Source organism: Thamnophis elegans, chromosome 1, assembly GCF_009769535.1.
Source record: "Thamnophis elegans isolate rThaEle1 chromosome 1, rThaEle1.pri, whole genome shotgun sequence".
Lineage (NCBI taxonomy): Eukaryota > Metazoa > Chordata > Lepidosauria > Squamata > Colubridae > Thamnophis > Thamnophis elegans.
Genome location: NC_045541.1, coordinates 79294743 through 79426363, shown reverse-complemented (window position 1 = coordinate 79426363; position 131621 = coordinate 79294743). Strand labels below are relative to the sequence as shown.

The 131621-nt window shown below is 39.0% G+C and overlaps 3 protein-coding genes across 4 annotated transcripts in view; all 3 read left to right on the top strand.

Moving 5' to 3' along the window:
- Window positions 1–18494: 18494 nt before the first annotated feature.
- CTSD (cathepsin D) lies at window positions 18495–53221 on the top strand. Its single transcript, XM_032221838.1, has 9 exons — window positions 18495–18658; window positions 22085–22241; window positions 37775–37898; window positions 41071–41189; window positions 42444–42643; window positions 43464–43586; window positions 45607–45751; window positions 50118–50216; window positions 51287–53221. Exons 1-9 carry the CDS (start codon window positions 18597–18599, stop codon window positions 51455–51457), a joined length of 1200 nt encoding a protein of 399 aa, XP_032077729.1. The 5' UTR covers window positions 18495–18596; the 3' UTR covers window positions 51458–53221.
- Window positions 51975–87751, top strand: IFITM10 (interferon induced transmembrane protein 10). Its single transcript, XM_032212797.1, has 3 exons — window positions 51975–52010; window positions 56836–57243; window positions 86852–87751. The coding sequence occupies exons 1-3, from the start codon at window positions 51975–51977 to the stop codon at window positions 86999–87001; spliced, it is 594 nt and encodes a 197-aa protein (XP_032068688.1). The 3' UTR covers window positions 87002–87751.
- Window positions 87752–120211: 32460 nt separating this feature from the next.
- The window catches only part of DUSP8 (dual specificity phosphatase 8), a 111336-nt gene continuing 99926 nt past the window's right edge, over window positions 120212–131621 (top strand). For both annotated transcript variants that reach the window (XM_032221820.1, XM_032221811.1), the window contains exon 1: window positions 120212–120295. The gene's annotated coding sequence lies outside the window, so the exon portion shown is untranslated. The remainder of the gene's footprint in view (window positions 120296–131621) is intronic.

The window sequence follows — 131621 nt, the reverse complement described above, 5'->3', positions numbered from 1 at the left end:
TCGGTCAATGCAACCAAAGCGGTTTCCGTGCTGTAGCCAGGCCTGAATCCGGACTGAAAGGAATCCAGTTCAAAACCCATGTTTTGGAATAGCTTGCCAAATTGCTGACAGGGTGATGGGACTGTAGATGTCAGTGTCTCTTCTACTGTGTTTTGCGGTTCCTCTATATCCTTCCGTCCTCAGCTATTAATGTCATCTTTCTTTCAAAGTCCAGGTCGCCAAGCTACATCAGCTCAGAAGCCTGGCAGAAATAGAAATCTGAAGGAAGCAGATTCTTCTGTTGTCCAAATTAAAATGTCTGGGAGAACCATGCCAGGGACCAGAGTGGAGGTGGTTTGACCACACCAGTCTTAAGGGGTCCTAAAATAGGACATGGGTGAATCCCATCCTTGGGGATCAGCTAAGGAAACTGCCAAAAGAAAGAATGAGGATTGAATTTGTCAGATTACATCCATGATAACATATGCACAGGAATAAGAGGGGAAACACTACTTCAATACTGGATATAGCTAAGGTCCATTTAAAGCTGTCATGGGTTCAGACTGGCTAGCTGATGAAGGCAATGTAATGGTGACATACAAGAAAAAAAGAGGTTGTCATGACATGGTCAATAAAAAGAAAAGCACATAAATTTGTTAGATGACAGTAGTTTGATTGCATCTTGTACTTAGATGACAGTAGTTTAATTGCATTTCAGCTAGGCAAAGTAAGTACGCCTGCTTTCAAACCAGCCTTCTGTTCCTGAAGAAAATAAAGCATTCATTCTGAGATTCCAGATTCACAAACTGTAAAGGCAGCTATTGATAACAACTTCCTACATCCTCCGGTTAATGATCCTCCAATAACAACTCCCATACTCCTGACTCCTAACTATTCTGTCTGATTCAGGCAAGTTGGAAGTCTCCAAGAAATTCCATATATTATCCATCCTTCTTTCTCCAAGAAATTCCATATATTATCCATCCTTTCCATATATCTACCTTTGCTAGATCCAGATTATAGAATTAGTTTCTCTTTTCATAATGGCTATTGCTTATCCTGTGACATATGCACCAAAATGCAACAGAAACTCTTAACATCAGGTGCAAATACTGAAATGAATACCCTAATCCTCTTGTTTGAAAGCTACTCTGGTCAACAATTCAACTTTTCCCAGTCCTTCATCATTCTGTCTAACATACCATTAGTTTCTTATCAACATAGCCTTCCCATTTCCCTCTACATAATAGATCTTTCAGACTTCAGTGCTCTGAAGAAAAAAAACACATCATGATTCTGCAAATACCAGTAATAATCTTAATTTGGGCTGTTAGGCAATTGTTCTGCATCTGTTCTAAATAAAACTATAAATGGAGCCATGAAGACATATGAGAATGAGTGTATGTGTCTTACCCTGGACCAGAGCACTATATCAGTCTCTCCTCGAAGGATGCTGATCTTTGAACAGGACAATAGTGTTCAGAGTTAAAGTTCCAATTGAATCCTTTCAACTACATTTAAATAATTTTGTGAGTAGCAGCAAATACATAATCTCAATTTCCTTGCAACCAGCAGAAAAAAGGGAGATCATGCCAAACCTGTGTTTTCTTAATTTTTTGCTTCTATTCCCTTCTATTTATTATGATCTGTTGTACTCTATGGTGTTTCTTCATCAATTGACCATCAAGAATAAGCTCAGCAGAGATTTTAATAAATAACTCTTTTCAAAGTCAGACTTGAGTCTATGAAGAAGTTGATCTCCTTCCAAATTCAGAGACTGTTCTCCAATCCAGAACAAGTTCAAAATGGTAAAGAGTTACAGTGTCCAAATGTATAACTTGTTCAGTTCATGATGCTTGGATATAATACCAATATAATAGTAACAATAGTAAAACCACTGTTTTATTGTAATGTTTCTTCTCATTAGTGTTATTTACCCATTGAAAGATATTATTTGTTAATTTTATTTTCCACCTAACTTGCCATGGGGCTACTGTAGAGAGTTTACAATAATAAAATTGAGGATTTTTAAAAAAAGCATAGGACATATAACAATCCTCTACATGGATTGTTCTCTTGTACTGGTTAAAATGCATGTGTATCCCAATGGTGATCCCATCAGCCTCATCCCAAAGAGTTACTGGGAAATCTCAGAAAGTGCATATGAACAACAATAACAATTACGAAATGGCTGAATTAAAATTAAAAGAATGTCCAGTCCACCTGCTAATGTGGCCATAGGAAAGTTCAGTGTTGCAAAGATATTAATACTATTGGTACACTGAATTCTAGAACCATAAACCAAGGCAAATTTTGTCAGATGTTGTCAGAGTAGAAATGTCAAAAGTGAATATTGATATTCTAGGAATCAATCAGTTGGACTGGACTGGGTCAATTCACATCAGAAGAGCATCAGATCTTCTAATTAAAAAAAAAGAAAAATGTTGAGAAATTCAGTAGCCATTATTATTAACAAAAGGATATCAGAATTAATGCTGATGAAGTGATGAATTGTCAAAGCTATGGTTTTCCCTGTTGTAATACAGTATATGACTGCATGCAGGATCGTCAGAAAGCATGAACAAAGAAAATTGTTTATTTATCGAATTGGTCTTTGAACTGTAACATCAAAAGTCTTAGGAATACCTGAGACTTCAAGAACAGATCAGTCACTAAAACAAATTATCAATATCTTTTCCTCCAACGTTATTAGGATTATACAAACCACTTCTTTTAACAGTAACGTAATAAGACATGTTTCAACATCTAGAGAGATTATCTGACAAATATTCTATAGTGGAGTTCCAGAGACATAATATTCTCTTACTTTTTTTCAAGCTGTGACCTAAGAAGACAGGAAAAACAAACAATTCAATTTATTCCTCAGCTAGCTCCCATCTCCCTTTCATCTCTTAAGCAATATAAAATAACTCAGAAAGAATATAAAGAAATAAGAACTACTTCAGACACATTTTGACCAGGGGTGGGCTTCAAAAATTTCAGCAATGGGTTCCCTGCCCAGTTGCTGGGTGGCTGTGGCCAGGGGTGGGCATGGCCTAGTCAGCCTCCTGCACCATGGTGGGGGCAGGGGGCATCACCAGGCTCCGGAGGCTTTCCTCGAGCCTCTGGGAGGGCAAAAACTGCCTCCCCCGGGCTTCAGAAGGCCCATTTTCCCTTCTCCCCAAACCTCCATGTCGTGGGCCCTGCACTTACCTTGCATTCAAAACAGGCTGCGTGGAGACTCCTGGCAGGGGAGGGGTAGGGCCAGCCAGGGATGGGATTTGGAGGTTCTGCAAACTGGCCACGTTAGCTAACGTTGCAAAATTGGGTCATGTGATGGCTCACTTAATGACATTGCTTAGCAACCAAAATTCAGATTTTAATTGTAACCACAAGTTGGGATTACTTGCACGTCGCTTTTGAGGGAATGGGTTTGTTCAGATGCATGGGATTTTTCTTATTAGTTTATTTAATTGTAAAAAGAGATTGGATACCCATTTCTTCAGAATGGCATAGAGTCTCCTGCTTGATCGGGGGGGGGGGGGGGTTGGACTAGAAGACTAGAAAACCTACAAGGTCTCTTTCAGCTCTGTTATTCTATATTCTGTATATTTTTAATACAAGCTATCCAGAGTCTCTTTGCAGCAAAATGGCTCTTAAATTGTGTAAATAAATAAGATTAATTCATTATAAATTAGGCTGAGGTTTTATGATTACAGCTTCCAAGGGTCTTTATTTATTTAAGACTGGTGTTAAAAAATACCGTACTGAAATCCATGTAGTCTTTGCTTTCTTTCTCTTGCCTAGCTTTGTGAAGCCTGATATTAAACTGTATTCTATTCAGGTAGCTACTAAAACTAGTCCTTTCACATTTATTGCACTTGTTTCCAAAAATCTTTTTCATGGAAAGTTTCTGTAATCCAGAACTAATGTTCTTATAACCTTCAGCCTTTCAGATACAAATAAGGCCACACTTCAGTTGCTGCTATTTCACAGTAACAATTCCTCACTGAGTTCTTCTTCTTGTTTCTTATTCTTGAAGCATTTACTTAGATATATTTTCAAAGAAATTTCAGCATCCAGTAATTGCAACTTATTGTTCATCATATCACTTAGAGTTGGACAGCACAATTTAGACCACAAAGTCCTAACCGGGTTCAAAATCTAAATTAAAGCATCCCTGATAAATGATGGTCTAACTCTCACATAAACAGAGGTGGGATTCAGTAGGCTCTGACCAGTTCTGGAGACCGGTAACGGAAATTTTGAGTAGTTTGAAAAACCGGTAAATACCAGTTCTGACTGACCCCACCCCCATCTAATTATCTGCCTCCCGAGTCTCAGCTTATCGGGAGGAAATGGGGATTTTGCAGTATCCTTCCCCTGGACTGGGGAGGGAATGGAGATTTTACAGTATCCTTCTCCTGCCATGTCCACCAAACCACACCCACTAAGCCATGGCATGCTCACCAAGCCATGCCTACAGAACCAGTAGTAAAAAAAATTGAATCCCATCACTGCACATAAAGATATCCAGATATTACTTCTCTTGGTATTCGATTTCATTGTTGAATTGCCCATACTTAATCAAGTTTCTTCTAACATTGATTTGGATTTGCTTTTCTACAACTTAAATTCATTCTGTGTCCAGTGCCCTGGAACAAATGACGGAGAATGGATCCTGACCTGCTTAATGTGACAACATTTCAGATATTTGAAGAGTGTTATCAGTGAATTGAGATTCCCTCAAATCTTTCTTAATGCAATTTAGTTTTCAGTCACCTATTCCTCCTCAATATCCCTATTTGAACCTGTTACATTTCCAGGAGTTCTTAAAGGCTGTTGCCCAGAACTGGATATGATTGAGGTGGGATATGACCAATGCAAAATAAAACAGAATATTTTATTGTACTCAAGATACAATATGACTTCAGCATACGACCAATCTATTAAGGAAGCTACCCAAAAATCTGTATATACTTTCCCATTTATATTTTGGGTAGCTGGTGCAATGGTAAATTGTGTAATATGTTTATTTTGAAAGCCTATACATTATGAGATATTTTTTTTCCTGTTTCTCAGTTAAGAAATCATTTAAGAAAAAACATATGGAAGTGCAGATCTCGTTAAATTCATATTTAGCAGATAACGATCTGTACCAGTCAGAAGATGAATAGGAGGCATAAAACATTACACACACACACACACCTGCATACACATGCCCCTGTATCTAACAATCTTACAGCAATACAATTACTGCCTTACTGAATCTGCCATTGAAAGAACCAGCTGGCCTTTCTAGAATTTCAATCTCATGTAAATTGGCTCAGGGATACTGAGATTCTAGAGATATGATTTTCTTCTGAATAAACTTAATAGCTTTAGTCCATCTACTACAGATCATTCCATTGTCAGTCTTCCCAGGTAGACCAGACAGGATGCATGACCAGAAGAGCTGATTTTATTTTATGGTAGGACTACCTTAACAGAATCAAATCTGAAAATACAACTCTCTCACTGTCTCCCTTACAGTCTGAGAAGTTAAGGGAGGGTCCTTTCTGAGATGCTTTCTCTACCTATTATGCAGCTGCAGTCTGTACCCTATCTTATCTGACTGTTCCCAAGGCAGCCTTTCTTTGCCTGTCTCTCAAGGTCTTTCTTACATACTGTTACATCCACTGATTTCCTACAATCTTCCAAATGAGGCAGTTTGTTCTCAGCCCCACCTTTCTCAATTACTGCCAAAGGTTAATCTTACTGAAAAAGGAGTCTTTCCTGAGTACCTCATCAACCAATGATAAACAATCCCTCTTTGATAAGTAAAACACATAAAACACAAGAAATAGAACTTCTGGGTTCTAAAGTAATAAAATTGATACAAGATGTTATCAGACTATTGTAGAAAGTACAGAGAATGCTAGTATCCAATCCAAACACAGCCTTAGATTCTGGAAATAAAGTAGAGCAATATTATTTAGACTCTTCTAGTATTTGAATATTCTAAATGCATTAAGAACACAGTAAATATATTTCAACTGACCAATAAGCCACCCAAATGAGATGATTCTAAGAAGCCTCATTGGGAATGACTAAACGTTTTGATATATATTATTAGATGTAAACATTCAAACGATTTATATAGTCACAATATTAAGTAAACACATCATAATCTCATGTTTCCTTGACAGAGATGTTCCTAGCCTTTTCTTGTTATAGAGAAAAGCCTAGAAATTACAACACCTTCCATAATCTTATATGAGTCAAAATAATAACACTATTATCTTTCAAAAAAATTTTTTGCAATACTAGTTACCATTGTTAATTTCTTTTTATCTTCCAGGTAATCTGGAATTTTGAATTAGTCAGATTATCAGATAAACATCTGAATCAGTTTCCAATGTATTTATGCTTGGCAACTGGTTCCTCAGAATTAAAAATATCTGGGTCACTCTAACCTAAAGCTTTTAAAAACAACATGCCACAGGTGAGCAATATGGTGCCTACTGCATTCATATGTCCAGACAAATCCCTTGATGCCAATCATGCTCCATGCCCTCTGAATCTATTTTGCTTAGTTACTAGACAACCCAGGACTCATTGAATCATCCTTTCAGAGATATTTCCCTACCTAAACAGAAAGACAGAATAACCACAGGCAATTATTACAAGGCAGCATTTCAGGCTAACTTCTTCACTGCCAGAGGTTTGATCGTCACTGGCTCAAGGTTGACTCAGTTTTCCATTCTTCCGAGGTTGGTAAACTGAGGACCCAGATTGTTAAGGACAATATACTGACTTTTTAAACTGCCCAGAGAATGCTGTAAAGCACTATAAAGGTCTAAGTGATATTATTACAGCTATTGTTTCGGTTTTAAAATTAAAGATGGTGTCTTTTTATTAATGAAGAAAGATGTTTGGGAAGACAAATATAGATGCTTTTTATTTAATGAAGTACATTTTTGATGACAATGTTTATGGTCGATCTGACATTCTTTAAGAACTATCTAATTTTATAAAGTTTATCTTTTAAGTTATAATGATTTACCAAAGCCCTAATTGTGGACAATTGGCAATAGTGTCTGCAAAGATTGGAAATTATGGAGGAATTAATTGTGTCTCAGTAAGTTTTTTCTATAGGCAGTTGAAAAATATTACATGTAATCTTCTACATACAACTGATTATTTAATGACAATTTAGAGTTAAGATGGGCTGGGAAAGTGTGCTTTATGGCCAATTGTAAAATGTGACACTACGACCCACCTAGCTCACATTTGTGACTGATTGCACTATTCTGCATGTGACCACAATTTGTAATAATTTCTTGCCATTTCTTTCTGCAAAAATTGTTCACGTTAGTGCAGTAAACTTTCAACATCTCAGGGAAAATTAACTCAAATTATATGAGCTAATGTTTCAAAACTCATGCTGCTGGAGACACAGCTTAGAATTTGGAACATTAATTCATATGGCTTGATCCTATCATTGCTACATTTTGGACTGAAATCAAGAATATTGTTTATTTATTAGATTTTTATCCTGCCTTTATTATTTTTATAAATAAGGTAACAAACATACTCCTTCTCCCTCCTATTTTCCCCACAACAGTACTCTTGTGAGGTTGGGCTGCGAGAGAGTGAGAGGCTCAAAGTCAGCTGTCAGTCAGCTTTCATGCCTAAGCCAGGATTAAACACACAATTTCTAACCGGATGCCTTAATCACTAGACCACTGGCTCAATTCTATATCAATCACTATGCATCAAAGAAACATATGTTCTTCTTATATTGGTTTTTAATAATTGTAAGCAGCCTAGAGTCATTTACTTCCAGGCAAGTTGGGCAGGCAGACAAGCTGAATATATGGATATCAAAAACTATCAATTTTTCAGGCATTGGTCTGGCTAAAATAATTGTAACAGTGGATGGTTGATAACTCTGTTTGGTCAAAAATGTATTTTTTTTTTCAACCAAGGGGCAAAGAAGATTTTTGACACTTAATTTCAGTTTCCTAAATGTTTTTATCATGATTATTGATTCTTAGGTTATACTACATTGTTCACAGTGCTGTAGGAAAGCTTCCTCTTCTATTAATTAGAATGCAGAGTGCAGAATGCCACATTATACCCTGAAATCTGTTAAGAAGCCTCTAAGAAGGAACACATCGAAGATTATATCACTAGCATGTAAGATTATGATGAAGCAGTGCACATGGATGAATGCTTACCATTTTTCTAAGAAAAGAATGAAAACTATGTTAACTCTATTATAACTGAAATCAAAGGAAAAGGGCTTTTCCATAGGGATGATATGCATTGGATTATATGTTTCCCTCCTCCTCTTAAATGAGTGAAAGCAACTATTATATAAAAATATCAGCTTTTAAAGAGAAAAACAGCTTAATTATTATATCATGCTACTAGCAAAGAGATTGGTAATGTCTAAAAGGTAAAGGTTACCCTTACACATATATGCTAGTCGTTCCCAATTCTAGGAGGTGGTGCTCATCTTTGTTTCAAAGCCGAAGAGCCAGCGCTGTCCAAAGACGTCTCCGTGGTCATGTGGCTCGCTTGACTAAATGCCAAGGGCATACAGAGCGCTGTTACCTTCCCACCAAAGTGATCCCTATTTTTCTACTTGAATTTTTTACATGTTTTCAAACTGCTAGATTGTCAGAAGTTGGGACAAGTAACGGGAGATCACTCCATTACGTGGAACTAGGGATTCGAACCACTGGACGGCCACCCTTCTGATCAACAAGCTGAGCATCTTAGCCACTGAGCCACCACGTCACTCATGGTAACCTCTAAGTCTCCACAAATGGCTGAATGCCAGACTGCAATTTTTATGTGGAGTGGAGTAGGGAAACTGTTTTTTTTGGGGGGGGGGGGTTGCATATGGCACATGTTAGCCAGGGATCACTGAGGTGGCTGGCTACCTCTGTGAAAGGAATTTTTTCAGGCGGTGTTATCTTTTACCCGCGGGATGCCCTGAATGCCAGTAGGCAATTGGGGGAGGCTCCTTTCTTGTCCCTATGTGGTTTATTCACTCATGGGAATCAAGCAGCCTACATCAGCAGTGCGCAGGCCCAGCGTCTTACCACATGAGCCACCGCGGTGCCAAGGGGAACTGTAAGCCTGGAATTTAACAGAATATAACAGAATTGGAAGAGAGATTGGAGGTCTTCTAGTCCAACCCCTGCTCAAGCAGGAGACCCTAGCATCCAGTGATGGAGCACCCATAACCTCTGGGGCACTCACAACTTCTCAATCACCCACAATTTCTGGAGGCAAGTTGCTCTGCTGATTAATTGTTTTCACTGTAAAGAAATTGCTCCTTAGTTCTAGGGTGGATCTCTTCATGATAAATCTCCAACCATTATTTCTTGTCCTGCCCTCAGGTGCTTTGGAGAATAGGTTGACCCCTTCTTCTGTGTGACAACCCCTCAAATATTGGAAGACTGATATCATGTCACCCTAATCCTTCTCTTCATTAAACTAGACAATTCATCATTAAGGTTTAGCCTCCAGTCCCTTAAGCATCTTTACTACTCTCCTCTGCACTCTTCCTAGAGTCTCAACATTTATTTATTTATTTTGTATCATGGTAAACAAAACAGGATGAAGTATTCCAAGTGTGGTGTTACCAAAGCAGTATAAAATGATATTAACACTGCATGTGATCTTAACACTGTTAAGATCAACTCTGTTGGTGCAGATTAGGATTGTATTGGCTAAATGTTAAATAAATTTTTAAAGTCATTTGTTGATTCTGTGAGAATCTTTCAAAATTGAGTTGTGCTCCGTGTCTGAAGATAGAGGAAATAACTGTTACTAACCACATCTTCCTGCTTGTACTTAAGCGACAGAAGAACAGAAAAAAGCAAGGTTACCTTATTTGAGTTGCAGAAATATGGCTAATACAAGATAACGTCTTAGAGATAATAACTTTTAACCTTTTGCTGCCGGCTAGTGTCACCCAGTTCTTTGCAATATTTGAGAGAGGAGACAGTGTTGTTCTTGCTATATGCAGATCTAAAAAACATGCTTTTTTAAAATCCTTTTATTTTATTGTTGAGAATGCCCAAAGCCATCTAAGGCAAAAAAAAAACAAACTATGATTGACAGAAGGTCTGTGATCACTATATTGTATTATCATAAATAAGAAAGCAACATAGGAGAGGCTCAAGACACATAGGTTCATTGATGTATTCCCAATCTGAACATAGAGACTTTCCTCTCTGTTGTCCATCCAGCAGACACCATGTGGAATTTGCTTTCCCCATTGCCTGAGATGGTGTCTCCTGATAACACTGGATAACAATTTTTTTCATAAGTTTTGCTTCCTGAAAACTTTTAGTGATTATGATAGATCCCTTCAAACTGAAAACAAATATAATTTCAGAAATATTGCATCATGTAGGAATCTTGAGACACTTTAAATGACTAAATTTAATCACATATTTCCAACATGCTACATGAGTTCAACAAGGCTAAAAGGGTTTTGCTGATGATTTTCATTTGTATTCAGTGTCTGATGCATCTTATGACTGTGTCCAAAATAGTCAGCCAGCATTGATGGATTCCAGTTGCCTTGATACTCTTTTACCATTGTGGCAATGTCCTAGTGAAACCTTTAACAATGTTTGTTACTGACTGCAATTAGATTTTTGGAAAAGAAGTCCAAGTGTAAATGCAGAAATCTGATTCTTCAGTGACATGTTGTATTTCATGGTCTTGCATGCTATAAGTTTATCAACTAACTGAATGTAGTCTGGTGCTCTGTAGTTGCCAAGAAAATTCTCAATGACATCCTTGAATGTTTTCCAGGTGATTTTCTACAGCTCCCACTAAACTGTTCTTTGAATTGCTCACCATTGATGATGTATCTGATCTGTGGACTAACAAAAATGTCTTCCTTAATTCTTGGAAATGTATCTCCCCAAAGAACAAAAATTTTCACCATCCTTGTTCATCGCTTTCATAAAACTTTCCATCAGTCTGAGTTTTATGTGAAGTGGAAGGAAAGATATCTTTGTCAGGTCAACAAGTGGGTCATATGCCAAGTTTTCCTGTTCTGGAACCAAAGTCTTTCAGAGTGGCCATTTCTTTTTAATGTAATGCAATTCTCTTGCATGGTTGTCCCAGTTGCATATGTAACAAGCAATACTTGGTATACCTGTATTCCCAGGAGCAGAGCCACTACTTTTAGATCTCCACAGATATTCCAGTTGTACTTGGTGTACTGGATGTGCTTTAAAAACAATTCCATGTTTTTGTATGTTCTTGCATAGCCAACGGGTACTACACAATTGCCATCGTATAAAAGTAGATTTATATGAAACTGTCTGTGATAAGTTAAACTAAAGGTTATTGTTGTGATTAGCAGCCAAAAATCTCTGAAGCAAAACCTTTGTTGTCCAATGTAATGTGTGTGCTTCTCATAGCAGGACAATTGATTGCTTGATTCCTGTGCCTTTTCTGCCCTCCTTCTTCAGTCTGACAATTTCTGGCAGAAAAACATCCATCAATCATAGCACTACTACAGGAACTGGGCATGTGTGTAGCCATGGAACTCTGCCCGGCATGATTAGTATCCATTCTGTGTATTTTCTCCTACATCCTGTTCTGTTGTAACTCAACCTGAATAAAATGTCTAAATAAAATTACACAAGGAGCTGAATTATAAATTGTATTTAGGATTTCTCTTTCCTTCCTTTTCTACCAGGTTCTTAAAATTTCACAGTTACTTTGCTCTTACATTTTTGCTGGTTAACTCTTACACCATTTTACCATCACAGTATTTCAAAACCCAGAAAAATATCTTTCCATTCAATTCATATGACCCGTGCTTTAAAGTGATAAGAGCAGAATGGCGAGGAATAAAGCTAACCAAGGCCAGAGATCAATAAGCACCTCTCAGATGGCATCTACCACTCAATAGTGAAATGTCCCTGGATGCTGTCACATTAAAGGAAAATGTTCTGACCTAGGCTACCCAAGGACATGAAACAAACTCCTTGTTCCGACAAAAGCCCCTTTTATTAATTTACTGTGAATTTGGCTCATTCACATCCACCAAAGTCTTTCAAGGGAGGATGTACAGTCACAGATCTTATCTGGTTTGGACAGCTGACATGCCAATATCTGTAAAATTTGACAAGGAGTCTCGAAGGGTCACGAACCAATTAAGCAAACTGTCTCCTGCAAAAACTCCACTCCCCTTTCGCTCCTCTTTTATTTCCTCTGGGAGGGGCCATTCATTGTCCACCTTACTCCCAAGTCAACCCCTGTTCTTTAGCTGTTCCCTTTGTCTGGCAACTCTGAGCATGCACACACTGGGAACAGGCTCCAGCTGTTTATCTGCCTCACTGATGTCTGACTGAAGGCAGCTGATAACTGGCATATGACTCTGGCCGTCCCTCTGCTTCTGACACAGAGCCCACATCAGAGCCTTCCCCAGACTCCAGGCGCATGTTCCTCCCCAACCTCCTCGCTATCTAAATCTGCTGCCAGCTCTGCTGGCCGTTGGCGGGCCACAACAGAAAATGCTACCCTAACCCTAACCCTAAACCTGTCTCATTCATGGGCTGGGGATGAGATGCAGGCAATGTCATAGAACTACATAAGAAACCAGATATTTGGCTTAGATGTAAGTTGACTACCCTGGGATTGGAATGCTGCATTATACACTGCACTCGTGAGACTACACTTAGAGTACTGTGTACATTTCTGGTCACCACAATACAAAAAAAGATGTTGAGACCTTAGAAAGAGTACAGAGAAGAGCAACGAAGATAATGGGTCTGGAGGCTAAATCATACGATGAATGGTTGAGGGAGCTAGGTATGTCAAGGCTATCAAAGAGATTGATTGGGGGGGGGGCACATGATCATTGTCATTATTTAAGGAACTGTCACAGAGAAGGGATCATTGACTTATTCTACAAAGCTCCAGAGGGCAGGACGAGAAGTAATGGGTGGAAGCTTATTAAAGAGAGATCCAACCTGAAAGTAAGAAGTTTTCTGATGGTGGGAATAATTGCTTCTAGGAGCTTCCCTGAAGGTTTTCAACATTAGACTGGACAACCATTTGACTAGGATGATATAAGGTCTCCTGCCTTGGTTTGGACTAGAAGACCTCCGAGGTCCCTTCCAGCCTTATGGTTCTTCTATGTTCTAATTATGGCAGAGTCTCTTTGAATGATGAAAATGCTCCTTTCCAATTTCTTGCCACCTGGGCCGAATTGCCTTTTATAAAATAAGTGACCAAGAGATTCCCTTCTAACTCTTGACTGCTTATATGTGAACCCTCTACCGTCCCAACCTTCTTTCAAACTTTCAAACCAAATCACTTAGCCCTTGCACAGTCTCTTCCAAGTTCAAATCATCAGTCTCTCTCTCTCTTTCTCCTGCCAATGCCTGTTCACTCCTTCATCTAATCCTTCATCACATGAAACTTTCTGTCTTCTTAAGCCAGCTGTCCCAGAAACAGCTGCAATAAACTCCTTAGCACTTTTCTTATATCAGTGGAACAAAGCTGGCTCACTATTATTTGCTGAACTAGGCCACAAGAACTATTTAGACATTTGTATTTGGAAGAATCAAAGCTGCCTTGTAATTAAGACCTACAGATTACATTATTATTTACTCTCAGTTGCTACATGCCAATTGTGACCAGGTGATCACTAATTACATGGATAATTTAGAACTTGTGTATGGGTAGAAGCAGGATCTGGACTACCCAAGATGCAGAAAAGCTGGACGATGCGTTTGATTTGTCTCCCTGTCAGATACATTGGGGATGTCAAAATCTGAGACCAATTCAGATTTTTCTTTGCATTTGTGGCAGAAGCAACAGTCTTTAAACCCTAAAGTGCAAATATGTATTCATTGCTAAACAATCCACAAAAATAAAGCTTTGATTTTAATTTTACCTCCCTTTATGTTTACATTGAAATAAAAGATTCAACAGTGGCAGGGGGTTTTGAATTTTGAAATTCAAAAATTTCAGCAACGGTTTCTCTGTCTGGTTGCTGGGTGGGTGTGGGCGTGGTGGGCATGGCCTACTCAGGCTTCTGCACCACTGCAGGGGTGGTGATGTTCACCTTGCCCAGGTTCAAGAGGTTCTCCTCGAGCCTCTGGAAGGTCAAAAACTGCCTCCCCTAGGCTCCGGAGTCCTTCTGGGAGGCCTGTTTTCACCCCTCCCTGAACCTCCGCACAGGCCCTGCACTTACCTCGCATCCAAAATGGGCCGCATGGAGACTCCTGGGAGGGGCAGGGCAAGGTGGGAGAGGTGGGGTGGGGTAGATGGGTCAGCCAGGGATGGGATTAGGTGGTTCTCTGAACCAGCCATAATGTAAACTACAGGTTCTCCCGAACCTGGGTGAACCTGTAGCAGGCCACCCCTGAATTGGGGACAATTTGGAGAGCAGCATGGCTACGGCATATATGCAGCTTATGGTACAGGTACTTTAGCACTTCCAGGCTGTCTGGCTTCATGCCTGGCTATGACCTTAGCAGGGATTATTCCAGCAAATTAAAAGGGTGGGTTCAAATGGATTTCTTTCAGTGTGGGAAGGCGAATGCTTCCCAGTAGCAGTTGCTGGTAACATAAATGAGAGGGTGTTGTTGCATTCATGTCCTACTTGACGGCTTCCCAGCAGGTTACAGCTGTGGGAAGCATATGCCTAATTAGATAGTCCCTTGATATGATTCAGAAGTAATCTGTATATTTATGCTGGTCATTATGAAACATATGACAAATAAAATATTTACGGGCATTCGAACCTGTGATAATAGTGAACCTCAGAAGCTAGTAAAAACTAGTTCTTTGTCCTTTGACTTCTTGAACTCACTGAATCTAAATGCAACCTCCTTGTGAAGTTTGGATTTAGCTTATAATATATTAGGACTAAAGGGTCACAGTGACTCAGTGGTTAAGACACTGAGGTTGTCGATCAGAAAGGTTGGCAGTTTGGTGGTTCGAATCCCTAGCACCGCATAATGGAGTGAGCTCCCGATACTTGTCCCAGCTTCTGCCAACCTAGCAGTTCAAAAGCATGTAAAAGTGCAAGTAGAAAAATCAGGACCCACCTTTGGTAGGAAGGAAACAGCGTTCCGTGCGCCTTCAGTGTTTAGTCATGCCAGCCACATGACCACGGAGACATCTTCGGACAGCGCTGGCTCTTTGGCTTTGAAACAGAGAGGCGCACCATCCCCTAGAGTCGGGAACGACTATCACATATGTGCGAGGGGAACCTTTACCTTTGCCTTAAGTTAGAACTAGCCAATTCCATTTTTTAACTCTAGCTTTTCTCTTTTACATGCCAACCATTTTGGTAGTGGGGACAGAAAGAATAAAGTTGGGAGCTCACTTTTGCCCAAGAATTTTGCAGCAGTAGCACCCTAGGTTCAGGGTTCGGAGAAATTCTAGTTTTCCGGAATTCTGTCAGAAGAATAATTTGGGGTTCCAACTTGAGCTGGGGTTGCCCAAGCATTAAAAAATGAAATGAGAAATGGAGTATAGTGACACAGCTTTATAGGGGAGTTTGTCCTGAGTATGGAAGTGTGTCTTTGTGCTGATTCTAGGGTGATACTGGAGGGGCATGTATGTCATCTATGATGTTTATTCTTGTGAAAATGCAATTCCACTGGGAAGCCGAATTTAATTAACTCTATTAGTATTGCTAGATTTTATCCTTTGATATGTGGATTATATCTGGGTAATTCATTTGGGGGCTTGAGAAAATTTGAGTAAAATTTTTCCCGTTTGCTATTTTTACTCGATTAACTGATTTTCAGCTTGACTGTCAATTATCTAATGGAGACTCTGATTCTCAGTCCATTGTGGATTCTGTTAATGTTTTAAGGAAGATGGAAGCAGTACAGTGGTGGGTTGCAGGCGGTACGCCCTGGTACGAGCGTACCGGAGCCTGCCCGGTGCTCCGGAGGGCCCACCCACCCGCCCTCGCTCTTTATATGTCTTTAAAGTCTTCAACGCTTCCGCGCACAGTGCATACAGCGCCTGCGTGATGCTTCGCTGAGCAGCTGGAGCGTCGTGGAGACTCACTGAGGCATCGCTGGACAATAGGATGCATGCATGTGCTGCACATGTGCATGTGGACGACGGCGGGCCCATTCCAACCGTACTAGTTGGTATGGGATCTGGAACCTACCACTGAACAAGTATAAAGAATAAAATACATTTTGATATAAAGTCTGTCACAATTCTGTGCTCATTTCTCAAGGATTCAACATCTTAGGGTATAATTTTAGTTATATTCAACAGACCTGATTGGTTCTCCAGAAATTGTCACATTTGTTGTGATATTTGAATGGTATTGCTTATTTTGGGAACCCATAATATCCAAATTATAGCTCTGATATTTACAGAATGCCCCTTAGGCATCCATGCTGTGTCATCCTTGGATTAATAAACTTTAATCTATTATCATATCATGAACAATACATTCAGTCGAACACCATCATTAGGAATGATCATGAAATCCTGATGTTATGAAATACTATTATGGAAGTCTCCTAGTTTTTAGTCATTTGCGATTATTTTCCCATAAAACAAAAGAGAACCACCACCCAATCTGCTTTCATGAATTCTGGAGTATGTCCTACTAATTTTTTTTGAAAACCTTAAGTGAAAATTGTTTATTTCAGAATGAATCTATAAGACACTGTTTCTCCTCACATTCTGTAAAACCTGTACATTTTCCAATATCATAAAAGTGTTTTCATTAATTTGCTTAGAGCAAATACTGTTAACCACCCTATAATTTCCTGCATTACTTCGGATTCTTTTTTGAAGATTCACATTCAATTAGTTCTCTTTCCAATCTCTCATTAGGAGGAACTTTAGAATGACATCAAAATGGACTTGCAGTACTGGCCTCACCTTAAGCTTGTCCTTGGGCAGTGTCACAATAAGAAGAAAAATACTACTATAATTCTAGAACAAGTAATAACAATTTAACATGATCTCAGTCATGGGCTGGGGACAAGATGAACGTAGTAAAAGAAAAAGAGAGACTAAAATAGACCATGTGCCTCAAATAATGATCACAATTATTTAGGGTATTCAATAAAATACAACACTGTCTTCTAAGCAGACAGAATTGAGCAGAAATATTTTTTGAAAGGAAAAATGATGAACCCTCCCTAAATTGTTGCAAAGGACTATGGGATAGTAAGTACTTATCTCAGTTCAATGACAATGCTGTCACAGCAAACTGTATTCATGTCCCCCTGGAGTGGCATGTTAGCATTATCATTGTCAAATACTTCTACTTGAAGTGCAAATAACGTTACTAAAGCCAGGGCTGAAAGACAGATGAAAATAATTTGACCTTTCTATTAATTATAATTCCCAAGTTTGAGAAAAACTCATTTTTAGGATTCTACAGTTGCTGGCTTCAGCCTCTCCTTAACGTTTTCCTGCATTGATGAAAATAATTAAGGGAAATTATAAAGTGGTGTGTCAATCAATTGAAGCTCCTTTGACTCCAGTTGAACTAGTCACTAATGTGTTTTCATACCAGGCCTGTAAAATTCCAGATGTAGAGCAAATACCCTCTGTGGTAGTCTTGTGTGCCCCATGAGCAGGTGAGATCTCCAAAAGAGAAAGACACCAGGCAGATGATGTGTTTATCACATCATATCTGGAGTTGTCCCCACTCAGGATTATTATTGTTAATTTGCATCTAATTAATCCCCTGAGCTAAACCAATGTTTTTCAAGCTTGGCAACTTTTAAGTTGTGTGGACTTCAACCCCCAGAATTCTTCAGCTAGTATGCTGGCTGCAAAATTCCGGGGGTTGAAGTTCACACATCTTAAAATTGCCAAGCTTGAAAACAGTGAGCTAAACAATAACTAGTGAGCAAACTTAACAATGGAATTGAGGAGACAGCTGCAGCTTCAAGAAGTCTTTGAGGAAAACTCCTCACATGCCTAGCTGTACCTCATCCTAGCTTCTTGGCTACTGCTTGAACCCTGTGATCCAAACCCCAGGGAGTACTTAATCCCACTGAACAAACTTTTAGGGCTCTTGTTCATAACTCATGGCTAGTGGTGACGGAATTCCTTCTTTCCCCAACACCTTGGCTGGATGATGAAGTCACCCAGCAACAACATGGTGAAATATACGTGTAGAACAGCGTGTAATACCACGTGTGAATGAAGGGGCACTCAAGAGTGGCAAAACGATAACCCCGAAGAAGCCACTGTAAAAGGATTCGTTTCTCGCTAAACGGGTTGCTGCCAGTCCCTGAGTCATACGGGACTGAGTTTTCAGCGTGGGCGTGCTCCACACAGAATGCCCTTCTCAGCACCCACCCAGCCGGTTGCCCAAAGGAGGTGTGCGGGCACGCTCAGCATTCAGCAGCGCCAACCTTTCCCGACGGCGGTGAAATTACTCTATATCCCCTCCCGGCTCTGAGACCGGCTAACTAAAGGGTTAAATCCAGCCCCGCCTCCTTCCCGATCACATGCTCCGGAGTTGCAAAGGGTGGCTCGGTCAGCTGATAAAGGAATCACGCGGTTCGGCTGCTCAGTCATCTTCAGCAGATCCCGGGTCGTGTTTTGCTCGGTTGGTCTAGCTCGATCTTGCTAAGATGGGGCTTCGCGATTTAATATTGTTCGCCTCTCTGGTGGCTGCTTGTTCGGCGCTGATCAGGTGAGGATCGGCTTTCTTTTGGTGCTAAAGGACCCCCGAGTGGGAGGGTGGGGTTGGTAGCTTTGCAAACAGACTTGGGAGCTTAAAGAAACCGAGGCTGCATTTTGCAAGGCATGGACTCCATTGTTGTGGCCTCCGTTGTTGTGGACACCGTTTATGCCCTTCTGGATACTTTCATTCCTCTGGGAAGGTATGCCTAAAAGCAGCCATCGTGTTTTGATTTTTGCCCACCCTTAGGCATCGATTGATTGGAATGAGAAGAGCCTGATCGCATCCTCTGGGTTGGATGCTCTGTTGAAGAAGTAAAAAAAGGTTATTTTTTTTTTCTGAGCGGGCTTAAATGTGGACACTTTGTTTGAAAGGAAACTGGGGTGGTCTGGAATCGGCGGCTCATCTTCCTTACTGCCGACTTCTTTCAGAACTGTACCCCTGCTTCTGAAAATTCAGATCGATTCTCAATATACTTGATCTAAGCTAAAAATATTGAGGAAACCTGCCCAAGGACTCTTTTAACTATAATTTATAACCTTCTCCGATGGTCTGTCTTGTGATAGCAAATTAAAGACCAACCTTTCTAGAGGGCACCAGGTTGCAAAAGTTGGTTCTAATTTTTTTAAAAAAAGCATTGGTTATGTTAATATTGTAAGCAGGCTGTTAATGATGTCTATGGCATGAAAGATCTTGTTTCCAGTTTCTGTTGTATTTTTTTTTCACTTTGTGGCCTTTGAACACTTGTTTCTCATCTTCTGACTCATGCACCCATGCACTTTACTTGATAAAATGCTTCTGAAATTTTCCAAAAGTCAGCCATCATCTAATACATTGATTTTTTCCCCTATTGGACACTTGGGGATGGGAAAGGAAACATTTGCCCAGTATTCATGTGCACTTTTTCAATAGTTTCCAAGTTGTGATCTGATGGACATTGTTTCTCTAGTTTGTGGTTTCAGGATGAAAAAGGATGCAAAACTTGAATTGCATAAAAATTAAAAGATTCTTGTCTTTCATTTGGGCGGGGAGAGAATTTAATTTTTGAGCAGCAATTAATTTAGTTCATCCGAAAAATGGCAAGAGGAACAGTCCAAGTGAATAGTACAAGTTCTCTGGTAGCTGCCTACTGATTGGATCTGTAAAGATAAATTTCATTTTAAAAACACACTTCTAACCCCAACTGCCTCAAAATAGTTCCCCTCCCTTGTATCACATATTTTCTTATTTTTATATATGCATCAGACAACCCATATTAAAGATAGCATTATTCTAAAAATTAACACAATCATATTACTTTGGTGGTGGTGCATTTTAATAGTAGAAAGTACTGCCTATGTGTCTGGTAATGTTGAGATCCATGCTGGTCAGATGAATAATATAACTATGCTCAGATATTCCATAAAGCTAATACTTCAGTTTATAACTTTTTAAAGTGCAGAGTTATTTCTTAGAATATAGGAAAGAGCCTAATTCTTCACCCTAATTCTGCAGATGTGAGTTGAAAAGCTAACAGCACAGTTAAGTTATATTTAGGCATCTCCATTGGCGAGAAAGGTCACCCTGAGCAGAGTCTATAACTCTTCCTTGCTGTCTGCAGGAATTAGGAACATACTCTGTCGCTGATATGAGACTGTTTATTTCTTTTACATCTAATTCAATTTTACTTTTCAGCCTAATACATCATTGTAGGCTGACGTGGCGGTCCAGGAATGAGATAACCATGCTGGTTTGTTATGTTTTTAAAACCTTAACAACTGGCATTTTATTTAAACATCATAATGTAATTTGAGTGAAATACTAAAGTTGAAAATTAATGTATTCTGTGATTAAGCACAAGCACCCAGTATTTGATGCATGTGTTTTCTTTCTTCTAATAAGAAACCCCAAATCCTTATTTTGATAATTGAGCAGGGTTTTTTTTAATACCAGTCAGATAGTTAGCATTAGTACTGATTGGGAAAGAAGAATATTCTTCTTTCCCCAAAGTCTCCAATAGGCCTAGACAATTGGCTGCTTTCAGAAAGAAGCATAGTGAGATTGTGATGATGATAGCATCTACTTTTCAAAATCTTTTCCTACTTGCTAGAGAAAGGGATAGTCTGGATACAGGGCCCAGATTGAAGGCAACATATAATGGCTGGCTTCCAATATCGCATGAAGTTTCTGTACCTGATTTCAAAAGGCAGTGTCATTGGAACTTGCTGACACAAATGAAAAACCAGCAGGAGTAAATGTAGTAATTAAAGCTGCAGCCTGATTCTCATTTATGAGATTAAGCACCATTGAATTTACTTACCTTTGAACATATATTGACTACTGTACAGAATAAATGACTAAAATTACTTCAATTTACTTCTGGGCTTCTTTCATTGAGGAGTGTACCTGCATTTTAAAATGTGAATAATACCACTTTACTAAAACTCTTCCCTACCTCCCCCCTCCTTCCCCCTATTTTCTCAACACCATAAAGACAACTTGATTTCTCTATCTTTTAAACTTGTTAAACCTGTTGGTAATTCTTTCTGGCTTGATATTGTATACGTGGTATAACATATATAGCTCTGATTTTGACATGAGGGTTAAGCATAACATGAAACAGATTGTAGGTCAGGAGGATGCATTTTGGTCTTTAGATAATGCATATTTTTGATGTTTCAGGAATTTCATCCTTCCAAGTAATGTATTAACTTTAAAGTGACATTTAACAGATTAAAGATGTCAGTCCAAAGTAATTAGAGCTAACATGGGAAGCTTTCAGAGGTTGGCCTTTTAACAAATACAGGTTAATAAAAGGGAGTAATGAAGCTTTGAAACCCTGATCTGTAGGGAGGTTCCCATAATTACTGCAGGGTAAACTAGCAAGGCTCCATTAACTTCACAAGATCCATGCCAGTAAATCCTGGTGGGGAATGCATCTACTAGACAAACTGAATTTGATGGTTAGGTTTAGATAAAAAATGAAAACTATTACTTCTATTCTGTGGGTTGTCCTTGGATTACCAGCACAATTGGCATCAGAATTTTTATTGCTAAGTAAGGTCATTAAGTGAGTCGGGCCCAATTCTATGTCCTTTTGTGCTACGGTTGTTAAGCAAATTGCTGCAATGGACATGGTTATTAAGTGACTCCAGCTTAATGGCATGCAGCAACCATTGGAAATACATGTCAGTTGCCAAGCTCCCAGATTTGATCATGTGACCATGGGGATGCTGTGACTGTTGTGTGAAGACCAGTTCCTAGTCACTTTTTTCCAATGCTGTTGTAACTTCAAATTGTAAATTGAGGACTACTTGTACTTAAAAACATATTTTGTGCTGTGAATGTTAACCTAAACTGATTCTTCCTGAAGAATTTCAGGAAAAAGAGAATATCAAGGGAAATTGCTGGCTAATACATGTTTCTTTTTGTTGTTGCTTGATAATTTCTCCTGAACAGAATCCCTCTGAAGAAATTTCCTTCCATGCGTAGCATCTACAATGAATATGGGACCAATATCCAAGACTTGATTGAGTTGGGACAAATGCTGAAGTATAAATTTGGGGGTCCCGGTGCAGAAATACCTACCCCAGAGGCTCTGAAGAATTACATGGATGTAAGTAGGGTGGCAGTTTCCTCATCTTTTATCAGCTTTATAGGTTTTGGTCTTTTAGCTATGAGAAGAATCAATGTGATATCAGAGTAAATGAGACTAGGCAAATTAATGGGCTGTAGAAATACACCAACAACTGCCAGTATTAAGAACTGTACACTTACTCCTTCTTCATGGACAGCATACTTCAAATACTATCCATACTTTGGATAGTGAGATGGGTGGCATATAAGTTTAATATATACCCGTGGCTAATGTGCAGCGGTAAAAGAGGTTTATCAACTTCTTGAGCTTCCTGGATGCATCTGATTGGCTACTGTGTGACATAGAATGCTGGATTAATAAGTCTTAATGCCTATGTAGGCCAGTTAATGTCCTTCCATTGCCCAACTACCTCTAATGGTTAGGTGATTTGCGCTTCAGTTTGAGAACAGCCAGCAGCTAATATTTCATAGCTCATGATACGCATGCTCAGCATCATTCCTTTAGGCAAATTTGGAATGTGGGCCATCCACCCTACTGTCTCATAAATCCCAACGTATGTCACTTCCTGATGAAAAGTATTCCCACAGAAACATTTTGTGGGAATATTTCAGGCTAGTTTTCTGGGCGGGGGAGAGGGGGAGGGACTCACATCTACTTGGGAGACAAGTTTATGATTTGCTTTGGGCCAAAGATGCTATTGAAATGAAGAACAGTGTGTGTAGGAGAAGTATGTAGTAATCAAGTCATCAGAATGGATATGGACTCTTATGTTTCTGACATTCGGGAATCAAAATCCATTCTCTCAAAAGATACTTCAATTGGAAAGAGAAGTGATGTAGTGGAATGGCTGAAGTTAAGAATGAGAGAAACCTGGGCCCAAAGTAGAACACCTAGTGCAAATTTCCTGTGTGTAAAATCCTTTTTTTTTTAATTCTCTCTCATTTTGGCACCACTGCTGTGGTTTTCACTTGATCAGAAAAGTATGGGCTTATAAAGTATGTGCGCTTATATCTTCTTAATACAGATTTACAGCTGGAATTCTAATTTAGTTCCTGACAGAAAATAGGCAGACCATCATTGATATTTGGATATTGTACCTGGAATATAATAACTCCTTGTTAATTTCTTCCAGGTTCAAAGAAAGTCGCACTGATGATGCTTGTTGTTTCTCGAGATGAAAAGGAAGAGTAGCTGCAGTAAACAGTATCTCCCTGTTTCTGCTTTAGTTTCTTTTTAAATATTCTTTGCGATAACTGCATATCTTTTTTTTTCTTTTATTTATTTAATTCCTATATTCTTTGTTCTATGCTTATTTGTCCAGTTTCCTTATCCCTGTTGAGCAAAAGATGTAACTCAAAGTTTACCATCAAGACGATAGTTAAAGGAAAACTGTATTCAGGTTCTCTATTAATGATAATTTTTTCTTAGGACTAATTAGATCTCAGATGGTTTATGAATGCTTTTGAGTCATATGATAATTGAACTCATCAGTGGGGAAAAATAGATATATGGATAAGACCAACAACAGTTTTCTAAATTATGTTAAGCTAAGGTATCTTCTAATACCCTGGTTACACTAAATCCTGGTATAAACCTTGCTACAAACCATTTTCAGCACCTCACAAGTGAATGTTTATTCATTATGGTAATTGGAATTTGCTCATAAACACTTTGATTGGAGACTGCAACTATAAGCCACATGTGACAACTAATGTTCTTTAAAATATATTTTACTTGTGTGACTATTTAAATGTTACATTAAGCCATACTGTAACTAACATTTGTAGAATAAGCCATAGCGGTTGGGTTTAAACAGCAGACACTCCCAAAGAAATCACATTATGGCTTGTAGTTTATGGGAATCTATCCTTTGAGTTGGATAGAATTGGTGGCTAGTTTACAGAATACACTAAACTATAATTGGTTTATTTGGTTTTGGCTTAATGTGCTGTGCAAATAGTTATTATGGTTCATAGTTTAGCTTACTATGGAAGCTCATCCATTGTAGTTTATTCAGCAAAGCAGTTAGATCATGGTTTAGAAGAGGTTGTAAGTCAAGCTATCAAATTGGAGAGAATATCCTACAGGCCAGCCAGTGCTGGGTTCCAGATCCTGTTCAAACCGGTATGGTTGGAACGGGCCTGGCGTCGCCCACATGGATGTGCATGGCACACACATGCGTTGTACCTGCCTGCGATGCTCCAGCTGCTTGATGGAGCATCGCGCAGGCGCTGTATGTGCCATGAGCGGAAGCGCCAAAGGCTTAAAAGACAGATAAGGAGCTCGAGCAGGTGGGTGGACTCTCCAGAGCACCATACCAGAACAGTATCCGGTGCTCTAGGCAGACTCCGGTACTCCCATACCGGGACTTACTGCCTGCAACCCACCACTGAGGCCAGCACTCTGCTTCATGCAGGAGCTTCAGAATTAGAATATGCTGAACACTTGGCATGTTAGTATCAGGAAATTTCAGTAATTAGTTCCATTATGAAGCAAGTCTTTCAAGCTTTTGCAGAGGAACAGGTTCCTAACTTTTATGCATAAATAAAATCAGATATATATTATATAAATACAAATATATTATAAATGTGGCATTTTATCAAACCATAAACAGATTTCTGTCTGATAAAAATATAGCAACCAGTGGAGAAAGTAGTCAGAATGTATATTTTTAATAATTCAGGATAGACATTTATGTTTTGCAAAATGCAATTAACAATGCAGGACATCATTTGATGGATTTCCAACCAATTGGATTTTTTTTTTTTTTTGCTTTGTAATATACAACTTTAAACAAAATTGACTGCTGCATTTCTTCAAGCAGTAAATGGTATCTTTATAGTTTTGAGTTTAAAAAAAAGACTTCAAATTGTAGCATGTAATAATTATATGATTGGCAAAAGTAGCAACTTCAGGCACACTTGTTTCATTAGAAAGAGGTCAATTCTTGAGTGAATCTCAGTTGATAACTTTTGGGTATCCCAGATTGCTATGAATACAGTAGACCCTCTGGTCACGAATACTTCTGACCGTGATCAAATCAGGTTCCAACCAAAAAATTCCCTTTTTTCCCACAGCCAATTTCTCCTTCTGCACCATTTTTTTTTGTAAGCACCAAATTTTCAAAATTAGGTTCATGTCACAACCAAATTGGTTCGCAACCAAGGTTATGGAATGAATTATGGTTGTGACCAGATGTTCTACTGTAGTGTACTTTCTTGGACCAAGTCCCAGTGAAGTCAGTAGGGTTTATTGGGAGGAAACACAAGTCAAGTTGTTGATGTATCCAGGCCAATCATATCTATTCTTCAAAAATCTAGATGGCAGCGTAGAAATTCAGAAAACTGATAACACTTGACTGCCATCTAGTAGTCATCCAGATTTTTGCAGTCAGGATATAATAGGTGTAGATTTATATCCAGTATGTCTGTCTTTTCAGCTTTGAAGTTCTTTATTCACTAGGGATTGGTTTAATTGAACTTGGCTCTTTCAACCTATCATTTCCACATAATAATTCTTGGTTTTCCTTCATCCAGTTCCCATGCCTGCTCTCCCAGTTGTCAAATCCTATGTAGTGCAAATCATTGTTCTCTCTTAATGTTACTTTGCTGGAGGGGGGAGCTGCTACAGAGAGAGTCCTTATGAAATTGCAGTTATACTGGAACAGCCAGGTTGTCTGTTGAAATCCAAATACTGTTCCAAGCTATGATCACCTAATATGAGAAAAAGGTTGTATTGGGAATTCTTTCCATTAAACTCTAGTGGTATTGATAGGTCTCTTATGGGTTTGACATCATAGCATTTAAAGAAATCCAGTCATTTTTGATCTGGGAGACTTAAGGCACCACAAAATTGAAGTGAAGACCATTCTTCATTATTCTTGCGATAATAATGCCCAGAAGCTCAGGGTTGGGTGTTGAGAGATTTTATTTTTAAACCCATATTCTGCATGTTTCCTCATGTCAATCTCTGTCAAAGTCTGTCTATATCTGCTACAGTGTCTGGTAACTTGGCTGATGTCATCTTTCAAAAACAAAATTTGAAGTCTAAAATGTTCCCATTTCCACTGCTTATTCGGCTTATGCTTTGCCCTTCTATAAATATAGCTTAAATTTTAAGCTGTTGTTGCCATTTTCCTGGTGATTTTGCTTATGCTTCTGAGATGCCTGCCTGCTTTCCAATAAACTGTTAAATAGAAACTGCCACTTATTTGATCTGGAAAAGGATATCTACTGCAGTGAAGTTGATGAGGTTCCTCTTCCTTTTGAAAGCATCACATATTCCTATGAGGCATATGGGAGAACAGCAGTGTGTTGGGGAGAAGAGATGAGTAGCTGCCAGTGTGGCTGGAACCTAGGAAAAAAATGAAGCATGTGTCTCTTCTCTCCCTCTCTTCCCCCACCCCCATTATCTGTTATGGATCGAAATGGTCTGTACCTCCAATTTGGAAAAGTTAAGTACAGAGGTTGGCAACCTTAAACATTCAAAAAGCCACAAAGGTCCTAACCAGAAGCCCCCCCCCCCCTTTTCAGTTCTGGAGCCAACCGGAAGGCCTCTTCCCCTACCATAAAGTCTTCTCCTAATGCAATGTCCTTTATTCTATTTTGATCACTTCTATAAGGCTTTGGGCTTGTAGTTATAAACTGATCTGTTACTCAGCATTTTCCATGCCTTCCTACGCAACTCAACGTATACCTTTAATGTTGGGCTTACCAGAGCTTGATACTCGTCTTCCTGACTGGAAGTACTTGGGGTCCTCTGTCGTTTTTCTGGGACCTCTTCGGACTCATCTAGTCTTCTTCTCCTGAAGGGGGGGAAATCCACAGAAGGGGAGCATTTGCTCAAATGCAATCAAATCCTCTCTTCTCAGTCAACACAGCAAAGCAACAACGTGCTAAGGAGAACCTACCTCAGCATACAGTATGTCACGGGAAATTAGCACGTAGTTAAGTTTGACTTGGTCTGACAAATATGAAGCGATCCTAACCAAAAGCCCTATCAATTGTGGAGCTGACCAGAAAACCTTCCCTTTGGCATAGAATCTCCTGGTGTGCCGTGCTCCCCCGCCCCCCACAACCCCTGCTATCAATATTGTGGTGCCGGCCAGTGATGGGGAGCTGCAGCAGAGGGATGAAAAAGCCACATGTGGCTCCAGAGCCGTGGGTTGTTTACCCCTGTGGTAGTCCTTGACTTACAGCTACAATTTCAGTTGCTAAACAAAGGGATTAAGTGAGTCCCACCCAATTTTAAAACCTTTTTTTTTTGCCATGGTTGTTGTGAATCATGTAGTTGTTAAACAAATCCAGCTTCCCCCATTGTTTTTGCTTGTTGCATGTAGCTATGAAGATCGCAAATGGCAAATACATAATACTGAGATCCACCAACCACTGTGAGAACTTGCTGGTTGCCAAGTGCGTGAACTTTTATCTCAGAATCGGGGGCATGGTATGATGGTCATCAGTGCAAGGAATGGTTGCAAGCCACCTTTTTTAGTGGTGGTGTAACTTTCAACAGTTGCTTAATGAAGTCAAGGACTTGCCTGTATTTTATCAGACATATTTCTTGTCATCTTGTCATATTTCTTGTGTTTTTGTCATTTTGTTTGCCAAATCCAAGTGAGCTCTACAAGAATGGTATGGAATTGTTTAATCAAGCTTTATGTGTGATGTTGAAATGTACAAAGTAAAATTGCTCAATATGTTCCTGCTCCGTATTTTTTTTTTTTTAGGAAAAACGTAACATATTTTTTGGAGTATAAAACACCTTTTTCCCTCAAAAAAGAGGGTGAAAATCTGGGCGTGTCTTATGCACTGAATACAGCATTTTTGGCCTCCCAAAACCCTGCCTTTGCAAAAATGGCCATGCAGAGCCTTTAGGAGGCTTTCAGAGTGCTCCTAGGGGCTGGTGAGTGCAGAAATGAGTGAAAAACAGGCCATTTTTTGCTTGTTTTTGCCCTCCCAGCCCCCAGGAGCACTCTATGAACCTCCTAAAGGCTATGCGTGTCCTTTTTTTTTTTTTAAACGGGCCATTTTTCGTGAGTTCGGGAGTTCTGCAGAGTGCAAAATCTTTTTTTTAATTTGCCTCTTCAAAATCTTGGTGCGTTTTATACTCCAATGCATCTTATACTCCAAAAAATATGGTAATTGGTCTTTAGCTTGGACGGGGAAAAGGAGGTAGCATATTAAATCACATTTGGCAATTATATACAGTCCAACTCTTCACTTGAAGACCTTCTTGAGGTGATACACTTCCAGGGTAGACTTACAGTGATTTAGATGATATTCAGACATAAATATACCTACATCGAGTGTTTTGAAGCATATCTTCACAATCTGTTTTTGTAAATTTATAGGCCAGCCCATAATGCTTTCAGATAATTGAGTTGACATCTGTGAAGTTAATTGGGATGAATGCCATTGTAGGGACAAAAGGAACATCAGCCTAAACTCCTCTATCTGGCACACTTTCTGTGACATATACTGTACGTAGAAATAAAAAGTGCCTCAAAGTGCCAATCCAACTATATGGCAGATCTCATGCTGCTATTATTTGCATAAAACAAAGTAGCTTAGTCATGGTATTCCAAAGCCATGTTAAAACCTCTTGTAGCCTTAAGGTTCTGAACAAATTAGATGTTCACACTCCTTCCTTTCTCATACTATCAATTATGTTTATATAAAACAAGTACCAACTTGCTCTTCAGTCATACTTCATTTACAAGAATGGAATTGGGTCTTCTTCAGACGCATTTGAATCTGCATAGGATCTAATGCAATTTATCTCCCCAACCGACAGGATCTGGAGGCTGTCAAAATCCACATGTACTTTATAGTGCACATAGATTTCTTTACGTCCCATTGCTAAAACCTCTGCTTATTCATGCATCCAGTGGGTGGAGATTCTAGAGAGAATAAGACAGAGGGCTGATCAGGCTTGCATTTCTACTTTTTTTTAAAAATTTGCCATTCAAGTCATAAGGCTTTCAAGATATTTGAAGAGCAATTTAAACAAAAAACCAAACAAAAGTTAATGCAGCCAAGAATAGTTTGAAATAAAAGAGTTCAAGTCATCCATACAACTTGCTGTGAACAAAATTTTATATATATATATATATGCAATATACGCAATATAATATATATATATATTATAATTGCTGTTCCAATACTTGCCTGGTTTTAAAATTATAAGGATGCTGAAAATCTTGACACTATTGTATTTCAGGAACTTGTCAGGTAATTAGGAGAAGTGGGTTTGATGCTGACATTTTTGCTTTGTGTTGCATTTTTCTCAAGGAAGTGTTTCGGTTGAAAGGTAATCTACAGTTCTGTACCTTTAAAAACAGTGTAATACCATGGTTCCCCGAAAATAAGACAGGGTCTTATTTTCTTTTGACCCCCGAAATAAGTGTTTGGCCTTATTTTCGTGGAGGTCTTATTATTATTGAGGTGCAGGAGGCGGCGAGCGTGGTCACCTCATGGCTGCTGCTGTGTTGCAATATTTTTGGTGAGGTGTTAGTTTTGGGGGAGGGATTATTTTAGCGCATGTGCTCAAAAGTCCAATTGGGCTTATTATCCGTGAAGGTCTTATTTTCAGGGAAACAGGGTATTTGTAATGGGGGATGGATGATGTTTGGGAGTATTATGGGATGGCTATGAGTATTATCTCTAAGTAACTTTGAAACAAGATGGCAAATAAATTTTGTAATAAATTTAAAAAAATAAATTATCTCTGATGCTTAATTAATTTTATTTTTATCTGCATATGTTTCATCTAGGCATAGCAAACATTGCTTTTTACATAATGAATGTCTTGTGCATTGAAGCAAATACATGATGTTTGAGTCTCATTATTCATCTTTGCTTTGATGTGGTGTTTTGGTCTACATGCACATGCCGTAGTCTCTATCTGCCTATGAGTCTTTTCAGATCATCATTGAGGTTCAGAAGAATGCTTTGTACTTAGGCTACCAGTACAAACATTATTTTAAACATTATTAGTTCCCTTCTGAATTAGCCACACCTATCCTGACATCATGTTGTAAAAGCTTTCTCCTTCCCCTTGGCAATTCTTTGGTGAATGAACACACAGCATCCTCTGAAAATGCCCAATCTGTCTATTGTTCAAGCATGGGAATTGCAGAACAAGCTAGCTTTGCTCTTATTACACACAGGAAAGCAACTTTGAAAGTCAAGTCAAGGAGAGCTTGCTAAATTGCTCTCTGTACCTTTGCTTTTCAGAAGAATGGCAAACATAATCTGAAGTGCACTAAGAAATCACATGCAATTTAAATACAAGTAATAACAAACTAACCTTTCTCCAAAAAAAGCATTTTTCCCTCTGTTTGCCACACCCGATTAGCTGACATGCCATCATTTGAAATACGAATAAGATAAGTGATGTACTTACGTAGCTCCTTTTCCTTTGCTGAAGTGGTTTCAATCTCCTAGTTTAAAAAAAGCCTACACTTTTGAATTGAATGGAAAGGTGTAAACTATTGAAACAATCTTCTTTGTATTTACTATATCTGTCTTCTCAGTTGTATAGGTGAGGCTCTTAATTTTTCATTCTTTACCCAATTTTAAGCTAATCAGCAAATAAAAATACAAATATATGCAATAGCATTCAAGTTTCCTCAGAACTTCAGAGTTGATAAGCACAGGATTTTAAAAAGGTCATGCTGGAAATTATTATAAATAGAATAGAATATAGAATAGAAACCATAAGGATACAAGCAACAAAGTTAAAATCATACAGTCGTAAGTGGGAGGAGATGGGTGATAGGAACGATAGCAATAGCAGCCCTCTCTGAGCTGTTTACAAAGCCAGCATATTGACCCCAACAATCTGGGTCCTCATTTTACCCACGTCAGTAGGATGGAAGGCTGAGTCAACCTTATTAATGCTATATAATTTTAGCCAACTCTCACATCTTCTTGATATTCAATAAATTCCAAATAATATGGATATTATCAAGAACATGTATGTTTTAGATTTTGAATTAAAAGTAAGCACATCTTTACCTACCTGGATGTTTATTAAAAATGTAACTCAAAAGCTTGAGTGCCCTGTATAAACCTAGACTAAGACGAATGCACTATAACTGGAAAAATACTGTATGCCAAAGTAGCTGGTAAAAATCAGTCTCCAAATTTATCAAGGAAATAGGTTTATAGTTTGAATGCATACTAGAATATTTGCCTGATCTGGGAATAACAGTGATTGCTTTATTAAAACTAAATGCAGTGGATTGATTTGAGAAAGCTGCACTATAAACCTCTAATAAAAGAAGAGATAAAAATCTGCTCTATGTTTTATACCGATCATTGACCAAAGTCATTGACCATGAGTCTTCTACATTTTCATAGATTTAACTGTAATGATAATCTTTGAAGCAAGTTCTGAGCATATGGGAAATATGGATTCTTTAAAAAGAATCCATTGCTCCTTCAGTTGATGAGGAATTAATATTATATAATTTAGAATTACATTCAGATGTGTTGAATAATGAATCTGGAATCTGTTCTTCTCCCACTTGTATCCTCAATAAATGGTACAATATTACATTGCATAACTCATTTAATATCCAACTAACTTGCTCCATGTTCCATATCTCATTGCTTTGTGCAAAGTAATCAAAACTCAGTTTAGAAGCCCAAAGAACTTATTAAATTTGCATTTAGCAGAGACCAAAGATCTTTATCAGACCAGGGACAGGTGGGGTGTATAATGCCATCCAATTCTCTCTTAAACCACAATGATTATTTCAGAGAGAGGCTTTGATGAACATCTGCTTCAGCAAGCTTTCAGTGAGAGATCAACCTTCTGCATTAGTAGTGCCAATATCAATCGATCCATCATGACTCATATTTCTCTAAAAGAATTTTTTTGTGATACAAAATTGTCAAAAAGTAGAAAAAGTTGTCTACTAAAACATGGAACCACAGGTGATTTCTTAGCAAATCTTTCCTTTGAAGCTGTTGAAAAACCACTGTAGTTGCTAAATAAACTAACTTTTGCAATCTTGCTGAAGCTGTTTGAAAGAGCCTCATTATAGTGTTCTCATCTCAGCCACACCCAGCCCACCCCCACAGTTGTTCACATAGGGGAAAATACTATAATGAGGCTCTTTCACAATCAGCCATGCTTAGTCAACATTTGACTTGCAGTGCTAGAACATATTAGAAATGTCACCTGGGAAAGATGAAGCTGATATTCATATTTGGGGAAATGATTTTCAAATGTATTTGAAATGCTTGCTTCTCTGGTGCTTTTCTGAAGTGGTGCATATTCAAAGGAACTTAAATAATAGTGCTGAATTAAGACAGAAGGATAAAAAAAATCTCAATTTCATTTTATTTCTCCATATATTTAACAGCTTGATAACAGGGTTTTTGTACCCTAGGGATGGGCAGAGCTGTAGATCTGAAAGAAAAATAAGTACTTCGGAAGACACGTAGGTGCACACATAGCAATTAATAATTCTTTAAAGCAGATTTGCATCTTTCCCTGGGATTGTTTTGCAACTCTGGCATCAGTGCCCTAGTATAAGCCAAAGAACCTTTTTCCCTATGAATTTGAAGTGTTGTGAAGCCCTGGGTTTTTTGTTTTGCTTTTTTTTTTGGTTATGCAATAGATTATGATAGTTGATTAGAGGCTATCAAATCTGGTGACTGCATGGACAAATGCTTATTAACTTGCCTGTGTCTAATAATAACTTGTAGCTCTTCCAAGGACATTCCAGTAATGTATTTAATCTCATCTATCCACTTTATCCATTGTGTCCCTCTCTGTCTATTTCTCACAATCTTACCAATCATAATAGTTTTCTCTTGTTCTCTCATCTCTCCTCATCTCATATGGCCAAAACATGGCCAATCATTGCTTTATGAGAATAGCCAATTTTACTTCATCCAGCGCTAATTGGTTCCTGTAATCGGTGGTAACTGTAATGAAGGTTTTAAAAAATCGTAATTTAAGACGTCTACCTCATTCCTCACCTATATCATTGTTCAGTTTTCATAACTGTTCATTGTCACTGAAAAATACATGGCTTTTAAGTGTTTTAATTGTTGCCATTGAAATGAACTTCCCATTCATGTTTTAGTTCCAGGTTTATAATTGGAATTCCTTCCTTGGATTAATCTCATATTTTTACAGGAACCCAAAAAACAAAAACCATATCTCAGTTTTAGTTTCAACTGTAATTTCATCAAACAATGCAGATTAATTCTATCTTTATCATCTTACATCAGTTTTAAAAACTAGGTTTTTCATTTCTCATTTTTATTTTTATCTTTTAGATCTTATTTTTGACTAACAAAGAAGCACATCTAAATTTTCTAGTATTTCTGCCACTATACTAGTTAACATCTCTTTCGATTTTGCTATTATGATTTAAATCAATAAAGGAACAGTTTGATTCCTTGTCTCAGTCTTTTGAATTCTCAAACATTTGCTTCCCCAAATTTACCAGGTTTTCCTGAAAATAAGACAGGGTCTTATTTTCTTTTGACCCCCAAAATATAGCCTTGGCCTTATTATCAGCACGGGGGGGGTATTGTTTTGGGGTTGTCAGGTGACTGCTCTCTTGAGAGTGGGCTCTCGAAGAGTCTGGCGTGGGGATGGGAGGATGCGGGCACAGCCTTGGGGGTGAACGTCTGTGTTGTGTTGTCACAGCAGTGCAACAGAGCAGCCATGAAGTGACAACGCTCACAAGCAGCTGCCCAGCAACCCCCCTCTCCAGCTGGGCAGAGCGCCACTCACTGACATAGCACTATCCCTAAGGCGCCAAGCCGTGCGAGCACCTGTCCCCCCTTCCTCCGTGGCTCCTGTGGCTTGGTTATATTTTTTTAAGGGTTATATTTTTGCCCACCTCAAACATCTGGCATGGCCTTATTTTCAGTCATATTTTTGGGAAAACACATTAGTTCTTGCAATATCTTTTTATTGTATAGATAATCATCAGATTATCCAGCACAGGCATTGGCAATATTTTTCGTATTCTGGCATAGTCCATATGGTCAGATGTAAACCTCCTCCTTATAGTCTCTTGCTCTTCGTTATCTGGCTCATGTCACCTGAGAATGACTAACCTATGTTTTATTCACAGCAGTGCTGTTTGGATCTAATCTGTTTGGATGGGAATTATGGGAATATGAGTCTAACATAATTGAAAAGCTTTAGTTGAGGGGAGAAAGGCTGTCTTATTAAGAAAGAACGAAAGTGAGTGAATTTCTTGCCTCAAAATATGAGGTTCAAGGAAACCATCTAAATCCAAAATCTATCATTTTGTTTATTTCTGTTCCTTCTTAGGTTTTTTTTAGGCATATTTTTACTCCTATTCATAGTTTTAAAATTGCTGGTATTAATTTTAATTAATTTTTTAATTACATTAATTAATTTTACAGATTGGCAGGAATACACAAGAACAATTGTGGCACTTTCAGTACAGGTATTCCTTGACTTATGACCATAATTGGGACCAAAACTTACATTGCTAAGCTATTCAATGATTAAATGAGTCATGCCTGATTTTATGGTCATTTAAATAAATCACCACAGTCTTTAAGTGAATCAGATTTTCCTCATTGAATTTGCTTGTTGGAAGCTCCCTGAGAAGGTGCTAAATAGCAATTATGTGACCCTGGGACAGTGCAACCATCATAAATACAGGCTAATTACCAAGTGCCCAAATTTTGATTTTGTGCCATCATTAAATGAATGGTCATAATTTGAGGACTCCCTGTAGAGGATAGATGATGTGCCAGCTGTGTTGCTAGAATGGGAAGAACAAGAATAAAGCATCATGTGTACGTTAGCAGCTATGAACTATATTTATACAATTGCTCCAAAGTTTCTAAGTTCATTTTCAATGGAAGTACCGTATTTATCGGCGTATAACACGCACCGGCGTATAACACGCACCCCCCATTTTAACACAAAAATTTGAGTAAAAATTTTTTTCATTAAAAATAAATGACTTGGAAGCTCGGAACTTAATGTTGGATTAAAATTTATAACATTAGAACATGAATTATAACATTAACTCCTCTTAAAAGGCAAATGTGAAATGAAAAAACACCTCTTTGAGCAAAAAAACTTAATCAGAATCACTGCTTTTTGGAAAACCAAAAACCTCTTCCTCATCTTCACTCTCTCCCTCTTTTTTCCCTTCCTTCCCCCTTCCTCTTGCCTATCAACTTCATCCTCTTTGTCTTTCTGCTCTTTCCCTCTCTTCCCCTTTTCTTCCTACCTCCTTCCTTCTCCCTCCCTTCTTCTTTTTCTTCCTTTCTTCTTCCATCTTCCTCCTTCTCCTTCCATTCTTTCTCCTTCCATCCATCTTTTCTCCTTCCATCTTCTCCCCCCCTCCCTTCTTCTTTTCCTCCCCCCTCCCTCCTTCCTTCCTCTCCTTCCCTTTCTCACACACAGGAAGGGGAGGGGGGCTATCTAGTCGCTTTCACAGCATAATTTCTTTATCTAACTTTTAAAAAACAGTGTGCAAATCAAACGAGATTTTCGTAACCTGCGAAGCACCAAGTTATATTATGTTGTTACAAATTCGCAGCTACTCCATTCTTTCTGATAGGGAACTACATTTCCCAAGATGCCTCAGGTCCTCAAAGCGCTGAACGCAGCTTTGCAATTGACTCCAGCGAGGCCTGGCAGCCGCCGGCTGGGGTGGTTGTCAGGGCGATGCGGAGCGGACGCGCCGTTTGTTACTGCTTCCAGCAATCAAGACGGAGAAGGGAAGCGACTGAAACGGACGCTGGCCTCGCTCTCCTGCTGCGGCTTCTGTTTCAGTAGGGAAGAAAACTTCCTTTCGCTTCCCGAATTTGACTGGGTCCCGGGGCTTCTGCCGGGCGGCAGAAGCCCGGGAAGCGAAAGGAAGTTTTCTTCCCTATTGAAACAGAAGCCGCAGCAGGAGAGCAGGGCTGCTGCCGGCCGTTTCACCTTGCGCAGCGAATTTGACTGGGTCCCGGGCTTCTGCCACCCGGAGTATCGGCGTATAACACGCAGGCAGGGTTTAAGCTTGGAATTTTAGTTTTAAAACTGCGTGTTATACGCCGATAAATACGGTAGCTACTTTGACAAAATTGACAGTTTGGGAATTGCTTAGCTAGGGTATAATCAATTCCAAACTGCTATTATATTAACCTACTGAAGGTTACCCATTGTCCTTCTGATGTTATAGTTCTTTGATTATGCTGGAGAAATCTGCACAAACGTATTTCTAAACTAGCAGAAACCTATGCTCCATATGGGCCAACAATTACAGTGTGCATAAATCTGTATACTGTAGTTCTTTTTTGCAAACAAAAGTAGATATGAATGAATGTAGAAACAGTTCAACAGTTGTAGCAACACTACACTCTTTAAGTGAATAGCAACACTTGGCCATTCTTATCGAGTAGTCTTTCCAAACAGCTTTCTTTTATTTTGTATAATAATACACAGACAGGTGCAGCTCATAATGAGTCATTTTCACATGGTAAGGAGACCTTTCCATATTGGACCTTGGCCAAGCAGACTTAAGTTTCCTTTTGGCTGTGCCAGTTCTATTCCAGACAATAAGTAGGAAATATACATTTGCTAAGTAATAGTTGAAGGCTGTTGAAAATAGCACAATTTTGCATGGAAGCTGGTTACGTGATAGGTCTGAACACAGAAATGTTGGAATAAACAGCAAAGGTCTTAAAACATAATGAAAAGTGCATTATAAAGCAGTATCTAATTTGAAGAATGAGAGAGCTGAGAAAGCGGAAAAAAATTCAACAAAGGGAGAAGCTCAAGATCTTACTCTTTTCTGGAAAAAACATTGCAAAATATTAATTATTATTAATATTTTGAAATGAAGCCTGTTGAAGCAGTGAATGGATTCTTCCTTTAGTCTGTCTTTTTTGTTGGTATCATACTTTATATATTGCTTTTCCTACATTCTCTTGTATGTTCTTGGTGACCAAGAAGCAGAACAAGCTGAAGTTTTTATAATTGATTATTTCATAGTGGCTGGGATTTTGGACAGTAAGAAGATTTACTTGACTTTTCTTGCACGTAATAGATGTAAACAATTCATTCCAGGATGGAGGGAATAAATTGTTGCTGCTGTTATTATCATATCCCATCTTTATTTTGTACAACTCAAGGTACATGATGCTTTTTGTTCATAAAATATTAGAAAACACCTAACTGAAGTTTTTTGACTTTGGATGTCAAAAACTCTGTTTGACATTGTCTTAAAACCTCTCTATTGTGGCATCCTAATGATGAGTATCCTTTCCTAGTGCTGCCTTTTTCCCTATAAATCTTTATAATAGAAGTGAGAAAGATTTTTTATTTTACTTTTCATTTCTGAGACTGATTATTGTTGCAGTGTCCTGACATTCATATTTTCTCTAAAATAATGAACAATGTAATTAGCAGTGTAGCTGGATGAAGCATATTTTGGATCTATATAGTTATATAACAGCTTGGAATGGTCCTCTTCCCTCTCTGTTTCTCACTTGAGGAATTCTTAGTTATTTATTGTCCTTGCATGTCATTTTCTTTTTCAGGCACAGTATTATGGGGAGATAGGTATTGGGACTCCACCACAGAAGTTTACTGTCGTCTTTGATACTGGCTCATCAAACCTCTGGGTGCCATCTATTCACTGTGGCATGCTGGATATTGCCTGCTGTAAGTATATGAAAACCTTGGTTGTCTATACACTGTTTCTTAGCCCAGCTACTGAACTTTTGCTGGTATATAGCAATGATGGGTTCCGTATCCCATTGCAACCAGTACGTTGCGCATGGGGCCGGGCGTCCTAGGCAGGCACGCACGCATGAGCACGCCACCACCCTGCGGCATCCAGCTGCTTGGCAGTGGTTGCGCAGGTGCCGCACGCTATGCGTGCGTGCCCAATTGGCCAGATGCATTATAAACAGCTATAGAACGTGGGTGGGCGAAACAAGCCACCGTACCGGTAGGGTGGCCGCTACTCCCATCTACTACCAGTATGGCCGTACCTGGCCGTACCGCTTGGAACCCGCCATTGGTACATAACTAAGAGCCTATCCAGTTTATAAAATTGAGGAAATCCTCAGAAGAAATGAATTTCTTATACAGAAACTGTATAAGAAATTGATTTCTTCTGAAGACTCCCTCAACTGCTTTCTTGGGCCATATCCAACGTATACAGTGGATTTTTATATATCAATCTGGAGTTGTTCTGTTCCTTTCAACTGAACTTTTAAGTGTCCTCCAGTTCTATTTCAGGTTGTTGGTCAACTCAATGGAAGAAATTTGGAGGAGGATATTATAAGGAGGGGGAATTTTAACCTCTGGCAGAATGACATTTAGATAAATCCCATATATATGCTACAACCAGAACTCACTCAACTCACCAACCCTTGAGAGAGAAGTAATTGTAGTCCCAGGCTTCCAAAAACTGCCCAAGGCTAGAAGACATTACTCTTCTGTAGTAGTGATAATATTCTGGAATAATTCTTTATGAAGATCACCTCTCCCCTGTATTTTTCTGCTGTATTTTAGGAAGCTGTTGAAGATAGAAATATTTTGGAAGACATTCTCTTAAAAAGCACTATACCATTGTTTCTTTTGTTTGTTATTCTGCCTTTGTTGGAGGTTTATGAAGCCAATATTTTAATGTATTGTGGAGGCTCTAGCTGTTGTCATATTGTTTTTATGTACTGCTTTTTACTTCATTTTCTAGAGCTTCCATAGCTTTTTAGCTATGTGTGATGCCTGATTTGATTATTCTGTTTTGTTTTTCTCTCAATACTGACAGTTGTGATAAGTATCTTTTTGTTACTCTGCCTCTCTTAAATTCACTGAAGTGTGTTTCCTAATTCCTGAAATAAATAGACCACTTTCTGTTTGTGATGAACTTCTGAAGCAAATCCATACCCCACTAGAGATCATAATGAACTCATCTTCCAAACTGTTCTGTGCAGCTTCTTCCATCCCCCAACTCTGTTGGATTAAAAAGATGAGAGTTACAACACACAAAATGAAGCCAATGCACACTTCCAAATTAACTAGATGATTTAAAATTTAGGTTAAAGAGAGATTATCTTTCATATTTGTAGTTTCAGACTTAAGCATTCTCTTTTGAAATTACTAAACTTGATGAAACTGTAATACAACTCTACTTCCATTGTACTGGACTAAAGATAGCTAACAATTGTTTGAAGGAAAAGGTTCAATTTGTGATAAGAATAATTAAATAATTCTGATCAGAGTTGAATAGGGCTGAAAAAAGTGAACAACATGGGAAATAAACTTTCAAATTATCTCCAATTCTCTTTAAAAAGTACAAGTCCTGTATTCATATTCTACTTTCTCAAATTTGGAGATTCTTGAAAAAATATATGCCAGGTTAGCCAATTCTCACATACTTTTTTCAAGCCTAATTTAACAACCAAAATGGGATTTTTCCATTTAATTTCTGAATTCTTAGGAAAGCTTTAAAAAACTCACTTTTGTTAATTATTCCAAATAAAAAGCTGCATTCTGGTAGTTATTTGCCCTACTCAAAAAAAAAATCCTTAATTCAAGTGGACACTTGTCAGCAGAGGATATTTATCAGCAGATGGCACTTGAAAAGGACAGAGCTACTTCAGGTTTAAACTTATAAATGTTGAATCTCACAAGGAGTGTAAAAGACTCTAAAAGCCACTTTTCCTCTGTGGTTTCTTAGTTCAATTTGATTGATTTTCTTTATGAGGGCATGAATAAAGCAGTACATGAATTGAGTAAAGTATATGGCTTTGGTCCATATTTTTAAGGCAAATAATACTTGTTCTAGTTATTTTCCTCTGCTTAAGATGTTGCAGAACAGGTATAACAATGCAGACTAATAACAAGTATAGAATATTTTAAAATTATATAATTTTAAGTGTTTCTTAGTTTCCTGCAGCTGAAATAAAGCATTTTGTATACCTTTCTCCAATGTTTTAAACCAAAGTTCAATCCTTTAGATTAAGTTCTGAAAAGTAGATAAAATAAGCCATAGAGATATCTGTCTATTGGGGGAGGGGGGTTATGATGACATTAGCGAAAAAAATATTCATGTCTTATCTCTGCTTTTTTTCACCACAAGATTGAATTAGAATTCAGAATTATAGATAGAATTCACAAAGTACATTCTCCTTATCAGATCTTAAATGTTGTGAGCCAAAATACATCTCTTTCCCTTTGTTTATATCCATCCCATCTGTCTGTTGCAACGTGGAAAGCAAATTAAAAATGCTATGAGCACTAAGTACAGGTAGTCCTCGCTTAATGACAGTAATTGGAACTGGAAATTCTGTCGCTGAGCAATGTGGGCATAAAGCATGATGACACATAACCATGCTACCTAGCAACAGCACTTCCGGCACTTCGGGTTGCCATCGTTAGGTGAATCCAACGACAGTGCTAAGTGCAGTAACATGTGGCTGCTATTTGTAACCTCTTGCCAGCTTCCCCATTTACTTTGCTTATTAAAAACTGACAGTGAAGGTTGCAAATGGTGATGACATGACTGCAGTATGCTACGACGTTATAATTGTGTGTTGGATGCCAAACAACTGAGTGCAATTATGGGACTGCAGGTGATACTACAATAGCCACTAGAAGCAATGGCTATAAGTACCGCTCGTTCAGCGCCCTTGTAACTTTGAATTGTTGCTGAACTTGTGGTCATTAAATGAGGACTATCTGTGCTATTAATTTGGCTACTGTCTTGCCTTCCACATCTATAGTTGAGTATCCATGATTTTTATTTAGAGCATACAGTCAATTAACTTGCGTACATTAGTTTCATGCATGTGTTCATCTTACAGTCCTTATGTTCTTTCTGCAGTGATACATCATAAGTATGATTCTTCAAAGTCTAGCACATACGTAAAAAATGGTACAGATTTTGCCATCCATTATGGTACTGGAAGCCTTTCAGGATATCTCAGCCAAGATACTGTGACGGTTAGTACAATGACAGCATTTCATTATTTAAGTCATAAAAGGTTCCATTTCTTTAACCAAAATACTGTATTAGCTTTACTTCATTGCGGTTCTGAGAAATATTTGAAAGAGTGTATAGATATCACATGATTGTATCTTCTCATTTTAAAAGGCAAATGTTTACTGAACTTCTTACTTATTCAGACAAAAGAAACCATCCCAAACAAACAAATATAAGAGACTATTCAGGCCTTTTTGAATAGAAGTTTTTCCATTTTGTCATTTCATTAAAAAATGAGCTCAAGCTTCTTTTCTTGGTTTTGTTTTTCTTTAAACACTGCCACTGCACTTTTAGTCATCTATAACATAAAAGCAAATAAAGTGAGGAGGACTCGTGATGGGGAAACATTAAATTAAAAGAACTCTTTTCAAGTAAAAACACATTTCAAGGAAATGTGCAGCTCTCCCATGCAAAACATGGATCATTTATCTCGCAGCCATAGTAATATGAATCCAAGCTATTGCCTGACTCATAATTTTATTATCTATACATCCTGATATTTCTTCACTTTTAATAGTCTAATATGGGGTCATCTTTTTTACCTTCCTTTGGGAAAAAAATAGGAGTTTTCACTCAAAAAATTAAAAGTCCCAATTCCAAGAATTAAAAAATGGATATGTCTTTAGATATGTCCTCCCCCTACTAACTATTTATTTAATGGATTAAATAATTAGCTTCTTCTATCCTGTACATTTCCTTGCTTGTGCTGTTTCCTAATCCAGGTAATATTCATGGGTTTTTTTCCTGCATAATCTTCCTTTATCTTTATTGGATTTTAGTTTTGTCAAAATGTGAAGCTCTCTCTTCATCCATAATCAATAACCTTTTTAGCAAGTTACTTAGTTGTTTGATTCCTTGGGGGGGGGGATTGCTTATTTAAATCTTTTTAAGTCTCTAACGAAGTAATATGAGTTTATACAGTTGATGAATAATATGCAGTTTCTAGATTTGGCTGAACTACAGTTCCCAACAATAGATTTCGCAGCATAGTCACCCAGTTCATTTGAAGGAAGTGGCTAAGTTAGAATGATACTATCATCCTACATTAGAGTGCAAAGCACTAAGCAATCCGTTTAGGAATTTCTAGATATTTGTGTTTTGATTGCTCTATATCATACAGTGTTCGTTGAGGTGTATCAACTGAATATTGCCATTTCCAGATGTGATTTAAGTGTGTATTTTGACTTCTTCCTTCCTGTTGCTTTTCCTATTAGATTGGCGACCTGTGTGTCAAGGACCAGTTGTTTGGTGAAGCCACCAAGGAGCCTGGCATCACTTTTATTGCTGCAAAGTTTGATGGCATTCTTGGCATGGCATACCCCAAGATTTCTGTGGATAAAGTAGCACCTTTCTTTGATAATGTAATAAAACAGGGATTATTGGAAAAGAACATATTTTCCTTTTATCTAAACAGGTGAGTCTCAATCTTTTCTAATTTTATGTCCACCCTTGCTATATATCCAGTTTTTACAGCATAAGCTGGAGACCCATCCATTTTCAAAGCAATTGCCTCATTGTTTATTAGATTAGATTTATTAGATTTTGTCAATAGATATGAATCAAGATATACTTAGGAGACCATGCCCATTTTACGTACAGTTTTAAACAACACGGTCTTTCTACAAAGATGCAGATTTGGAACTTTTTGAAGGCTCTTGAACTATCAGAGCACACTCCCAATTATATAAATAATAAATGCCCAAACAGATAACTCTTGTCTTTGAAGCAGGTTCTTCCGAATTCAGTTTGGACTTACGAGTGAGAGTTGTTAGGATTTCAAAGTTGTTGAAAGAGCCGAGGTGGCGCAGTGGTTAAATGCAGCACTGCAGGCTACTTCAGCTGACTGCAGTTCTGCAGTTCGGCTGTTCAAATCTCACCAGCTCAAGGTTGACTCAGCCTTCCATCCTTCCGAGGTGGGTAAAATGAGGACCCGGATTGGGGGCAATATGCTGACTCTGTAAACCGCTTAGAGAGGGCTGAAAGCCCTATGAAGCAGTATATAAGTCTAACTGCTATTGCTATCCTTGAAGGAACATTCAAGTTATATTTAATTATGTTGCTTTGCTAAGATCCTGTGAAAGTATGTCAGATCCTACACAATCTGTAAACCTTTTGGTCTGCTTGTGTTCTTTATTCTTCATTGTTTCTGTAAATTCAGTATAGTGGCTCAGAGGCTACCTCCTTGTTTGAACTGATTTTTCTTTCTTTCTGCACTTGTGTATTGTCTCTTCAAGGGATCCAAAAGGCCAAACTGGAGGGGAATTGCTTTTGGGAGGAACAGATTCCCAGTATTATTCTGGAGACTTCAGTTGGGTGAACGTAACTCGTAAAGCTTATTGGCAAGTCCATATGGATAAGTAAGTTTGCTTTGCTTTGAATATCCTGTATACCTAGTTGTATTTATTTATTTATTTATTTATTTATTTATTTATTTATTTATTTATTTATTTATTTATTTATTTATTTATTTACAATATTTATAGAGCCACCCATGTTATAACCAATTCTGGGGATCTCCTAATTAAACAATGTCTGTAGCTCACTAGCTTATGGTTTTAGATAAGTCTAAACCATTCTATACCAGAATGTTGCCTTATGGCATATAACATTTAGAAACATAGATGGCAATGACTAAAAAGGGTGGTTCTTTTTAGACTTAACTTGCTGCAGAAAGAGAATTGGGGTGGAAAGGAGGAAGAATGGTTTTAAATGTCTCATCCTCCTGAAAGGTATCTTCACTGTGGTATAATAGTGTAACTTCCACAGACTTCAGTTTGTTGCTGCATATTATGCTTGTTACGTACAGGGAAGAATATGTGTTAAATTTGTTTCTGTCATCCTGTTTCTTATTCCTACCCACATCCCTATACTATTAGAAACAAGAAATGAGAAATATTTTGATCTCTTAGTGTATTGATTGATGGCTGCTTTGTCTGAATGCCAAGTTTCTAGGAATTCCCTAGTGGTTTTGGATTTGGTTGGGAAAGAGTGGTGATTTTTCAGGACCTGCAACTAAGTTCTGAGATGAAACTTAACACTGGTGCTCAAGTCTCAAAGCAGAGATTTTAATGCATTGTCTAGAAGCGCTCCCACACAGAAACCAAAAGTATGGATCTAGTATATAGATAACATCATCATAGTTAAAAAGGTGCATGAGACAATCAACAATATCTTTAAAGAAATAAAGTTCACAGGGGAAAAAGAAAATAACTCCCCTTCCTGGGTATCCTCATCGGGAGAGAAAACAGTAACAAACTAATGCAATTCTATCCCAAAACAACCCACATTAACCAAGAGCTCCATTACCAAAATTAAGAGTCCAATTTCCCACAAGAGTTGCTGTGTGAGAACATTATTCCGATGGACACAAACACACTGCAACAACTTGGAACATCAGAAAAAAGACTGCCTATATAATACCTTCCAACAGAATGGTTACCCACACAACTTTTATCGAAAAGTGCCTTGCCAGTCCTATAGCACAACTAGGATAAGCTGTGAAAATGATAATACCATACATGAAAAACATCTTACAAACAGCTAACATACTATTACAACCATGGTACATCTCTTAGCAGCCAAACCAATTAAAGCCTTCCTAAACATTTTAAGCAGGCCAAAAGACCCAAGTGGGCCCAAGAACAACAACAAAAAAGTCATTTACAACATACAGTGTAAGTACTATAACAACTATGTATGACAGGCAGACAGAACATTAGCAGCGTGCATCCATGAACACCAACTAGCAGTCAGAAGACACAATGAAAACTCATTTATTTCACAACATATAGAAAGACTCAAACACAATCTCAACTGGAAAACTTTTAGCATCTTAGACCAAGCCAAATGCAAAAATACTAGGGTATTCCTAGAAGCCTGGCATTCAGATAAATCGGCCATCAATAGATACATAGAGTTAAACCATATTTACACACCATTCAAAAGATAATAAAAAACAAAACAAAAATTCCAGAACACATCCTCTCCAGCAACCAACACCTAGATAAGCAGGGATTAACAGCAGACAGTCAAACAGAAACCAAAAACTTTATCAAAGAACCTCCAAAAAGAAAACACCCACCAACACTGGTAGGAGTGGTATATAAACAGGGAGCAAACTAAACACCTACTCACACTAATGTTGTCACATAATTGGATAATGAAACATCTACAAACAAACAATCTCAGAGCACCGAAGACTCCATGGTTTAACTGTGAGTTACATATATTATGTTGGAACATGTGTAAAAGCTTGTTTCATATAACTCTAATAAATTTCCAGTAGTAATTGTATTCAATGTAACTGTGCAAGGATTTGATTTTATGTTCCTGGGTTCTTAAGAAGAAAAAAAAACTGAGATCTATCTTTCCTTCCAGGATTGATGTTGCCAATGGCCTTACTGTGTGCCCAGATGGCTGTGAAGCTATAGTAGACACAGGAACATCACTTATTACAGGTCCAACTAAGGAAATTAAAGAGTTGCAGAAAGCCATTGGAGCCAAGCCAATCATTAAAGGACAGGTAAATTCAGACAGCAATTGGGGTATTGTGATACTGCAGATGTTGGACTTACTAATTTGTGTGTTTGCTTATTTATTTGGGTCTAATCTCACTTCAGTCTGAACTTGATGCTAAGCATTCATCTTCAATTAATGAAATGTTGTTATTTATACATTGGCTTAAATTTAGGTCAGGTTCAGATACATCTACTTCGTGTTGACGCCATGAAAAGATAGCTTTCTTTCTAGTTCAAAGTTCTACTATCTTGAATAATTTATTTGAGATTTTTGTAATTTGCTTCCCATGCCAAAATATGGAGTCCTAGCCATAATAAATTTTCCTCCATGTTACTAATGTTTAATAAAAAAAACTAGAACTAGTGCAATTCTTCAGGTCAGAATGTAATAGCTGCTCAATTTCTGTTCTGCATATAATATTAGAAGACACATAATTCCTTATTTTCTGGATAAAAAGGCTTCTTTGCTGAGATGTTAATTAACCTTCAAGTAGAAATAATAAATACTGAATAAAAATCTTTGAATTTAGTGAAATCATCAACCGTCAGTCCCTCATAATGACAACAAAAAAGCCAGATTTCGTTTTAGGAATTTAAAAAAAAACCAAAATAAAACTACTAGTATAACCTTACAGACAAATTGTAAGACACATTTGAATATTGAAAATAGTTGTGATCTACCCTCCATGAAATGGTTCACAGAGATTTAAAAATGGAGGAAAAGGCATTCAAAATAAATCAACTCACGTTACAGGAAGCAATGAAATGAATGATAGTAGTCCTTTGGAACCACATTTTTTTAAACCAGAATTTGATTTCTAATGTCTTTAATTTGAGTTGGTGAGTTGGTCTCCTCAATGGCTAAGTTATCTACTCTTGAGTCTGATATGTTGTCCCTCAAGATGTCTTCCAGCTGGGAAGCATGATATCTTCCCATACTTTAATAGTATATGAGTGCTCTAACCTGCCCCCCCACCCCCCAAAAAAAGCTTTCAGGCCCCAGGGACCGATTTAATGGAGGGCGGTTTTTCCACAGGTCAAGCAGGCATGGTTTCATCCACTCCTGGATCCTGCATGTGCACAGATAGGGTTTTGCTCGTGTGTGCAGCCCAGTTCCTGGTGGGCCACGGACTGTTAGTTCACAGCCTGGGAGTTCGGGACCCCTGCTCTAAGCCTTTCTCTGTATTGCAGCCTCTGCTAGAAAAGCTATTCTGGGTTGGCCCTTACTGTTCAATCCATGCCATAGTTGCTACCAAGTAACAGCAGAGATGATCCCCTTGGGTGAAAGGTTGCATTTCTCAAACTTCCTTTCTCAGAAGCTTCTTTGGGACTCCTTTCTTGCTGTGGTTGCTGCTTGGCAACTATTGCAGTTGTCACTTATTTTATGGAGAAAGGCATTATGTCCCTTTTAACTCTGGCACATGAGGGAGGGAGGATCTCCATTGCTTATGCAAGAACCCTGAGGAAAAATAATAAAAAAAGAATATATTCTGTAATGCCGCCTTCTCAGCCTCTAGTGTGATTCATCTGATTGGGGAAATCAGTTTTCCCTTCTTTGGAGATCAATCTTACATGCAGTAGATAAAAATTATTTAAAAAAAGAAAAAAGGAGAAATTAAAAGTTCTTTTGTTCATTTAAGTAATCACAGGTTTTAAAGCCTTTAATGGCAAAGAAGATGAAAATACTGAGTTGTCCAAAAACCGCATCTGAAAAAGACCTGCCATAGAAAAAGTATAAATAACAATATAAGATTCTTGGCAGATACAAGATGATAGATCTCTTAATAGAGAAGATATTGTGTGTTGAATTAAGAGGTGCCAAGCTGCATAAAACACATAATTTACTTGAGTAACTATAGAGAACATAAATATCAGGGACAGTATATGACAGAGACAATAGAGTTAACCATGCAGTAAAATAAAGCATAAACTCTTAATTTAGATTTCTAACTAATCTGGCTCGTTTGCTTCTTTGAAACAAATGGATTTACTGAAGCAAAGATTTATCTTTGCTTCCTCTGGATTTCACAGATTCTTGAAGCATTACAACCTTTAATCAAAGGATCAGGAACAATATTACTTTAGATCCTTTCTTGTTCATATCCAATTTTTCAGTGGATGTTAGAAAACAAATCATCTCTCTTCAGAAGGGAAGGAATTAGAGGGGACTACTTTGTCTATGTACTAATCTCTATGCCATAATCAGAAATATTCTGCTTGAGACAGATTGATTCCCCCTTTGGGAAGTACACTATATTGCCAAAAGTATTCACTCACCCATCCAAATAATTAGAATTAGGTGTTCCAATCACTTCCATGGCCACAGCAATGTTCTCTCTAAGCTGCATGCCTGCGCGGCTGCGCAGGTAACAAGAAAACACTGCGCACAAGTTTCAAACTGCAGCGCAGTGTTTCTTAATGTCTTTAAATGTGACTGAAAATATCTCCCCTCCCTCCCTTCTCTCTCTGCACCGAACTCTCTCCTCCATCTGGTGATTGATGAAATCAAGGAGACCGATGACGTTGCAGAAGGGAGACTTCCCATTGGTCCTCTGGGGCTTCGTCGGTTCCTGGGAAAACAGGATTCGCTGGTTGTAGCCTGTGTTTCTCTGCACATCCGAGGTTTCTCAGGCTGAAGCCCCATTCTGGGCACGGCAGTTTTTCTCCCTTTGGTTTGGGGAGAGAGGGAAGCAGCGTGAAGTTGGACAGCCTGAGCCAAAGGGGTCCACGGGATCTTGAGACTTGATTTTTGAGCAGTACCAATCCATTCCACTCTTTCTTTTCCCTTTCTGTCATTCTTCTATCTTCCTTTCCTTTTTCTTTTTCTTTTCCTTTTCTTTTCCTTTCCTTCTTTTCCATTTGCTTTCCTTTCTCTTTTCCTTTCCTTCTTTTCATTTTCTTTCCTTTTTCCTTTCCTTTTCTTTCCCATTTCCTTTCCCTCCCCCTCCCTTCCCTCCTGGGGGTCTGACAGATAAGGAGGGGACCATTTTCCTTCTTGCCCCCCTCCCCAACATCTGCTCTGATGGCAATTATGGCTAAAAAAAAATCAGGTGCTCAGGCATGAAAATGTGCGGCTCAAACACTATACTTTTACACACACTCTGAAAAAAAATTAGAGGGAACATTGGGCCACAGGTGTATAAAATCAAATACCTAGGCATGCAGACTGTTTTTACAAACATTTGTGAAATAATGGGTCGCTCTCAGGAGCTCAGTGAATTCCAGCTGTGATAGTATGCCACCTGTGCAACAAATCCAGTCGTGAAATTTCCTCGCTCCTAAATATTCCACAGTCAACTGTCAGCTGCATTATAAGAAAGTGGAAGTGTTTGGAAATGATAGCAACTCAGCCATGAAGTGGTAGGCCACGTAAACTCGTCCAACATCAGTGCGTGACCTCACAAATGTGCTTCTGGAAGAATGGTACAAAAATTCCCATAAAAACACTCCTGAACCTTGTGGACAGCCTTCCCAGAAGAGTTGAAGTTTTTATAGCTGCAAAGGGTGGACCGACGTCATATTGAACCCTAAGGCTTAGGAATGGGATGTCACAGTAAGTTCATATGCGAGTAAAGGCAGGTGAGCGAATACTTTTGGCAATATAGTGTAGCTGCTAATCTTATGAATGCCAGTTATGAGTGATAAGAGTGGATACGCAAAGACTGAAGAAATGAAAATGAAAATTCATGCTGTACATGGGGCTGCCCTTGGAGAAGACTTGGAAGCTTCAAGTAGTCCAGAATGAAGTGACATTAGCAATAATAGGATGTTTCAGTATACCCATTGCTCTGCAAGCTGTGCTATTTGCTAGTAAGCATCCGGGTGCACTTCAAGGTGCTGTTATTAACTATAAAGTCCTTCATGGCTTAGGGCCAGGATGACGAGCCTATGGCATGCATACCCAAAGTGGCACGCAGAGCTATGTCGCCTGACATAGCATTGCCCATGAGGATGCCAGCATTGCCCATGAGGATGTATTTGTCCAGGTGCATAGGATTGTCTTTTTATTGTTTTTCTATAATGGTTTCTTGTTTATTGTTAATTCTGCCTAAGGTATACTAGACTCTGAAAGTGGGTCTTAAGTGAAAACAAGGTACATTGAACAAATATTTGTGAACCTCTAGCCATTTGTTTCTTAGGCAGCCTTCCTCAACCTGGTGGTTCCCAAATTAATTTAATTATAATTCCTACCATTCTCAGCAGCATTACAATGAAGGTTTTATTTACATCTAAGGGTGACCATTTTGGAGAAGGCCATCTTAACTACTGGCTTCTATCACCTCTCAGGAAAGGAGATGATTTTTCTCCACTCTTAAAAGTCCAGTGTTGTCCACAGCAGGTTCTTACTCTTCTCTGTTGTTTTGTTTGCAGTACATGCTCCAATGTGATAAGCTATCTACACTTCCCACTGTGTCTCTCGTGCTGGGAGGGCAATCTTATGTTCTTACTGCAGATCAGTATGCCTTAAAAGTAAGTTCCATGACACTGTTATTTTTTCTCTCTCTCAATGCTTACTAGCTTATTTTAGGCATATTTTCTACCCTATGTAGCTGCTGATAGTTCTTTTGGACATCTATTGAATTGCCTCTGCACATTTAAGAAGATAGTAGGCTCTAGAAAGTACAATGGACTAATCTCAAGTGTGGTTATACACTGAGATAAGTCAGAAGTAATGTTGAACAAATAGTACATAAGAGTTTGTAAATAGATCTAGAAGAATTTTAACTGCATATTATCTTGTATTAGTTGAGAAATCTGTAGTAAGCAGTAAGAAAATGTTGTGGATTGAAAAATTAAAATAGTGTTTTCAATCCTTGAAATACAGGAACAAAAATATGACTTTTCCTTAAAAACTCTTGACACAGTTATTAAGAAAAAACAATGTCCCAAAGCTGCTTTTTCCAAAATGCAACTGGACTTTCTTGTGTTTTTTTCCTTTGAGAATGTTTCACTTTTCATCCAAGAACTGAACTGAAGAAGCTTCTTGGATAAGACGCAAAACATTTTCAAAGGAAAAAACCAAGGAAGTCCAGTTGCCTTTTGGAAAAAGCAAGTTTGAAACAACCATGACCTGGATGATTGAGAATCTCCATAGACATTATTAGCCATACCCTTACTGGGATTTGAACCTGGGCTATATTACATACTAGGCAGAAATCTTAGCCATTAGGCCACAGGCTCTTATCCATTATCAGCAAAGCCAGGGTGAAAGGTATCTATTAGATTTTTTACAACCCCTGGTAAGCCCCAATTATGGGAGGAAGCTAACTGCTTCCATCATCTGTCAATCGGCTCGTCACAAGAGTCCATCACGACAGAAACCCAATATTTTTACTGTTGCCTTTGTTATATTTGTGTTTTTTTTGGTTTTTTTTTTTAATTTATTTATTTATTTATCAGCACAAATTTAAAACACACACACACACACACACACACACACACACACACACACATTGTAAAGCTTTAAATTCAAATTGTTTAAATTTTACCATATAAAACAAATTACCTTATTATTTGTTTTACTTTTTCCTCTCCTATAGGTTACTGTTCAAGGAGAAACTCTTTGTTTGAGTGGATTTTCAGGCTTGGATGTCCCACCACCTGGTGGGCCTCTTTGGATTCTTGGTGATGTTTTCATTGGGCCCTATTACACAGTATTTGATCGAGATAATGACTCCGTCGGTTTTGCAAAGAGTACTGGCAACGTGTAAAAGCAATTAGTCATTGCCTTCCACAGTCTCAATACAAATGCACTCCCAAGCACATTGTGCTTTGCTTTTATATTGTGACTGATTTCATTCAGAACAAAATCAAGAAAGTAGAAATGAGAGGAAATGTTTTTAAATTTAAAAAATGACTACGATCTCCCAAAATTTATTTGTCATCTTTCTGATAACATACCATATAAAGGCTCTAATAAATTTACAAATTTTGGAGGATCCTAATATTGTATGTACTCTTCATATTTCTGGTTCTTAGAAGCATGAGCCTTTCATATGTTTTCGAGCGCAAGTTGTCTTGTGTAAGCAACTTTGTTTTCTGCTCACTCTCTCCCAAATTATTTATGTTTTTGGATACAATTTCCTAGCAACTCTCCCATCATATATGCAAATATATATGCACACATATGTACATACATATCATATATGTATGTACATATGTATTTATATTGCAGTTGATCATTGAAAAATTCTTAACACATTTTATAAAACATGGTTAAGGTTAGTAATGAATACTTTGGAAATAGCCATTGTAATGGAAAAGGTAAAGTGAAAGTAAAGATAAATTTTAAATGGCCATTTAGTCTAGGTTTCCCCAACTCAGGTAGTATTCCTGTGAATATTTTGTTCTTCCGTTTTCCAAACCTTTTGTAATTCCTAGTTTCTTTTTGAGTTATGAGAACAGAGTTATCTGACTTTTCCCAAAAAGTATTTCACATAAAAGTTTATGAAATGTTTTTTGGCTCAATTTATGAGACATTTTGACTCAAGTTAATTTTGAAGAAGTTTTTAATCTTTATCACTAATGTGCAATACAAGTTTTATTTAGAGAGGTTGACTCTACCATTGCATTCTGTTGTGAAGAAAAATATTGTAAGCAACTCAGAAAAATATGTTCAACTCTGAGGAATTTAATCTGGGGATGGGGATTGAAATTCTGTTAATACCTCTATATATCCAAATTCTTTTTGCATAGATTTCTATATCTGGTGATTCAGAAAAGGAATAGTTTTTTCACTGGGTTTTGTTTTGAGCCTAAGAAGTCATATGATCAACTATTATAGAGTGAATGAGACTTGATAGATTACAGAGCTGGGCCACTGTTAATGCTAGGCTAATTCATTTGAGATGTTTCATAATACTTGAGCCCAATCACAAGGCTATGAGAAGCCATGGACAATGGAACAATAGATTAAGATTAAAACAGGTTTGTTTCAGGTAAAGCCAATAGCACCCTGGTCTTGTATAAGGGTCTTAAAGATTCTTAAAGATTTATGCAAATGTGGGATTGAATGACACCTCCATAATAAAATATATGAGACACTCAAAACTAATCAGCACTGATTGATAGACTGGCAGTGTTTCACATTGCAGCTTAATGTTGGATGTGTAAAAGTCTTTCCACTGCCATTTCCAAAATTTGGACCATACAGATTATGATATTGGAAGTCTAAGCCATTGTGTCAAGTAGGAGAAAGCTGCTATTTAGCAGATCCCACATTCGCGAGAAGAATAAAGTCCACCACATCTTATTGGAAATCGTCTTAGTAAATTTGACATGCAAATCACACTGCTGGATTAGCAATTCGCTGTCATTCCCCTGATGGCTTGGAACATTCTCTTGCTTGTTTTCTCTTAATTTGCGAAATGCTGTTATGTTCTTGCCTGTTCAAAAGATACAATCTGTTTCATAGCTGTTCTCTTTTCAACTAGTAATCAAATAAATTAAAAATAAAAAGTTTCCATTGCCATATACTATCATGTCATTCTTTAAAAAGTAGTCTGAAGAAACTTTAAAGGAAATACATGATTTGGTGCGAACATTGGTCTGATTCATATTAATATTGTATATACTTAGTTGTTGTTTTATCATGACATATGAACCCTTTCCCAGAAAAAAAAAATGAAACAATTTTTTTTTGTTTTATGAAACCTGCTTATTCCAAGCTTGCCTTATTGCAGTGAACTCAGAATTCTGATTTAATATTTTTTTTTCCTGATCTAACCTTTTTTTTTTGATACTGGGACAAACAAAGGTTAAAAAATACCCTGATAAATTGACTGAACAAGCCACAATTATTTTGTTTATTACAGACTCTTGCTTTTTTCAAACTATGATTAGATTGTGCTGCTCAGTCCTAAGCATAAAATTAATCTTAAGCATTTTTAAATGAAAGTCCTACTAATAAAAGGAAGGTTAAATAGGTAATTTACATGTGGAGAAATGAAAGGAGCAAAATTCATTCTTAACCAACCAAGACATTTGCCCAACAAGGGAAGTTTTATTACAATAAACATTCATTAATGTCTTTGTGATTTAGTGTCTTGTGTGATCTCAACCACTTTGTGTCAACAAAATCTGCAAGACTCCTGGCAGTTCATATCAGGAAAGAAATATAAACCAAGTGGGATTTAAGAAAATAAGTTATATAAGTTATTCTGCTTTGACTGCAGATTTTTATTCCTATCCACATCTATGAATCTCCCATTGCATTCCGGAAACACTATTTTGACAATTTTATTTTCTACTTAGATTGAAAAAATACCAAATTGATGACGTATTAAAATGCAATATAGTGTATTTCTATTACAAATAATATTTTGAAACTGACATTACTCCTAATTGTTCAAAATTGTTCAAAAGTCAAATAATTATTTTATGAATATTAGATGAAAAACTAATTGAACAGATTCAAAGTCACCTTTATAAGCAAGAACATTTTTGTTTTATCACCTAGTGAATATATTTTACTGTTTAACTCTTCATTTTATATATTATTAGTGTATTGTGATAAGAAAATAAAATGCAATTTAAATATGTCTAGATTATTCTACTTATTATAGTGGATGCTACTTCCCTTATTATTCATTATAACATGGTATTTTTTTTCTACTAACTTTTGTAAAAACTACATTCTTAACAATTTAGAAGCTAAAATAAGATTATGCCCTCTAGGAGGATGGACTTAAGATATTGTGGGAAGAGCTCTTTGGTTTTGTTGTAGATACCTTTTCATACACCAACTAGATATTCCCCTTGCTATAACAGTACACATCTGCTGAAATCATCTTTTTTTTCCCTACTTCCTGTTGATCAGAGCACTTTTTGCTGTGTTTCATTATTTATCAACAGAGTGGAGTGCAAAGACAGTCTGTTGAATCCAATGTATCTGGCTACATTTATTAGAGAACTCATCGAGATCACCTTTGCCTAACATAAAACTTTCAAGTTCTTCAGAACTTATTTTCATCCAAGGCAGTGAAGAAGACCACACGCCTTCAATAAAAGTGTAAACAATGGAGGGGAGCTGTTGATATTCAGGCAATGGCTGCCTATGCGTGCGCGCTGATACAGCCTGGAGCCAATATTGATCCGATTCCTAGCCTGGTACCCTGACCGGAGCACGACGAGCGCTTCTTTCCCTTTGGAGCCCTGTTCTCTCCCCGCCTCACTTCGAGCTTCTTCCACCCCCACTCTCCAAACCCCTCACTAAAGAGATCGGAAGCGGCTAATCCTTTTTTTCAGTGTTACTAAGACACGCGTGGCGTGATTGCAATGAGGGCAAGCTCAGGTTGACCCCATCGCCTTTCGTCAGTTTTCAAAGCCCTCAAAAATAGACGCCAAAAAGCCCGGTCACGGAGATGCCTGCGCTGTTACATGGCAGGTGCGGGAAGGTTGCGTTTCCAGCAGGTAGCGGGTTTTTTTGGGGTGGGGGAATTGACAACTGTGGAATTCCCCCCCCCCCAAAAAAAAAGCTTGTGTGTGCGTGAGAGAGACAGAACACGCGCGTATTGCGCGCTTGGAGTCGAGAACAGCGGAAGAAAAAAAAAGATAAACCCCGCGCACTCGTGGAAGTAGCGGGCTTGGCGAGGCGAGAAAGGGAAATTGAGTGCCCGCGGGGTCTTTAGAAACGGGTGCGCGCACGCCTTGCCCGGCTTGGATTGAAGCCGAGAGGGACCGTTTGACCTCTTTCCCCGCCCGCCCGCCCCTCCTTTCCCTCCCGCGGCGCCTCCGCGAACTCCAGTTGCTAAAGAAGAGACCGCGGCAGTGTTGAGCTGGGGATGCAGCACAACTGCCCGCCTCCCTCCCTCCCCGTAAGTATCCGCTCTCGCCCTGCTCTACGGATGGACGGAGGGACGGGCTCCGGTGCCGGTGGATCTACGGGCAGGCTCCATTTCGTAATTGCAAAGCCGATGGGATAGGGAGAGGAGCCGGCGAGAGAAGGCGCGCTTCTTTCACTCTTACACATCTCCCCCCCCCCGCCCCGGCTTTTTTCCCCCTTCCTCCTCCTCTTCCTCCTTTCTTCCTCGCCACCCCCGACCGCGCGGCGACGCCATCCAAAGGGGGGAAAAAACTGCTGACAGGTGAAGAAGGGGGAGGAAGGGAAAAGTCAAGCAGAAATGTAGCCCGAGATGAAAACGCTCAGTAAAATAGGCAGAGAGCGAGCGGAGGAAAGAAAGCCTAGGAGGCCGGGCTTTTCTGTCGCAGCTTGTGCAGTCGGTTCCAGGAACAGTCTGGCTTTCGTCGCCCCATCCGGCCGGGGCTGCTGCTTCGATCCTGGTGCCGACGCGGGACGGGAAAGCCCCGCGGAAGAGATGGGCAAAGAGTGGATGAGAAGGGGTTGGAGGGAGAGATGCGGGGCGGGGATGGGGAGGGGGGACGAGAACTAGAGTCTCGTGGCAGGGAGAGAGTCCTTTTCACCCTGAGTCCACACACACACACACACACTCTCTCTCTCCTCTTTTGGAAGTCGCCTTCCCTTGCCCGGTTTCTGGAATGGGGAGGATGATGAATCAAAACCCTCAGTTGTGTTTACACAAGTGACCGAGGAAAGCATTGCTGTTGTTTTTTGCCCGATCCGACTGCAAAGGACTTTAACGGGGGGAAATGGAACAGGAAACCAAACCCAGCAGATGGGGAGAGAAAGAGAGGGCTGGCTGGGAGAAGGCATGTGACGATGTGTCAAGCTCTTTGCCTTTCCCAGGGAATTAATGAACTCCGAGGCTGTTTTGTGTGGGAAGCAGGAGAGGGCAAGCCAAGCCTACTGCGGAGCTGGGACACCCAGCTGCAGGGAATCCAGGAACTGTTACACTGCTGCATACATTAATGACTGCTCTTGTCTGCTAGAGAATACTCCCTTTGTGGTACATGTGTTTAAACAGGCTCCTCTCTTTTCTCTTTTCTCCTTGCCTGGGAATCCCTCTTTTTCTTCCTCCTTTCTCTTGCCTTTTCCACTGCCTCTTTTCTGTTTCTGATTTCCTGAATCCCGGTATTTTGTTTTTGACGCTCACATCCTTTTCCCTTCCTGACCCTCCCCACTTTCTCCATCGCTGTCTTTCTCAGGGGAACGGACTTTCCTTGGATATAGTTGTGTAAACTGGGGGTTGCCATCACGGAGAGGCCACAGGAACCCCCCTTGGGCCCTCCATGTCCCCTTGATGGGGCTTTCTGGACTCGAAGACCCCCTCATGTACCCCAGCAGGGGTGCTTCGCTTGCATCTCCAAGACGCCCCCCATACAGCAAGGGTCCCCGGTGCTGTCTCCTTCTTCTGCTGTGTGCCTGATGGAGAACAAGACCTGCAAAGGGGACAGCCTGAGACCACCGGTGCAATGCAAACACTCAGTAGAGAAGAAAACGATGACTAATCCCACTGCTGTAATTGAAATCTACCCAGACACCACTGAAGTGAATGATTATTATCTCTGGTCCATCTTCAACTTTGTATACCTCAATTTCTGCTGTTTGGGCTTCATTGCCTTGGCATATTCTCTGAAAGTAAGTATGAATCTCAGTCCTGCATGATTAAACTTGTTGGGTTCAGGCCTGTAGTTGGAGTTAAGTCTGTGTTCATTTAACAAGAACAACTAATTGTTGCTAATTTACTCAAGTTTGGAAATGAGAACTGATTTCAAGGAGGAGGAAGTATCTTAAGATGGACATTCTCTAATAGAAATTATTTGTGAATTCAGGTCTGTGTTACAGAAATACTGTGAAAAGGAGTGCTGTTGATTTTTTTTGGTGGGGGGAGGAGATAACCTGGAAGCATTCTCATAAATGAAATAATATACCTTCTAGATGGTTTCAATAATAAATTAAATTGTTCATTGCAATTTAATTACTTCTTTCAGTTTCCTGACAAACCAGGAAGATGAATTAATTTTATAACGGTTGGATTGTAATCATTAGAACAAGTTGGGTGGTTAGAATTTAAGAATATATGTCCTAGTAGGATACAGTTTCTTCATGCCATTGTTATCATGCTACCACCATCAGAAACCTTTTTTTTATATTCTAATAGCAATCCTTTCATCAGTTTACATATTTTATTTATCTTTATACTAAACATGTAGAATAGATTAATATTTTCATAACAAAACGATAGCTTTCAAGAGAATCCACATTACTAGAGAGATTTTGCCTTAGGGCTTGGGATTTTCATTAACTCTCCTTGTTTATAAAGCATTGGAGAAGTTGATTCATATAATTACACAATGCCCCATCTAGCAATGGATCCATCTTAATTGGTAGCAGCTGCCTAGAACATCTCTCAAGAATTCAGGAATGGAACATAGATCTTCTGGTTGTAAAACATTTCATGCTCTGCCACTATTCCTCTTCAGTATTTCCAAACTTTCACTGGATATGTAGACAAAATAATTCTCATCTTAAAAGGCAGGAATATTGCAGGTTCTATACATTCTAATCATTTTGATTTTGGTTATCCAATGAAATGTTTTGAATTTAGTATTCTAATGGGAAAATGAGCTTAAGATTAGGGCTGCCACCTTGTGTTTAAAAACATTTGGAAGTCTATTAGATGGCAGCAGACAAATTCAGAAAATGCCAGCCCATTGCTATTGTCTAGTGGTCATCCAGAGTTCTTCAGTACAGATCTGATAGTCCTACAGAATCAATCATTGGATTCTAATCTTTAGGGAGAAACCTTTTTGTTTCTAGAATATGAGTGGCTACGGATGCAAAGGATCCTTTGAGGCAAAAGAGGAGCTGCAAATAATGAGCAAAGATTTGTACTTCATGAACAAAGATTTGTACTTGTCAGCTTCTAAGACTGCCTTTTGGAGGACCTCTAAACCTCTTATAAGACCATGCTGCTCCCTCCATATACTACCTTCTTCCTTGGGAAAATTAGAATAGGAAGGGGTGAACAGCACAGCTGCTACTACTCATATCACCCAGGCAAAGAAGAAGCAGGCAGTCCCTGGGACTCATAAATGGCAAGGTCAGAAACAGAGACCTTCTAGCAAAACTCCTAGCTAGAATAATGGAAGCTATAGGAGAGGGTAGAAGTATGGATATGACATGTATTATGGATCAGAAAAGTAGATCTGGAACAGTTTTGTTTAAAAATGGGAAATCAACAACATGCACTCATTTAAAGAGTTCATTTAAAGATAACCTGGAGACTGTTACATAGGTATGAAAACTCCTGCTTATTTGGCCATTACAAAATTAGAGATGGTTTCATTAAGAGGGGGTGATCTGGCCACAGAGCTTCTCTATCTTGTATAATATTTTTAATGTAATATAACCCTCTAAACACAGCAAACCTGCTGTAATTATTTCTCATAACTGCAGGGGGAATATGAGACAGCTGGACTCCAGGAATTTCACTGCTGAGTGCAGCCAAAAAGCAAATTGTGATCATCTGTCAGTGATCACAGGATGGTAGCTCTCTCCCCTCCACATACTCCCCTCCCTTTTTTTTTACTCCTTTTTAATAAACTGGAATGAGGAGTTGAAAATGGCCTCAGAGAGGAATATATAATATGTTTCACAGGCAGCATGTATACTAATTTGGTGTAGCCCAGCATATATTTACGTATTTCATCCCAGAAACGGATCAATTAATTGCCTGTGTCCAGCAACTGTAAATTGTGCAAGAGGGCAGTGGGATCATTTCCAAGTTAACTCTGTCTCTTTAGCAGTACAAGCTGGTTACCCCAAACTTGAGTTCCTATGCTCCTCAATTTTTATTTTTATTTTGCTGGGGTGGGGTGAGGAGAGAGAAGCCCAATGATTGGCCTACATTCCTCAGTTGCATTAGTGTGATTAGTCTGATTTACTGTAAAGTAAAGAGATTTCAGGAAGTTGGGTGTGTTTAATATGCTGAGCCAACAGCTGTAGTGTACAGGCTTAGCATTCTTTTGCAGGTAACCCCATGATACATGGATTACAACCGGCATCCTTTGAAAACTGGCTTTGCATTCAGTCTAAGACATGTATGGCCTTTGAAAAATGCAGGAAAGTCGTTTTGATCATAAGGTCCCTTGCTCCCAGTGTAATATTGCAGCTCCTGTTTTTTGTATTATTACATGCCCTAACTCATGTTCCTTGTGTGACTGTGGCAGTCCTCTGTGGATAAATGGATCAATGCAATGCTCTTCTTATAGCAATAGAGAACAGTTGCAAATAGTCTGTTGTATCAAATTTGCAACTGTGAGCATTGAGGACAGAGTTGGATTTCCGTACAAATCCATCTTCTAGGCGGTGCACTGTCTTGGCTATTAAGTGATCGCTCTTGGTCACATAACCCACTGTGGTTCCACGTGATTTCTCATCAAACTATTTCAGGTTACATTCCTGTGTTTCATGCTGAACTTCACTAGTTTTGTGCCCATGCACTTGCCTTGGTTTTAGTGTTTTGGAGAACATATTAGGGTCTTAATTGAGCCAGGTTCAGTCTCGGAGCAAAGAGATCTCAGATTAATGGCTGCATTTGAAACGGAAATGTAGCAAACAAAGTATTGCTGCATTATCTAAGGTCATGCAATAATTACCCTGGGTCAATTACAAGTGCCTGCAGGCTGTCCGTGGGTTAAGAATGAGTTCTCTTCCCTAAATCTTTAACTCAAATTTGTATTTAAATTGGAACTCATACTTATAAATGGGTTGTCTATTAATAAAAATGGCAGATGGCATTCTCCTTCCTTGAGCTGACAAAGTGCTGAAGCTGCATGTTTTTAATATACGGCCTGTTTTCAGCAGTTCCTACAAGCGTTTCACGGCTTCAGTGCTTCATCAGCTTGAGGAAGGAGAATGCTGTCCACCTTTTTTTTTTGTAATAGGCAGCCTGTCATATCTAGGGGTTGTGCTGAAGTCAAATGTTCTTAACCTAGGGCTGTCTGTATATGATTCATTTTTACCTCTTTCTAAATCTCTGGACACACACAGTCCTAGGCACCTAACACAGGCATAGGTTTTTCCACCTGAGGTTTAGGCTCTATAGATCTTGCCTCACAGGTGGCAAATGTTCCTCTTATGTCATGTCCTTGCTCTTAATAAATTGTTTTTTATTCTCCTGGTTCTAAGCCAACTTATTGGTTGAAGGAAAAATGGGGGCAACAAGGGACAACCTTTGAAGCAAATTCTAATGTAAAATATTCTGCATTTATAATGCTTTCCATGCAAAAGTTAAAATTTTAAAACAGGATGGGAGCAGAATCTTTATAGAGTATATAAGAGCACACCAAAACAGGGAACTGTGTTAAGGGTGTTGGATAAATTTCTCTTTCTCCACCTACATCAGGTTTTTTCAAGCACTATCCCAAGTTATATCGCAAATCTAAGTAGCATGAAATTTTAAATAGGCATGGATCTGGTTCGTTAAGATGGATGGGTGACTATTAGAAACACTCTGAAAAGTGTAGATCAGACTGGAAAGTTGCAAAAGAAATCAAACAACTTCTGTACCATTATTAGGAAAACAATATGAGCATATCCAGGTGATCAACCGCTCATCTCCAGGACATTGCGGTAGACAGGAGGGAAGCTAATTGATAGTTCTTCTTTGTGACCTTTGCATACTGTACTAGGGGCTGTTCCTAATATCTTTGCCAGGGTTAGAAATCCGATTGCCTGGTAAAAGTGAAGATTTAAAGTCTGACAAATGTCTCTGCCCAAAGGGCTTGTAAGAACATTGAGTGAAAATAGTTTCATTCACATTACAATACTGTTAGCAAAGGGACCGTGAGACTAGGCAGAGGTATTGCATTTGTGGTCAGTGTGTTTATAAAAGTTGGCCTTATGATGAGTTGGCTAGGTTATTCAGCTACAGAATTTTTGAATAACCTAAATGATGGAAAAGCAAGATTTCATTTTGCTATAATCTAAAGCTTATCAGCATAGACACCTGAACAATTATTGTACCCCAAAAGGAGGGTTAGATTAAAAAAACAACCTAAGTAGTAGAAGATAATTTAATAGTTATTGGTAGATTTCTGGGGATGCAGAAATCTTGCAGTTGTTCAATACTATTTGGCTTCCTGTTATTTAGAAACAATAATAATCTCTCTTGTCCCAAAATATATGACAAAATATATGACGAATATAAGAAGCCGAAGAAGAGGACAACAAGAAATATATTTAGTGTGCAGGCTTTTGAATTTCATTCAATTACATCAAAACAAATTTGCAGATGCTGAATACGTGAGTTCTGATTATACTACTATTGCATCAGGCTTTTGATGATAAAGTTCTGGGTAATGGCAAAATAGATTTCATAAGCCTTAAATGAGTTTATCCATGTTTCAAAATATGATCAAAATATTCTAGAATTTTGATCCATTTTTGTGTATTCGGTATCATTTTTTTTCAAGGCATAGAATATGTTCTATAATCCTGTCCTTCACAGTATCTCTTAATTCTTCATTATCTTCCAATGGATAAGCAAATGAATACTAACAATTTAGTGCCAGCATGGCTGCTACTGAAAAGGGGACCAATATCCCTTTTATATTTGGTTAGGTTTTCTCAAGTGCAGCATCTGCTGCATGAAGAAAGGTGAAATGATGTGGCGAAGGTGAGATTAATTCTTCCATTTCCCTAATCCCTTTCCAATTTATAGATAAAAACGCTGCCACTTATTTTTCACCCAGAATTTGCTATTTCGGGGAGGGAGGAATTCTGTCCCTCATTGAAAAGAAGGATGGAAAAATGGGGTTTCATGTGGATATCTTTTGTAAGAAGAGTAGAAGATGCTGTACCCTGCCCTCAGTTGCCATTAAAAAAATAGCAGCAGTATCTTGATCAATACTGTGTGGCTCTCAATTGGCCCTGTTGATTTCCTACAAAGTAGAGCACAGGCAAGTAGAAGTCAATGTCACCATGTTGCCAGTCACATATCCACCATTACAGGTCCCACCAAGACCCATCAGAGAACACTTAATGAAGGATCTCATCAAACTGAAACTGATTCTGCCCCGAATGGTGTTCTCCAAGAAATATAACAACTGGGAGACATGGAATATTTGACAGTGTAAAATAGAAAATCAGAGTTTTTAAAATAAATAAACAAATGCCGTTGTGAGGAGGAGTTTGCTAAACATGTAGCAAATAGAAAAACAAATGTTTATGTTTGAGGAGACTGAATGTTAATGTGTTACGATGGAGGGGAGGAAGTATCTGAGAGTCGTCCTATATGTTCTGCAAGTTTTTTCTAAGCCTCTAAGTGGCTCTTAATAAAGTCTAGTTCTTTTATAGTAGAGAAAAGGAATTTTGTAGAAACTGAGGCATTCTGAAATGCCTCAGGGATAGCAATGAAGTTCTAGGTCTGAAGAATTCTCCTACAAATTAAATCCTGGTTTGAATACTAACATTTCTCATCTATTTTGGGACACATCTTCTTGTGTTCAAAACATGCACAAACAAGGACAGACGTCACATTTTGACACAATAGCCAAAGTCATATTTTAGCACCCCTGTGGTTTAGTTTATTTTCCTTTTTTTAAAAGGGAATTTCAAAGAGGTGCCAACTTGTATCTTCTATTTTTTTCATTGAGTGTTTGAGCATTATACTTAGAATTTTCAGCCCTGGACCGATTTTTATCTTTCTCAAAAATTTTCAACTTTTATAGTATGAATAACAGTAAATAATTTTAATTACATCAGCACTCAAATGTTGTCATATGTCACATCCAACTTTAGCAATGGATATGTTTGAAAAGCATAGAAAGAAAAAGTCCTAAAGGAATGAGGAAAGATTATGCGATTTTATACTTGTATTATGTATTTTGGAAGTCTTTTCAATTTTGACATCTCCTAAAAATTTGATGTCCTAGGCAACTGCCTGGATATCTAAGCTTAGTACCAAGTGTAGACATAAATACTTGTTGGAAGCAGGAGGCTTGGGGAGTTAATGCCATGAAAGTATGGCATTAACACTGCTTAAACCATTTAAGAGCGAAGCCGACAGAAAACTTTAAACATGCATAATCAGAAAGGAATTGAAAATGGACTGACTATAGATGGGAAATTTGGATATACTGTATGTATAAGAAGCCCCAAGGAAATTATCCAGAACTCAAGAAGAGATGCAAACCTTCAAATGGAACTTTGAAAAGGAAAAAGAAAGAAAGAAAATGCAGTGATATTTTTTTCATCCTAACCAAAACAATTATGAACATAAAGAAAATTTAGAACAAAAATTTATTTTTAAGGAAAAAAACAAGTCCAAAGGTACGCTACATTTTGAGGCAGAGGAACAAAGTAATTTTTGACTCCAATTTTGGTAAAGTTAGAAAGGTTGAAGAAGGCACCTTGCCATTTTGATTTAGTTAAATATCATTCAGATGTAAAACCTATTGGGAAAATGATATTAGAAATCCTCCTGGGAAAAATAGTGACCAAAACTTTTGCCATCATAACAGCTCTGAAAAAGTCAAAACATTGACTTAAGTTGACAAAGATAAATGGGTCATTAAGTCAGGTCCACCAAACCAGAGAAATATAGCTATTTGCATTTAAACACAATATAAGAAATGTTAGCAAGGACATGTGCTAGACTAGACAACTTTTGCATCTTTATAGCTGTCACTGTGATGGATTGTTAAGATCCATTATTACAACATTCTACATGGCATAGAGTTGGAAGATTTTTTTTATCAGTAATTTCTGCAGAAAGCCTTTAGGGCTCTTCTATCTTTAGGCTCTGATTTTATAGGAGAGGAAAAGTTGGGGAGAAAGCGGAAAATGCAAACATATCTTCAAAAATACAGAAAGAAACTGCGTGACAAAGGTTGAAGGCATAAAAACTTCAGGACAGAGAAAGGAGCATAGGAAATAGAATCACATGACAAGTATTGTATAGGAGGTGATAGTATCCATTTTGGAAAAAAATATCCTTTTTTCAAAATACTTGAGGTTATACAGACAAAATTGCAAAAATTGGTGCTATATCTGAGCATCACCTTCATTTAAAGATATTGGTTAAATGGTATAGAGAAATATTTTAGGCAATGCATCCTGATGGAAGGGCAGAGGCCAATGGTGCATTTTCATTTAAGTTCCTTCGAAGAGGTGAAAGGTTTTTATCAATTGAAAGCTATATTTTGAACTGTAATGTTCAAAATTCAAACTGTAATGTATTCTGTTAGGTAAGCTCCCCGTTGGGAGAGCGAGTGCATACAGAGAAGCGTTGTGGGAGTTGTGTAGGAGAACACACAAACCAGCATACAGAGACACTGCAGTTTAAATAGGCTTTTACTTTCGTGGAAATAGAGGTATCAGAGTCCATCAAACAGTCCAAGTCATACATGGATAAGACAGTCATCAATGTCTTTCAGTTAAGGGATAATCCAAATAACATACATATATAATAATACATAATCATACAAACAGTCAGGTACTCAAAGTTTGCTAGCACTTGCAAAGCCTACAATAGCTCACGGCACTTTCTAACAGCCAGCTTCCAAAACACTCAGATCAGATCAGCCCAGCATCTAATAAACAGAGAGCTAACAGTCATTCTGACTCCCTTTTATGGCTGATTGAGGAAAACAGCAACCAATCCTCTCCTGTATGTTTTCTAGTTGATGGTTACAGTGTAATCATCCAGGACAACGAGAGAGAGAGAGAGAGAGAGAGAGAGAGGGAGGGAGGGAGGGAGAGGGGGGGGAGAGAGAGATTTATTCTGTCTAATAAAGTCTCAGTTTTTCCAGCAGGTGGAATTGGCATGGCTAAAGCATGTTTGTACATTCTGTAAATGCAATTGTGGGCCCAGGGACATCTTGATTAACTTTCATTAACAGGATATTTTTGTCATGTCTTTCAAAACCTTGCAAATGTCTTTTTAGGCAGTAAGAAGTTGACTTAAAAGGATGTGCTTCTTTTTTGGCAAATACCAACAATGTAATGTTGTAAGCTGTCCAGAATCTCCGCAAGGCTAGATAGGTAGCAAATAAATATAATAAATAAATAAAATAAACCAATTTTTAAAATTCAATATAATTTTAATTATTAAGTCTAATTTAGATGTCAGTAGCAATTATCTAGTTAGAGTGTCAGGTAGTAACTGAATGATTTGTTGACCAAGTAATTGTAGTTTGACAATTATAGATAAGTTGTTCATTTCACTGATTTTAGTTTGGGCCAGGACATTTCAATTGCCTTATTTTTACTTGTATTCACTAAACATTAAGAGTGAATCCAACCAATGAGAGACCCAAGTGATTCATGGTAGCCAAAAGGAAGGGTAAGGTAAAGTTTATATCCTAAAATGAAAAGGAATTGCAGCATGTCAGCAACTTCAGCTGTACTGCAATTGAGCCTGAGATAAATTAGCTCAATTGTCCACTAGTGCTGCCGTCAACTGAAACTTCAGGTTGTGGGGGCCGCTTTCAGACTGACACAGAATCCTAGTATAAAAATAAGTAACCTCAGTATGTACTGTGGATCCAGTTTATGCTGTGCTCAAAGTGGTACCATTCTTCTTCTGAGATTGCTGCTAATCCTATATTTCAAATCTAAGGTTGTATGTGTGTTTAGAATCTGTTCATGGCTACCGTAAAGATAATTTTTCTTCCAGTGTCTAAAAAAGGAAGAGATACAGTTTAGATTGTATAGTTCAATACTTAATCGGTTCTTTTCTTTGACCTTTTGGTCATTTTATCAAATTTAAGATCATACAAAAGCTTACATTTTTATAAATGTATAAGCCATCCTCCTTAACAGTATATATTCTGAATGTGCTGAATTCCAACTTCTAGAATTCCATGTGCAAATTCTTAATATCCAGCCCCTATTGAAGAACCCATTCCTACAAACATAGGAAATGTTTGTATATAAGATTCCAATTCCAAATTATGCCAATGAAGGATTCCCTTTCAGGGCCGCTAGCAGCTTCAAATAATAATTTACTTCTGGATTATATCTTAAAAATTCATCTTCCCTGCTGTTTCTTACTGACTCCTGTAATTGTGTTTGTGTTTTGTATTAAACATAAAGATGAATTCAAGCTTTATCGTATAAATTATTTACATCTGAATGCGTGAACTGTCTCCATTTAAAGGCAATATGTCTAAGAGACAATTTTCTCTTTTTTTTCTTTTGAGGTTTTTTGTCATATGTCATTTCTTCATGCAGTCACTTAGTAATAAATATGCATATATGAACCAGCTACTGCATTCTTTTACAGATAGGAATCAAGACATATAAACCCAGATTTTTAGGTTTCTTGGAATTGTAGCATAGGACACCTAGTGCAAACATGAACATGCAGATTAAGCCAACCTTGCTGTTTACTTAGTCCAATGAGATTATTTCTTAATAAGTGGGTATGTATAATTACAGTTTTAGTGAATGTTGACTTTCCAGTTTTTACTCTGAGAAATAAAAGGCAGCTCTTGAGCTCACAGGTGGTTGGCCAGCTGGCGGCAAGCTCTTAATGAAGAAACCCAGTCGACAAATTCTCATAATTTTATCATATTTCTTTGAAGAACAAAGATTTATAAAAATTAAGAAACATCAAGCTTGCCTTGCAGCTAGCAAAGTAAATATAGACAGGCGGGGCAGGGATAATGTTCATAATTGCAAAGTACTACAACTTCAGTAACCTCCTGAGATCTGGAGTTAAGAGAAACTGATAAAGTGTCTGTCTCTAATGCCATCATTAGAGACAGGGAGAAGGAACCCTTCACACCAGTCAGACCAATCAGAGAGATTAAAAAGAGCACATAGTGCCTCAGGCTTCTAACCAAAATCCTTTCCAAATGAGAGCCATGAAAGAGATCGTTAGATCTATGAACAGCAGATCTGTAGATTCATCCACACTCATCTCTGGAATGCTTTCCTCCCATGTAAGAGGTGGGAAGAAGTCATGTTAGTATGAATCATGCTTGCCTTTAACATGCTGTGCTGATGTCCATATATTTCTTCCATGCAACATTGTTAGATCAATGACTAACACTTCTCCATCCCCAGACATGAGAAACATCAGTTGCCATGCCTTCTCCATGTCAGATGGTTATTGTAAGGTTTAAGCCAATCTATTCTTTTCTAATCTTTTTTTTTTAATCAAAAGGCTGTCAATCTATTGACCACTTCATAGCAGGCAAGAGTTTGTCTCCCTTAACTGAAAGGCAGCAGGAACCTGGATTTGTCCAGCCAACATCTGGTGCATAAGTGTTCTTGGAGCCAGAGTTTAAGAAAGGGTCTTTAGTATGTGAGAAAGAAGTGTTAGACTTGAAAGATGCTCGTAGGTATGTGATTTTTGTCAACTGATTAATCCATCAACCACCATGTGACACTAAAGAGATGCATCTATAGCTGCTACAATAAAAGTAGTCCTAATCTACGTGGCATTGGTTTCTTAGTTACCTTTTAGGACTGAAGGCATCAGTCCGGGTCAGAGATCATTTAAAAAAAAAGAAAAATGTGGCTAAAGAAGCAGGATTATGGTCTCCTTCATAGCCAAAACAGTAATGTTGAAAAAGTGCCAACCCAGGGGGTAAAATGAAAGGGGCAGTTGTAGTTCAGCAGACCAAGTACCCCAACTGTGTCACTCAAGCCAATTCCTCCACTTGGAAGCTCCTCTTCTGTTTTCCCAAGGAAAACATTATGTTCCTATTGGAACAGCTTGGTCACCTTAAATGTTCTTAGCAGTGGGCTGCCGACAAGATGGGGGCTCTTTAGTACTGTAAGATGATGTCTTCAAGAAATAAAAGGAAATAAAGTCAGGAGATGCTGTTTCTGCTGGTCTTATGGATTAACATCCCCTTAGAAATCAAGCCTACTCAATTCCTTCTGATGTTCTGGAAGCTTCTGAAGATGGAAGAGCATTTTGTTGACTAGTTTGTTTTTACTTTACTTGGTTTTGAATTTCTTTTAAATTAATTTGCTTATGTTATCTTGATTCTTGTTTTTATTATTACTTTATTATTACTATTACAATTACCTTTGTATTTTGTAATTTTTATTAGCAATTTTAATATTTGTGTATTTAGCATAGATAAATATTTCTGTCTGCAGATAGATGTTTCCTGATGACTCTTGTAACCTACCATGACTCTTCATTGAGACAATGGGAGGGAAGGATTTTCAACCTACCATATTGTTTCAGAAACACTGCTATGCTGATGTAAATGTTTTTCTGGGTTTCTTCATTTCAGTGAATCCATTGATTTAAAATGTATTTCTATCTTATAAATCAACATATAGTGCTGCAGCTGTGAGAGAAATTATGAACATTTTCAGGAAGAGCAAGTGGAATTTTATCACTTATACAATGTAATTTTTCTAGCATGCTGCTGTATAGTAATTTCAGAGATAATTGTAAGATAAGCCCGCTGCTTCATTTAAAAAAAAATGGTTAAACTCCTGCACATTTATATTAGTACACCTGATTTTGTCTAATGAAAGACTTGCAAAGCTTTTCAAAATTGCCTGTATTTTCGTCCCTCCCCCATAGCTCTGAGTAATCAATGTTTTTTTGCTATGGCTGCAGTAGCTTTTATTTTTAAATCTCTAGGAAAAGCAAAAAATTGATGTTGCTTCTTCTAAAGACTTGTACGTCTTTGATATGGCTTCTGAGCAGAAATGCCTTTTACCCACAAGTCCACATATATTCATTTTCCACTTTTCACAAAAAAAAGTATTCTATATCTCAATTCCATTATTTTCATTTCCTTCCAACTGTCATGGCCAAATTATTCCTCTAATGCAGAGGGGTGGGAAGTTTAAGTCTTGTGGACTTCAATAATTCTCCAGCCTATTATCTATATAATAGATAACACATTTTCATGAAATCTGAGACTTCAGTGATTGTTATGGGCCTTTAAAATCCCTCTAGGAACTGTTGAGAAGCTTTTGGTATACAGAAGTTTTTGGTCTATGTCTCAGCTATGCATTACTTCTTATCTGTCTTATTGCACCATGAAAAGAATAAATATAGTGGGGGTCTTCTAAAGTTTGGTAGTAGTTCCACATACAGTAAGTATCAGATGATTTGAAATCACTTCAGGAAAATTGTATGAAGTATAAAATTATATTAAAATGTATGTAGACATTCTTAGTCTCACTGTAGAATAAGAGCAGGCACAGCTGGGTGCACAATTAAATATGTCATAAGCTTAGAGTCCTTACGTTGCCACAAATGATTCAAGACCCTTCTTGAATTCCATTGACTCTGAATCTAGTGCCAGTTTAGTGCTGACTGTTAGGTGATTAAATTTTTGTGTATAGGCTTGAATAAACCTGTGCTATAATTTAATGTATGGTCCTAATCCTTGGTGCCTGACATTCATCAATAGTTTACCATTGGCAACTATCAATTGATTTTACTTGACTGGCCTTCTCCAAGCTGGGGCCTACCAAATATCTTAGGCTACATGTCCCAATATTCTCAGGGGTCCTGAATGTGCTGGCTAAGAATTATCGGAATTCCTGCAAGTTTTACATTAGGAAAGGTTAACCTGAATCAGTGAGCATTCATACCATTTTAGTTCACATTCACTATCTAATCTATCTTCTTGGGAATCTGATAATATATTGAATCTATAGAAGTGGTGGAGATACAAGTGCTGATTTTAAATTACATTGTCTTATGCCTTGGTGGTTGGTATAACGTACAATTCAGAGCTTCCATTGTTCAACCTTGTGGCTTGCATTATTCTAATCTCTATGTGTTTTAAAAATATGAGGTTGTGGTTAGGAATTAATTAAAGCAGCAATTTAGTGAGAAAAATCTGATTGGAACAAAGCAAAGCAAAAACTAGCATAGTGATAGTATAGATAGAGCTAAAAGCATCTCCCATGCTTTTAAAAATCTGATATAACTTGGGTTCAGCAGCATCTGACATGTTCGTGCACGAAATCCATCTATGTGGATACATTACAAGCCCAAGCAGTTGTGCTTTGCTATTAGTATTGCAAGGGTGCTGCGGGATAAAAAATGTTATTGATGCATTGACTCCTATTCCTTCTTGGACTTAGGATCATCAAATTGGAAGGTTTTCCTGTAGACAACATTATTCACTGAGTTAAGACTTTCAGCTTGTGAGTTCTCATAGAACTCATGTTAAAAATAGCCTGCAATCGTTGGTACTTCTTTCTGAAAGGTGATTTCTGGAAGCCTTCAAGTCTTTCCTCATTTGGGGGAAAGTACTGAAGAAGAAAGGAACAATCTGCTATCCGTTTCTTTCTATCTCACTCTAATCAGCGCAAAGGACAAACCAAAAGATTACAAGAATGCAGTTCTTTTCTATATTGGAAGTGTCCATCCACATGTTGAACATTTATACAGATTCAACCACAGCAGAAGGTTGAATCTGAAGTTTCAAAGAACTTGATTCCAAGCTAAAGTAAATGTTTGTAGTTCTGTTCCTTCTATTGCCCAATTAATGGATATTTGCAGAACACAGGTTTTTGCAGTGACAGTAAAGATTGCAATGCCTGTGCACATAGGAAGACAGAAGAATACAGACTATTTAAAACAACTCCACAAAGCAGCTTCTGTCAAATGTGTCATGGTGTTCATAAGCTTGCCTTGCCTTTGATGCAAGGGGGGAAATGAAGTGACAAACTCATTTGCAAAGATGGATTGAAGAACTCACTGTGATCTCAGCTGAAAAGGAGTCTAAACCAGCTGTAGGAAATCAAAGGCCTTCTGATGATACTGAACTACAATTCCCAGAATCTGTTATCATTAGCTGGAATTGCTGATAAGGGAGTCTGGGAACGTGTATGCAACTGAAATGTTGCAAGTTCCAGAGAAGCAAACTCCATTGCCCAGAACTCATTAGGAGAAAATACACTAGGGCTCCCAAGAGCAAGAAGAAATGCCTCTTAGGAAGATACAGATATTATCTCTCAATGAGAAGATTATTATCTAAAGTCCTTGGTTAAATGAGGCGTTCAGTCTTAGGGTTCAGAAAAATTAAGACTACATTACCAACCTAAATCTTACCCATGCATACCACAGCATTCTCCACTAAAATTAAAGACAATGTTGTCAGTTTTGCCAGATTTTGGCAAACAAGTAAGACGCACAACCAAAATCCAGTTTCACCCCAAGCAGTCTCATGCTATCCTGTGGAAGCTAGGATCTTTAATACCTTGAAAGCCGGCTTCCGGGGAGTGGCCTGTCGCCGGTCGGCAGCTTAACAGAGCTGCCCCCAGAATTCAGGATCGTTATCTACTCAATATCAAGAAGATAATTCTTTTTTCAGACAAGAAAAAAGCAGTGAGGAATCTCAGCTGGTAAGAATCTTCTTTGAAGTTCACAGTTTGTTTCTTTGTGAGCTGTGGACGGAGGGGGAGAATCAACCCAAAGCTGAGTCATTCAACTCCGACCTGAACTTCGCAGCTGTTATTCACAGCACGAGACAGGATCCCCTCCCCCTCAGGACAATCTTTAGAAAAGAGACTATCAAAAGTCAATACGAGCAAAGACCAACTTGTGAACTTTAAAATCTTTTCTCTATCTGAAATACCAGCTTCAATGTTATAAAAACCTCTTTTGCTTAATTGTCTTCAAAATGGCGTTTACAGCTTCTGCATCTGTTATCTCCGGCTTCCTGCTACAGAAGTAAAGAAATAATCTCTTATAATTTAATTAGAGCTACTCCCTTAAAGCTTTCAAGACTCTTTGTTGACTCAGACACATTCCAAACATTCTAAATGGACTTTCTCTTTTGAAATCCTCCGTAAAACCCCTTGGGAAAAGAAAAAAAAAAAAAAAAAAAAAAAAAGAAGGGAAAAAAGGGGGGGGAGGAATTTCTTTTTCTCCACATAGCACAGTGGATTAGTAATTTAGAATAAATAATTAAAACCAAAATATAATGGCATCCAAATCAACCTCTGTTAAATTACCTCCGAAAACGTCTCCCATACCTGGCACAAAGTTGCAGCCCCCACCATCTATGCCCCCTAGTGGAGATGTACTAACAAAAGAATTTTTTCTGGAAATGTTCAAAGAATCCAGAGAACAGAACTTAGAAATGTTTAAAGAATTCAGAGAACAGAATCTAGAAATGATTAAAGATTTCAAAGATGAAATAAGGAATGAGATGGAAGTTCTATATGACAAATTCGATACCAGGGTCACTAAAATGAATGATAATATGATGGGAATTGTAAATGTGATAACAGAATATATTTCTGGAATGGAAGATAATTTAGAAACTCTCAATGAAGCTAAAACTAACCTGATATCCAAAACTGAAGTGGTGGAACAAAAAATTGATAATGCTGAAAAACAAATTATTATGATACAGTATAAGCAGATGGAGCTTGCATTAAGAGTGAGGGGGCTGCGTGAAGAAAAGCAGGAGAACTTAAAGCAAATGTTTTCTGAAGCTTTTGACCGTCTGGTGGGAAAACCGGGATCCAATTTTGATTGGCAGATTGACAGGATTTTTCGTGTTAACTCATGGGCGGCAAAACAAAGGCAACTTCCCCGAGACGTGGTAATATACTTTGTTACAAGAGAATCTAGAAATATGATACTACAAGAGTCCTACAATACTAAGCTTCAAATTGGTGGACAGGACCTGATTGTTCTGAAAGAAATACCGCCTCAGATGCTAAGAGCCAGAAGAGATTATGCTTTTCTGGTGGAAGAGCTCAGAAGGCGCCAGATACAGTACAGATGGGATGCCCCATTCGGTATTATAGTTACAATGGACAAACAAAGATATCGTCTCAGCTCTGTATGGAAAGCTCGTGATTTCTATCATAAGATTCTGAAGATGGGATATCCTGAACCTTCGGGATATGGTGAAAAACCACGAGACGAACAAGATAAACAGCAAACCACACAACCATCAGATAAAATGTATCATCTCCCTCTTCCGGAAGGGCAAGGAGTCAAGGAAAAAAGATCCAACCGCAAGACCACCAGACAAACGGATAAACAAGCTACTATGCAACAATCTCAACAATCATTGGCCACTGACCAAGGAGCTACTGCAACAAGCTCAGAAGCTGTGGGAGGAGCCAAACCAAAGGTGAGACAGGCCTTGCGGGAGGCTCTAAAAAAGCTTCAGGCAACCAAAAATGACAACTAAGATTTTGACATGGAATGTTAACGGATTGAACTCTCCACAGAAAAGAAAGAAAATATTTCATTATCTTAAACAGTTTAAGAATGACATAATTTGCTTGCAAGAAACTCATATCAAATCAACCGATCAAAAATATTTGTTTAACCCCAAACTGGGCCAACATTTTGCGACCTCAGCCATGGAAAAGAAAAATGGCATAGTAGTATATTTAAGAAAAGACATTAAAGCTGAGCTAATTGAAGCAGATCCCTTTGGAAGATATATTGCATTAGATTTAATCTTAGAAGGGAAAAAGACGTTACTTTTGGGAATTTATGCTCCTAATCAACAACAAGATGGATTTTATAGAAATCTCCATGCTAAATTAGTACAGTGAGATTTTGAGTCTTGTATATTAATGGGTGACTGGAATGGCGTGATCGACACCAAAAGAGATAAGAAGACAGCTCGCCTGAACACCAAATTTCGAGCTAAGTTACCCAAACCCTTTTTTGACATGCTGGACGACTTTGAATTGCGAGACGCTTGGCGCGAGAGGCACGCAGAAGAATATGACTTTACCTTTTTTTCCAATAGACATCAATCTCTTTCAAGGATTGATTTTATACTAATTACAAATGATTTACTTTGTAGGGTGAAGAAGACAAAGATTATGGCGAGAGCTCTCTCAGACCATAATCCAGTCTGGATGGAATTGGGAAGGGTAGCCCAGGCAAGAAGGTCCTGGAGGTTGAATGAAAACTTATTTAGATATGAAAAGTATGTTAATGATTGTAAAAAATTGCTATCAGAATATTTTGTCTTCAATATGAACAAGGGTACATCTTTGGAATATGTATGGGATGCAAGCAAAGCGTATATGAGAGGAGTATTAATGAATATAAATAAAATACATAGATACAAACAAGGGCAAAAACGAAAAGAATTGGAAGAGGAAATTAAAGGGAAAGAGTCAGAATTAACATTGAATCCAGGAGATACAAAGATTAGGGAAACAATTGCTATATTAAAATCTCAGTTTGATATGCTGATCTCTGACCAGGTAGCTACTAGTTTATTATATGCTAAACATAATACTTTCTGCAATGCAAATAAACCCGGTAGGTGGTTGGCTTATCAGATTAGAAAAAAAAGGAAAGCTCGAAATGTAACCAAATGGTGTCACAGAGGGAAGGAAGTGTTTCAACAGGAAGAGATTCAAAAGGTATTTCGGGAATTTTTTACAGAGTTGTATAAAGGGGATAAAATTAAGGACGGAGATATAGACAAATACCTAGATAAAGAGAAAATCCCCCTAGTCAGAGAAGAACATAGGCATAAGCTGAACCAACCTATAACCTCTGGGGAAATTTTGCAGGCAATTAAACAACTAAAGTTAGGGAAAGCACCAGGCACAGATGGTTTAACAGCTGTTTATTATAAATATCTACAGTTAGAAATGGTAGAACCCCTCAGAGAACTATTCAATAAAATTCAATCGGGAGGGAAAGTGCCTCCCTCGTGGAAGACTGCGTTCATATCGTTGATACCCAAAGAAGATCAAGACCTCACCCAACCAAAAAATTACAGACCTATTTCATTACTTAATGTAGATTATAAAATTTTTACTAAAATATTAGCAAATAGGCTAATGGGGGTAACTCAGCAACTGATACATACCGATCAAACTGGTTTTATACAGGGCAGACAGATGAAGGATAACGTTAGATTAATTATCAACGCTTTAGAATACCTGGGAAAGAACAATCAAATCCCGGCCGCATTCATATTTTTGGATGCGGAGAAAGCCTTTGATCGAGTTAATTGGCAATTCCTGCTGAAGACATTGCAAAAAATGCAGATAGGAGATGGCTTTTTACGGTCAATTGGTGCAATATATCAGCAGCAAACAGCCCAGATCATTGTCAATGGAAGTCTGACAGACTCCTTTCAAATTGAAAAAGGTACAAGACAGGGCTGTCCTCTGTCCCCATTATTGTTTATTATAACTTTGGAAATACTGTTGAATAAGATACGGGGCCTGGGCGGTCTAAAAGGGATCAAAATTAGACAGCAAGAATATAGAATTCGTGCATTTGCGGATGATCTGGTTATAATATTGGAACAACCGCAGGAATCTAGTAGGGTATTATTGAATACGATCAATCAATATGGTCAAGTCTCGGGATTTAAAATAAATCTAGGAAAAACCAAAATAATAGCTATAAATATGACTATCAAACAGAAGGAAGAACTGGGGGCGACGCTAAGATGTGAGGTAGTTAAAAAAGTTAAATATCTTGGAGTTAATATCTCAATCTCAAATGGGAAATTATACAAGTATAATTATGAATCACTTTGGCATAGTACACAGTTGGAGTTGAAAAGGTGGGAAAAACTGCATTTGTCCTTGCTGGGTAGAATAGCGGCAGTAAAAATGAACATTTTACCAAAATTTTTATTTCTTTTTCAAATGTTACCAATACTTAAAAGAGATGCGAATCTTTTAGAATGGCAGAAGGGTATCAACAAATTTGTGTGGGCAGTAAAGAAGCCGAGGGTAAAGATGAAAATAATGCAAGATGCACGTGAAAGAGGAGGATTGAAATTACCTAACTTAAAATTATACTATGACGCAGTGGCATTATCTGCAATTAGTGATTGGATTCATCTAACTAATGACAGAATTTTGAATATCGAGGGATATGATTTGTTATATGGTTGGCATGCTTACCTGTTATTTAACAAAAAAACGGATAAGAAATTTAAAAATCACATCTTAAGAAATGCTTTATTGCGGGTTTGGAAAAAATATCAACATAAACTAAATGATAAAGTGCCCATGTGGGCAATTCCTAGACATGCAATTGAAAATATGAATGTAGAACAAAAACACGATAGAACCACCTATAGACAACTTCTTATCTCAGAAAGAGGGGTGATGGAACTAAAATCTTTAGAGGTACTTAAAGAAGAGAAGGTAGTTCAAACGTGGTTTCAGTATGGTCAACTACAAGCTAGGTGGAAAACAGATCAAAAAACTGGCTTTGTAAAAGTTGAGGATAATCTGTTTAAACAAATAAGAGATCAAAGCTCAATGCATATAAAGAGGATATATAATGTATTAGCACAGATGGATTCTGAAACGGAACTGATTAAGGATTGTATGATAAAATGGGCTCAGAATGTCGAGGAACCAATAATGCTTGAAACATGGGAAAGAATCTGGGTAAGAAATGTGAAATTTACACAAGCACAAAACTTGAGAGAAAATTTTTATAAGATGTTTTATAGATGGCACCTAGATCCTAAAAAGCTTGCCTCTATGTATCCAAATGTTCAACCTAAATGTTGGAGATGTGGTTCTTGTGATGCTACATATTTTCATATATGGTGGACATGTCGTAATGTTAAGGCATTTTGGATAAAAATATGGTGGATCCTGCAAAACATCTTTAAAAGAAGGATAAAATTTACCCCCCAGCTGTTTTTACTGGGTATATGCATTGATTTTACAGTAGCAGAGACTAATTTGATCCTGTATTTAATAACGGCAGCAAGACTCTTGGTGGCGCAGTATTGGAAGAAGAAAGATTTACCCACCATTCAAGAATGGACTTTGAAAGTTATGAACTTAGCCGAAATGGCCAAAATCTCAGCATATCTCAAAGAACATTCAAACGAGAGATACAAAAGAGACTGGAAAAAGTGGATTGATTACATAAAAAGTAAATATGGGACTAAAAAACTCCAGATAGCTTATGCTTAGTATCAGTAATAATTTAAATTGTTTAAAATTTGGGTAACAGTAAGAAGCTGAGTTCAATGTAGAGATATTTCAGACTGTGATTGTTCAAAAATTATACCACGTATGGTCTTTGGGAAGTCGGGGGGAGGGAAGGGAGGTGGGGATTTAGGGGGAGGGGGGAGGGGGGAAATACAATATGTGTTAAATTCCATGATTGTATTTGTATACTGTGGCTTTTCAATGTTAGTGCGAAAATAGTACAAACCGAATATACTGGAAGGTAATAGATACCGGGAAAAAAAAAAAAAAAAAAAAAAAAAAAAAAAAAAAAAAAAACCTTGAAAGCCAAAAAGTATTCTATGTTAAAGGACTCTTCTAGCTTTAAAAATGTAAGCAAAATTGCTCTTCCCGTAACATTAATACATTATTCTGCATCCAGCACTTTCATAGGGAAAAGATCAAGTGACTCTTGTCATTATCAAGGATGTCCACAATGGTTTTAAAATGGCATTCATAACTGGACATCCTTAATCAAGGTGCATTGGATATATTGCATGCATTATAAAAGAATGGAGTTTTCTCATGGGATCACATCCACCATTTGGAAGCCAGTAACCATTGCTGCAATCCATCCCAAATCTTTTAGTTCTTTCCAGTCACTCTGAAATACCTTTTCTGTCTCCTTGCTTTGGACTGTCTTTCTCTTCCAGATGTGCCCAGCTACTATGCTTCCTCCAACCTTACTTCCACTTTTCCCCAATATAGGAGAAAGCCTACTTCCATTTCTTGTTATTCAATGGGATGGGCAACAAGGGGACAGGAGTTGAGAAGAGCACAGTGGAAATTGTGTATGAATGTGCTGGACATTGACCAGAGATATCCAACTTCAAATCCTTGTTTGACAACAGCTTAGTGGGTGATGTCTGCTCAGTTTTCCCCCCAGCTCAATACCAACTCACCAACCACCACACCGACCGGGTTCTAGTTATAGGGATAAATATAAACCAAGACATTGGTGTAAATTACTTGGAACTTTTACAGGAAAAGTGGGATAATTTGGGGGAGGGGGCTTTGGTTGGTATATTATGTAGAAGAACCACTTTTCTAATATTTTGCATAGGTTTAAATATGGTGACCCAGGCTTTATCATTAGGTCTGCTGGCATGTTAAAATTATTTTCCTGTACAATCTGAGTCACTGCCAATTAATTATCCCTCTTTCAAAATCTCATTGCAAATTACAGTTATTGATGTATTCCAAATTCAGGTTTTGCTTTTTCTTACCATCAGTTATGATATTTTAATCTACAAAGAGAAATAAGCAGATTAGCCACATTTTCAAAGTCTACTAATCATCTCAGTGGGAGTTGCTGGTTTTTCCAAGGCTTAGAAGTATCTGTTGTTTCCCCAATTTTAAGGCAGCCAGCTCATCAGAAAATCGCAGCTCTCACTATGAAAGCAAACCGAGGATGCTCGTATCCCTTTCTCTGCCTTTCTCTTAATTCTCTCTCTCCCTCTTCCCAATGAGCCTTGAACCCCTTCATCAATGTACTTTCCAATTCCATGCCCCTTGATAGTTTGATTCCCATTTACTGTAACAGTTCTGGATTGTGAGCGGCCAAATGCAGCGAAAGGACATCGGATAAGGCAAAACAAAAGTCAATTTGCTTTATTTCCTGCAAGAAAAATCACCCCTCCTCAGATATGTTTTTTCCCATGCAAGAATTATTTTTATTCAGAATGTTGCATTTTCATTTGTGAGCTGTTTTCTTCTATGAGCAAGCAGGCTATATTTTTTAAGCAAGGACTACCTTCACAGAATAACGAAGTGGAAGATTCCACATATTTAGGATGCACAGGATGTTGCTCTATGGCCTGAAATAAACTTTCAGGCTTTAGGAATTGGTGAGCTGGAAACACAAACTGCATCCTTGGACGTGCAGCAAGAGTTAGAGGTGAATGTTCGCCAAACAGCACCAAGTTCACCAGTGATTTATTTTCTTATTTATTTAACTGATTTCTAGCCTGCTCTCTGTAAAACTGGCCAAGCCATGACAGCTCCCAATATAAATCCATAACAATAATCACACAAAAAACACGCATATGCCTTCTATAGAAATCAGACACTTTAAAAATATAATAACGTTATAAAGGAATGATGTCCAGAAAATAAAATCCACAGCCCCAAAATTAAAATAGCCAATTTTAAAATGATATGATTTTGACCGTGGGGAGGGGAGGGGGAAGGCTTGGATATAACAAATAGGACTAAACTATTTTTTAAAAAACAAATCAGAAGAAAAAGTGCCATAGAAACAGCTTATAAGTGAATAGTCGAAATCTATTGCATATACAGAAAGGAGATTGTCTGAAAAAAGAGATCCAGGTTCCTGACTGGGATATGAGAGGGAGTAGAAGAGAAGATGCAGATACAGAAAAACTGTGTTGGAAAGGACCTTAGAGGTCTTCTAGTCCAGCGCCCCCTGCTCAATTACCTGCCCTATAGAAGTAATCTTTCAGTTACAAGAGTTCACTTAATGACTGTTTGAAGTTGCAACAAAGCTCCCCCAAGTATTTATGACATGACACAGTCCTGAAGTTGCGAATGTTGCAACATCACAGCTGTCTTTCACCTGTATGAACGACCGCAGAGGCACTGCAACATTCACCCTGCCTATTCCCCCCTCCCCAGCCAGGTCTCCACAGACACTGGGCTTGTGGACACTCACTTACCTTGTGAAGATCTAGCGAGCTGTCTCCTCTCTGCGGTCTCTTTGCCTGCTTCGTGGCTTTAGGCCTTCGCAGATAACAGAGGTGTAAAGTACCACAAGATCACGCAAGATTCAGTAGTGTGAGATCTCATGCTACTGGTCTTGCGTGATCTCACACTACTTTAGGCCACTGTTTGTGGCAAATTGAGGCCTGGATGAGATCTGCGGCAAAAGGCTTTGCAAACGGAGGGAAGATTTCAGTACTTGAGGCCTTCCCTCCCTTTGCCATTTCCTTGCCGAAATTTGCAGGCTCTGGTTGTCTTTGCAAGAAGCCTTTGCCAGCACAAATGGAGCCCAGGAGGGGCCAGCGCATTCTTGCCAGCAAAAGCTTTTTGCAAAGGCTTGCTGAAGAGTTTGTAAGCCGATAGGACACTTTGAGACAGTGTGATTTCACTGCCCCAAAGCCTCCCATTGGCATGAAAATGTTTTGTCCACTGAGTCTGGAAGCTTCTGGGAGCCGTGATCTTGCGCGGCAGAGAGACTGGAGAGGAGGCAACTCGCTAGATCTTCGCTAGGTATGTGACCCTGTATGGCAAGATTGGGAGGGGAGAAGCAATTGTGGGGAGTAGGAGGTGGAATGGGGGAAGACCTCGGGTGGTCTTAAGTAGGTGTCCTGTTCTATCAGTAGCCCCCCCTCCCATGGCTTTCCCCACCCTGAGATACCTGGTGTACTTAATATCCTGTGTATTTGATTATTAAATGGGCGAAAGAAGGAGTTTTCACTGTCATTTTATATGATTCACTTCAACAAATCCTCAGGTTACAAATGTAATTGGTAGGCTCCATTAAATTCGTAACACAAAGACTGTTGTGGCCCGCCAGCAGAGCTGGCAGCAGATTCAGACAGTGATAAGGTTGGGGAGAAACATGGGCCAGTCCTGGAGTCTGATGAGGGCTCTGTGTTGGAGGCAGAGAGGACGCCAGAGCCATATGCCAGCTATCAGCTGCCTTCAGAGTCAGACATCAGTGAGGCAGACAAACTGCTGGAGCCTGTTCCCAGTGTGCGCATGCACAGAGTTGCTAGATGATGGGAACAACTAAAGAGCAGGGGTTGACTTGGGAGTACGGCCAGATGATGAATGGCCCCTCCCAGAGGAAATAAAAGAGGAGCGAAAGGGGAGTGGAATTTGCAGGAGACAATTAGTTCACTTAATTGGTTCATGACTCTCCGAGACTCCTTGTCAAGTTCTGCTGATATCAGCCTGTCACTTCCCCAAGCCAGATAAGGTACAGATAAGATAAGATAAGCCTGTACATCCTCCCTGGAAAGACTTTGGTGGATGTGAATGAGCAGAATTCACTATAAATTAATAAAAGGTTTTTTTTGCCGGGACAAGGAGTTTGTTTCATGCTCTTAGGAAGCCTCGGTCAGAACAAATACTACCTGTACCATTCCAGACAAATGATTGTCCATTGTCTTCTTAAAAACCTCCAATTATGGAGCACCCACAACTTCTGGAGGCAAGTCATTCCACTGGTTAATTGTTGTCCTCACTGTCAGGAAATTTCTCCTTAGTTCTAGACTGGATCTCACTTTAATGATCTTCTACCCATTACTTCTTGTCCTGCCTTCCCAGATTCTGTTTCTAGCTTTCCTGTGGAGTCTAGTCTTTCTGATCTGGCCTACCTCAAAGGGCTGACATGAACTCTTACAGGGAATAAGAACCTCTAATGTTGGTTGGTGCTGCCAGCGAGGAAAGTCAAATCCTAATTTAATTCTAGGAAAATTTCCTTCCAGGATGGCAGGGATAAATAACAATAAAGCCTTAGAGGGGAATCAGAACTCTCTGTTCACAAAATATATTGGATGCTGTGCTTTCAGCTAAATGTGTGTGAATGCAGTGATAATGTGTATGAACTTGTGGAAATATTTTTGGAGTTCATAAAAAATAATCATTTGATCTATGCAGTTCTGCTGCATTACAGAACAAAGGGTTTTCTATGCATGCTCCACCACTGACATCTTGTGTTTAGCCTTGTTCAGTGCAAGGGCTATTCATCCAGTGGAAGACACTAAGTTCCTTGTCCATAACAAAAGGCCTCCAGCCATAAAATTCAACTATCTATAATCTTTTAGTATATATGTTTCAATGTGAAAGAATGTCTTAGAATAATGATTTACAGTACTAATTCTAGGATCCCCGAACAATGACCCTGGTCACCAATGTTCCTGCAGACCAGAGAGACAGACAGGCAGACAGACAGACAGACACACACACACACACACACACACACACACACACACACACACACACAAAGAGGCTTTGCTAACATGAATGGGCAAGCCCCCACCCTCACTCCCTGCAGCCACCGTACTTACAATGTACTCCCAAATTTCCAGATGTGCCTACTAGCCAAAAAGATTGGATACTCTTCACCATTGGTGTTTAGTTACAGCCATGCCGAAAGTGCCAATAAGCAGATTTAATTCACACATTAATGTTAAGCCAATATTTTAACTACAATAAAAAATGGTTAAGCTAACACAACGGCTTTCTTTACATATTGTATTACACTAATCTAAGGTAAACTACCTTTGTCTTTTTGTTGAAAAATGTTCATGGGATGTTCTTAAAGTTGAGCTAAATTCCTGGTGACTAAGGGAAATATTCCTGGACAATTTTGGCCTGCGGGAAGGGGCACAAAAATGAATAAGTTGTCAATGCCTTTTTCTGGGGTATTTTTTCAACATCTCAGTCTAACCTACAGATCTAAGTCATTTTGTATGGGTTTTCCACATAGAACAAAAGATAATCTTATAAATAGTAGTTCAGTGTTCTATAGCGGTAATAGTAATTCCATTCTCAGCATTGTTTGCTAAGCATTTGCTTTTAGCTAGAAAAAATAGGTTATGCTAGAAGGTTAATATGTACCTAGCATAAAGGTAGAAGAAGTAAGTGCATGTCATTTTATAGGCTAAACCAAGTTACTATGATGTATTTTTCCACATTCTAGTGTTTACTTCATCAGATGTTGGCAATTTTGTCCTAAATGCAAATAAAATGGTTTTCTCCAAAGTTTTAAGATACATTTGTGACATACAGATAACCAGCTTATGGAGCAAGTTAAAGGAATTAAGCACCTAGAGCTTGTGTCCAGGCCAATCATGCTTCCTCTGTGGCCCAAAAGAGCCTTTCAGCCATTTCAAAATTTCATCATACACAGAGAAGGTACAGGTAGTCCTTGACTTACAACCATTCATTTAGTGGCCATGCAAAGTTACAGCCACACTGGAAAAAGTGACTTAGGACTGTTTTTCACTCTTACAACCGTTGCAACATCCCCAGGGTCACATGACCAAAATTCAGGCGCTTGGCAACTGGTTCATATTTATGACAATTGCAGTGTCTCAGGGTCATGTGATTTGCAACCTTCTGACAAGCAAAGTCCACGGGGCAGCCAGATTCACTTAACAACCATTTTACTAACTGAGCCGTGGTGGTGCCGTGATTAGAATGCAGTACTGCAGGCTACTTCTGCTGATTGCCAATTGTCTGCAGTTCGATTCTCACTGGCTCCAGGTTGACTCAGCCTTCCATCTTTCCAAGGTTGGTAAAATGAGGACCCAGATTGTTGAGGGCAATATGCTGACCCTGTAAAACTGCTTAGAGGGGGTTGTAAAGTACTGTGAAGTGGTATATAAGTCTAATTGCTATTGTCTAATTTAACAACTGCAGTGATTCTCAACAACTTTGGCAAGAAAGGTCGTAAAATGGTACAAAACTCACAACCAATGCCTCACTTAGCAACATAAATTATGGGCTCCATTATAGTCCTACATAGAAGATTACCTGTACTTCATCACAGCCCCCATTAAATTATTTACAACAGATTCTTATACAGACTGCAATTGGGCTTATATTCTAATTTTGGACATCCACGCCAAACCCTGTTCCACTATCAGAATCCCTGATTTTTGACTCCTAATGTAGACCTGAGATTAGAGGTCGAATTGTTTAGAATCAGAGCTAAAATCTGGCAAGCTGTTTTATTAACATTGCTAAACATCCATCTGGCTCCAGCCAGACTGCTTTCCTTTCTAATATCTGACAATCTTAGGTCACACTGGTGGAGGAGTCTTATGAATCAATGGCGATCATATGTCCCTCTCCAGAATATTTGTTATTGTTAGAGTGAGATAAAGCCAAAGAAATAATCACCGAGCAGGAGATTCAAGATACAGGGTGACAAAATGATTTAATTCAACCTTCAGGAATGTATCACCATCTCAGGGAGATCCAGAGTGCCTCCCTGCAACTTATCCATTTTCAATTACATGAATATTGATGAGCTCTTCTTCAGGACGTGCTTTAATGTCCTCCATTCTGCATTCTTTGGGAATAGATAAAATACTGTTGCAATCTTTCAGAGATTTTTGCCTCAGCAAAGTGAGGGAGATGCAAACACTCTTTTATGCTGCAAGCTTCAGGCTGCCTCTCCTCTGAGGCTAATTTCCCAGATCACGTTTTGTATTGATTATTTATTTGCTGACAGGCACTAGAGAGTAATGTACTTAGATGCAACCTTTTTTTTTTGCAGCTGGAATCTATTACTGTATCTTTAATGGACCGGAGCAAATAGCTAATCATATTGTCTAAAATTGTGTGGCGTGGATGATGGTTGCAACGCAAACTTTGCCATTCTCAGAAATAGGCTGCTGGCATTTTTGCATCCACTGAATAGGAAAGGGAATGGCTCAGTCATTTATATTGTGGGACAAAGGTCATGGGGGGTATTTGGAGTAAGAGAGACCCCTTGGGATCAATTCGCTTCTTTCTGGCCTTTCCAGAATATAATACTTCCCCTCTTGACCCTGTGAATTGATTTATGGCAACTGGCCAGTCATGTTAAGAGCCAGGTTGGTTGTTCATAGGATTTGTATTGAGAAAAAAAAATCAGATTGCCATATTAATAGGTTGCAGCCACAAAACCTTGTGAAAGTTCAAGATAAATAAGGACATTATGACAAAAACTGGTCTCCAAATCACTAGTTACTGAAATTCCAGTAGGATGCTACTGAATTAAAATATTTTTAAAGGTCCAGTTATATAAGTCTGGCCATGAAGTACAACAATAATTACTTTCATCTCCATCACAAATTGTAATTAATGTAATATAACTAGAATGAATGGTTTATTCCTGCTGTCATAAATGATCACTATGTTTCTTCTGCACTGATTTAAATGTGTTGTCCCAAACTGTACCTTTGCTATTTTATTGCCACTTGACCTCATTTATTACCGTTCCCTCCTTCCACCCGTACACATATATATCTGCCAATTGTGACAAATGCCTTCTATGGCTGATGAAGTGGATTGTAGCTGACAAAAACTTTGACCAAGCACTATAGCAGAATTGTGTAATGCACAGAATTCTTAGGCATACTTGAAATCATACCTACCTTAATTTAAATCTGCATGCCCATAAAGCATGGGCAGCTGAAACAATTCTCAATGATACAACTTTGGATTCTCACGCTATTCATTTTCAAGCTCTTATTCTAAAATATATTGGTTTCACAAGAATCACTCCAAAATATGCTGCTTTAACATGTCTTAAGAATAATCGTGATGTGCAGGATAATATATAAATCCATTCTAAGAAACAATTCTACCTTTCTCTATCCCTGTTAAACTGTAGATGTTCTACAGAAGATCCTGTTAGCTCAATTCTCTTAATAGTCTGTTAGTCCTATCAGGGACGCGGTGGCTGGGTGGCTAAGATGCTGCGCTTGTCGATCAGAAAGGTCGGCAGAGATGAGCACTACCCCCTAGAGTCGGGAATGACTCGCACATATGTGTGAGGGGAACCGTTACCTTTACTTTTTACCCATCAAAACTTCTTATCGCAAGGAAAACCTGTGGCATGTTTCACCTTCTCTTTGAAAAGGACTGCAGTTGCCTAACTAGTAGGAACAGAATATGCATGCACACAAATATATACAGATTTCAGGCTTTAAAATAACTTGAAGAGGAGGCATTTCCAGGTTTCAAGACCATGACGTGGCAGATCTCATGAAAATAAAACATCTTTTCAGTGCGTACAATGGGTTTCCTCTCCCACGTGACACCTCAGCCATTGTCAAGGTCTTAATGGCACATTCACCCACATCTCATTTTCACCCCATGATCTACATCCCAAACAGTAGATTTTGAAACCCCCGGAATTGTTGAGAATTGCAGCACCCTTACCATTTTTTCTTCTTCTAAGCAAAGCTAATTAGTACCATTCACCTCTGTCATTGATCAAACTGTTCCCAATTCATCACCTTCCACCTTCTCATTGAGAGGGCTTTTTCCTTCACGGGAAAACAAATACAGCAGTCCTGCTCTCACTGTTCGAGACTGAAAGGAGTAGCTAGGGTCTCCAGCCAGAGGAAATACTATTGCTGGATGTGAGATGCTAGCAGCAAATTTCAAGGTCTTTCTATTTGTTGGGTTCAAGTCAGAACTTTGCTTAAAATGGCAAAAATAGAAATGCTTCTAGACAATTGGTCTTGTTTTGGAGTTTTAAACTCGCCCTTATTTCTTAGCTTCCTTTTTTTAAAAACTTGTATTCCTAAATTTGTTTCTTTGTTCTTGTTCTTTCCAGGTGCGAGATAAAAAACTCCTCAACGATTTGAATGGTGCTGTGGAAGATGCCAAGACTGCCCGCCTTTTTAACATTACCAGCTCGGCACTTGCCACCTTCTGCATCATCCTTGTCTTTATCTTCCTACGATACCCACTCACTGACTACTAGAACATGGCTCAGCCATTGCTGCTCAAAGTCCTCCGTGCCACCAGTAGCTGCCGTGGAGTTTCTCACCTAAGGGACACAAACAACAATAGCCCCATCTTAATGGCAGATGCTCCCTCTCCTCAATACTAAAAGTATGCTGCAAGCTTCAACATATACTCACCCTCTGCCCCACCCACCCCTGTCTGCACCCAGCCTGGCTGGAATGCAAACTTAAGTAGCAGAAACTTTTAGTTTTACATTTTGTACACAAAATATTTATTTTCTTGAAAAAGAAGTAGGATTTGATGGTGGGAATGGTTTTTTTTCCCCCCTGGTCCAAGGAGAGAGATAGTACCAGAGCCTCAGATGAATGTTACACAACCAGGCTGAGTACAAATTGGAATTGAAAATTTGGGGTGGATAATTCTGTTGAGGAATCCAGAGGAATTTTGGGGCTCTACAACCAAGTCTGTATACAACTTCCATTCCATTGCAGAGGACAGAATGAGCTAAGGAAGAGGCATGACTTTGTGGAACTTAATCCATTGCATCTGGACTGCTGCTTTGTCTTTGCCTAACTGCCTCCCTGTTCTGTATCCCCAACACACATCATTTGCTATGTATGTTTTATTGGTTTTTACATTTGACTGAAGCCCAAAATAGCTTGCCAACAAAGAAACAAAAGCAAAAAAGAACAACCATCAGGAAATTTGGATTCCTCGGAATTTATTCTCAACTTCTCCTGATCAATTCTAGAGTTTTCCAAAGAAAATAGAAAAAAAGTTTTCTTTGGAACCTCATGGAGACCCTGAAAATTTACATAGTTCTTGTATCGCTGCCAACTTTCAATAAAGAAAAAAAGCCTCTAACCATCAAATAATGAATTACTACAAAGTTCATGTTTCTGTCTCATCTTTTATTCTCTAATAGGAGAAAGCTATAGTATACTTCTGAAACCCTTTTGATTTTATTTACCACACACTCATTGCTTGAATATTATGTTAATATCACTAATATTAAAGGGGAAAGTGGTTTCCTTCCCCCCCTTTAAAGTTGCATAATGTACCAATGCAGAAAACACAAAGTATATTGTTTATTTTTTATTTATTCCAGGATTGGAGGAGTATAGTGCTTTGTTTGATAACAGAAAAGAGCCAATTTGGTCTAGTGATTAAGGCACTCGGCTGGAAGTGAGTTCTAGTCCTGCCTTAGGCTTCAAAGCCAGCATGAGTCACTTTTTCCTCAGCTAAACCCACCCCACAGGATTGTTGTGAGGAAATATTAAGTATGTTTGCTACCTTGAGTTATTTATAAAAAAAGGATAAGAGTAGGATTTCAAAAAAGATCTTTAGAAAGCTAAATGATTCAGCATATTAAGTTCAGAAAGGTTCCGTTAATTAAATGATTGATGATATGGTATATCAAATAGATTAAATACTTACCGGGGATTCCTACATGTCCAAATGTTTTTATATATTTTTTTTTATTTTATTCCACTGAAGATAGCCCTGAGTACATACTTTCTCCAAAGAAGCAACGTTTTTGGGGCTGCATGACACTACTAGTTTGGCAACATCTGAAATTGTGAAACTGTAATTGTAGAGATAGGATTAGATGTTCCTTTTAATAGGGCTACTAGAAATTACTCCTAGATATCAGCATGTTCTATTGCTGCATCCAATGATGCTAAAGATTTCTGCAGCCTAGATATTGCAGTCGCGTACATTAATCCAAACACTAGTGGAAACCTTTCTCTTACTTAACAGCTGTTTTATGCTTGACAACAGACTTGTCAAACTCACACTTGCAGGCCAGATGCGTCACATGCTGACCAGGCCCACACCCAGTTTAGCAAAGGGGGGGGAAGTCATGATACGCCATATGACGCTGCCGTGACGACACGAGTTTGACATCCCTACTCTGCTGAATGATGTAGTATGGAGTCATGAAGGAACAACATTTTGAACGGAATGAATGTTCATCATTTGTCCAGGTTTCCATCTGTTTCAAAGGAAACCAATAGATAATGGATTTGCATAAGTGTGATAAACTTACAGTACCGTGCAAGCAACACAGTGAGTAGTTGAGCTTGTTATAATTCACCTACCTACCATCCAAACTCATCTCCATTTGCTTTAGGTGGTAAGTATTTCTCATAGCTAAGGGGTAAGTTACTGATGCCCTGCAAAGAATTGCTGAACTACAACTCCCAGAATTCCCCAGGAAGCATGGCTAATGTTGAAGAGCTGCAGTTCAGCAACATCTGCAGTTGACGTATCTCTGCCTGGGGCAGCTTCAAAGCCTGTTTAGAGCAGGAAGAACATAGAGAGCAGCCGCAATGACCCTGAACCACAGAACCTGCCTTCAAAGCACTGGGTGGGTGCAACATCAAGTCATGCCCATTGCCTGACAATTGAAGAAGAGCTGTGAAATCATGCCAGTAATTTCCTTGGACCAGAATTAAGTATTGTATTGTATTTGGTTTATTTGTATGCCGCCCTTCTCCAGGAGGGACTCAGGGCGGCGAACAACTCAAGTGTTTATAGAGGGATCCTCGCAGTGGTGGGTTACCATGGTGGGCATACTGGTGCCTGCCGGGAGCACCAGGTACAGTTCCGGTATGGTGCTCCAGAGGGCCCACCTGCCTGCCCGTGCTCCTTACCAGTATTTGAAGTTTTTGGGGCTTCCACGCAATAGCAATAGCAATAGCAATAGCAGTTAGACTTATATACCGCTTCATAGAGCTTTCAGCCCTCTCTAAGCGGTTTACAGAGTCAGCATATTGCCCCCAACAACAATCCGGGTCCTCATTTTACCCACCTCGGAAGGATGGAAGGCTGAGTCAACCCTGAGCCAGTGAGATTTGAACAGCCGAACTGCAGAACTGCAGAACTGCAGTCAGCTGAAGTAGCCTGCAGTGCTGCATTTAACCACTGCGCCACCTTGGCACACGCATGGAGCGTACTGCACCTGTGCGACGCTCCACTGAGCAGCTGGAGCATCGTAGAGGCATCGCAGAGGTGTTGCGGAGCATCACCGGCGGTAAGTATGCATGCGCATGCTGCGCACGTTCATGTGGTGGGCGCTTGGCCCCCTTGCACTGTACCGGTTGCAATGGGATCTGGAACCCACCACTGGATCCTTGGTGCTCTCTTGGCGGTTTTCTTGCAGACCCTCTCCCAAACTAGGTAACATCATCCGTGCTAGTCTGCAAGAAAACAACCAACCTCAGAGAGCACCAAGGGCCCTTCATTTCAACCCCGATCTACAAATATTTTCCTTTATTGACAAGTGTTTTATTTTTTTTTTAAAAGCATAGGCTAAAGAAATAAGCATTCCCCTGAAATGAAACTTCTGACCCATTGTGAATGATTGGATACTGCCAGAACCATCGATAAAAAGCTATAAGGGTAGTAGCTGAACACAGGGACTTTCACTCTCACTACACTTTTCCAAAGAGAGTTCTGCCAGCAGTTTGACAATTAATCGTATATATATAAAGCAGCTACTGCACATCCGGAATCGTGCTGAAGACTTTTTTTTTCAAAATTGAAAATGCTAAGCATTTAAAGGGATCTATTTCCCCATCTCTGGAAATTTTTGCCTGTTGGGCTCAAGCCAGCCTCTACTTCCTCCCTGCAGAGGTTTGATTGCCATCTCTCAGTGGACTTTTAATGTCAGCAGAAGGATAGTGCCTAAGAAAGGGAGCCAAAATAGTGGTTGAGGAAAGGAGGCCTTGATTGAATTTACTCTTACGGTCACTAGAGGGAGCAATAACAAGGTGGTCAGCATTGCGAGGTTAGAGGTACCCATGAAGATGATTGTTAGCATCAGAGACTGCGCGGGGGGAAATGGTGATGGTATGGAAATGCTTAAGTACTGTGTGTTATATAAATTGGTTTTGGGTCTTTTGACAGTAGTTGGGTTTTGTTTTGCTTTTTGCATACTCTGTTACTGTTAACCCTCAAGACGAGCTCAGTTCTTGATGGATTTTATGGGCTAAATAACCAAGCAGTTTTCTTGGAAAAGTACTGAAATAGTTTGCCACTGCAAAATTTTGGGATGTTTTTCAACTTTCCATTCTAGTCTATAGCTCTAGGACTTTCTACTGATCTCGTATCCATATACTAATAATGCCTAACCCTGCTTAGCTTCCATGTTCAACCAAATTATGCCATCTGCTGAGAGACCTATAATATACACATAAACACAAGGCCACGCAAGTCCATTATAGCATGAGACACCCACAGCATTGATTCAAAATGCCCCCTCTTTCTTGGGAAATGTATAACATTTTTTTTTTTTTTTGGAGAAATGGTTCATCTACACATATTTACAAGCTGGAGATGATAATAAGGGGATGAGAATGAGTAAACATCTTTTTCTTTATTTAAATGCTTGCAATCCATCCTTATCCATTTTAGATTAGAAGTGGAGGGGTGTGTGTGGGGGGGGGGGGGGTCATTCGATGTTTCCCAAGAAGCATCACCCATTGTCTCTTAAGATTGTATTTCCAGATTTGGGAGATAAAGAAGAAGCAAAGTAATTTTAGGTGCAGGAAGTGCTTCATAACAAGCTTCAGTGGTTAACTTTTGACGATATCTATAAGATTAATTTACAGAACAACAATATATTATGAAAACATTGAAAATAACACATACATAGCCCAATCTATTTATACCAACAGTTATTGCAGTCCAATAGAAATAAGCATATTTGAAGCTGTTAGTAAGAGTTGACTTTGTAATATATGTGCATGTATGTGTGAGACAGAGAGAATGCGTATATATAGCTGTATAAAATTGCAGCCCATGGCTAATTTTACATACACCATAAGGCTATTTGTTTGCTTATAAGTTACAATGCCATCACACTTGACTTGGTGTGAGTTGTATTAATCACAAATGGTTCAACAAAAAATAGTTTCATATATCTTGTGAAACCAGACAGTATATTAGCCAATAATAAGGCTATTCAACTCACTAATAAAGATTAGCATTACTGAAACAGAATCTCATATAACTTGTTTGTTTGGAGGTCCTAGCAGGGGAGCGCAGCTATTGTATACCCTTGACCGAAGATCGGTACACTCCTTCTATCTGGGATGGTCGTCCTCTTCCACCAAGCACGCAGCTTTGGGAGGGACGCACATGGAGCGGTGAGGGAGGAAGGGGACACCCACCTAGCCAGCCAGTCAGCCGAATCAACCCTGGCGATCAATGGGGTGACAGATGTTGCAGCCAGATCTCCCTCACATCCCTCATATAACTTAAATGATCTGAAGAGTAGAAAATTGCTTTTCATCTTGTGAAATATAAACAATTATTTTGCACGGATCCTAAGAAGCAGAAGAAGCAAGTAGTTAGCAATGTGGAAGTGAGTAGATGGTTGCACAGAACAGGTATTAGTGGGCCCCAGACCCAAAGAACAGGTTCATATAACCAGGGGTGGCCTGCTGGGGGTTCGTAGGGGTTCGGGAAAATCTCTAGCTAAGATTCTGTGCAGTTCGAAGAACCTCCAAATCCCACTCCTGGCTGGCCCCGCCCCTCCCACCCCTCCCAAGAGTCCCCACAAAGCCCGTTTTAGATGCAGGCAAGTGCAAGGCCCATGTAGAGGCTCGGGGAGAGTGAAAAATGGGCCTACCGGAAGTTCGGCTGTTTTTGCCCTCCCTGAGGCTCGAGGAAAACCTCCGGAGCCCGGGGAGGGCAAAACCACCCACCACCATGGCCACGCCCACCCAGAAACTGGGCAGAGATTCCCTTGCTAAAATTTTTGAAGCTCACCACTGCATATAATTGCAGCTTTAGAAAAGATTAGAAAGAATGTACGTCTTACAATGCCCTGCACGGCTAGCTTGAAGTTCAGAGAAATGGAAACAGATTAGCCCTATGTTTTCACTTGAAGCAATGCTGTGAGAATGGGATGTTAGAAGATAGAAGAGAGCTTGTACAATGGAAGAATATTTAACCTTATTTCATATTATAAATCATTTCGGGGATAATTTTACTTTATTTCATCCAGGCTTCAAATTCAAAGCAGCTTTCATCGTGACAAATGATTCTCCTGCAGTATTTCTCAACTTCGGCAACTTTTAAGATACATGAAAATCAACTCCCAGAACCAGGATCCTGGTTGGGAAGTTCTGGGAATTGAAGCCCACATACCTTAAAGTTGCTAAAGTTGAGAGACTGCTTTAGCGGAATGCTGTCTTGTCTCAGGCTTTGAGGTCACCTTGAGATCTCTCTGCCAGGATCAGGAAATCCAAGATGAAGGATTGGCAGGCGTCTAACAGGATGCTATCTTTTGTTTTTTTCCCCACTCTATAACTGAGTAATTATTTTGTTATACGAGGATCAATACTTTCACAGGGCTACTGGGATCAAAAGAGCCAATTACATTGCATGAGGGAATATATAATTCTGAACACCTAATTAAACATCACCTTGAGACAGATTGCAAAATCTGGATAATGGTTGAATGACATCAAAGTCTTTTCTATAGTTCTTTGCTGCTATCTAGTGGCCATCTGGATGCTTATAGGCTAGGTCTGGTGGCCTTTTCTTATTATTAATAAGGATTATGTTTTTTACCACGACTTCATCATCATCATCAACAACAAATAATTTGAAGAATTACTATGCAAGGTATGGAGGAATACTATTCAAATAATCTCTCATCTGAACTCTGGGAGAAAAATAGATTTGGGACTGAGCTTTGAATCAAAGGCAGGAGGCAAGTAAGAAGATAATTTCCGAGCTAGGTTTATTCTCCACACAAAATGCCTCCCTGTTGTGATAAGGGCTAAAATAGCTCCAGAAGAAGACAGCAACGAGAGGAAAGATTCTTAGGAAATGACCATTTCAGTTGTTAGGGTCACCTTGAAACAATAGCCCCCCCCCCCCCAAGGAGTCAGTTTTCGTCCTGTCTGGAAAGGCAATAGGAGAAATGAAATCTGCCTTGTAAGATAATGAGAAAAAGATTTAGGGAGGACCACGTTTTGCACTCTGAGTTCTGGAGTAGCGGTCTCCAAACTTTCGGGCTTTATGGATTGGCAGGGGGGAGAGGGGATTGTTTTGTGTGAGTGGTGGGCAAGTATCGGAGGTGGCATTCAGCAGGTTCTGACCAGTTCTGGAGAACTAGTAGCAGACTGGCCCCACTCTGATCTATTCTCTGCCTCCTGAATCCCAGCTGCTCGGAAGGGAATGGAGATTTTACAGCATCCTTCCCCTGCCATGCCCACTAAGCCATGCCACACCCACAGAACTGGTAGTAAATTTTTTGAATCTCACTACTGGCGGGTATGGGCAGCTCCATTTCCATAAGTGGCAGGCACATGCACTCGCTGCTTGCACAAATGTAGGTACAAGCATGCGTAAGTGGAACTGCATGCCCATTCATTCGCTGTTTCTACGTTCAGGTTCTGAATGGACTGTGGCCCAGAAGCAGGCCACAGCCCGAGGGTTGAAGACTCCTAACTTGGAGAACCTTCATAATCAGGGGTGGGTTGCTGCTGGCATTACTGCCGGTTTGGTGCGCAAAACAAATTGCGCCCGTGCGCTCACTTCACTCACTCACATGCCAGAAGTGCACTCTGCACATGTGCACATTTCCACCTAAAAAGTTCTGCCCATGTGCATGATGTTAGAAAAGGAAAAAATTACATTTCTGCTTATGAAGATTGTTCTGCGCATGCGCAGAACCTAAAATCAAGATGGTGCCACCGGCAATAGAACCAGTTCAGGGGTGTGGCAGGCCAAGTTACTATCTACTCAGCCAAACCAGTCTGAACCAGTAGGAATCCACTTCTATTCATAGTATACCTAAAATATATTAGACCACGGATGTCAAACTCGCTACATCATGTTGCCATCATGTGACATATCACAACTTTTTTTCCCTTCGCAGAGCTGGGGTGGGCATGGTCTGTGCATGATGCACTGGCCCACAGTCACCAGTTTGACACCCCTGTATTAGACCAAGAGCCTGAGGCCCTTTGTCTGTTCTGGGTATTTGCCTCTTGTTGACTGTGATGATATTTTTAATTGGCCTTTCAGAATTTGCTGGTATTGCCTAATATATAATCTCCCAATAATTTTAATGTGTCTACCTATGGGATCCAAGTTAAGTTTAACTTTAATATAGTTTTATTTCTGTTCTATACAGCCTGGAATAAGACAAGCCTTGCGTTAGAAACGATAAAATTCTCATTCCTACTGATACTTGCAAAATTATTATAAATTCACTCAAAATTGTAGCATGCCAAGGTTATTTATGAGTTGAATTGCACATACTGGGGACTTCCCAGGAGGAAGAAAGTGTTATTTAAGCAGCATTATTGATGTGGCAGACAGAGGGCCCCCTTGGACTATATAATTTTATAGGAAAAAAAAGCTGAAGCAGTTCTAGATTTTGTGGGGGGAAAGATTGACTAAGGATTCCCACTTCTTCAAGTGAAGAACCTAACTTTTTCACTGCCCAAGTATGTTTAAGAAAACAGCCTTTGCTCTGCAACATTCTCTGTGCAAAGAAGATTCATCTTTTTCCCTGTCATGATGAGCAAAAAATGAACAGGGGGAACTTATTAAGCCGGATGAAAAGCTTGTATAAGGCAGTTATTGGAATACTGCAGTTTTTCTGTTTGCAGCAAGAGAAGGAAATGTTACCAGTTTCCAAAAGGTGTAACAATCTTCCACTGTTTCTAAGGTCTCTTCTACACAACAGCACAAAAATGAAGAGAGGCAGGAAGGGAAATACCTCCTTGAATGTCCCAAGTAGGATTGGGGTGCTGGCATCTACAGAACCGTGCTCAGCCTCTTTTCTTAATAATGTAGTAATGGAGACTTTAAATATCTTAACATCAACTGATAAACAAACTGCAGTTAGTAGGAGATTTAACAGGTTTCTGAGGTGCCTAACTGACAAGTTTATCATCCAAAAGATGGAGGCAGGAACTAAAGGATCATACCAGGGGTGGGCTGCTATGAGTGTGCCCGGGTTCAGGAAAATCCATAGCTAACATTATGGCCATTTTGAGAACCTCCAAATCCAGCCCCTGACTGGCCCTGCCCCACCCCACCCCTCCCCCTCCCAGGAGTCTCCACGTGGCCCATTTTGGATGCGAGGTAAGTGCAGGACTCACACGGTGGCTCAGGGAGGGGGAAACAGGCCTTCCCAGAAGTTACAGAAGGCTGGAAATGGGCCAGTTTCCAGCCTCTGGAGGGCTTCTAGAGCCTGGGGGAAGCAGTTTTGCCCTCCCAGAGGCTCAAGGAAAGCCTCCAAAGCCTAGGGAAGGCGAAAATCCCCCCAACTAGGCCACATCCATCATGGCCATGCCCACCGAACAACTGGGCAGAGAACTCATTGCTGCAATTTTTGAAGCCCACCTTTGAGCTATACCAAAATATTAAAACAATGTTGAGATTCTGGAAAGTCTGTAGAGAAGAGCAACAAAGACGATTAGGGGACTGGAGGCTAAAACATATGAAGAACGATTGCAGGAAATGGGTACATCTAGTCTAATGAAAAGAAGGACTAGGGGAGACATGACAGCAGTGTTCCAGTATTTGAACGGCTCCTACAAAGACGAGGAGGCCGAACTTTTTTCCAAAGCATTAAAAGGCAAGAAGAGTAAGAATGGATGAAAACTAACCAAGGAGAGCCACAACCTAGAACTAAGGAGAAATTTCCTGACAATGAGAACAATTAACCAGTAGTACAGCTTGCCTTCAGCAGTTGTTGGTGCTCCATCACTGGAGGCTTTCAAAAGAGACTGGACAATCATTTTTCTGAAATGATATAGGGCAGTGATGGCGAAGCTTTTCAGCACTGAGTGCCCAAACCAGAACATGTGTGCATGCACATGCCAGAGTGCCAGAAACCTGAAGACCAGCTGGTCTTTGGGTTTTGCACTGGCCAGTTGGTTTTTGCACGTGCCAGAGTGCTTGAAACCACATGTGCACCTATCAGCTGGTCTTCGGGTTTCCTGCATGCATGAAGACTGGTCACATTGGAAACCAGAAGAGCAGCTGGCAATGGTGCGCGTGCCCACAGAGAGGGCTCTAATTGCCACCTCTGGCACGCGTGCCATAGGTTCGCCATCAGGGATATAGGGTCTCCTGTTCAAACAGGGGGTTGGACTAGATGATCTCCAAGGTTCCTTCCAACTCTTTTATTCTATGTTCTACTGGACAGAGTGGAATTCAAAAATTTTAGCAACCGGTTCTCTGCCCAGTTGCTTGAGTGGGCTTGGCCAGGGTAGGCGTGGCCTACTCTGCCTCCTGCACCATGGCGGGGGGAATCTTCACCCTCCCTAGGCTCTGGAGGCTTTCCTCAAGCCTCTGGGAGGGTGAAAACAGTCTTCCCCAGGCTCTGGAGGCCCTCCGGAGGCTGGAAATGAGCCCATTTCTGGACTTCCAGAACTTCTGGGAGGCCAGTTTTTCATCCTCTCACAGCCTCTATTTGGGTCCTGAATTTACCTAGCATCCAAAACTGTGTGGAGTCTCCTGGGAGGGGTGGGGTGGGATAGTTGGGCCAGCTAGTCCTTGCAACCAGTGGTTTGATGAACCAGATGTAAAATTAGTATCTGGTTCGCTCGAACCGGTCCGAACCAGCTGAATCCCACCCCTGCCATGGACTTAATTCTAACTAATAGAGATAAACTGATTGAGGGAGTGGAAGTTTCAGGAACTTTGGGGGAGAGCAAACATGATATATTAAAATTCATTCTAAGGTGGACACAGTTGAGTGAACAATTTATGTCATTTGGATTGACATAAATACCGGGGGGAAACTGGAAAAGATAATCAAACAGCAGATTTGTGAGCACCTAGAAATGAACAGGGTAATTACTCAAAGCCAGCATGATTCCAATGAAGACATGGCCAGCACTCTTTAGATTGTCGTTTTCTCCAACTCAACAACAGAGAAGGAACAGTCTTCCTTTCGTTTATCTGATTCTCCTGAGTTAGGGAGAGTCTCAGAATCATCCCTCAAGATCCTCCAGTAACAGCAACAGTCTGCCAGCAGTTTTAGCAACCGTGTTCCAAAATAGCTTGTGAACTGAAGGTGAATTTGAATTGAAACCACAAATACTTTGGGCATAATTCCAGAAAGCTCAAATGAAAAATATCAAAGTTTTGAAGATATACATTGACAGCAGCAAAAACAAACCTGACACAATACTGAGAAAGAAATTCTGCTGTTGATAGAAGATTAGGGGATTAAAATTGCTGAATAGGTAGTGATAGCAAAACTGACCATCTATAGTTATAACAGAGGTTTAACCAAATTTAAGCAGCAATGGCTCCTTGCAGCAAGGCAGATTGAAGCATTTGGAATATGGTTTCTAAGAAAAGAGTCAAGAGGCTAAAGACAACAGATGGGTGAAATGACTTAAATAGATATAAGGAAAAACCTCCAATGCTTTGTAAAGTATAGCACAAATATTTAAGGAGTGGTTAGTGGTCGGAGGAAAAAAATAGAAGTGAAGGAGAAAGTGTATCACCAAAAATTCCATTCATAATGTTTTACTTATATTTTATTTTTCACTTTGCCTTTTGTGTTGCAGCCTCGTAAGTCCTCAGACTTACGAATGACAGCTCGGCAGCAGCCAGGCGCGTCGTAGCCAATCAGACGCGCCTGCCGGTTGCCGGGCTGTCATATGCGAGGCGATTGGTTAAACCGTTTGACAGCCGGGTATAAAAGGCTGTCAAACGACGGAGACTTGCCGGTCTACTTACTGTTGATGTTCTGAACGTTCTTGCTTGAATAAAAGGTTACGGTTACCTCAGACGCCTCTGTTAATTACTGCGACCGATCTAACATTTTGCATCTTTATTCTGTTCTATACTCTTTAAATTTAAGCAGAGTAACAAAAAATAAATAAAAGAAAAAGACTAAATTAGGCACTATGCACATGCATTGAGTGATAAGTTGCTAAAAGTTGCAAGAACAGGATTTCTTGCTCTGCAATCAAGAATCTGGAGCAGGGGTGTCAAACTTGTGTCATCACGTTAGTCGTCACATATCACAACTTTTGCTCCTTTGCTAAATCGGGGGTGGGCATGGCCAGTGTGTGATATGTCTAGCCCACAGGCTGCGAGTTGGACACCCAATCCAGTGGTGGGGTGCAAATTTTTTTACTACCGGTTCTGTGGGCATGGCTTGGTGGGTGTCGCCTGGTAGGCGTGGCAGGGGAAGGATATTGTAAAATCTCCATTCCCTCCCCACTCCAGGAGAAGGTTACTGCAAAATCCCTATTTCCTCCCGATCAGCTGGGATTCAGGAGGCAGAGAATAGATGAGGGTAGGGCCACTCAGAGGTGGTATTTACCGATTCTCAGAACTACTCAAAATTTCCGCTACTGGTTCTCCAGAACTGGTCAGAAATTGCTGAATACCACCTCTGCCCTGAATCTAGAGGCAAGAAGCTGTGCCATGCATGGAACAGGGTTTTAACAATCAGATGATCTAAGTACCGTATTTTTTGGAGTATAAGATACACTGGAGTATGACACACCAAGGTTTTGAAGAGGCAAATAAAAAAAAAGTTTTTGCACTCTGCAGACCTATCAAAAACAGCCCATTTTTCACGAAAATGGGTCCTTTTTCGCCCTCCAAAACAAGGACATGAATAGTCATTAGGAGGCTTGTAGAGTGCTCCTGAGGGGTGGGGGGCAAAAACAAGCACAAAAAACCTATTTTGCACAAAAACAGGCCCATTTTTTGTCACAAAAAGGGAATGCATAGCCTTTGGGAGGCTTATAGAGTGCTCCTGGGGGCTGGGAGAAGGCAAAATTGAGCAAAAAACGGCCCGGTTTTCACTCATTTCTGCCCTCCCCAGCCCCCAGGAGCACTCTGCAAGGCTCCTAAAGGCTCTGCACGACCATTTTGATGAAGGGACAGGGTTTCAGGAGGCAAAAAAATGCTGTATTCAGTGTATAAAACACACCCAGTTTTTCAGCCTCTTTTTTGAGGGAAAAGGGTGCGTCTTATACTCCGAAAAATACAATAGCTTATGTTAAGTCAACTAGTGGTCAGCTATGTAATGTTTTTATATAGGTGGGCTATTTGACATTCGGGGTGGGTTCCGGCAGTCATTACTGCCAGTTTGCTCGAGGCTGTGCCATGAGCGTGTGTGCTTGATGCGCACTATACGTGCATGCACAGTGCAATAAAAATTACTCTGCGCATGTACACAAGCAAATAAGATGGTGGCGCCTATGGTGCTAGCCAGAGAACTGGTTCAGGGGTGTGGCAGGCCTGGGTCGCTGCAGGTTCCAAATCACTATGGGTTCGTCCAAATCGGTCCAAACTGGTAGGAACCCACCACTGTTTGACATCCTCAATTAACCACAACTTCAATATATATTAAAGCATTTCTTTCTATGCCATGTTTCTCAGGCATTCTTTATGTTGACAGACCATAACCATGCAATCCCAGAAAGTAGGTGTATGATTTAAGGAAGGGTCAACAGTGCCCATCTCCATTCTGAGGTACCTTGTCACATTCTGACAGGCCTCTCTTTAGGATATATGAACACTTTCTGGGATATAGTCTCCGGAGTTCAGGAAAAGACCCAACTTCTTTAAGAAGGCATCATCATTAGCACCCATGACTGACTCAAAGCAACTTTTTTCACATTGCAGTCAAAACATTGCACATCATTACATTTAACTAATGAAATAGTCTTCTCTGCCTGTCTCAAACTGCTAGTACTTTGACCTCCAGGGGTCATCTCCTTGCCAAACTTGTAATATTTGTGCTGAAAACAATAAACCAGTGTTTTTTCAAAGACACAAGATGTATGGACTTCAGTTCCCAAAATTCCTCAACCATCGTGCTGGCTGGGGGATTCTAAGACTTGAAGTCCACACATTTGGCAATTTGCATTAAACAGAAAAAGGAACAATACTGTATGCATTCTTGTCTAAGCTCCTTTTTCTATTTTGAACCATTCCGTTTCTCCAAATTCAATTATAGTAATTTCCCATTGATTGTCAAGAGTCCTCATAAGACTACTGTAGCCAGTTATTCAAATGCATTTAGCAGCCTTAATACATTCATACACTAACCTATGCAGTCATAACTCATTGTAATAAATGAAGCAAAGGTAAATCCTGGGGGATGGGGTGTCTATAGATTCCATAATAGGGTTGAAAGTAGCACTGCATCCTTGCCATGCAAGTTCCACCCATTTTCTGCGTTTGACACCACAATGAAGGTACAAAAAGAATGGACTGTCATTTTGTCATTTGTCTCCTGACTTCTTGCAAATGCCATGAGCTATGTCTTTTCTTGCTCTTTCCCTTATCCATTTATAGTAGCTGATGGATCTTGTGTTCCTCTACCTTTTCTAAAACATGCTCATTCATTTGGCATTTTTCTCTCCATTGATGGCTATCTTCTTCTTTCTAAGTCTTTAACTCTTAACTCCAACTCTACTGATCTGATGGATTAGTGCAGTTATCCAGTTTCATGCAATCTCTTGCATCTCCATTTTTCAATAAAAAAGCAGGTAGACCAATCTTTTCAATTTCTAGGTCATACAGGCTTGTTCCTTATTTATTATCAAACAGCTCCCAGTCTCTTTTCCTGAGGTTTTAAATAGTTCGCTGGGTATTTCATCTGCACCTGATGCTTTCCTGTCTGACAGCTGGTCTATTGACCTCACTTTCTACTGGAATTAGTTCCTGAACATATTCTCTCCCCACAAATGCTTCTGTCATTTGGAATCCTGTTTGTAAAGGGTTTCAGTGTGGTTTTCCTATCTTCTTTTAACCTCATTTGCTTTTATCATATTTCTTTCATGATTATACTTCAGCATTTCTAGATCGGTTGAAAAAAAAATCCTGTGATTTATTTGATCTTCTTTTTTAAAAAGAATGTTCTTTTTCCTTCTCTTGTTATATTTTAGTTGGTTGACATTCGGATTTGAGATATCCTTTCTTGTCCTTTCTTACTTAATGTTAACAGCCTGTGTTCAGTTGCCATATGCTATTTTAATTGCCCAGGGGCTTCCATTCTCTGTTTATATCTGGCCATCTGAATAGTTTCTTGTGAAAGCCACTTAGATCTTTTTCTTTTTGAAATTTTAGGGACTTTTCATTGCTTAGTCTCTTATTTCCTCCCATAGTTCCTCATGTTCACTTTCTCAAAAGCTAGGAGCACTAAATTTTGTATTTACAACATTGAAATTATACCTTTGACTGCATGTACCCCAGGCCATATCCGGTTGATGCATATGCTCTAATGGGAGACAGATCATCCTGCAAATAACCCAGCCCTGTGCCATGAAGGGTTTTATAGGTATTAAACAACACTTTGAACTGTACCTGGAAGCCTCTTGCAAGCCATTGCAGCTTATACAGCTTTTTAAGGAAGGTGGTGGAGAAGACCATTAGCTCACAGCTCCAGAGGATCCTGGAAGAATTAGATTTTTCTGCGCTTTTTTAAAAATGTGGATTCAGGCCCAGTTACGGGACAGCATTAATCCTGCTTGTGGAAGCTCTCTGGCAGGCCTAGGATGGAGGTAGTGCATACATTCTTTCCCTTGTTGATCTCTCAGTGGCTTTCAATACCATCAATCATGGTAGCTTTCTGGGTGACTCAGAGGGTTGGGAATGAGAGGCACAATATTGTGGTGATTTTCCTCTTTTGTATGGGGCCAGACAGTGCCAGATTAACAGTGAGAAGAACCATTAATCAATGGAACAACATGCCTCCTTGAGTTGTGGGTACTCCATCGCTGGAGGTTTTCAAGAATAGACTGGACAAACATTTGTCCTGGGTGGTATAAGGTTTCCTGCCTCCAAGGACTAAAAGACCTCCAAGGTCCCTTCCAGCCCTATGATTCCATGGGTAGGGAGTAGAGGTTAATTAAGTCTGAGGTCACTGGTTTGTGGAATACTTCAGGGTCTACTCTGTCTCTGCTCCTATTTAACAACCTCCTATCTACATCAAATTGCTGGAGAAGATCATCTGCAAACATAGGATGCAATCCAGAGGTGGGTTGTTACCGGTTCACACCAGTTTGGGTGAATCGGTAGTGGTTTGTTAGCCTGGGCTGCAGAACTGGCAACGACCCAGGCTGCCCATGCCTCCAAACTGGTTCCCTGGTCACGTTGGGGTTGCCAGCATGGTTTTTTGTCCTTTTAAAATGTTCTATGCATGCGCAGAACAATTTACAGACAACTGCACACACACACATGCAGTAGTAACACCAGTAGCAACCCACCCCTGATGCAATCTCATCAGTATGTTGATGATACCTAGTTATCTCCACCCTGAACTGGCCATATGATGCCAATACTGGTCTTTTCCTAGTGCTTGGAAGCTGTAAGAGTCTGGATGGGGTTGGGGGAGAAGTCTTTGGCTCAAGCCTGGGTAAGACTGCACCCCAGTTTTAAGTTCTGCAAGGGCAGGATGTATTTCCCTTCTTAGAGGTGGTGCCCTGGACCTCGTTCACAACCATTCATATCTTAATGTGTGCAATGGCTCCATGGTTAAAAACATTGATCTTGTCAGCTGGAGAGCTGACAGCCCGGGATTGAGACCTGAGCACCATGTGACAGGGTGAGCTCCTGTTACATACCACAGCTCCTGCCAACTAGCAGTTTGAAAGCATGCAAATGTGAGTAGATAAATAGGTACCGCTTTGGTGAGAAGGTAACTGGATTTTGTGCACCTCTGTGTATAGTCAGGGTAGCCGCAACCATGGAAAGAGTTGACTCCCTCAGCTAAGAAACAGAGATGAGCACCACTCCCTAGAGTCCCTAGAAATGATTGGACAGGGAAAACCTTTACCTTTAGGTTATGCATAATTATCTGCCTTTTTACCATAGTCTTCACCGAGAACAAACTTTTCTTTTGGAAGTTGTGTTCCTTCATCTCTGCCCATAGCAGATGTTAAGTGCAGCACTGGCTTTTTCACTTCTACAGCAGAGAACACCCCTACTGCCTTACCTTAGGTTGGTCCCCACTGGAGCTGGCAGATCCAAAATGGTAAAGAAACTCCCAAGTCAAGCTCAGCTTGAGAACACGCAGTTTTCTTGAAAATAGTTCAGCACTGCCTTCTTTTAGGATTTATTTTATCAGATTACTTGGGAAATTTCCAGTAAAAATGGCATTTGAAGAACCCTGCTTACTATATGCGTGCTCTTTCGCACACTGAAGCACAGATTATTCACTCTTGAAATTAAAGGATTGTCTACTCCACCCTACCATTATCCATGCAATCTCACATATATCTGCATGGCAATAAATTCCATTTAAACCAATTAACTGGAATGCTAAATCATGCAAACACTCCATTTGCAACATCGCCCAGTTCTTTCCACCTGTTCACTATGAAAAATGCTGGTAGCAAAACATTATCCACACTCTTTATTGAAGCCCAAACTGATTTTTTTCCTCTACCACTTGTCATCTGTGTATGTATTTTGGAGGAACCCCCCCCCCCATTCCAGGTTGTGTGACATAGCAAGGAAATATTGCTGGATGTAAACATGGTTCACTGCGCAAGAGATGAAATGACAAAAAGATCTAACCCAGTACATGTAAACATGGCAAATTTACATATGTACCAATTAAGTTTCTGGGACAACTATTTATTAATATCTTTAGAACTTTAGATCTTATCAACAATCATATAAAATTGGATTCCATATATGTTCAGGATAATCCAACGTTAATCTTCTTTACCTTGAAAAACGTAGTTGACTAATTGCTATAAGCTCATCATCATAGGCTCATCTATCTGCTCAATAGGAGCTTTTTAAAAAGTCCACGTGTATAATTATTTTTATATTACCTGTTTAATGAGAAATGGGTGTTAGCAATCGGAATGTTTCAGCTGCACTTCTTTATGTGATCACCACAACTGAGGCCTTGTTCAGGTTGTTACCTATTGGATTTTTGGTCTTAAACAAAAAAGCATTAGCTGAACTGAACAGAATGTTTAACTGCCTATTTTTCAGAGGTCATCATTGCATTCAGTCTCTTTTTTTTATGTTTGCAATATTCCTTTGGGCACTGGGCTAGATATTTTCACAAACAAAACACTAAAGTATATGAGCACGTAAGTGCTACTGCATAGAGATTGAATTCATTGTTGTTTTATCCTGCAGGCTAAAAAAGATAAACTATTTCAAATTACATTTTCCTACTGTGAAACAGATATTAAGTTATATGTATTAAAAAAATAATGGTAGGTCTGGTTTGTATTTCATAGAAATGGAACGAACTATCCAAATCTTTAATTGGGGGAATCAACTCCCTCTCTTAATGATGCTCTATAGCAGTGGTCTCCAACCTTGGCAACTTTAAGACCTGTGGACTTCAACTCCCAGAGTTCCTCAGCCAGCTTTGCTGGGTGCTCCACAAGTGGGTGCTGGGAGTTGAAGTCCACAAGACTTAAAGTTGCCAAGGTTGGAGACCACTGCTCTATAGGACTGCCTTACTCAGGATTAACCATCCAGATTTCAGAATGCACTCATCGCTAATTGGTTCTGGGTGGTATGATAAATACCAAAAATAATGATTACCAAACAAATTTATCCATAAGGAATAATGTAGTGAGTTATAAGGCAGCTGACACCAACATGTTCTAGCTTGTGCATTGTGTACCAAACCAAGGAAGAGTACGGGGACAGAATTTTCATATCAAAATGCGTTGAATACCAAATTCTATGAGATTCAAAGCAGTTGTGATGAGGTACATATGCAATACAGTCAGATGATAGGTCAAACTGCTCATTTATTGCTCCAATTTCCCCCCAAACGCTTCCACGTTTATGGCAAATCCCAGAGCAAAACACTTGCGCACACACCTCCAGCAGCCTCTGGCTGTGAATAGTCCAGCAAAATGCTATCAGCACAATGGCATCTAGGCAAGACGTCCAGTGAGGCAGGTGAACAAGGCAATGAGTTCCACAAAGCAAAGGAACAAGGCAATGAGTCCACAAAGCAAAAGACTTAGGCAATGAATCCACAAACTCCAAACATTGGCAACGGCACACAAAACTCCATGAATTCAGTGTTTGTTCCTGAAAAACGCCCCTCCTTAAGTCTCAGACCCCAGGTGTGCCTTGTGAAGAGGGTGGGGTGCTCTCCTCCCAAGTCGTTGGGTCAGCCTGTGCTGTTCCCGTCTCATCTCAACTCTCCATGCTCAGGGATCAGGAGGGGCAGTCCTTGCTTGTTGTCTGAGCTCCGTAGCTCCTCCTCTCCACTGCCTGCCCTCTCTTCCCCCCACCCCTCTCATTCATTCTGCCGCCATTCTTCCCTGCTGGCAAGCCGTCCCAAGTCCAAGGGACCTGGGGCTGCCTCATCCAGCTTCTCCCCCTGTTCGTCCAAAGCCAACAAGGACGCTCCCTTGACCTCTGTCAGCCCCAGCTCCAGCTCATCCTCCTCCGTGGATTCAGGCTCCAATGGGGCAATGACAGCAGTTGAGTACCAAGGTATCACTGTATATCCAATATCAAGACTAAATAACAAGATTGTATTTTTCAGAACATTCCTTTTATACCACAAAATAGCTTCTGAAAATACTATATATATATACATACATACACACACATACACACACACACACACATATATATATACATATATACATATATATATATACATATATATATATACATATATATATGTATATATATATATATACATACACACATACACACACACACACACACATATATATATATATATACAGACATATATACACACATACACATACATATATACATATATATACATATACATATATATATATATATATATATCTGTGTGTGTGTATATGTGTATATATATATATATGTATGTATATGTGTATGTATGTGTATGTATGTATGTGTATGTATGTATGTATGTATATGTGTGTGTGTGTGTGTGTGTGTGTGTATGTATATATATATATATATATATATATATATATATATATATATATATATATATATATATATATATATATATATGCCTATACAAAACCACAATGATGTTATGTGCATTATGAAGTAAATGTTATCTAGTACATAATTTCCATTATTTGGGTGATGTTACAAAGTATGTCAGGGATGCGGTGATCCAGAGGTTAAGATGCTGAGCTTGTCAATCAGAAAATTCGGCAGTTTGAATCCCTAGTGCCGCATAACAGAATGAGCTCCCGTTACTTGTCCCAGCTTCTGCTAACCTAGCAGTTTGAAAGCACATAAAAAATACAAGTGGAAAAATAGGGACCACCTTTGGTGGGAAGGTAAGTTTTCTGTGCACCTTCGGCGTTTAGTCATGCTTGCCACATGACCACCGAGATATCTTCAGACAGTGCTAGCTCTTCCACTTTGAAACGGAGATGAGCACCACCCCCTAGAGTCAGGAATGACTAGCATGTATGTGCGAGGGGAACCTCTACCTTTACAAAGTATGTGGCATCACTATTTCTCTCCCTCAACATCTGTAAGCCTATCTTAGTACAGATAGCTGTTTAAATTAAGACTTGCTAAGTTGTCCCCAAAAGTACAAATATAACCATTAGTTTTATAATATTTTGTTATGTCCTTAAATGGAATTCCTGGGTGTGTCCAGATAAATAATTGAAAGAATAAATTATCAAAAAGTACTGTGTAGAATAGCTCCATCTTTTCCTTCCTAATGGATTTTCTCTGAAAATAAATTGAAAAGGGAAAATAGGTAGGACTACAAATGGAGGGCACTATTGTTTAGAGCCTGTGTAAAGTGTCGAATAAAGCAAAGTTATTATGCAATAAAATTAATATCTAGAAACCTGAAATCAAGCAGCTGCAACGTTTGCATTTTTTTGAGCGAAAAAGCCTTATCTCTCTGAAAGCCTGGCAACATAACAAAAGTGAAGTGCTTCAAAAAAAACATGTTTGGCAATTTGGATAGAGACTATTGATATTGTGTTGTACCTTGGGGGTGGGGTGGGGTGTTATATTGTTAAAAAGGGAATCTTAGGAAAAATTGGGCAGAAACAACACTTTGAATCTGAAGCCTGAAGATGCAGGTCAATGTTTTAGATAACATTTTAGACAAAAAAGCCAACCCAGTTCTAGGCTGCATAAACAAAGGGATAAAATCACGATCACGTGAAGTGTTAATACCACTTTATAATGCCTTGGTAAGGCCACACTTGAAATCCTGCATTCAGTTTTGGTTGTCATGATGTAGAAAAGATGTGGAGGCTCTAGAAAGAGTCCAGAAAAGAGCAATAAAGATGATTAGGGGACTGGAGGCCAAAACATATGAAGAACAGTTGCAGGAACCGGGCATTGCTGGTCTAATGAAAAGAAGGACTAGGGGAGACATGATAGCAGTGTTCCAATATCTCAGGGGTTGCCACAAACCAACCCCTGAGATATTCTCCAAAGCACCTAATGGTAGAACAAGAAGCAATGGGTGGAAACTAATCAAGGAGAGAAGCAATTTAGAACTGAGGAGAAATTTCCTGACAGTTAGAACAATTAATCAGTGGAACAGCTTGCCTCCAGAAGTTGTGAATGCTCCAACAATGGAAGTTTTAAAGAAGATGTTGGATAGCCATTTGTCTGAAGTAGTGTATGGTTTCCTGCCTAAGCAGGGGGTTGGACTAGAAGACCTCCAAGGTCCCTTCTAACTCTGTTATTCTATTCTATTCTATTCTAAATTACTTCCATTTCAGCAGGCCCCAACCCAGCCTCATTCACTGGGTAAAGTTAAGGAGAAAACCTAATAATGGGATTTGGTAGCCTCCATTTGAAAAACAGATGCTCCCTCCTTTTCTTATTAATAACAACCATTGCCAGGATAAACTTTAAAATGATTTAAATATGAATGCAGGAAAGTCCTTTAATTTCATGTATGTTTGGCTTAAAAAAATATTTCATTTAAGATAACCGAAACCACTGTACATGGATGTCAGTGAAAAGCCTCCATTAAAAGCAGGTACTGAAACCCTTCTTATTCAGCGCCTTTCCAATCACATCTCCCAGCTCCCCAAAATGATGGCAGAGGTTTTCTGCCTATGTGCAAATCACAGGATTGGAGGAACATGCTGCTTGGCCACCCCGTTCATTTAGTGAAAGCTTGAAAATATTTTTCAGTTCCTATTCCCTTGATTGTAGGAATAAACCCTTCAGTGACTCTTGCTGGGTGGTCCCTACGACTTGACTGATATCAAGCTTCCTAATGTTTGTTTTATTCTTCTCCATCCTTCCGTTTTCTTCCCTAGTACATTCCTTTAAGAAAGGTCTTTATTCAGTGTAGATATAAATGGAGGGAGGTAATCTTAACACTAAACAGTTCAGAGCTGTGCAGTTCCCAGATATTTCTATCAGTGATTCTCAAGCTTTGTGGGACCACAGTCCCCCAAATGATTAAGTGACTCTGCATGGAGTAAAACGAATGATTTTATTGCGGTTATGACTGGACGAAAAATAAATACATCACCTGCAATAATTAAATGTTAATCTATATATTAATATGTACAGCAACTGTCCATTGTGAGCTTGGGCAAGCAATGCAAGGAGCAGAATCCCAGAGCAAGCTCCCACTTTGCCCAGAAAAACTTGATTGGGACTTTTAAATATTGTACCTCCCCAACTGCTTATAGCACTTAGACTTATATGACACTTCACAGCGCTTTCCAGCCCTCTCTAAGCAGTTTACAAAGTCAGCATATTGCCCCCAACAATCTGGGTCCTCATTTTACCGACTTCAGAAGGATGGAAGGGTGAGTCAACCTTGAGCCTGGTGAAATTTGAACTGCTAAATTGCAGGCAGCCAGCAGCCAGCAGAAGTAGCCTGCAGTACTGCACTCTAACCACTGTGCCACCGCAGCTCAGTGACTGAGCTTATGGTTCTCACACAAACCTCTAGGAATTTCAATCATCAGCTCAAGAAGACTTGCTTTAGGTCAGGGCTGTCAAACCCGCGGCCCACGGGCCCAATGCATCACACTGGTCACGCCCACATCCGGTTTAGCAAAGTGGGAAAAAGCCTCGCTATATCATGTGACACCACCTTTTTTTTTTTTTTTTTTTTTTTTTTACAGAGAACTTTTTATTTTTTTCTTTAAAAAACAAACAAACACAAATATGTCATCATTTGTCAATCATTAAGACATTGAAATACAATTTTTTTTTTGTTGTGTGTACCCCTCCCTCCCTCCACCCCCCCATCCCCCCTCCTCCTTCCCCCCCCCGACTTCCCAGAACCCGTACACGGTATGGATTTTTAACTAACACAGTCTAAAATCTATTGAGAAAAAAGAAATAAAGAAATTAATGACATTCTAGATTGAACTTAGCTTCTTCTTACTGAACTAACTTTTAACAGTTTAAATCATTTCTGATCTTAAGCATAGGCTAACTGGAATTTCTTAGTCCCGTATTTATTTTGTATATAGTCAATCCATTTTTTCCAGTCTCGTTTATATCTCTCATTTGAATGATCTTTGAGATATGCCGATATTTTAGCCATTTCAGCTAAGTTTGTTACTTTCAATGTCCATTCTTGGATTGTAGGCAAGTCTTCCTTCTTCCAATATTGCGCCACCAACAGTCTTGCTGCAGTTATCAGGTGCAGAATCAAATTGGTCTCTACCACTGTAAAATCAGTACATATACCTAGTAAAAATAACTGAGGAATAAACTTTATCCTTTTTTTAAAAACATTTTGCATGACCCACCATATTTTTATCCAAAATGCCTTAACCTTTTGGCAGGTCCACCATATATGATAATATGTAGCATCGAGAGAACCACACCTCCAACATTTAGGCTGTACATTCGGATACATAGAAGCCAACTTTTTAGGATCTAAATGCCATCTATAAAACATCTTGTAAAAATTTTCTCTCAGATTTTGAGCTTGTGTAAATTTCACATTTCTTACCCAAATTCTTTCCCATGTATCCAACATTATTGGTTCCTCAATATTTTGAGCCCATTTTATCATACAATCTTTAACTAATTCTGTTTCCGAATCCATCTGTATTAATACATTATATATCCTCTTTATATGCATTAAGCTTTGATCTCTTATTTGTTTAAACAGATTATCCTCAACTTGAATAAAGCCAATTTTTTGATCTATTTTCCACCTAGCCTGTAATTGCCCATACTGGAACCATGTTTGAACTACCTTCTCCTCTTTTAATACCTCTAAAGATTTTAATTGTAATACCCCCCTTTCCGAGGTAAGAAGCTGTCTGTAAGTAAATCTGTCCTGTTTTTGTGCTGTATTCATATTTTCAATTGCATGTCTAGGAATTGCCCACATGGGTATCTTGTCATTTAATTTATATTGGTATTTCTTCCAAACCCGCAATAAAGCATTTCTCAAAATATGACTTTTAAAGTTCTTATCCAATTTTTTGTTGAATAACAGGTAAGCATGCCAACCAAATACCAGATCGTGTCCCTCAATGTTCAATATTCTATCATTGGTTAAATGAATCCAATCACTAATTACAGATAATGCCACTGCATCATAATATAGTTTTAAATTAGGTAGTTTTAATCCTCCTCTCTCGCGTACATCTTGCATTATTTTCATCTTTACCCTCGGCTTCTTTCCTGCCCACACAAATTTATTGATACCCTTCTGCCATTCTAAAAGGTTCGCATCTTTTTTAAGTATAGGTAACATTTGGAAAAGAAATAAAAATTTTGGTAAAATGTTCATTTTCACTGCCGCTATCCTGCCCAGCAAAGATAAGTGCAATTTCTCCCATTTTTTCATCTCTGTCTGTATGCTATGCCAAAGTGGTTCATAATTATGCTTATATAATTTCCCATTTGAAGTTAAAATGTTAACTCCAAGATATTTGACTTTTTTAACTACCTCACATCCTAGCATCACTCCTAATTCTTCCTTTTGTTTAATATTCATATTTATAGCTAATATTTTGGTTTTTCCTAAGTTTATTTTAAAGCCAGACACTTGACCATATTGATTAATCGTATTCATTAAAACCATACTGGATTCCTGCGGTTGTTCCAATATTATGACCAAATCATCCGCAAAAGCGCGGACTCTATATTCTTGCTGCCTAATCTTGATCCCTTTTAAACCATCCAAGCCCCGTATTTTATTCAACAATACTTCCAAAGTTATAATAAACAATAATGGGGACAAAGGACAACCCTGTCTTGTACCTTTTCCAATTTGAAAAGAGTCTGTTAAACTTCCATTGACTATGATTTGTGCTGTTTGCTGTTGGTATATTGCTTTAATTGACTGTAAAAAATTATCTCCTATCTGCATTTTTTGCAATATCTTCAGCAGAAATTGCCAGTTAACTCGATCAAAGGCCTTCTCAGCATCCAAAAATATAAACGCAGCAGGGATCTGGTTGTTCTTTCCCAAATATTCTAATGCATTAATAATTAATCTGACATTACTTTTCATCTGTCTCCCTTGTATAAAACCTGTTTGGTCCGTATGTATCAATTGTTGAATGACCAACATTAACCTATTTGCTAATATTTTAGTAAAAATTTTATAATCTACATTCAGTAATGAAATGGGTCTATAATTTTTGGGTTGAGTAGTATCTTGATCTTCTTTGGGTATCAAAGATATAAACGCTGTCTTCCAAGATGGAGGGACTTTACCTTCCGTTTGAATCATATTAAATAATTCTCTAAGAGGTTCTACCATTTCTAACTGTAAGTTTTTGTAGTAAACCGCTGTCAAGCCATCTGTACCTGGTGCTTTCCCTGGCTTTAATTGCTTAATTACCTGCAGGATTTCCCCCGAGGTTATTGGTTGATTCAATTTTTGCCTGTGTTCTTCTCTAACTGAAGGTATTTTCTCCTTGTCTAAATATTTGTCTATGTCTAAACCATTAATTTTATCCCCTTTATACAGTTCTGTAAAAAATTCCCAGAAAGCCTTTTGAATCTCTTCCTGTTGGAACACCTCCTTCCCTCTGTAAATCAGTTTAGATATATTTCGAGTTTTCCTTTTTTTCCTAATCTGATAAGCTAACCATCTGCCAGGTTTGTTTGCATTACAAAAAGTATTGTGTTTTGCATATAATAAATTAGTAGCTACCTGGTCAGAGATCAACATGTCAAATTGAGATTTTAATATGTTAATAGCTTCCTTAACCTTTGTATCGTCTGGTTTCCTTGTTAACTCCAGCTCTTTTCTCTTAATTTCCTCTTCCAGTTCTGTTCGTTTTAGCCCTTGCTTATTTCTATGTGTTTTATTTATATTCATCAAAACTCCTCTCATATACGCTTTGCTTGCATCCCATACAAATTCCATAGATGTACCCTTATTCATATTCAAAACAAAATATTCAGATAGTAATTTTTTACAGTCATTAATATAGTTTTCATATCTAAATAAATTTTCATTCAGTCTCCAAAACCTTCTTGCCTGCACTACCCTTCCCAACTCCATCCAAACTGGGTTATGGTCCGAAAGGACTCTAGCTGCAATCTTTGTTTTCTTGACCCTAGAAAGCAAATCATTAGTGGTTAGAATAAAATCAATCCTTGAAAGGGATTGATGCCTGTCCGAGAAGAAAGTGAAGTCATATTCCTCTGCATTTCTTTCTCGCCAGATATCTCTCAATTCAAAATCATCCATAATGTCAAAGAAAGATTTGGGTAACTTTGCTCGCATCTTGGTATTTAGGCGGGAAATCTTCTTATCTCTCTTAGTGTCTATCACTCCATTCCAGTCACCCAATAGTATACAGGAACTATAGTCCCACTGTACTAATTTAGCATGAAGATTTCTATAGAATCTATCTTGCTGTTGATTGGGAGCATAAATTCCCAAAAGTAATGTCTTTTTCCCTTCTAAGATTAAGTCTAAAGCAATATATCTTCCGAAGGGATCTGCTTCTATTAATTCAGCTTTCATATCTTTTCTTAAGTATACAACTATACCATTCTTCTTTTCCATAGCAGAAGCTGCAAAATGTTGACCAAGTTTTGAGTTGATCAAATATTTTTGATCAGTTGACTTGATATGAGTTTCTTGCAAACAAATTACATCGTTCTTAAACTGTTTAAGATAATGAAATATTTTCTTCCTCTTCTGTGGAGAGTTCAGTCCGTTGACATTCCATGTTAAAATCTTAGTTGTCATCTTTGGTTGGTTGAAGCATTTTTAGAGCTTCCTGCATGGCCTGTTTAACCTTAGGTCTAGCTCCTCCCACTGCTTCCAGATTTGTTGTTGTAGTTCCTTGATCGATGGCCGATGATTGTTGATGCTGTTGCCTCTTAGCTTGTTTCTCCATACGTCTAGTAGTCATGCGGCTAGGTCTTGGTTCCATAGCACCTTGCACTTCTAGAGAAGAGAGATGCTCCATCTTGTCTGGTGGTTGTGTAGTTTGCTGTCTATCCTGTCCTTCTTGTGGTCTTTCTCTAGGTCCAGATGGTGCAGGGTGTCCGGCCTTCAATATATTATAATAAAAATCTCGGGCTTTCCATACAGAGTTGAGGCGGTACCTTTGCTTATCAAATGTAAATATGATGCCAAATGGTGCATCCCATCTATACTGTATCTGACGATTTCTGAGTTCTTCAACCAAAAAAGCGTAGTCTCTTCTGGCTCTTAACATTTGAGGTGGTATCTCTTTCAAAACAGCCAGGTCTTGACCGCCAATTTGAAGCTTAGTGTTATAAGACGCTTGCAGTACCATATTTCTGAACTCTCTTGTAGTAAAATATATAACGATGTCTCGAGGAAGCTGCTTCTGCTTTGCCAGCCAGGAGTTAACGCGGTAAGCTTTGTCAATTTGCCAGCCTTGGTTGGTCCCTGGTCTTCCCATCAGGCGGTCAAAAGCTTCCGATAGGATCTGTTTCAGGTTCTCCTGTTTCTCCTCACGCAGCCCCCTTACTCTTAATGCGAACTCCATTTGTCGGTACTGTATCATAATAATTTCTTTTTCAGCATTTTCCACTTTTTGTTCCACCACCTCTGTTTTCAATGTCAAGTTAGCATTGGCATCATTAAGAACCTCTAGAGTATCTTCCACTCCAGAAATATGTTCTGTTAATACAGTTACAAGACTCAGCATGTCGTCTCTAATTTTATCAACCTTAGCCTCAAATTTCTCATACAACTCCTGTTTAAGTCCTTTTATTTCACTTTTAATTTCACTTTTAATTTCTTCTTTCATTTCTTTTATTTCCTCTTTTCTCTCCTCTCTATTATCTCTAAATTTATCTTCCATTTTAATTGTCTGTGCATTAAGAGCCTCGCTTAGATTACTCAGAAAAAATTCTTTCGTTAACACATCCCCAGCAGGGGGCGTAGGAAGCGGAGGCTGCAGCTTTGTACCAGGCACTGAGGATGTGCCCCTGGAAGTAGAGGGTGACGACTTCAAGTTAATATTTGGTTTTGAGGCCATTTCAAAATTTGTCTGCCTGCAGTTAATAAAACTCTATTGCCAAAATATGCAGCTTTAAGTAAAGAGGCTTTTATTTTGAAGTTTAAGGCTTGGCAAAAGTTTCAGTGAGTAAACATTGTAACAAGACCGTTCAACAGATTCATCACCATTTAACTTCCAAATAAGCAAAGTTAATGAAGGAGTAAAATTCTTCTATTGTGAAACCAAAACATGTGATAAGCTATCTCTTTTGTTTTGAATTCTTTTGAAGTCTTGTGAGAATTAGCAAAAAGTGTTCGTTATTACCGGAGAAACCAGCCTGCTCGGCGCCATTTTAAAAGCCTCTGAGTAAATAATTTTTCGGAGGAGAAAAAGAGAAGAAGCTAAAATGTTGATAAGCAATTATTGTCCTCGCAGTAAACGGATTCAGCTCGTGATAAGATTAAATCAAACAAAACTTAGAGCAGAGTGGGAGAGACCTACTTTGTCCTGCACAAGGCAGTTTGAAGTTCCCAGCACGGACAGCCGTTCTGCCTTGGGCTAGCCCCCCTTTCCTTGCAAGCACAAAAGCTGCAAAAATCGAAGAGCATTTGCCAGCAAAACAGTTTCTTCTTTCCCTCTTGCCTGAAGGATAAGAAAACCTGATAAGACGTCAGATGGAAGATCCTCTAATCAGGTACGTAGCCAGGAATTCGGAGGCAGCTGATTTTTTGCTGCTTCCACCAGTAAGCTCCTCCCAGGAAGCCTCCATGTGACACCACCTTGACAACATGAGTTTGACAGCCCTGCTTTAGATCATATAAGAATAAGCTAGCAAACTGCCCTCATCCAACTTTTAATACAATAGGGCTTCCAGCCAGGCCTGGCCCTTTAGTAAGACCTGTGAAGCTGAAATTCATATATGGGTAGTCCTCCACTTATAACCATTTGTTTAGTGACTGTTCAAAACTGCAACAGAACTTTAAAAAATGATTATGACTGGTATTCATACTTACATCTGTTGCAGGATCACTATGATCATGTGATCAAAATTCAAGCATTTAGAAACTGGCATGTATTTATGACAATTGCATTGTCCTGGGATCACGTGATTGCCCTTTGTAACCTTCCCAGTCAGCCTCTGACAATGGAGAAGTCAATGGTGGAAGCCAGATTCACTTATTGACTGTGTGATTAATAACTACAGTGATTCACTTAACAATTATAGCAAAAAGATTGTAACATGAGGAAAAACTCACTCAACAACTCCATTGCTTAGCTACAGAAATTTGGGGTTTAATTGTGGTCATAAGTCAAGGACTAGCTGTATCCTAAGTAGAATTATTAAATGTTAGGCAAAAGGTGAAAACACACCCCTTTTTGTCCTTATCTCTCAGTCTGGCAAACCCAGCCTTGAAATCAAATATTGTCTGACTTTTTGAGTGTCTTGTATTCATTTATTTATTTAGGTCTATTTTCCAACAGTAGCCATTCAAACTTTTGTGTATTATGACTTGTAAAAATGGCAGTTTATTTCCCTCATCCTCTGACAGCCTAAATTTATATGATTTAGTTTATTTTCTGATCCCAGCAGTCAGGATTATATAAACCAGTTTATTAGACTCGACCGAGGGGGCATGTTGAAGATACCATTTGCCAGGGACTACATTTGGTGGATTCCAGGTGGTGAAAGGGATGCAATGTCTCAGTGGCTAAGAAGTTGAGCTTGTCAATCAGAAGGATGGCAGCTCAGTGGTTCGAATCCCTAGTGTCACGTAATGGAGTGAGCTCCCATTATTTGTCCCAGCTTCTGCTAACCTAGCAGTTCGAAAGCACGTAAAAATGCAAGAAGAAAAACAGGGACCATTTTGGTGGGAAGGTAACAGTGCTCCGTGCGCCTTCGGCATTTAGTCATGCTGGCCACATGACCACGGAGACGTCTTCAGACAGTGCTGACTCTTTGGCTTAGAAATGAAGATGAGTACTGCCGCCCTAGGGAGGAAAAGACTAGCACACATGTGCACCTTACCTGGGTGGTGAATCTTCTCTGTCATGGCACCTGCCTTATCAGACATTCTCTCTCCTGACATTATATCAGCTCCATTGCTTTTGCTATTTCAGAGGTCCCTCAAGATTTGGTTATGTTATCAGGCCTGGTCAACCCAAGGAACCTGAGGCTTGATTAGATGGCTCCACTCTTGAGGATGGATGCATTTGTTGTCTTTCAGTATGGGGTTTGCATACTTTTTAGTTTTAATTAATCTTTATCCTAATGTTACTTTTTAATTTTTTAATGTCTTGTATGTGTGTATAGATAGGTAGGTAGGTAGGTAGGTAGATAGGTAGATAGGTAGATAGATAGATGATAGATAGATAGATAGATAGATAGATAGATAGATAGATAGATAGATAGCCTCTTGTGAGATGGATGGCTATATACAATACAATACAATACAATACAATACAATACAATACAATACAATACAATACATATAATAAAATCTGCTGCAATCCATCCCCTTCAATCTAGGATATCTCTAATCTGTAGATGACATAATTTGTCCTACATTTTGGGACAGAAATATTAAATTGACGATGTCGACTACATATAACGAAAAATTGTATTCAATGTTTTATAGATGGCACTTTACACTGGCCAGACTGGCAAAAATGTTTAAAGATAGATCAGCTAAATGTGGGCAGTATAGGCAAGCATCTGGTTCATACTATCATATGTGGCAGACATGCCCCAAAGCAAGAAAATATTGGATGAAAATACATACATGGCTGGAAAAATGGCACAATATATAGATTTGAAACCAGAGATATTTTTGTTGGGCATTCTACGATATTTTTGTTGGGCGTTCATTATCATAAACCTATGATAAAAAGACCACATATTTGATCTTGCATATCTTAACTGTAACTAGAATTGCATTTGCCCAACAATGGAAAGATGATGAGATTCTGTCTGAGGGGAATGCGACCAAGAAAATTTTAGACTGTGCAGAAATGATAGATTAACACTTGCTATTAAGGATAAAGAAGAAATGGAATACTTTTTCATATGGGACATATTTTATCAATGGCTAAATAATAGAAGTTAGAAAGGAGTACAATTGGAGGAAATGGTAAAGAGGAAAGTTGTTAAAGAAGATGTCAAATGTTAAATATTAATGTTACGATATTATTATGTTATATTATTAATATGATGGTGAGGAATAATAACAAAAATGTATATGATTACATAAGCACAATTGTACCCAGAACACACACTGTTCGGTGAAAATTTGATGTTACATTAAAAAAATGAATAAACTTGGGAAAAAAATGTCCTACATTGCTATAATAAAATTTGAAAAGTACCGGTATGTTGTCATAAATTTCTACATAATTGCTAGCATATCTTCTTGAAAATATACATTTGTTGGAAAAGTAGATGACTGAGAAAGAACTGGAAAAGCTTGGGCATACCTTTTCAGAACAGATAAGGAACCGATTGGATGCGGTATAATATTAAGACATCTCTCCTCAGAAATTGCTCCTATTAAAAGCCCATACATCTATAACGAGGAGGGGAAAACATATATTAAATTGTAGCCTACACAAGACAGGAATTTGGGAGAGATCACATCTACTCATTCTCTTTTATTTATCTGCTTTTTGGATTAAGAGTATTATAGGATTAAGTGTATAAATCTCAGATACAATTTTCCTGACTGCATATATTTCTGACATATATCACCCAGGAAGGGAAAGAAAGAGCAACAACACCTGAAATGACAAAGGAGAAAATGGATACAAGTTAAAATGGGAAAGGGGTACAGTTTGCTCAATACAAGCCAATCCTTGATATGATATAAATAAAATAACAAATACTGTGTGAGACACTTGCCTCCATTATTGTTTATTGCAGGAGTAGCAGCACAATGATTATCAAACAATTATGCAATACAACTACCGATAGTAGCAGTATAACACAACTAGTCTATTTCTAGCCTATTCTCCTAAGAAGTGGCCATCTCTCCCAGTATTTGGTGGGTATTTTCCTCATCAAAGGCATGGCTGAAATTTGAGTGTCAGGGTTATGTATTAGAGGTTACTCAGTCCATCTCTGTAATTCAGAGTGGCGTCTTAATTCATTTTGTAAGTAGTCAATCCACCTTCCCTTTGCTGTGGGAAGAAGAGAGGGAGCAATGTTCAGTTTTTCTTTCCAGCAGCAGGATTTATTTATGTGCCAACGACGTAAGCCTACCCTCCCTTCTGCAACAATAAATGACATGCAGATTTAGAACGAGAGGTTTTGTATTATGTTGCTACAATCCCTCTGCACCGGCTTCCTCCCCCTCTCCCCCGCTCCCCGAACACCGGGGCATTTCCTTTTTAAGAGCTTGCAAAAAAAAAAAAAAACTGAAAGGGAATGAAGCACAAAAAGAAAAATCTAGCCCCTTTTAAATTGCAATTCTGCCTGCCTGTCTCTCTTTAATCTGCACCCAAAGCCCAGGATCAGAGGCTGACGTCATCCTGCCCCTGAGCCTCCCTCTCTGATTGGCTGGGGATGACGTCAGGTGCTTTTTTTCAAGGCATGACCTAATCCTCAGTTCATTTTTAGTTCTAAAGTGCAACCTTCTGTCTTCCTGGATCCTTCAGCCCTGTTTAATGCTTATCTGTGCTATTCCCCCCCCACCCCCACCCGCTCCCCACATAACACAGCGCGCGCCCGCCCGCGTCCCCGCTGCGGGAAAATGCCTGCTCCCTAGTTTCCTCGGCTGACATAATGACCGCAGTTCGGTGTGGTTGCGTGTTTGTGTTTGCAAAAGGCTGAGAACTTGTCTTCTCAGCGCTTGCCCAAGTCTTTCCAAGCTGTTCCCATCAAATCCTCTCGCAATTGTGGTTTAATCATCCTGGCGAATGTGCAGCATTTTGCAACTCGTCGGAGCGCTGCAGGGGCTTTGATCTTGGGCTGCGGAGGAAGTGCCAGGCGGGTAAGTGTTCCCACGTATGAAGGGGTTGCCTTGCATGGGAGCCGGGGAGAATACAGCGGGGGGCTTCCTCATCCCGCACAGCACTGCAGGACCATAGGTACGTTGCGGGTCCGAAATCTTGTGGGAACCTGACAAGGATTTTTCCCCTTTATGTACCGCAATGCCTTCCACATCAGAGTCCAAACGCCTCCTCCTGCGTACCGCAGATGGAAACGGGGATGAAATGTGGCTGCGGAATGGGTTTTGTTTACGACGGTGCGTGAATTTGGTCTGCCTTTCCCCCCCTGTAAGAGGAAGTTTGTTCGGGCGGGGGCAGGTCCTTTGGTGGCGGAGTTTGCCTGTGCGCGTTTAATGCACAATTGCTGCAGGGTCGAGTAGGAACGCTCTTGCGGGCGTTCGCAAATCCGCAGCAGCGATAGCGGTGATGCGGAGAAAGCAGACCTGCAACCAACGCATCGCATATTTATGACGTGTATCGAAGTACAAGGAGGATTAAAGGGGGTTAAGGGGGGGAGATACGGGTTATACTCAGGGTCAGTAAAAAAAAAGAATAGATCTGAATAGATCTGAAGGTGGTGGTGGTGGTGGTGGTGGTGGTGGTGGTTATGTATAATAGCCTCTACTCCCCTTTATTGTCGTTCATGTAGAGACGCTTGGAAAGAAAGCCCAAAGGGAGGAGACCAGGTTCACACACTCTTTTTGGGATGCTGACATTTGAAGGCTCTGATGCTCTTGGGAGGCGGGTGGTGGTGGTGGTGGTTTCACAGGACTGGCTGTGCTCCTGATGCTACCAAGAGTTTGCTCAGCAGCCCCCAGAGCCTTGGCGATAGGGAACCTGCGCCTGTGCAAAGTTCCACTTGCTGGTGTCTTTGGCAGAACGGCTAAGTCAATACATAGTGAATTAAAGAGATTCCGACCACAAAGCGTTTGGAGCCAGGGCTCCTGCCAGCAACTGTGTTTGTACTGTGAGTCAGCGCTTGACTACTCCAAAACACAGACTTGTAAGCCCGGGTAGCCCTGTTTAGGAGCAAAAGATTCTTACTAAGGCTCTGCACCCCTATTTTCTTGCGTCTAGTTCAACAAAGCCCAGGGAGAAACTTTTTTCAGGGTGGGCCAAGGTAAAGAAGGGTTCTGGAAGTCTGCTAATGTGGTATCTAGGCCAGGTTGAAATCTTTCTTGTAAGAAAGAGTAATAGTGATGGAAAATGGGGATACTTAAAGACAAAGATCCTGGCTCCGCTATTGTATTGTGGTTCTACAACAACCAGGCCTTTTCAGCAGGTTTAAAAAAAATAATAGGAGGAACTGTCTTTATTTCCCTTTTACTAAAGGTGTGATGTGTGTTTGTTTCATAGCTTCATAGCATCGTTCTCAGCTTCATGGTCTATAAACTGAAGTTCTGTTTTTGATTAATTTGTAACCTTAGAATGAACTGTTAACATGATTTCTAAAATTCTGCAACTTTTTTTGCAGAGGTTTTTGCAGAAACCTCACTGAGCTATGAAAAATTTACTGGGTTTTGCAAACTAGAATTTGGCTGCAACATGCCTTCAAAGTACCACAGTTTACTTTTTAGAATTGTAGAACATCTAAGGAATTTGAAACATCTCCAAACCTACAGGAGAAGGTAGGCTGTGAAGTAGTAAAGGTGAATAGGGTTTTGAATCTTGATTTAGTGTCTATGTGGGCAGGTGGTTAAGGAGTTGAAATGGCACCAGAAAGACTAGTCATACAAGCTCAGTGGATGATTTCAAGCCAGCCATATTCTCTATTTCTTTCTTTCTGTCTATCTGTCTTGGTGAAGGCTACCTTACTAGTTCATTTTTCAGAAAAGTAGGAGGAAGGTGGGTCCCTTTGAGCTCTTCAATGCAAGGCTGGATGTGACTGTAATCATTCAAGTTGCTCAAGCAAACATGATTTAATGTCTGACCCTGATATACTGTCTTGACATAGAAAAGAGATAAAGAGTAAATGAAAGAAAATTATTTTTAAACCCAACATGCATTTTGACCTTTGTAGTTCAACTAATATATTTTACATCTGGACATTTCAAATAGCACTTTTACTGCTATGGATGAAAAAGCCCTTTGTCGGGAAGCTTAAAGAGCCTGTGTACACCCAACCCAGGGAAGTGTGCTGAGCAGGCAGCAGTGAGAAAATCTGATGGGTCAGCTGACTCATTTTGCATGTGAACATGCAAGCCTGAATGAATTTATGCATTTGTGCCTGCGCAATTCTATGTACTTGTCTAGTGAGCATGCATGGATGTGAAAGGTATGATGGAATAAGAAGCTTTTAGCTACACTAGCCTAGTTGCATTCTGTTTGTCTTTCTGAAGGCTTGAAATCAACCATTATTAAAGATTACATACAGCTACACACTGGCATATATTTTGCCAAAGGCTACCATGTAGCCCTATTTTATTCCATTCATAAAGTCCCAAAGGGTTCAGAGGAGAGCAGCCCACCTCTCCTTCAGTCCTATTACAGATGTGGCTTGCAAAAGACACAGCTTCATTGATGCTTCCCATTCGCTGCATGCTTGCCTCCCTCCTCCCTACCTTTTCTTATAATCTGTCAAGAGCAGCATTAAGATCTCTGCTCAGACAGGCAGGTAGAAATGGCTGGTCAGCTGGAGAACTGTACATTTGGAAAAAAGCCACAATTACTATACGATTATTCAAAAGGCGGTACTATATTGGTATAAATTGCGGGGAGAGTCTGTGTGTTGTGATTTACACTTCATTTGCATAGAGTCTCAGTCACCAGGGCAGCAATGTATCTGGTCAGGAAGAAAGGCTTGACCAAGAGAAATCACCCCAATTCCAAATAGAGTCAGATCTAGAATGTGTACCGGGGAATTGAACCATAAGAGGCAAGGGGAATCCAGAGGTCTTGTTGCCTCCCCTGCAGAATATTCTGGCTAGGCAAGAAATCCATTTTCCTTTGTGATAGTATATCTTCTCCTGGTAAACATTTCCTAACTTTCAGTTTGATGTTGTCTGTGGCAGTAAAAGGCCCAGTCAGTTGCTAGACAAAGGACAATTTAGAAACATTTTTATTAGTGTGCAATTCTTTTGTAGCAATGAACAGCATATTTTACAGCAAATGCAAGGCCTTGAGCATTGAGAGTCTAACTAAAATAAGTCTGAACAAAGGTGGAGGATTTTCTTCGACACAATAGAAAGCGTAATCCGGAATGACTCCATACACATAAAATGAGGAGGTTGAGTTTTGATCGATTCTTTTTCTTTTAACAAAAATTCAATTTTTGTTAAGCAGAGTCAAGTAGTTTGGTTTTTCATTGAGAAATATTTGAACGAATACCGAACTGGAACAAAACCAAGCACCCAAGCAAGCAAACATTTTAAATAAAACCCCTTTATTCTCAGACAAAAGAAGGAATTATAGCCATGTTGGGCTATGAGAAAAATGCAGATTCCATAGTTGGGTAATATATTTTTATTTGGACTAAGCAAAATAGCACCAGCATGATAGTGTTGTAGTATCTTCTCAGTTCTTCCAAATATAAAATAACAATAACCACCACAATAGTAATAGAAAATAACAAAAAGCAAAGGCCTGCAAAATAGAAATAGGACGACTGTGGCAAAGGAAAGCAAAATAGTACCAATATCAATAAGTGCTTTGGATGCAATCTCAAAACACCTGGAGCACCACTTGAACACCATCGACATTGACAAAACCAACATCAGTCAGTTGGAACTTTACTTAAAACAGTTTACTACCTATGACGATACATGTAACACCATAAAACATCCACATCACCCTATCCAGGCCCTTGGGAAGGACTCAATAGCTGGATAAAAATGCCAAATCCAATCTGAACATCTGGCTAACTGTGCGATGAACCATAATATAGGTAAGGCTATTATCTCAAACTATCACAGGATTTGGACCAGAATCAGTTCTGGTTCGGTGCTCCGGTGCTGCACACATGCATTTGGTGGATGCCGGCCCCGTTGCACCGTACCAGTTGCAACGGGATCCGGAACCCACCACTGCACTGATGTCATTTAACCCAAAATGAAGAGAGATGATTGCCATATCAGATGATGAAGACACATCCGAGTTCTTACATTATGAAGACAACCTTGGGCATGAAAAAATCTACAGAATATTTAGATGAACTTGCAAACAGATCAGGCTTAATGAGTAAAAGTTGAGTAAAGGAGGAATTAATAGGGTATTTTACTAGTAAGCTCTTTGGAAGTGGCTTATTGTTATAAATATTTGTGAATTTGTGAGACTGAGTGCTTTGTGTCTTAGATTCTTTGGCATATCAACCCTTGATTGGACCCTATTCTCATTCTCCATTTTTCATTCTTTGAAACTTTTGAATAGAAGTCAGATGGTTGGTTTCTGGACCAATTCACTGGCTATCATCCTACATGTCACTTTAGCCACAAATAATCCTTTTTGGAATTAGATATCAGATTGTGTAAGCAGGTCAGTTCTCCAAATGTAGGCCTGACTCACACAGTAGGGTAGAAAGTTTTGAAGAACTCCAAAGCCCTGCTCTTTTAATTTGCCAAATAAATAATTCTAAAAGTTCAAAAAGTTTGTGAATTCTGATGTATCTTAATAAACACACACTCTGATTTTAGATTATTCTGGCAGTTATTTCCTCATTGCTGTCTGCTCTGCGAATGAGATTAATATGGGTGACAACAATAACATCAGATGATTAAGATGGCACTTTGGTTTATTTGTATTTTGCTGTACAGTAAATTGTTCAGTGGGCTGAACTTCATAATTAAGCTGATATTTAAGCTCATAGCTTACTATTATGAATCCAACAATCTAATTATAAATGTTACACTATCTCTGTAAATAGCACTTTCTTCTCAGCTATAATTTTATGCATAAATAACTTGGAATGAATTGCATTGAGTAGAATGGGACTTATTTCCAAGTCATCACAGTGAGTCTTTCACCTGATGTTGAACTATAACTCTGATTATCACTTACTATTGACCATTGTAGTTGGGCCTGTTTGGATTTAAAGTTCAGAAATATGTGAAATTCAGATTGTACCTACCTAAAAGTAACTCTGTTGTTGCTTTTTAGTATAAAGTATGTATAGGAGATGACCAGGTAGAGCTTGAGGGCAGAGTCAAAGGCATCATCAGTCTATAGTCCCTGCACACCTGAAAGAGACTTAAGTCCCTCTCCTCTGAAGTCTGTTGACTGTTATCTGGCACCAATTTGCCTTGACTGTTAGTAGATCAGATTCTTGTGTATAGGTTGAATGGAACAAACTCACAGTGCTTTTGAACTCTATCCTGGCTCCTGTTACTTGCCCTTGACAGTGGGAATGTATATACTATATATAAAGTTGGTGGTTTAGGGAAGTATAAAGGCAATTTGCTCCTTAAAATATTCATTGTGCAGTATCTGTATAAATAAATCAGGATTGATTGAGAAAGCACTCTAGGTAAAGGTTTACTGACTGAAAATGGTGAAATGATGAATAAAACAGAACACAATATCAGAGTTAGAAGGGACATTTAAGGTCTTCTGGTCCACCCTCCTGCACAAGCAGGAGACCCTATTGCATTCTGAACAAATGGCTGTCTAATCTCTTCTTAAAAGCTACAGAGATGGAGCATCCTCAACTTCTGAAGGCAACCCATCCCACTGGTTAATTGTTCTCACTGTCAAGAAATTTCTCCTTAGTTTGAAGTTGGTTCTCTCCTTCATTAGTTTCCATAAATTGTTTCTTGTTCTGCCTCCTGGTGTTGGGGAAAATACATTGATCCCCGTTTCTTTATAGCAGTCCCTCAAATATTGGAACACTGCTCTCATGTCAACCCAGTTCTTCTTTTCACTAGACTAGAAATACTGAATTCCTGCAACCATTCTTCATACATTTTAGCCTCCAGCCCTAATCACATTTGTTGATCTTCTCTACATCTTTCCAGAGTCTCAACATCTTTTTTATATCATGGCAACCAAAACTGGATGCAATATTCAAAGTATGGTCTTACCAAAGCATTATAAAACAGTACTAACACTCCTCTAGGCAGTCCCTTTACACATCTCATATCCTAGACTTTTCATTTTATATTTTGAAATCTGATGTGGTTAAGATATTGAGAATTGTAGCTACTGCATAGAATACTGTATATTCTGATAGAGCAGAGAAGACAAAACATATCCATGTGACATATTAAGATGATATTTCATTGGGCTTTTTAAGTGGTGAAAAAATGTGCATGATATTTAAACAAGGCATCATACTTATGTACGTTCTTTCTGAATTATATTCAGGTTTCTGAGTATTTGTGAAAAATATCCATTAGTTCCACTGCTGACATAATGGGCAGCATATAATCTTTGCATACTGCTGGTTTGTAGTGTCTTGCATCCTAATATGTGCAAAGGTTAAAACTGAAGCTGATGTTTTCATGGCATACTTCTTTCCTGTTTCTTTACCTGATTCTAAATTTTGGAAAGAGAAGGGGGAATTCTGTTAAAGAGCCATTCAAGTTGAAGTAGAAAGGACAAGGTAACATAAGTCACAACAGCAGTCCCCAGTCTTTCTGGCACTACAGACCAGCCAGGGCGGAGGGAGGGGATGGTTTCACACACATGCTTATCACTTACACAAATGGAACTTTGTGCACTCGCCCATTGCTTCTGCAGCCTGGTTCCCATTGGACCATGAACAAGTGTTTGGGGATCCCTGGGTAAGAACTCATTGTATAATTAGAATTTTCTGGTGGTTATGAATATAACTGATAGTTCAGCAAAAAAAAAGTGCATCAATTTTGATATGAAGAATTATTTATTTGTTTATTGATTTTAATTTATTGGTAGCTGCCTCCAGTGGGTTGAGTTGGGTTTAAGAAGGCAAAGGGGGCTCTTAAATGGTGAATGTATTTTTCTGTTAATTAGCAACTCTTTTTCTTTTGGTGCCTTTGAATGTTTTTTTTTTTACTTGTCTTGACTACCTGGGCAAAGCCTAGGAATTTTCTTGGCAAGATTTTTCAGAAGTGGTTGTACTTTGCTTCCTTCCCAAGAAAGACAGTTGACTTCGTTTCTAAGGCAGGAATAAAACTCATAAGAATCCCATTTTCTAGCTTCATTCCTTAACAACTACCGTACACCACGCTTGCTCTCTTATATGTAAACCTGCTGCTTATATTTTAATATGCATAAGTACATCTTTTGGGGAGATCTTTGATTATATTGTTGAAGGATTGTAGAAATTGTAAGTTTGCTCATCTGGAAAAGATCAGGTTAGGAAAAGCTTGTTAAGCATGTTTTCATATAGTACTGGTCAAGATACAAGATGGCATGTACAGCAGAAGTCCAACCCCTTATACATATTTTTGGTCTATGGCTGTCAATCTTTAATTTAATATAGAGTTCCCATGCTGTATAGATAAAAGGGATTGAGTTTAATTGCATGATTTCAGCCACCTTGTCCTCCATGGAAACCTTGATGGGTATTTGCATAATGTATATACAAAATAATTAGGGATTGATTTCCAGTCAATGTTGAAATCTTAAACTTTGCAGCTGAGCTAATAAAGTCACAGGGATGTAAGATTTGTTTTAGTGTGTTTATTTCTTTACATCTTGAGCAGTTAGATGAACCAAGACTTTATTTTGTAGCGATATAATGGAGCCTTCATGGTGCATTTATGCTGATTTAGCTATTGTTGGTTTATTCACTTTTCTGGCATGTTAGTGAAAACTGAAAGCAGATGCTCTCGTAAAGACAAAATGCTTTTGAAAATGTAATAGGCAGCTTTTGGCAATTTTCCTACAGACACAGAGTGGCTTCTTACAGTAATGTTAATGGACTGTTGAGAGAATAAAATTCCAGAGTTTTGCATCTTATCGCCATCAAACTGAAATGAGAAGAGGAGGAGAAAATATAGTTAATAAAGCATATGTAGCAGAATAGCAGAAATATATAGAAATATATAGATGTAGGCAGTGCAGGTATTTCTTCTTACCACAGTAAGGTATTACTGCCGTTTGCAATAAGATATGTTGCATTTCTTATTTACGTAATTTTATAACATCTAGGCTGTCAGAAGTGTTTGTCAGCATTAAAAAATCCTGTGAAATAGGTAAAGCTGGAGCAAGAATTCTCTGCTTCATCTCCATCCCTTTCAAGGGAGCAGACATCAGGAGCAGATATTCAAATGCAATATTTGGGTACTTTGGCTTATTCTGAATTTTATAGATATTTATAATGCAACTTTGCCACTTCAATCTTAAAAGTACTGATCTGTTTTACAGTAATTTTGGTTATTATTTGTTGGCTTCTGAGGCGATACTTGAATAGTCGGCTGCCTTGCTATTATTCCTCCTTTGAATTTGGTGGGCTATATTTTGAAGGACTTTAAGGCACCAAGCTGTCCTTTAAGTACGATTCATAGAAGGTGCCAACATTGGCAATGCCTGTCCACCAACCAAAGTTTGCAAAATAAGAACAAAAATTGTGACATCTATTTCTAAGTGGTGTTTCAATAAGAACATCCTCATTATTTGTGTTTAGAGAAACAAGAAATATAATTACCTTTTCCTTCACTAGAAACACCTCATAGTGATTAGACTAACTTTCGATTGATATTTGCTATCACACAGTTCAGTTACTTGATGCTGACTGATATGATTGTCAGGGTTTCAAATAGCATCCTCAAACAAGTAACACTCCAAGGCAAGAAGTTCTTGAAAGTTGCAATTTATTAAAAGAGCCATGTTGGTCAATCTGGGAAAACCCGAATCTGAAAGCTTCCAGGTTTTCTCACCTAGTTGAAAGTTCAAGATCCTGCCCTAACACCCACAATTTCATCACATGGTCCAATCTTTCACTGCCACGAAGACAGATTCCACCCATCCAGCCAGGTGCAGAGACAAAGATGACCTTGGCTTTCTAAGAAGAATGTTATTATGGCTACATATCACCCAACTTCATATATTCCCCCCTCCCATTTTTCCACACAGTAGAAAGTGTGGCAAGCTTGAAGTCCAAAAAGGAAAGATGGCTTGCAGGTATGACAATAATATTGATAAGTGAAAATATGCTTTGATTGCTTGTGCTTAGTCTGTTACCTAGATCCTGGCAATTGAGGTAGATTCAGCAAAGAAGTGAAGGAAATCATGGCTTAGCATGCTATGCCTGTGAAGCTGTTAATTTTTCCGCAGGGCTTCATATTTTTTGAAAATGATTTGGAATGCTAAACAGCAAAGGCCCTCTTTTTAAAACAGTCAATTTTTTTTTGCAGGCTTTCATGCAAGCCTGAAGATATCTTGAACAAAGCTGCTTAAAGCAACGTTGTCTCTTCCAGGCTCATATAGAATCCTAAAAAAATTTGAGCTGTCTAAAGATTCTATGTGTGCTCTTGAATGCATTGTGAAATCCCTCTTCTGAATAGATTTTGAGACCAGCACAGTTCTCTTATTTCCACAAGTGAAAGAACTGAAACAGAAGGTGTGGGGATTCCCCCCACTCCCTGATTTTGGTATAATGTTTACTTCTTAGCAACCATACTCTAATTCTACTGAAATGCTATAATTGAGTACTACAGCAAAGTATAGATGAGGTGGAAAGATTAAAACCTTGCATAATTAAATCTGATTCAAACACACCATATTCTCTACAGTAGCAATTGAGTGTTAAGGCCCTCAAAAGGCAGTTACATAAACAAAAGCAAATGTAAGCCTTCAGATGAACTCATGTCTGCTTCAAAGCAGATAGAAATGCTATAGCGGAGTGATCAATCATGTAATGGCCATTACATAACAAGCTTAAATCCTTGCCATTGACAAAATAGGATCGTATTGTGTTTCTGGCAAACTTTCAAACAGAAGCTCAGAACAGTGTGCATGATTTCTCTGCATGCCCCTTGCAAGTTTCTAAGCTATCACGAGCACGCGTAGGATTACCATTCAAGTTTTTTTTTTTTTTACAAAATTATGTTTGCAAGCAGTGAGCGTTGCATGGTTCACTAACTGTTCACTCACACAGTATTTGTATCCCACCTTACTGGAAAGATAGCAGAGCTACAATGAAAGAGTTGTAATACCAAAACACGAATCCTACTGTGGCTGTAAGAGAAGGACAGGCAGACCCTGGGAGCTGAGCAAAGAGAGAAATCAGCCTAGAGTCATTACATTCTCATAAACAATCTTAATTCCAAACCCCCTTGAATTCAGTTGATTTTTATCTAGTGCAATTTGGTGCCAGCTAGTTAGTTGATAAGATATTGTATACAAGCATGATCAATAAATCAGCTTAACTGTGGTCCTGGATACCTCAGACAAGACAAGGACAGACAAATGGGAGGCTTATTGTTGGCTTTTTATACTGGGATGTTAGGCTTTATTTTTTAATGCAAAACTGAAGAAGGTGAGTGATACACTCAGTTTGTGGCCAAGAACAAGCTATTGATTGGCTGAACTGTATCTGTCCTGATCTATTGGCCGATAAATTAAGATTGGTTTTCTGTTCTCCATCAGAGAAATAAGCATTCTCATCCCTGCAGTGGCATGGTTACTTAACTCATCAGAATGATCTGCTCATGCCTTGCTTTATTTCAATACAAGATTTGGTCAACAGAAAAAACTCTTGTTTTTTTTCAATTCTCAGAATTGAAGACAAATGCTAGAAATACCTTAATTATATATCTAAAATTATTCATGGTAGAATAAATAGTCTTTCAGGGTGAAATTATTGAGGAAAAATCTTGGTCAAAGTGATGTATGGCCTGTACAGACTTCTACTTTGCTTTTGAAAGCACATTGACATCTTCTGTTTCTCCTTTCCCAACCAAATCTATTTAAGAGCTGATCCCTTTTGCCAGGTGGAATGTTGTAGTCCATCTGAAATTGTTAATCTTGCCATATAATTGTGGTACATTTCAGTGTGCTATCATGTTTGGAAAGTCCTCTCACTAGTCCTAGGTTAACCCTGTTGATGAAATGCTGCAGAATGAGATGGATGAAAAGAAGGGATATTTGGGCAAAACAATCTGGGAACAGAGCAATACCACTTCTCTCTCAGTAAAATGTTGTTTAGTCAGTTGAACTGATCTACTCATGTTAGCGAATGGGTAGACCTGACACTCTGAAAAGTCCCTCAGTTCATTCTGATTGTTTACTAGCATGGAGGTGCTTTCACAGTGGTGGCCTGCCATATTTAAACATTCCAATGGTCAAATCTCTATAATTATATTTGAATAGAATAGAATAGGAATAGGAATAGAATAACAGAGTTGGAAGGGACCTTGGAAGTCTTCTAGTCCAACCCCTTGCTCAGGCAGGAACTCTATACCATTGCAGACA

Bases quoted from the DNA above. Each gene is read 5' to 3' on its own strand.
- CTSD (XM_032221838.1), top strand. From the start codon at position 18,597: ATGGGGCTTCGCGATTTAATATTGTTCGCCTCTCTGGTGGCTGCTTGT. The intron at 18,659-22,084 runs GTGAGGATCGGC...TCTCCTGAACAG, and splicing joins GCTTGTTCGGCGCTGATCAG to AATCCCTCTGAAGAAATTTC. The intron at 42,644-43,463 runs GTGAGTCTCAAT...TGTCTCTTCAAG, and splicing joins TTTTCCTTTTATCTAAACAG to GGATCCAAAAGGCCAAACTG.
- IFITM10 (XM_032212797.1), top strand. From the start codon at position 51,975: ATGAATACTTTGGAAATAGCCATTGTAATGGAAAAG. The intron at 52,011-56,835 runs GTAAAGTGAAAG...CCTTGGATATAG, and splicing joins TAGCCATTGTAATGGAAAAG to TTGTGTAAACTGGGGGTTGC. The intron at 57,244-86,851 runs GTAAGTATGAAT...TGTTCTTTCCAG, and splicing joins CCTTGGCATATTCTCTGAAA to GTGCGAGATAAAAAACTCCT.